Consider the following 141,680-nt stretch of genomic DNA (forward strand, 5'->3'; position numbering starts at 1 on the left):
ACATACTTTTTGCATTCATCATTAGCTAGTATGAGGGCATAGAAGTTAGGCTTATTTAGGAGAGAGTTGTTATTGGTTTATTCTTGTTGGTTTTTAAATTCTATTTAAAAAGATGAATCTGGAAAAAAAAAAAAAAGGGAAAGATTCCTAAAGGATCAACAGTGCATACCTCCAGAAAACAGATACTCTTCATTTGAAGAAAAATATTAAAAGATAAATATTTTTGTTTAAAATATCTTAGATACAAACATGTTTCAGTCTAACAACTAAGATTCATTTTGCAGGAAAAAAAAAAAAGTATAATACCTTCAGCCGATAGAAATTGGCAGTTCTTTAAGAGATGCAGAAATGTGAATTCTGGAGTATCTTTTGAATATCTTTTTTTGTTGATTCTGTTAAAAAAATTTTTTTTAAACATATCTTTCTTTGCCTGTAGACAGTAACAAAGAAATGCCCATTTTGCACAGACAACGATTATATTCTTTAGCACAGTTACTCAGAGTAAATGCTTAACCTAGGTATCACTGTATTTCTCCAGGAATCACCCCTCTCTCAACTCTTCACCTAAGCCCATTTTATCAAGTTTGCGTACTGAGCTGTCCTGTGTCCCTCTTCATACCCTGTCACTCTCAGAAGTGGATCCAGGTGTTCTCTGCTGAAGTGATTTCCTGGTGCTCTCTCACTATTTTCTCCCACAGTATTTCTTGCTCTGTTAATCCCTGCATATGGCAACAACCCTTTCCCCTCACTGTGTATTTATTCACATATCTCTAAGTGCTTTTGGTCATTTATCTTCTTTTTCTATCAATTTCTCAATGCCTAGTATAAATTTTTTTTTTAACTGGAAACATCATTACATAAATGTGTGGAGTGAAATCAAGTAAAGGGTATTTCCAGCTCAGTTCCCCTTAAGTACTGTTTCCACCGGCAGAGGTTCAACTTCTTCAAGAAAAAACCATGTAGAGGACATCTTCAATAAGCTGCAGAAAATGGCCTGGAGAGGAACACTCCAGCAGTTCAGTTTTTCTTACCTTAGTCTCTCGATGAGAGACAGAAATATCAAATGAAGTCTCTGCAACGACAGATTTCAGAAACATCGGGGGTTTGTCATTGATTGAATGGATCAGCAATATAATTGTGTGGCTCAAATCCATAAAAATGGTTAGAAATAGAGAATTTATGGAAAAGAGTAATAGACCTGGACTTAGAAGTTCTATGTATGCATGGTGCCATTTTCAATTCATAGATTTGCTCACTTAGACAAATGATTGCATTTCACTGAGCAGGAATTTCTTTTTTGTCATCCAAATTGATGATTCTAACACAGGGTCGCTCTGTAGACCATGGCTACTGCGTGCCTGAGAGAGGGAATTTTCCACACTATTGTGTGCAGGTGGTCAATCATGTCTGACTTTGCAACCCCATGGACTGTAGCCCACTAGGTTCCTCTATCCATGGGATTCTCCAGGCAAGAGTACTGGAGTGGGTGCCATTCCCTTCACCACACCGCTTGAGCACCACCCTAACCCATTTTATGGAAGATTCAATGGCATGCCTGTACAGACTCAGGTCAAGTGACTCAAATTGTATTATTGTAAAAGTGAATTCAACTGTATGTTTGATAACTGTCAGTGTGTTAGAGCAGTGTAATAATTTGTTTTTCTAAGGAATGACTATGTGCCAGGTGCATTATTTAAGTTTTTAAAAATCCTTTACACAGTGTATCATTCTCTTCACTTTACAAATGAGGAAAAGATTTAGAGAGATTAGCCAGTTTCTCCAAGGACTTAAGCAAATGAATTGCCAAAGGAGAGTTGGTGACTACAAAAGTCTATACCTTTTTCCCTCTAGCACACTGTAAACGATTATGCTTTTTTGTCCTTTAATCCTCTTTGCCTAGAAGTCTTCATGACCCAGAAATTACATTCCCTTTTTTTTTACTCTTCTCTGTTAAAATCCTATCCACTTTTCAAAGATCAATTTATTATTTTTGTTTTGACTGTGTTGTGTGATTTGTGAGATCTTAGCTCCCCAAAATCGAACCCTCTGATGGGAAGCGCAGGGAAAACACTAATGTAAATAATTGTGGGTTTTTTTTGCCTAAAGATTTTCCTCAGGTTCCCAGTTCATTATAACCTCTCTCCATTAATATTCCTGCAGCATTTGCTATCTTTTCTGTCTACTTTCATAGATTTGTCCACTGAAAAAAGTGCAAGCAACCTAAAAGTTTAGGGTTACATTTTATTAGGTTACATTTATTAGGTTACATTTTATAATACATTTTATTATTTTTGAGACTTCAGGCCTGGGAGATAGCATCTCAAGTAACCTTGAGAGAACTGCTCTGGAGGAGGCAAGAGGAGGAGCCAGGTTATATAGAAATTTTGCACCAAAAGGCAGGCAGTCTAAACATTGAAAGATTGTTGTTAATTAAAGAAAACCAGATGACCCAAGGTAAGGAATTTAGCTAGCCCTTTTCTACCTGTGGGAAGATGCAAGAGTCTGGGCTCACTGAAATCATTCCTTGGATATGCACCTCTGCCATCTGGGGGCTGTGTCTGTGTTTTTCAAATCCTGAGCTTCCTTGGGGCTCACTGTAGGGAGTGGCTGTAGTCTGACGGTTGCTAAATGTCAGGTATTCTTTGCCTTCCTGTGAACCCTCAGGACTCATGGCTTACACCGAAGGGCTGTAATCACGGATGACTATGACTTCCTTGTTTATTGATATGGCAGGAAATACTCCAATTCTCAGATTCAACAGTTTTCTGTTTTTTCTTTTTGGAGTGTCTGTTATGTGCAAGGCACTCTTCTATGCTTTTGGGAACCATCAGTGAACAAAGCAGAAATCATCCCTCATGGAGCTCAGATCCTGGCAGCAGAAAACTTTATAAAATAAACATAACAGAGGAATTACAGCACATGTTAGAAGACGGTAAGTGCTGTGGACAAAAATAGCGTGGATTCAGGGAGAGTGAGAATGAAGGGCCTGGATGATGTTTATTAGGGTCAGGACAAGCCTCACTGAGAACATGACTTTTTTTTTTTTAATTGAAATTTAGTTAATTTGCAATGTTGTTAATTTCTGCTGTACGGCAAGATTATTCACACACATACATATATATGTGCATTCTTTTTTAGAATATTCTTTTTCATTTTGGTTCATCCTAGGATATTGAAAAAAGCTCCCTGTCTTTCCTCACTGGCTTAGTGGTAAAGAATCTGCCTGCAATGGAGGAGATGCGGGTTCAGTCCCTGGGTCAGGAAGATCCCCTAGAGGAAGGCCTGGCAACGCACTCCAGTATTCTTGCCTGGGAAATCCCCATGGAAAGAGGAGCCTGGTGGGCTACAGTTCACTGGGTTGCAAAGAGTTGGACACAACTGAAGCAATTTAGCATGCACGCACATGCTATGTAGCAGCACCTTGTTGTATATCCATTCTATATATTAAAGCTTGTTGTTGAGTCACTTAACTTGTGTCCAACTCTTTGTGACCCCACAGACTACAGCACTCCAGGCTTCCCTGTCCATGAGCTGATGTCATCATGAAGGTATTTATTGCTTTTTTAGATATGAAGAGATACAGGGATTGGGATCATGAACTCAGTTCCTGAAAATACCTAACTATCTAAAGACATGCTTCACTAGATTCCCTGGAGCACAGCGTGCCTCACTCCACCCTGAATTCCCTTAGCGGGTGTTGAAAGTCAACAGCTGCAGCAGCACAGGGTTCAATCTCTGTAGAAGTGACGTGAAGTAAAAGTCACTTAGTCAGTGTCTGACTCTGCGACCCCACGGAAGATCAGTTCAGTCCAGTCACTCAGTCCTGTCTGACTCTTTGTGACCCCATGGACGGCAGCACACTAGGCTTCCCTGTCTATCACCAACTCCTGGAGTTTGCTTAAACTCATCTCCATTGAGTCGGTGATGCCATCCAACCATCTCATCCTCTGTTGTCCCCTTCTCCTCCTGCCTTCAATCTTTCCCAGCATCAGGATCTTTTCCAATGAGTCAGTTCTTTGCATCAGGTGGTCAAAATGTTGGAGCTTCAGCTCCCTGGAATTCTCTATACAGTCCATGGAATTCCCTAGGCCAGAATACTGGAGTGGGTAGCTATTCTCTTCTCCAGGGGATCTCCCCAACCCAGGAACGGAACCCAGGTATCCCACATTGCAGGCAGATTCTTTACCAGCTGAGCTACCAGGGAAGCCCAGTCCCTGCAAAGGGAGCTGGCAAATGCCCTTGTTGTTCAATTATTGGCAATGCTCTTGGCAAATGCCAATTTGTAGTTGAAGTGAAGTGAAGTGCAAGTCACTCAGTCATGTCTGACTCTTTGCTACCCTACAGACTATACAGCCCATGGAATTTTCCAGGCCAGAATACTGGACTGGGCAGCCTTTCCCTTCTCCAAGGGATCTTCCCAACCCAGGGATCAAACCCAGGTTTCCCGCAACACAGGTGGTTTCTTTACCAACTGAGCTATCAGGGAAGCCCAATTTGTACTTGACATTGCTGCAAATGGCATCATCTCATTCTTTTTTATGGATGAGTAATATGACCAACCTAGACAGCACATTCAAAAGCAGAGACATTACTTTGCCGACTAAGGTCCGTCTAGTCAAGGCTATGGTTTTTCCAGTGGTCATGTATGGATGTGAGAGTTGGACTGTGAAGAAGGCTGAGTGCCGAAGAATTGATGCTTTTGAACTGTGATGTTGGAGAAGACTCTTGAGAGTCCCTTGGACTACAAGGAGATCCAACCAGTCCATTCTGAAGGCGATCAGCCCTAGGATTTCTTTGGAAGGAATGATGCTGAAGCTGAAGCTCCAGTACTTTGGCCACCTCATGCGAAGAGTTGACTCATTGGGAAAGACTCTGATGCTGGGAGGGATTGGGGGCAGGAGGAGAAGGGGATGACAGAGGATGAGATGGCTGGATGGCATCACTGACTCGATGGACGCGAGTCTGGGTGAACTCTGGGAGTTGGTGATGGACAGGGAGGCCTGGCGTGCTGCGATTCATGGGGTCGCAAACAGTCGGACATGATTGAGCAACTGAACTGAACTGAACTGAATATTTCATTATATCTACTTTTCATGCTGTTGATGGGGTTCTCTGAAGAATCTAAGCTAAGTTTTTGTTAACAGAAAAACTCCATTTGTAAGGTTCTGGGAAAAGAGCCTTTGGAAATCCCCTGACCTCACTCCACCACCCACGAGCCAATTGGACCCCAGACCAGAATCTCCTGACTTAACGTTCAGGATCTTGTGGTCTACCTAGGTAATAGGGAGCAATCAAAAACCAACACACAACCCTTCGAAAGAAAGTGACCAATCAGACGTCCCCTTACCTAGAAATTCTTTTTTTCATGAACACTCCCTATATAAGCAATGTAATCCAAAACCCGGGGCTCCTCCCTGTAGCTGCTGCGTCAGTAACAGTGGGAGCCCCAGCTCGAGTTTGGTAATAAAGACTCTCTTGCTTTCACATTGGATATTGGCTCCCTGGTGGTCATTGGGAGATTTCGTGACTTGGGCATAACATTCTCAAGGCAAGAATACTGAAGTGGTTTGCCATTCCCTTCCCCAGTGGACCACATTTTGTCAGAACTTTGCACGATGATCTGTCCATCTTGGGTGGCCCTACACAGCATGACTCATAGTTTCATTGAGTTAGACAAGGTCCATGTGGTTAGATTGGTTAGTTTTCTGTGACTGTGGTTTTCAGTCTGTCTGCCCTCTGATGGTGAAGGATAAGAGGCTTATGGAAGCTTCCTGATGGGAGAGACTGACAAAGGGGGAAAGCAGATCTTGTTCTGATGGTGGGGCCATGCTCAGTAAATCTTTAATCCAATTTTCTGTTGATGGGTGGAGCTGTATTCCCTCCCTGCTATTTACCTGGTGACCAACTATGGTGGAGGTAATGAAGATAATGGCGGCCTCCTTCAAAAGGTCCCATGCCTGCACTGCTGCACTCAGTGCCCCAACCCTGCAGCAGGCCACCGCCGACCCACGCCTCCGCTGGAGATGCCTGGATACTCACAGGCAAGTCTGGCTCAGTCTCCTGTCACTGCTCCTTTCTCCTGGGTCCTGGTGCACAAGGTTCTGATGCGCCCTCCAAGAGTCTATTTCCCCAGTCCTGCTAAGTTCTGGCAGGTCTATGGTGGGATTAATGGCAACCTCCTCCAAGAGGGCTTATGCCATACCTAAGTCTGCTGCGCCCAGAGCCCCTGCCCCTGTGGCAGACCAAGAAACAGTGGAAACAGTGTCAGACCTTATGTTTTGGGGCTCCAAAATCACTGCAGATGGTGATTGCAGCCATGAAATTAAAAGACTCTTACTCCTTGGAAGAAAAGTTACAGCCAACCTAGACAGCATATTAAAAAGCAGAGACATTACTTTGCCAACAAAGGTCCGTCTAGTCAAGGCTATGATTTTTCCAGTAGTCATGTATGGATGTGAGAGTTGGACTATAAAGAAAGCTGAATGCTTATAATAAAGAATTGATGCTTTTGAACTGTGGTGTTGGAGAAGACTCTTGAGAGTCCCTTGAACTGCAAGGATATCTAACCAGTCCATCCTAAAGGAAATCATTCCTGAATACTCACTGGAAGGACTGATGTTGAAGATGAAACTCCGATACTTTGGCCAGCTGTTGTGAAGAGCTGACTCATTTGAAAAGACCCTGATGCTGGGAAAGATTGAAGGCGGGAGAAGGGGACGACAGAAGGTGAGATTGTTGGATGGCATCACCAACTCAATGGGCATGAGTCTGAGTAAAGTCCGGGAGTTGGTGATAGACAGGGAGGCCTGGCATGCTGCAGTCCATGGGGTCACAAAGAGTTGGACACGGCTGAGCGACTGAACTGACATCTTCTTTATCCTCTTATCTGTCAATGGACATTATGTTTTGGCTATTGTAAGTAATGCTGCTATGAACATTGGGGTACATGTATCTTTTAGAACTATACTTTCATCTGGATGTAAATCCTGAAGGGGAATTGCTGGATCATATGGTAATTTTATTTTTAGTTGAGAAAGTGACTTTTGATGGAAGACTCAGAGGAGGCAAGGGTGTGAGTTTGACTAATTGCGGTTGGGGTGGAAAAGTATGAACAGAGGGCCCAGCCTGAGCTGGCCTGTTGTCACATATTCTTCACTGCTTGTAGGAAATGCCTTATTTCCTCAATTAAATAGCTTTGGAGATCAGAGATTTGCTGACAACATTTTTGCATTCCTTTCAATATCCTGCACAATATTTCAACAAAGACCATTTGGTAACTGTCTATTTATTGACTCTGCACATCAGTGATCTATAATACCTTTGTATTCAGAGTCATTTTGAAGCAGAGGATGGTATATCCTGTCATCTCTACCCCAACACATACATTTCTTTTCTGGAGTTTCCTTCTTTTTCAAAGGGTATCTCAGAGTGAATGCTAACGGTGGCGACAAGGGAGGAGCAGTCAGGAAACAACAGTGAGCAAGGGGACAGGGTCCTGGTTCCCCCTCAAGGGGCTGTTGGTCTTTAGTCTTTAGTCATTAAGTCATGTCAGACTCTCGGTCTGTAGTCCTCCAAGCTCCTCTGTCCTGGAAATTTCCCAGGCATGAATACTGATGTGGGTTGCTATTTCCTTCTCCCGAGAATCTTCCTGACCCAGGGCTTGAACCTGCATTTCCTGCATTGGCAGGCACATTCTTAACCACTGAGGCACCAGGGAACCCCCCCACCTCCACCTCAAGCAATACACAAAACATTATTTTTAAGCTCTTCTGCAGATACTCAAACCGCTACTGGATAAAAGAAGGTAACTGTATGCTGCCCAGAAGTACGTCAACCCCAGACCAAAGGTCTACATGTTGATAACGCTGCCTCCCAAGTATCTCACCACTAACCAGTCAGAAGAATGTCCAAGAGCTCTGTGAACCATTACCATGAAACTCTTCACTACTCCCTTCAGATGGGACACACACTTTTGAGGGCATTGTCCTGCTGTGGCCCCCTTGCCTGGCAAAGCAATAAAGCTATTCTTTGCTGCTGCTGCTGTCACTTCAGTCGTGTCCAACTCTGTGCGACCCCATAGACAGCAGTCCACCAGGCTCCCCCGTCCCTGAGATTCTCCAGGCAAGAACACTGGAATGGGTTCCCCCAAACTCTGTCTCTGTGATTCAACTTGATACTGTGCACAGAGGCCGAATTTTGGCTACAGTAAATCCACAAAATACCCAGGCAAAAGGGCTCTATGGGCAGTTTGGTGGTTTAGTCGTGTCCAGCTCTTGCGATCCTGTGGACGTAGCCTGTCAGACTCCTCTGTCCATGGGATTCTCCAGGCAAGAATACTGGAGTGGATTGCCATTTCTTTCTCCAGGGGATCTTCCCGACCCAGGAATCAAACCCAGGTCTCCTGCATTGCAGGCAGATGATTTACCAACTGAGCTATGAGGGAAGCATTGTGTTATAACAGATGGAGACATTCAACCCCAGCAAACAATCAAGGCCAGCCAACATCAAAGGTGAGGTGTTCCCTGCAAGAGAATGAGGTGGTAAAAAGAAACAGCCAAGGAACTCCCTTCCTTCCTGGTTAGTGTTGTGTCCACCATGAACAGATGTAGTACAGAATTGTGTGAAGGGTAGGGACTCACTGTGGTTTACTGCTGATTGATTGCTTGATCTTAGGTATAGTATTTAAGCTCTCTGAGCTAGTTTCCTTTCCTTAAAAAAAAAATTGGGTTTATGATACCTTTCTTGTAATATTATAAGATTCCTAGGTTCGTTTAAGGTATGTGGTGCACCCAACTTTCTGGATTGAAAGTAACCTCTGCGAAATAATCTCTGGTTCACTTTTGGGAAAAATAAATTATTGGCAGGTTATATGATAGTGAAATAACCAATGTGGTTTTGAGAAGCTGGCAAGAAGCTAGGTGGCCCCAGCTGAGATTTTCCACAGGAAGGGCCTGAATAGAGCACGCCACTGTCCCCACTGGCCACTGACATAGGAGGCGCAGCAGCTGCCAGTGGGACGAATTCTAAGCTGGCAGTTTCTTTGTGCCACCCCTTTTGATGGTGGTCCTGGCGGGAGCATCTGCTTTGCTTAGGTTCTGTGCCCATTCTACCCGTGGGGCTCAGAAGAGCCAGGGCTGGCCACGTGGGTCTCCTGGTGCCACGTGATCTCACACTGTGCTAGATCCCTCAAACGTGGAATGAGTGTTCTGCTAGACAACTGTCCCCAAAGTAACAAACTTCTGTTACAGATGTGACTTTCTGTGGTTCTCTGGAAGCAAACTCTTTGCAACTCAGTGGAATAGCTTTACATCTGGAAAGGAGCTTGTAGCCTCTCATTTGAAAATCTAGACAACCAAGTTCCCAAGACATGACTTATGCTAGGTTACACAGAAAGAGAAGAGCATTCAGGTTTAGAACTTTGGTCCCCTGATTGTTATTCCGGTTCTCCTCACCACATTCTTTCCCATGTGTAAAATGGGTATGGTGATAATGCTTACTGCCTGGAGCACTCCTTCGAATGGTTTGGATTTTAGGTCAAGCATCACTTTTTTAAAAAACTGGAGTATAGTTGCTTTACAATTGTGCTTTACTTTCTGCTGCACAATGAAGTGAATTAGCTATATGTATACATATATTCCCTTCTTTTAAAATCCTCCCATCCCACCCCCTGCCCCACTCATCTAGGTCATCACAGAGTGTTGAGCTGAGCTTCCTGTGCTAAACAACAGGTTCCCACTTGTTATCTGTTCTACACATGTAGTATGTTAGGGTTAGTCGGCTTCCCTGGTGGCTCAGAGGTTAAAGCGTCTGCCTCCAATGCAGGAGACCCGGGTTCGATCTCTGGGCCGGGAAGATCCCCTGGAAAAGGAAATGGTAACCCACTCCAGCATTCTTTACTGGAGAATCCCATGGATGGAGAAGCCTGATAGGCTACAGTCCACGGGGTCACAAAGAGTCAGACACGACTGAGTGACTTCACTTCAGACTTCCCGACTTTTCATGTCCAAGTCATTGCAACCCCATGGACTTCAGCTTGCCAGGCTCCTCTGTCCATGAAATTCTGCAGGCAAGAATACTTGAGTGGGTAGCCATTCCCTTCTTCAGGGGATCTTCCTGACCCAGGGATTGAACCCAGGTCTCCCACTTTGCAGGCAGATTCTTTGCTGCCTAAGCCACCAGGGAAGCCTGTATATACATCAGTCTTAATCTCCCAATTTGTCCCACCCTCCCCTTCCCGTGCTGTGTTCCTGTGTCTGTTCTCTACATCTGTGTCTCTATTCCTGCTCTACAAATAGGTTCATTTGTGCTATTCTTCTAGATTCCACATTTATGCATTAATATACAATATTTGCTTTTCCTAAGGGAGCCGTCTGTCTCCAGTTTCTCCCCAGAGCTGTACTTCCTTTTATTTCTGTACTGGTTTCACTAAACACCCTACTATCTAAGGTAAAAGTCTGGAGTCTGTATTGGTATTCCCTTCACTCTTCTCCCCACATTCAGAATTGATTGAACTTGGTGATTATAGCCAACCTCATTAGTGTCTCACCTGGATACTTTTAGTATTCACTTTTTCTTTTCATGCTCACCCAAAGCTGCCTTTTTGGAAGCACCAGGGATGTTTTGCCTGAGAGATTTCTCTGTTAGTGCTCACACAGCCCACTTACAGGGTGGGCCAGATGTGCCACGTAGTTAAAAATCCCTGGGAGCAGTCCTCAACCAAAGCCTGATGGAAGTTGATGGATATATTTTGGGTAGAACAACTCTGAAGCGTGTTCTATGCTGCTCTCCAGAGGTCTCCAATGTGTCTGAGACCCAATTGCCCACGTGTGTAATCTACTCATTGTTGTTGTTCAGTCACTCAGTTGTGTCATACTGTTTGCCACCCCATGGACTGCAGCATGCCAAGCTTCCCTGTCCTTTCCTATCTCCTGGAGTTTGCTCAAATTCATGTCCATTGAGTGGGTGATGCCATCCAACAATCTCACTAATGTAACTGAAATCACTTCCATCTCTTTTCCATCCCTTACTGATGTTTTCTTGGATAATCTCTTCAACACACTTGCTGTACTCAAACGCTTATCTCCAGGTCTGCTTCTAGCTGTAGTCAACTACAACAGTGACTAACTAGATATTGGGATAAAGGGAAGAGTTGAGAATGGCTATAATATTTTTCATTATGGATGATTGGAAGTATCATGAATCATAAGGAAGCTGCTGCTGCTGCTAAGTCACTTCAGTCATGTCCGACTCTGTGCAACTCCAGAGACGGCAGCCCACCAGGCTCCCCTGTCCCTGGGATTCTCCAGGAAAGAACACTGGAGTGGGTTGCCATTTCCTTCTCCAATGCATGAAAGTGAAAAGTGAAAGGGGGGTCGCTCAGTCATGTCCCACTCTTTGCGACCGCATGGACTGCAGCCCACCAGGCTCCTCCGTCCATGGGATTTTCCAGGCAAGAGTGGTGGAGTGGGGTGCCGTTGCCTTCTCTGATAAGGAAGCTAATATGTATTTAATATTTTAGATATTAAATATAAAATTACCCACTTGGACATGTTCAGTAGAGAATTGAAAATATGGAATTGGAGACCAGGAGAGATGTAGAGACAAGAGCTAAGGATCTAGGAGTTATCAGTGTACATTGTTGTTTAGTTGCTAAGTTGGTTCCTTCAGTGTATGTAGGTGGGTGCTAAATGCATGAAAATGGTTAAGATGGCCAAAATGCTCATGTACGGAGGAAAGAACAGGGAAAATGGACATTGACTGCGAAGTGGCAGTCTCTAAAAACAAACACTAAATATCATTCGTATCTTCTCTCCCAAAACAGCTTAGCTAGGCAAGGAGTAATTTCTTTTCCTTTTTCTGGCTGTGCCACAAGGCTTATGAGACAATGTTCCCTGCCCAAGGAAAAAACCCTGACCCTTGGCAGTTAGAGTGTGGAGTCTTAACCATTGGACTGCCAGGGAATTCTCAGTAATTTCTAAGTAGTATTTAAATCCACAGTGCCTGGGTAGTAAACTCAAGAAATGTAGAATTAAGTTTTTTCCATGCTAAAAAGTTATTACAAAGCAAAGATCAGACTTTGTACCTCCGTGCTCAATTTTTGTTTATTTTTTGGCCCCACAGCTCTGGCATGTGCTAGTCTAGTCCCCCATCAGGGATCAGACCTACATCCCTGGCTTCAGAAGGCAGATTATTAACCACTAGGGTGCTGGGGAGGGCCTCCCTGATGGCTCAGACGGTAAACCAACAGGCTGCAGTGCAGGAGACCTGAGTTCGATCCCTGGGTTGGGAAGATCCCCTGGAGGAGGGCATAGCAACCCACACTAGTATTCTTGCCTGGAGAATCCCCATGGACAGAGAAGCCTGGAGGGCTATAGTCCACCAGGTTGCAAAGTCAGACATGACTGAGTGATAAGCACAAGCACACAGACTGTGGGGGAAGTCTCTGTGATCAATTTTGAAGACATTGTTTTTCAGTATCTCTTATAAAAACCTATAATTTCACCCACCACCCCACACATTCTAATTTACTCTAACAGGGAGGTGTGCTAACTAGCTGAGGAGACAGAAGATAATCTGTTTTCTACATATTGCCAGTTAGCTTAGTTACTTAGAGCAGGATGCTGGTGATACCAAAGTCTGTGACTCCATCACTAATATGGTTTTTGAGCTGATGGAGAGATTATAAAGCAGTAAATAAGCTTAAAGGATTTAACCTCAGGGCTCCAGTTATCTGTCATTGGTAAGACTGTGGAGGTGGTATTTGACATCTTAGGATCTCATCCAAGAAGTGTAAATACTTGGAATCGTTCATATAGTTTAAGGATAAAGTGAGATAATGCCCAGAAAGTGCTGAGATTCCTCAGCCTAGCACAGTCAAGAACTGGTTCAGTTCAGTAGCTCAGTCGTGTTTAACTCTCTGCGACCCCATGAATCGCAGCAAGCCAGGCCTCCCTGTCCATTACCAACTCCTGGACTTCACCCAAACTCATGTCCATCGAGTCGGTGATGCCATCCAGCCATCTCATCCTCTGTCGTCCCCTTCTTCTCCTGCCCCCAATCCCTCCCAGCATCAGGGTCTTTTCCAATGAGTCAACTCTTCGCATGAGGTGGCCAAAGTATTGGAGTTTCAGCTTCAGCATCAGTCCTTCTAATGAACACCCAGGACTGATCTCCTTCAGAATGGACTGCTTGGACCTCCTTGCAGTCCAAGGGACTCTCAAGAGTCTTCTCCAACACTGCAATTCAAAAGCATCAATTCTTCGGCGCTCAGCCTTCTTCACAGTCCAGCTCTCACATCCATACATGACCACTGGAAAAACCATAGCCTTGACTAGACGGACCTTTGTTGGCAAAGTGCTGTCTCTGCTTTTTAATATACTATCTAGGTTGGTCATAACTTTCCTTCCAAGGAGTAAGCGTCTTTTAATTTCATGGCTGCAATCACCATCTGTAGTGATTTTGGAGCCCCCCAAAATAAAGTCTGACACTCCATATCTATTTCCCATGAAGTGATACTTTCCGTAGCGTGCTTTAAGGAAACAACAGTTTTGTTTATTTGTCCTGCCTTTCAAGTACTAGATCAGACCGCAAATCCGCACACTTCCATACCTGTAAAACGTCCCGCATTCCCCGGTGCCACAAAGCACTACGCTCTTTACGACAGTGTACGACGCCTGGCCTGACAGGCGCGCACCACGCGGGCCAATCGTGCGGCGTCCGACCGATGACGTAGGCCGCGCTCGTGCATGCGCAGGGCGGGGAGACCTTGGGGAGGCGGCGGAGACGCTTAGCGGAGGTGAAAGCCTTGGCAGAAAGGAAAGTGTAGCGGCAAGATGCAGAGCTGGAGTCGTGTGTACTGTTCCTTGGTCAAGGTGAGGGCCCACTGGGTGGGATCGTGCTGAATCAGGCCCAGAGAGGCCCACTGTTGGGATCCGGGACGCGGCCTAAGTGTGGGTGTGGGAGAGACCGGCTGCCAGGCCGGGACCACCTGCGACTCCACCCTTGAACCCGCTCAGCAGGGCCGGCGGCTTGGAGGCAGAAGCCTGGACCGTGGAGAGCTCCGCCGGTTGTGTGATGGCCAACAATCACACACAGTCCCCTCCCAAGACTGGCCTGGAGCCTGGGGGTCCCGCATAGGCCCTTCCACCCTGGCGGAGAAAGTAGGAGTCACCCTTGCCCGTTATTGTTGACTTCTTCGTAGTTCTAATTCCGGCCCTAGCGGCCTTTTGCAGTAGACAGGCTTGGGCCACCGCTTGAAAGACTCAGACTGAGCCCTAACTCTTGGCCCCAGGAATTCCTCAAAGGTCCCTTTAGTGTTTGCAACTTTAAGCGAGCGTGCATTGACCTCCCTCTTAGAGCTTGTATTTTTAATTGTAGCAGGTTATCAAGATAGCCTTCCTTTCTCATCAATGTACCGAATACAGGCAAATTGTATATATTTGGGTTTGTGACTGAATACAGTATTGAACGAGACCTTAAAAATAATACAGAAGTTAGACTCCTTTGTTTCAAGATGAGTAGCCTATGTTTCGCGAAGTTAATGTAACAAGGTAGAAGTACGTTTAATGAGAGCTGGGACTAAAACTCAGCTCTGCTGTTCTTTGGTCCGCTGTCCTCACCTCAGGTGCAAGCCTTGCCTTGAAGTAACAGCGTTCCTAGATGAATGTGTAGGATTTTTCACTGCCTACTTTGATAGGAGCTATTTGCAATTGTTCCTTTGTGCCTCACTGTTCTTAGGAAAATAGTAGCCATCCATGTTTAGAGATTGTTGTGGAGATTATGATGCAGTTTGTAACACTAGTAGCTCTTGGATCTGAGTACATTACTTGGTGCATTTTCCTAAGGTATTTTGTCTAATTTTCTGTTCCTTTTGTATGGTTCAGGTACATCCCCATAGATTGTACATGGTAGTTTTGATTTTAGGAAACAATAATTACATGTAAAAGGATATATCATAATGTAGATTATTCAAGTACTTAAGCTGGAACTTTAAACGCTTTAGTTAATGCCATTAAAATGATCTCTGGCGCCAAAAGCCATGCCTTCTGAAAATTTAATAAAACGTTAAGTACCATTTAATAACGTGTTTTAGTTAGGTAAAAAAATGAAAGGATACGTTGAACATTTATAATAAAACGTGTGGCAAGCTGATTGTTTTTACAAAAGAGCAGAAATTATTGTGTAACCTCCGTGTGTCAGCTACATTAGCAGTCATTGCTCGATACATTTGCCTCGTCAATTGACTTCATGGATCTTCAGTAGTTCTATGTTTTGGATTCATATTTTACATAATGAGATCATTTTCTTTCTTTTTTCAGAGAGGCCATTTCAGTCGAATATCTCATGGTCTCCCAGGAGTTTCTGTAGTGCCACTAAGAACTTATGCAGATCAACCAAGTAAGTACTTAGTAAAACAGGTTTTGCTCCTATTTCCTTTATATTTAAATGTAAAAGCAAGTGAATGTTAAGAGTAACTAATAGTAATTAGCTATAGAATTCATTTGTTCAAATGTTTGTTCACTTAAATGCTCTGTTGAACACCTAGTGTGTTCCAGGTGGTGAACAAGAAAAAGCCTTGCTCTTACAGAACTTGTAGTCTGATGGTAAAATACAAACAGTATACAAGAAACAGGGAAATAATTTGGGAAGTGATTGAAAATGAAGTCTGGTAATTGGGGATAAGGAGACTATTTTGGATAGTGTATCAGGCCTTTTCTGTGCAAGGGCCTGAGTAAAGTGAGGGTGTGAGAAGGTTATTTCAGGCAGAGGGAACCAGCAATGAGAAGGGTCTGAGGTAGGAATTCCGTTGTGTGGTTTAAGGAATTGCAAGAAGGTTAGTGTGGCGAGGGGGTTTCCATTTTAAAGTTAGGTACTACTCCTGCAGGGTGCATGGGTTCAGCCTCTGGGCTAGGAGCTAAGAGCCCACATATTGCGCCAAAAAAATAAAAAGTTAATTCTGTCCTCTGGTAAGACTGAGTGTGTTAGTTGCTTAACACTGTTTAGAATGATGAGACATCTCTTTCTGTGCTGAATGGAAAGCTTAATGGGCTTATCAAAAGCACATTTTAAAGATTAGAAAAATGTACCCTGAACGGAAGCTGTGGATTATGAATACTTTCTTCTTTTATACTTTTACGTATTTTTGAAGTTTCTATAAAGGATATGTACTTTTTTTAAAAACAAGTATTTAAAACAGGAAGTTCTTGGATTTATAATAAGATACTTTGGCTTCCCAATACCAAGACTATTGATTATTTGAAATCAAGTTTTGACATTTTTTGAAATTTCTTGTATAATCATAAGTAAAGTTGCATGTTGACGTCTTAAAGCTTCGTTATAGAAGCCATTACCTGGGGGGGACTGTGACCATTGGTCTTCCTGCATTCTGTGAAATAATTTTTTCCTGTATCAAACTGTTGTCAGACTACTATCATTTTGTATGTTTTATTCTTAGGAGAGAGGGTAGGAGGAGGATTCTGGTCAGTAATGACCAACAGTGGGTAATTTACCCTTGCTTTGAACAGGTCAAAAAATCCTTTAAAAAGTACAAATTTGGTGGAGGAGAAAGTTCAACCCTTTATATCCCCTTTCCCTTTCAGTTTCACTGAGATATAGTTGGTATACACTCTTTGTTTCTTTGGTTAAATGGAAATTCTTAATTCAGCAGATTTTTGTTTCCAAAGCATGCAAGTAAAGAATTTTTATGGCTCATTCTGCACCTTTGGTGTTACATATTCAACAAAGGTTCATTTATCTTCTATCTGCTAGGCAATCCCTGAGCAGGAACTTAGATTGTAATGTTACAGGCATAACTGAGCATTCATGTTGAGTAGATTATAAATCCTTTAGTACTTGTGTAGATACTGTGTATAAAGTCTTCGGTTGAATGTAGTAACAAGCATTTTATATATGTATTTATATTTGTCTGAGTTATTTATTTAATGGTTGACCTTTCTTCAAGAGTGTACACTTTAGGGCAAGGACTGAATGTGACTGCTTATCACTGAAAATAGACCAGTTGATACTCAGTTCTTATTTACTGAATAAACCCTGGGATCATGTCTGTTTTAGTTATGCTCCATCACAAGCATCCAGTATGGTGCCTGGTACACAGTAAGTGTCCAGAAACAGCATTGATTCTAACTGATGCATTGAGTGCTTACTCTGCCTCAAGCATAGTCTTTAATCCTTGTGTCTGCCCCACCAGTTATGTACTGCTGATTCCTCCATTTATGAAATTGAGGAGCTGAGTTTAGAGAGCTGAGCTAGGAAATCTGTTATTTCCCAGCTGTGTAGCTGGGAAAATTCTGACTCTAGAACTTACACACTGTTAATCACTGATCTGTTTGACCTGTCTCCTTAGATGAGTATTGGTTGCCCAGCTTGAGAAGTTTGAGCTTATGATGATACAGTCCCCGTTACAGCATCTGGGTGATTTCTGAATATGGGCCAAGTTCATCAGGTTGTGTTATTATTGATATGACCCATTTCATGACAGATACTTATAGCACTTAGTCACATTTGTTACATTCATCTGTTCATTTACTCATTATTTCAACAGATATGAAGTCTCTACTATGTCCTGGTTATTGTAGTAGTTGCTGGGATACACTAGTGGATAAGACAGACAAGTTGCAGCTTTATAGTTTGCAGGGGGGAAGATAAACATTCAACAAATTATTATAGTTGTATGAAGACTCCATTGATGGAGCATATAGCTATATATGATAGCTATATATGGATTGAGACTGGTCACAGTTATTTTCCTAAAGAAGTTAACGTTGATATCTGAAAAGTGTTGTGGGAGCATGTGTGGAAGGAGGTGTTCCAGGTAGAAGAAATGGCATGTGGGGATATTTTGATGTGAGAAGGAGTATGGTGCATTTGAGGAGATTGAAAGGGCCAATGTGGCTGAATATGTTGATAGTTGAGAGTAGATGTTTACAGGTTACAAAAGACACTGTTTTAAGGGCAGTTGAGAGGTCACTGAAGTGTTCTAAGCAGGGGCATGATTTAATCCGATTTGTTTTTAAAACTCATTCTGATTGTACATTTGGAGTTTTTATACTTTTTCTTTCCCTCTCATTAGACTGTAAGAACCAGGGCTCTGTCATTTATTGGTAGCCCAATAGCTTAGAATAGTGTCTGTAATGTGAAAGGTATGCTCTCAGCATTTATCTTCTAGGTAGGTGGAGCAGAATCTATGTGGGTAGACCAGCACAAGTCTGGGTGCAAGCTACCAGTAATTCATTATTGCTGAAGCTTAAACCACATGATACTGGTGGATGAGCAGAATGTGATGGGAGATGAGGCTGGAGAAAGTTATGGATGTGTACTTAGGAACTTGAACTTTATCTAGTTTTCATTGGGAAACCAGTGAGAAGCAAGAGAGTAAGGGCTGAGTTGGGTTTTGTCAGGATGTAATACCGAGGTAGTTGTGTAGGGTATTGTGGAGGGTGGGGATGTGACTGGAGGCTGCAAGATCAAAGAAGGGAGATGGATCTAAGAAGAGAAGAAACATTTGTTGAGTGCCCAGTGGTACCTGGCATCCTCCCAGGGTCTTGACATATCTTACCTCTGGCCTTTCAACCCCAGGATGTAGGCATTACTGTCACTATTGTGCCTATATTGCATCAAAGCCCAGGGAGATTAAATAATTTGCCCAAGAATTTAAGAGGTGGTGGAGCTTATATTTGAACTCAGATTTGTTTTACTTCACCATTCTTTCTCCTTTTACTGTGTTTCTCTTTCCTCATGAACTAGGAGGTTGTAGGGTTATGATCAAAAAATAAAGTATTAAAATTCAAGAGTTTCTTCGAATCTGAGCAGTTTTGGGTGATGAAGGTATAGAATGTGATTATGGAAATGGGCTGAAGATTAAGGCTATTGATAATTTTAGAACATGGGACTTCCCCAGAGGTCCAGGGGGTAAGACTCCACCGTCCAACGCAGGTGACACGGGTTCAGTCCCTGGTCCGGGAGGTGAGGCCGCACATGCTGTGGGGTGTGGCCAAAAGTTAAATACATTAAAAAAAGTCTCTCTCCCCCCAGTACACATCAAAACATGATAAACCTTATCATGTAGCTCTTATATTCATTCAGTGAATTTGACAATTAATGGTTACTGCCTTATAATATTTGTTCTTGTTCCTTAAACAACAATTATTGTTTTCTACAACTGATTTCTCTACGTTTTGATATGTACCTGTTTTCCCTAACTATACTGTGAGATTTCTGAAGATAGTGATGATTTCCTCATAGGGTATGTATTCATGAAATTTTATTTCATTCTGATAATGAAGAATTTTTTGTCATTTTGGTTGGAATTCCTGATTGCCCTGGAGATGATGGGACCATCTGAGTGGTTTGGAAGGCATAATGGTACAGGAGCATAGTCTTCAGAATCTAAACAACTTGGCGTAAATGCTGGCTGGATCACTTACTAGTTGTGTAACCTTATACAGGTTACTTAATTCCCCTCAGCCTTATTTTCTCCCTGTTAAATGGCAGTGATAGTTATGTAACAGATGTCCTTAGTCTTAAAGAAGACAACCAGAAGCATTTAGCTCACTGCCTGGCATGTAGTTAATTATCGAAGTGGTAAATAATATTGCAGACTGACTTTTTAATACACATGTTATATCAGTTATTTGTTGATGATTGTAATTGGTTTGTAGCCCGACACCTTTATTTTAGTGGTAGCCTTGATTACATGGTATCCTTAGTTTCTTCCTAATGGTGTAATAAGCAGTATTTTGTAACTTTTAGAGCACTTTTCCCTGATTTTTCTTTCCATTCATTTCATGTATTGACTAAGTTGGTCACCTCTTATTGTACCCAGTATTTTTTTTTTAGGTATCAGCTTGATAGCTTACTCTCGGTGCTTCACTGCCACCTGAATGCAGGTTACTGTCCAGTGGCCTTTTGCTGTTTTGGCTTAGTCATCTTTCTCTTAGGCTATCAATTTGCATTTCCTTTTCTGTTTTTCTTTTTCACTTTTAAAGGCTGGTGCTAGTTTTAAAATTTTCTGTCAAATGCTCTCTAAATTAATGTATTTTGTTTAACTACTTTGCCATATCCTAATTTTTAAAACTATGTATAGGAACCAAATTGAGAAATACTTTTTGACAAGGAGATGGTGAGTCAGAATCATGTGTTGTAACCCTTCACTTGCAAGCAGCCTTTGGTAAAAAAAGGTGAATGCTAGCTGGCTTGTTTTTCCAGTGTTTTATTTTGATAAATTGCAAATATTTAGAAGAATTGGAAACATTTTACAGTGAATACCCATGGATTCTTCACATTTTTCTGTACTTACATTATCACATATCTGTTCATTCATATACATACCCATTCATTCATCTTACTTCTCTGATGCATTTCAAAGTAAATTGCAGACATTGGTATACTTTCCCTAAATAATGGCTTATTTTTAAAACTTTGCCCTGAATCATACCCATATGATGACGTGCTACAGTCCATGGGGTCACAAAGAGTGGGACACAACTGAGCAACTGAACTGAATGCCCTCCTATACTTCAGCTGACAGATCTTTAAATGAAGACTTTTCTTCTTTCCCTTCATCTGTGTGCTTCCTAGCATATTAGTGGGATTCTCATGGAATGGAACATCTAGTATCTTCAGTGCAAGCTGAACTGTTTCTTGGTATTTTCTGTAGCTTTGAAAAAAGACCTAAGATCACATAGTAAATTGGGAAATAAAACACACATTTTTGACTTTTTTTTGTATTTAAGTTTATTCAATAAACCTGTATATTATAATTTAAAATATGTTAAAAATTTAGGCAAGAAATAAGTTTTTTAGCTTGTATTTAGATTACTGTAAAATTAAAAATTTGACCCAAACTAAGGGATGTTGGGTAGGTCCTCATTTGGTTCAAGATTTGAAAATAGAAATGTATTTTATAGAAATTTCTATTTGAAAATCAAAATATACTTATTATATACTTAATTCTGAACATGAATGAGTGAACTAAGCAGTATGGCCAAAAAGCACAAATGGATCAGGAGAATTGATACGATACTTTTAATCGTGTGTTAGTCTAGGTATATTTTTTTCAGGTATGAGTAACCCAGATTATTATCAAGGATAATCAGTACTTTAATTTATTCAGTAGGGTGATTCTTAGATTTTGTGGATAACTGGGTTGGATAACCTATTACTTGTCCTCCAACATAGCTTCTGTGATTCTGTTGAGGCCAGCAAAAGTCTTTTAAAGGATACTCTACTCCCATCCCCTAGGGGTATGTGTTTTGTGGGGAAGGGGATGATAAGAAATTAAAATTGTTGTCTTTGTAGATCAGAATATAGCTATTATATAGCAAATACTATATACATTTGGGTACTGTGTTAAGCTATTTGCATATTTATTTGTTTTATATTACAGCCTTGTGAGGTAGATATTTTTTTGTGTACTCCTTATTTTGCAGATGAGAAAACTGAAGGTGAAGCAGATTAAATTACTCACCTAAAGTTAGATAGCTAGTAATTACACAGCTTGATTATTGCTCTTGGAGGTAGTTGCAATTAAGGAACGGAGTAATACTAAATAATAGACTGCTGGAAGGAGAGACAAAAAGCCTAATTTTGTCTCTGTCACATGGCTGCTAAACTTGGGCAAGTTTAATTGACCTGTCTGAAACTAGTGGGTTTTTTCTTTTTTAACCTAGTGTTTTTTACCTGTGATATATATATATATATATATATATATATATAGCATCCTTACCTTTCTCCTAGGAAGTTCTGAGAAAAACATATGTGAAAGTGTGTTAAAACTACTAAGTTTTAGAGTCACTGAGATTGTAAGGATAGTGGATGGGGGAGAAGGGAGACTGTGTCTAACTCTTAATGGTTATTGTTGCTTGATTTGATGTTGTATTGAGAAGACTTGGAATAATTGCAACTTATCTTACATTTGTTTCGTAATTATTATACTCCTAAGCCTACTGATCAAAGTTAATTTTCAGTTTCTTATCTTTATATGATAAATGTCTAGAATAGTTCATTGAGTGTTCTGTTTAGCCTATTAAACTATACAAAATTTATCATTATTCAAATAGTTCAGAATGTATTTGTCAAGTATTATAGGGAAGCAGAATTTTTTCCCCTGTTACTTTAGAAGTTAAGTACCTGAAAAAGGATATAATCGGTTTTGAGTTTATTGAAAGAACTAAGGTATTATATGAAATTATTTTATTTAATCCAAACCAGTCATTCATGGTAGTGTTATTGTTCCTATATTACAGAAAAATGAAGTCTCTTAGTCACACAGCTAATAAATGATAAGAGTTGAGATTTGAAGCCAGGTATGACAGATTGCACAGCTCAGGCTCTTTCCTTCATACAGCTATGTCACTAAATGTCTGTCCATTATCATTCAATAAAACTGTGGAATTTAGCAAAGTCAGTAGATACAGTGGGTACAGAACTCAGTTATATTTTGATATGCCATAATGAATAAATAGAAAACAAAATTTTAAACTCAGTGTCATTTTCAGTTATGTCAGAGAATGTCGGGTACCTCGGAATGAATAGTACTATGTAGAAAATGCTGGTTATTTGCACTTTTTTGGAGTATAAAATGTAAGATTTTTTTTTTTTAACTGTAGTGCTTTTGATCAGTAATAAGCAATTTATTGTTTTGTATCAATTTGCTTTGATTGTAGTCGATGCTGATGTGACAGTAATTGGCTCTGGTCCTGGAGGATATGTTGCTGCTATTAAAGCTGCCCAGTTAGGCTTCAAGGTAAGGTTTAAGCTCAGATTAGGCATTGATTTCCTTTTCATTTGGGAAGGGTTGAGCACATTCACAAAATACTTTGCAGGTAATTAGTAATGATAAATAATTTCCTAATTCTATAAATTATATTTAGGTCTGAGACTAATGAAGAGAGAGGATTCATTCAATTGTAGTATTTTCGTGAAATGGAAAGTGAAGTCACTATCCCCTCCCTGCTGCACACCACCCCCCACCCCGTATTTTTTGTTTCGTTTTGGCTTCTAGTCACACTTTGGGAATCCCAAGTGATGCTAGTGGTAAACTGTGTGCCAGTGCAGAAGACTTAAGAGATGCAGGTTCGATCCCTGGGTTGGGAGGATCCCCTGGAGGAATGCATGGCAACCGCTCCAGTATTCTTGCCTGGAGAATCCCATGGACAGAGGAACCTGACAGGCTACAGTCTGTAGGGTCCCACAGAGGTGGATATTACCAAAGTGACTTAGCATGCACATGTACACACTTTGGAAGATAGAGTAATAGAGCTAAATAAAAACATGATCTGGTTTTTAAACAAATATCTTTCAGAATGATTCACTTTTGAGTTAGTATTATGCAGATAATAAATTTTAAAAGAGTCTATATATTTCATTCTCACAAACACTTTCAGTAGCATGTTTTGTAGAAGAATTAAGGCACACATTTGGAATTTTGGTGAACTGAAACATTGCAGGTTATGTGCAGTAAATAATATTTTCTTTGCTTATAGACAGTCTGTGTTGAGAAAAATGAAACACTCGGTGGGACATGCTTGAATGTTGGTTGTATTCCTTCTAAGGTGAGCATATGTTTTGTACAGTGCAGACATTTTTTTCATTAGCCACCAACTGGAAGGATATATTGAGATTAGAAGGTTAAACTAATACAGGTATTAAAAAAATACATTTTTTCCTTTGTTAAAATTTAGGTTACTGTTGTCAGTCTGCCATACATTCCTGAAATAACTTCCTTGTCTCAGAATGCCTAGCCTTTGAGTTAGGCTCTGATGACAGAATCTGATTCCATTTTTTTGGCTTTCCTCTACAGTGAAACAATTAATAGGCAGTAAATTCTTCTTTTAAGCCCTTTATGTATGAAAAATGCCCTCTTTTTTAACCTGGCACTCTGAAGTTGTATACTTAATCCTTTGCTTTTAAAGAAAGTAAAGTAGTTTTTTCATTCTTGTTTGTTGAACGTTTTGTTACTATTTTTCTTACATTAAATATGTAAGAACAAAAACTGAATTGGTGTAGTCCTATATGCTATTTCATGTAGAGAGTGTCAATTTGTAAGTGGTTTTTGCATGTATATAGTTTGTGAAATATGATAATTTAGTCTCCTTTTTTTCCTTTAGGCTTTATTGAATAACTCTCACTTTTACCATTTGGCCCATGGAAAAGATTTTGCATCTAGGGGAATTGAAAGTATGTATACCTTTCATATTGAGCAATATCATCACTTGGCTCTTCTGGCTAAGGACTTGTGTCTAATGACAGTGTAATATATGGTTAGTGAGGGAAGAGTAAGACAGATCTTAACAATGTGAGATTTATTTAAGAAAGAAGGCTTAAATCCATATTTCTACTATGACATCTTCTGTTCCTGTGCTAACATGTGTGTGAGACAGAGTGTATGTGTGTATGAAGACTCAGTTTTTGTTTCGTTAAAACTTGGAGGTCACTTGGAGGTCACTCAGGGATCACTAGGGGGCGCTGGATTCCTTAGCTCAATGGGCAAATCGTGGTGAAGGAAGGAAGGTCTGCTTAAGTTGTTGGTAGTGAAAATAGATGCAAGGAGATGGGGAAGGATGTGGCATAGTGGAAACGGAGATTTCATAATGTTTTAGTTCGGTATGTCCTATCTCCTGTCATTCTTTTGGGACTGTTTTCATTTTGTCCTTTTTCTCCAATTGTTGTTGTTTACAGATACCTCCAGGAGCATAGTCCTAGGAAAGGTCAAAACACACCTTGAGCTGGGGGGAGGCTAATTTGATTTTCATTTCTTTGTAGTAGTAGGTTTCTGAAAGCTTGGGCTGTAGTGTAGGCAGACAGGTATAGGAGTGATGTATATACATTAAAGCAAATATTTTAAACTAGATGAATCAAAGTTTACTTTCCGTACCTACTAAGGAAAGAAGAGACGGGGTTAGAGGTGTGCATTGTGGGCAAAGCTTCATGTTCTAGCACTGTAACCTTAAGTAGATCACATTTCTTAGGGCTTTTGTTTCCTCACCTCTAATATATGTATTGGTTGCCTGAGCTGATTTCTGACATACTCTTCTTGCTTCTGAAGTTCTTTTGGAATTTGAGTTTCTTTCTTTTCTTATATTGTTGCTTCAGAGTTATCTTGTGAATTAAATGAGTGAGTAAAATCTAGTTGATTAAACTCTTTTATATTAAATTATATTTGAAGTTTTCAAATGTGATTTTTTTAGTAGCTTTTGTTTCATGAAATTTAGCATTTTCTTCGGTTTAAACTTTCCAGTGATGTTTTACTTTGTCATTTTTACTTAAATCTCTTCCAGACTTATAACTGTCATAAGATGTCTAAAGAATGTATTGTCATAGTGGGGTGTAATGGTTTATTTTGGACTTATTTTTTCCTGAAGGTGGACTTTTTACATTGTGTGATGTGTTCTGTTATTGTGATAGGATGCTGTTGGCTTTTTGCTAGCTATGATTATTATATCAGTTACTAGATTAAAAAATTTTTAATACAGCCTTTTATATACAGTTTCGTATGCATTAGGGTGCAATTTTTCAGACCTTGATTAGTGAAAAATATCACACATTGCTTTAGGAATATGGCTGTGGACTAAAGATTTATTTAACAAATTACAGTGTCCGAAGTTCGTTTGAATTTAGAGAAGATGATGGAACAGAAGAGTAATGCAGTAAAAGCTTTAACAGGTGGAATTGCCCACTTATTCAAACAGAATAAGGTTAGTACATTTTATGTTCAGATTTTTCCATTATTTTATATACATGATAAAAATTGCTTTATGCTGACAGTGATGCTGTTAGAAATTGGCTGCTGGAGGCTATTTAATTTAAAACAATATGGTAGCCTAAAATAGATTTCCCCAATGCATATAATATAATTTTTGCTGCATAAAATTTTATATGTAGCATTACCAAATGTAACCATATGTAGTGTTATGTACCATATGTACATATGTACCTCCCCCCAGCACAAGGTGTGTTTTGACCTTTCCTAGGACTATGCTCCTGGAGGTATCTGTAAACAACAACAATTGGAGAAAAAGGACAAAATGAAAACAGTCCCAAAAGAATGACAGGAGATAGGACCTACCAAACTAAAACATTATGAAATCTCCGTTTCCACTATGCCACAGCCTTCCCCATCTCCTACATATGTCCCATATGTAGCGTTACCAAGGAAGGGTTTTGTATTGGATAAATTACTTAATAGTTTTTTCTTACAAATCATATTTGTTTACCCAAAAAATTATTTTTAAACTCTGTGAATTTTTAAACATTATTTTATAAAGGTTGTTCACGTAAATGGATATGGAAAGATAACGGGGAAAAATCAGGTCACCGCCACGAAAGCCGATGGCAGCACTCAAGTTATCGATACAAAGAATATTCTTATAGCCACAGGTTCAGAAGTCACTCCTTTTCCTGGAATTACGGTATTTACATGTTTTACAACTGCACAACTTTTCTGCTTAAATATATTTTATGTTCTATATGAACTTCGAATGAGAGATACGTGACTGAAGTACTGTATGTCGACAGTCATTCAGCTTTGGGGATTTGCCTGTCTTTATTCTGCAGTAATCTTGACCAGAAATGGAACATTTTATATTATGATATATTTGAATTCAATATGAGGTTAACACTGACCATTCTATTTTGAGATGCTACATGATAAACTTTCAAGTGAGCCATTTTTAATGGGTTTTGATAAAATCAAGTCTATGGATAAAAGTCATAAATAGCTCAAAGCAAATAATGATTTAGTATTTTTAGTGACTATACTGAGTAAGATCACAGTTTATAAATAGTAGGTTTTTTCAAGTACTTTTGATTGTCTCTCTTTTTAAATTACAGATTGATGAAGATACAGTAGTGTCATCTACAGGTGCTTTGTCTTTAAAAAAAGTTCCAGAAAAATTGGTTGTCATTGGTGCGGGAGTCATAGGTGTAGAATTGGTGAGTGATGTTTTTTCTGTCCCTCATTACTTCCGTGGCGTTGGAAAGGACTTGTGGAGTTGGAAAAGACTTAGCGTTCCTCTGATTGTTTGTATAACATCACAGGCAGCTTAGCGTTGAGTTTTGTTTAAATACTGTCTAGTAATAGTTTTCAAGATAATCTGTTTAAGTAATCATTACTCACTAGAACATTCTGTTTTGTTTTGTTTTGAAATCTGCTTCCGTGTATCTTCCAGCTTCCCCAATTCCCTAGAATTGGACTGATTTTTAAAGATCTACTAGCCCTTCAGATATTTAAATCTTCCAGCCCTTCAGCAGACAGCTCTCATTCTGAGTGAAATGCATTTCAAATAAAGACATGACTTACATGATGTGGTTCTTTCTTGGATCTCCATCCTCATTTTGATCCCTCTAACTCAAGCTTTAGAAATGGCGAATTGCTTGACGTTCTCTGAATACTGTGCTGTCTCATACCTTTTGCTTATCTTGTTCTCCATTCTTGTCCATCTGGCAACTTTTATTTTTGTCCAGTGACCTCTTCCCTGTTTTAGGAGTCTTTTCCCAGGGTCATTTTACCTCTCCTAAAATCACAAATCCAGACATTTTATTCTCTGACCATAAACTCCTTTCCTCTTCCTCAGAGAGCCTAGCTGAAGAATAGCTGAGTTTATCATGCTTTCTAGTCCCTAAGTTCCTCTGTGTTTTTGCTCTGTGCCCTTATCCCGTCTTGAGTGCTTTCCAAGCAGCTTAGATTCCATAATGTGTCACTAACAACTTCCTTTCAAGTGTTCTTGAGTCCCTTGCCTCGCTGTTCTGTCATATCTGCTTGGCAAAACTCTGCTCCTGGTTGAATTCAACTTTCCTTTTTTATGTTACACCCAGGATATTGACTACACCAGGAGAAAGACATGCACCCTCAACCCGATGGCCTGGATTTGGGTATCTTTGCCCATTGCTACACTGTTCTCTTAGCCTGTTTGCTGTGTCTGTATGCCTGCTTTCTTCCCTGAGACTCAGCCTTTCACCTGTGCTTGACAGTGCACTGTCTCCTGTTGTCTTGGCGACTTTGTTTTGTGATTTTTATTTTTGTATTTTTTTTAGCCTTTAGCCTCTCTCCTGTTTTTGCTTCCTTCTCATTTACATTTAAACCTGCTTCTCTGAGGGCACCCATGTGCATTCACACAAGCTAAGATGCCTTTGGACTTAAATACACAGACTTAGTACACAAACATAAGCCTTTTCTCGATCCTGTGTCCTCCTGAAGTTCCTGATTTCCCTCTCACCTTCTCTCCACAGCCAGACTTCTTGGAAGAGATGCCCACGCTCTGTTTCATCAGCTCTCACTTACCTCTTCACCCATGGCTTCTTGTGCCGTCAGAGTGCTCTTGATGGGGCATGTATGGCTTTATTGCTCAATCCAGTAGACTGTTTTCTTCACTGCTTTTTTGGTAGCAAACAGCATTGTTGATTTTCTTGCCTTTGAAACTTTTCCCTTACCCTCTCTGCAAATAGCACTCTGGATTTTCCATCTACCCTTTGGGCTGACTTTTCTTTCTTCCTGTTCTGAGCCTTCACTTTAATCGTTACTATTACTCTAGATTGTGTCTCAAGGTTCTCTCCCCGATTCTTTTTGTCTTTTCAGAGAATATTCTGTTCACTCTTAACCAGTTACCTGAAGACTGATAAATATGTGCAGTTAATCCTTTCTCCTTAGCTCTGAGCTTTTGTATGTGAATGCTTACAGTATCTTTATTTGTAGGTCTCACGGGCACTTAGTGAATGTGTGACTTAACCTGTCTTTCCCTCCTTCACTTACCAAAATACAAAACAAAACCTGTTTATTTTCTAACATTTCCCACCTCAGTGAGTGGTACTGACATCTATCTAGAGGCCTAAACAAGACGTTTGGGAACTGGAAGTAACCTCTCCGTGGGTTCTAATGTGATACTACCTGTTAGGTAACTCATGAATATATCCTCTGTTAGGATAAGTACAAACTCTTAAATATTGTTTGGTGCTGGCTCAAGTCTCCAGCTTCATTTCTAAGCCCTCTCCCTCTCAAACTATGTTCAGGATTTATTGAAATAGCAGTTCCTGAACAAGCTGCATTTTGTATTTAAATGCAAATGCAAATTGCATTTGCCCCGCCCTGCCCTATCTCTAGTCAGACCTTCCACCTGTTTGGAACGTTTCATTCCTCTGTGAGTTTCTGTGCTTTGTGAGCCCTTCCCTGCCTACCGTGGATGTCCTTAGGTACTCTTGCTGAGTGTTCCATTGCACCCTGTCCTTGTTCTAGCATTTATCTTACTTTCCTGATACTACTTGTTCACTTGTCTTTCATTAAATTGTAAGTTCCATGAGGCTAGAGGTGCCGGCTGTTTCATTTACTGTGTGTCTTTAGCATCTAGCATAGTGGCTGATACTTAATAAATACTCATATATTAGCTTTTGTTATTATTGCTTAATAAACTTTTGTTGGTATAATAAATATCTTTCAAATGTCAGCTTGGAAGTTACCTTTTTAGTGAAGACTTCTGGGGGCTTCCCTGGTGGCTCGGATGGTAAACCATCTGTGTGCAATGCAGGAGACCTGGGTTCGATCCCTGGGTTGGGAAGATTCCCTGAAGAAGGAAATGGCAGCCCACTCCAGTATTCTTGCCTGGAAAATCCCAGGGACAGGGGAGCCTGGTAGGCTACCCCGTCCATGGGGTCACAGAGTCAGACACGACTGAGCGATTTCACTTTCACTTTCTGTTTAAGAAAACTCTGGTCCTTCTTTGAGTCTAGTATAATGTCTCTACATGTTTTCATCATCTACTGATAATAGTATATATTGCATTTATTTGTTTATATCTTTTTTTTTATAGGATCATAAGCTCCTGAAAGGCAGAGACTGAGTTTTAGTCATATTTAAATCTCATTGCTTTTCTTAATGACTCTTACTTAGGTTTTTTAGATAACAGATCCATTATTTCATTGTCATCCTTTTGATCCGGTCCAGTCTGTCATTTTTAAATAATGTTGCAAACTAAGCAAAATAGTCTAGGTTTTGGAGAGAATGTCTTTTAGTCTTGTGATATGCATAATATTGGAGAAGGCAATGGCACCCCACTCCACCACTCTTGCCTGGAAAATCCCATGGGCGGAGGAGCCTGGTAGGCTGCAGTCCATGGGGTCGAGAAGAGTCAGACACAACTGAGCGACTTCACTTTCACTTTTCACTTTCATGCATTGGAGAAGGCAATGGCAACCCACTCCAGTGTTCTTGCCTGGAGAATCCCAGGGACGGGGGAGCCTGATAGGCTACAGTCCATGGGGTCGCAAGAGAGTCGGACACGACTGAGCGACTTCACTTCACTTCATAGTTGATAACAGTGTTGTGTTATTTTCAGGTGTACAACGAAGTGATTCAATTATCGCATATACATGTATCTTCTTTTTCAAGTTCTTTTCCCATTTAGGTTGTTACATAATATTGAGCAGAGTTCCCTGTGCTATATAGACCATCCTTGTTGGCTATCTATTTTTTCTTTAAAAACATTTTTTTTAATTAGTTAATTTATTTTCACTGGAGGATAATTACTTTACAGTATTGTAATGGTTTTTGCCATACATCAACATGAATTGGCCACAGGTATGTATGTGTGCTGGTCCGGCACCCTGCTCCGCCCCGCCCCACCGTGCCCTGTCCCTCTGGGTTGTCCCAGAGCACTGGCTTTTGGTGCCCTGCTTCATGCATCGGAGTTGCACTGGTCATCTGTTTCACATATGGTAATGTACATATTTCAATATATTCTCTCAAATTATCCCACCCTCACCTGCCTCTTGAGAAACCTGTATGCAGGTCAGGAAGCAACAGAACTGGACATGGAACAACAGACTGCTTCCAAGTAGGAAAAGGAGTACGTCAAGGCTGTATATTGTCACCCTGCTTATTTAACTTATATGCAGAGTACATCATGAGAAACGCTGAGCTGGAAGAAGCACAAGCTGGAATCAAGATTGCGAGGAGAAATATCAGTAACCTCAGATATGCAGATGACACCACCCTTATGGCAGAAAGTGAAGAGGAACTAAAAAGCCTCTTGATGAAAATGAAAGAGGAGAGTGAAACAGTTGGCTTAAAGCTCCACATTCAGAAAACTAAGATCATGGCATCCAGTCCCATCACTTCATGGCAGATGGAAACAGTGACAACAGTTTCACTGTGGAAACAGTGACAGATTTTATTTTGGGGGGCTCCAAATCACTGCAGATGTTGACTGCAACCATGAAAGGAAAAGACTCTTACTCCAACCTGGACAGCATGTTAAAAAGCAGAGACATTACTTTGCCAACAAAGGTCTGTCTAGTCAAGGCTGTGGTTTTTCCAGTAGTCATGTATGGATGTGAGAGTTGGACTATAAAGAAAGCTGAGTGCCAAAGAATTAATGCTTTTGAACTGTGGTGTTGGAGAAGACTCTTGAGAGTCCCTTGGACTGCAAGGAGATCCATCCTAAAGGACATCAGCCTTGGGTGTTCATTGGAGGGACTGATTTTGAAGCTGAAACTCCAATACTTTGGCCACCTGATGCGAAGAGCTGACTCATTTGAAAACACCCTGATGCTGGGAAAGATTGAGGGCAGGAGGAGAAGGGGACGACAGAGGATGAGATGGTTGGATGGCATCACCGACACAATGGACATGGGTTTGGGTGGACTCCAGGAGTTGGTGATGGACAGGAAGACCTGGCCTATTGCGGTTCACGGGGTCGCAAAGAGACACGACTGAGTGACTGAACTGACTGACTGACACCTCTCACTGAGTTCAAAAAGTCTGTTCTTTATATCTGTGTCTCCAATGCTGCCCTGCATGTAGGATCATCGATACTGTCTTTCTAAATTCCATATGTATGCATTCATATACAGTATTTGTCTTTCTGACTTTTTCATTGGCTATCCATTATAAATACAGCAGTGTGTATATATAAGTCCCAAACTTCATAACTATCCCTCTTGCCCACCCTTCCACTCTGGTAACGTAATCAAACCCCACGGGCCTTCAAAGCCAGATTCTCTGGGAACTCCTCCCCATTCCCATCTCCCAGGCTGGAAAGGCCTACATGGGGCTCAGAACTTCTCTTGTGGAGTAACTTCCATGGTATAGTTCTCAGATTTGTGAGTTGCCCGCCCACTGGTTTGTGATTTGATTTTATCGCAGTTGAGCCTCTCCTGCTGTTCCTGTGGCTGCTTCTTTATCTTTGGATGTAGGGTATAATTTTGGAAGGTTCCAGAGGTTTTTTTTTTTCCCTGTCAGTGGTGGTTAGGAGTTAGATGTGTTTTTGTAAGGAGTGAACTCATATCCTACTCTACCATCTTGAGCTAGTCTCCAGGAATGTTCTTTTTTAGAATCTTTTCTTTCCCACCTCTGACAGTGCTCTTTAGGCTAATTAAGTTGCCAAGTTCACTGTTACCCAAACTCTGTGGTCTAATTTATTCGATTAGGGAATTAATTCATCCAAAACAATTAGTTCTTATTTGGGGCTTCACTTCTTTTTTAATGATATTTCTTCTCTTCAGGCCGAATTGAAAATTGTCACTGATGGATAAAACAAACAAACATAGAGGAATCATATAGCTTTACTTCCTTTTAATCAGCATAATAATAGCCCAAGGCAATGATTCTGTTTCCTCCATCTCTGCATTTTCACATTAGATTTTTTGCAAGCTTCAAGTCATTTAAACATCTTGACACAATGTTTTAGGTGTCTGTTACTATATTAAAATAATTTTTACATGTCATTTTAAAAATTTAGGTTTATGGAGAACTTAGTTTGTCGACATACATATATCTCTACTTTCTCATAAAGATTATTCACATGACTTATTTTTTAGAGTTCATTTTCTTTCTTCCATTACAGTTTAATGTAGTGCTTTCGAATCAGATTTAAAATTGAATTTTAGCTTTGTCTCTTAATGGCTTTATGTCTTTGTTAAATTCATTACCCTCTCTGAACTAATTGATCCATTGTGAAAAGAAGGATAAGAATAATTGCCTTATAAGATTTTGTTGAGGTTTAACAGTTAATACATTTAAGGCACCATAGTGCCTTGCATTTAATAAGCTCTAAATAAATGGTAGATATTACTGGAGTTTTCCTATCTAAGGATTTTGAAATCAGCTTTCCTAAAGAATAGAGTACTTGTCTAGCTATGCTTACTGTTCTCTCAAGATGGTGCTGCTGCTTATCATTTCTGCTCTTAACTGTTTCTTACTATTCCGATTTAGATTGAGAGGAGTGATTCCTTTTTTTGTAGTGAGCTATAACTTATATATCATGTAATCACTGTAGTGTACAATTCAGTGATTTTTTTAGTGTGTTTACAAAGCTATGCATCAGTCGTCAGTATCTCAGTTCCAGAACATTTTCATCACCCCAGAAGTGAAAGCTGCTTAGTTGTTTCTGACTTATCATGATCCCATGGACTGTAGTCTGCTAGGCTTCTCTGTCCATGAAATTCTGCAGGCATGAATACTGGAGGGGGTTGCCATTCCCTTCTCCAGGGGATCTTCCCGACGCAGGGATTGAACCTGGGTCTCCCGCACTGCAGACAGATTCTTTACCATCTGAGCCACCAGTCATTCTATATTTCTCTGTTTTCCCAGTCCTTGGAAAACACTAATCTGCTTCTTATGTCTGTGGATTTGCCTGTTCTGAACATTTCATATAAATGGAATTCATGCAATATGTGGCATTTTGTGTCTGGCTTATTTCAGTTAGCATAATGTTCTCAACATTCAGGTATACTTTATTTCACTTTATGGCCAAATAATTTTCCATTCAGTGAGTTTTAAAAATGTGTTGTAGCCATTCTTTAGTTGATGAACATTTGGCTTGTTTCCACTTCAGGACTAACATGAATAATGCTGCTGTGAACATTTTTGTACAAGTTTTTGTTTGGACATCTGTTTTCATTTCTCTTGAGTATATACCTAGGAGTAATTCTGTGTTTAACCTTTCAAGAACTCTGTTCTCCAAAAGGGCTGCATCATTTTATAGCTCCCTCCCCAAGCACTGTAAGTTGCAGTTGTTCCATTTGCTCACCAGAATTGTTGATTTTTTTGATTTGAGCTTTTCTGGTGGGTGTGCAGTAGTATCTCATTGTGGTTTTAATTTGCATTTCTCTAGTGTGGCAGTGCTGAGCATATTTTTATGTGCTTTTTGCCATCTCTGTGTGTCTATGTCCTTGAAGTTCCTGTTTAAATGTTTCGTATGATTTTTCCTTGGGTCCGTTTGTTTTGTTACTGAGTTTTGAGAGTTCTGCATAGAATCTTTATCAAATAGTTTTTTTATAAACATTTCTTTATCAAATAGTTTTGCAAATATTTTTTATTTTTATCAAGTAGTTGTTTTGCAAACATTTATCAAATAGTTGTTTTGCAAACATTTGTTCCTAGCCTGTGGTTTCTCTTTTGTGTTCATAATACTGTCTTGTGAAGAGAAGGTTTTAATCTTGATGAAGTCTAATTCACTTTTTCTCTTTCATGGACTGTGCTTTGGTGTTATAGCTGAAGTTCTTAATCTTGATGAAGTCTAATTCACTTTTTCTGTTTCATGGACTGTGCTTTGGTGTTATAGCTGAGGAGTCTTTGCCTGCCTCAGTGTCACAGTGATTCTCTCCTGTTTTCTTCTACAAGTTTTACAGTCTTGGATTTTACATTTAGGTTCATAATTTTGAGTTATTTTTTGTGTATGTTCGTTATTGAATTTTTAGTGTCACTGTATTGCCTCTAGTTAACTCAGCTCTCACCCCAAAAATTCATGAAATATAAAAAATAAATACATTAACTTAATTTAGTTGCTAAAGTCTTACAATAAATTTTAAATTATTAGGTGATTTTAATGTAAGTTGTTGCAAAGGATATATTCATAGCTTTTCATAGTTTATTTAATGCTGTAAAATTATCTTCATATTGCCAATTTGAAGGTTTCATTTCATATTTGACATACAAGTATTCACAAGTTATAATTGTTAAAATGTTGTTAAAACAAAATGTTAGCATTTAGTTTAAATTATAATTTGAATGAAAAAAGTAAATATTTATCTTGAGAAGATAAAATATGAAGCTAATACTTTGCAAGCATCAGTAATTAGCAAAAAGAGGTTACTTCTTTCCCCTCAGAGCCTTCCTTTTCACAGTCTTTCCTGTTTCTGAAGCAGTTACCAGTATATTTCATTCCTTCTCCAAGTCTTTGTGCAGTTGTCGCTCCCCATGAGGGTTTCCCCTTGACCACATTATTGAAAATTGCAGTAGTCCTGGTTCTTCTTCAGCTTTGTTTTTCTCATTACACTTTGCTATCCTCTGCATAAATTCAACTTATTTGTCTTCTCTATCAGAATTTAAGGTCTCTGAAGGCAGGGTTTTGTTCACTGATGTATACCTGCCATCTAAAATGGTGCCTAGCAGTTAGTAGGTGTTCAGTAAATGCTGAATAAATAAATGTATCAAGTTACACACGTTTGTCACAGTGTTAATTTTAAACCTCAGAGTTTCTAATAGGAACATAGTAACCTAGGAAAATACCTTACAATAAACTGTTTAAGATGATTTTTTAAACATTTGCTATCAGAGCCTTTATTTTCATAATTATTGTCTGCAGGGCTCAGTTTGGCAAAGGCTTGGTGCAGACGTGACAGCAGTTGAGTTTTTGGGTCATGTTGGTGGTGTTGGAATTGATATGGAAATATCTAAAAACTTTCAACGTATCCTTCAAAAACAAGGGTTTAAATTTAAATTAAACACGAAAGTTACTGGTGCTACTAAGAAATCAGATGGAAAAATTGATGTTTCGTAAGTATGCCACATTTGTTTTTGCTATGGTATCCTTCTGTGTGTTTCTTTAAGAAAAACATTTAGCTTTAAGAATCAGATTTTTTATAACTTAATACCACTTTACATAGTGTAGCTCTGTATTGCTTATCCAGTCAGCCCTCTGAAATTCATGATTGCATTGATGAGAGAAAAATTAGCCCAGTGTTCTGATTTGTTATGTACTTTTTCATAGTATACATTCAGAACAATTTAAACTCTAAACATTCAATAAAATCATTATTTTTAGACAGATGCATGGGGAAATCAGTGAGATTATTGATTATATTGCATACTATGTGCCTGGTATTCTACTTATTCAACACTGAAGTAACTTGCTTAATGTCTCGTAGCTGGTTGGGGGCAGAAGCACTACTTGAGCTTGGATCTGTGTTCTTAAACCATGTTAATATAGCCTTTCATTGTGAGGTTCAAATGATAGACCTCTAGAGGATATGTGCATTTTTCATTGCCTGACCCTGTTTATGTTTTATTTATGATTAAAATAGACTGTCAAAAGTGTCATTAATACTTGAGTAATGTCTGGTCTTAAGTTTCCAATGTCTGTCAGCTATTCATGTAGATGTGTTTTACGATTATATGCTGCTTACTACCTAGTATTGAGGCTGCTGCTGGTGGTAAAGCTGAAGTCATCACTTGTGATGTACTGCTGGTTTGCATCGGCCGACGACCCTTTACTCAGAATTTGGGACTAGAAGAGCTTGGAATTGAGCTGGATCCTAGAGGTAGAATTCCAGTGAATACCAGATTCCAAACTAAAATTCCAAAGTAAGTTACCTACCTACCTGCATTTTTAATAATTTTAAATAAATACTTGTCATGCTTTAAAAATGCAATGGCTTTGGGGAAGAATAGTAAAATTATAACCTGTAAAAGAAAAATAATTAATTGAATTTTTCATTACACAAAGTGTAGAACTTGAACTTGGAAGAGCTGTATTTATTTTTCAGTGATTTACTAACTGGAAACTCATAGTTTTTGACTCTGGCATAACAGAAGATGAGTGTCTGTGATTTCAGAAGTTCACTGTTTCTTTTGATCTCTGTGGCAGTATCTATGCAATTGGTGATGTGGTTGCTGGTCCAATGCTGGCTCACAAAGCAGAGGATGAAGGCATTATCTGTGTTGAAGGGATGGCTGGTGGCGCTGTACACATTGACTACAACTGTGTACCATCGGTGATTTACACACACCCTGAAGTTGCTTGGGTTGGCAAATCAGAAGAGCAGTTGAAAGAAGAGGTAATTCTGAATGAGGGTGGATTTACTCTTAACATGTGATTTGACTTAATGACAATGGTGGTTAAGAACCCTTTCATTATTGCATTAATGCATTTTAATAACTATGTAGAACATTATAGGTAAGTTTGAATTATTTTTTACTTTATTAGTATCATAAAGGAGAGAGTATTTGCTTGCCTGTATTTATTTTTTTATTATTATTTTTAAAATTTTATTTTTAAGTAAAAATTAGTAATTCTAGAGGTCTTATATTTGACTTTGAAGTATATCCAGGTGGCCTGACACTTGAATTTACTTATGTTTGTTTCCAAAATATTTTTCTGTGATAAACCTTTTGGTCTTCTATATGCTTTGTGAAGAACTGCCTTCTTGGGATTTAGTTCTGATAGATGGTAAATGATTTCAGCAAATGGAAATGAATTTTTGAAGAATTTATGTAAGCTCTTAATTTCTGTCTCTCACAGGGTATTGAATATAAAGTTGGGAAATTCCCATTTGCTGCTAACAGCAGAGCTAAGACAAATGCTGACACAGATGGCATGGTGAAGATTCTCGGGCAGAAATCGACAGACAGAGTATTGGGAGCACATATTCTAGGACCCGTGAGTATTGTAAAGCCCGAAATCCCATTAGGATTTCTGGAAAGCATTGCTGTTTAGCACATTAATTTAAAACCACCTAGTGGTTACATTCTGAGGTTGTTCTTTACTAGCAGAAGTTTGAACGTAGCCTCTTTGTGCACTGTTTCTAGCACTGACAGTCTTGCCTATCATATCATGTGTATTCCATGCCGCAACTAAGACATCCCTTTAAAACACACACCAGGCCGTTTGCCTGCTTAAAACTCTCTGGTGGTCCTTTCCACTTCAGACTTACACCCAAGGCTCCACTGAATTTTGGTCTTGACTATCTTTCTGACATCATCTCTTTCCAGTCATTCTCTTTGCTGTCATTAATTCCCTGTCTCATGGGCCTTCTCTCATTGCTCATTAATTCCCTGTCTCATGGGCCTTCTCTCAGTTTTTTTCTTTCTTTGTATTTTTTTGATAGGTAAGAAGTTGGTTTATTTAGAGAGAAACATACTCCACAGAGTGTGGGCCATCTCAGAAAGTGAGAGCACCTTCTCACAATTTCTTAGTAGGCAAAAACTTGTTCCTATTTTAAAGCCTTCGTGCTTATAGACCGTTTGTTTAGAATCCTGTGTCTCCAGATCTTTGTAAGACTGGCTTATTTAGCTTGGTTCAAATCTTACCTTCACTTTCACTTTTCACTCTGCTGCATTGGAGAAGGAAATGGCAACCCACTCCAGTGTTCTTGTCTGGAGAATCCCAGGGACAGAGGAGCCTGGTAGGCTGCCGTCGTCTCTGGGGTCGCACAGAGTCAGACATGACTGAAGTGACTTAGCAGCAGCAGCAAGAGAAGCCTTTCCTACCACTGCATTTGAAGTATGCCCTCCCCTAGGTATCTGATGTATCAGTGATGATAATAGAACATTTGAGTGCTTACTCTGTAACAGTTTTTCCTAAATACATGCATTAACTTGGGTTTTCAGGGCTCTGTGCAGTAGGTATTGTTCATCCCATTTTTAAGGTGAGTAAGTGGAATGAAGGACAGAGTCAGTGAGTAATTGAGGTAGTTAAGTGGTAAGATTTGAGTCCAGGCCATTTTTCTTCAGAGCCCAAACTCTTCTGTGCTACTTGTTTCTGTTGGGATTTTTCCAACTGGAGGCAGTTAACTATTCTAATCTGTCCTATTAGATGGTAGTTGTTTTGCCATAGAAACAGAATTGCTTCTTGATTTATTGTTTTAAAGGGTGCTGGTGAAATGGTAAATGAAGCTGCCCTTGCACTGGAATATGGAGCATCCTGTGAAGATATAGCTAGAGTCTGCCATGCACATCCGGTAACAGCACACACAATTAATGGCTACCTAAATTTTCTTCTGACCCACAAATACTTGGTTTTTAATTCTAAATTTCTTCCCTTTCAGACCTTATCAGAAGCTTTTAGAGAAGCAAACTTGGCTGCATCATTTGGCAAATCAATCAACTTTTAAATTAGAAGATTATATTTTTCTGAAATTTCCTGGGGACTTTTGTAGAGGTCACATTTCTGAACAGGAAATGCTCACAGCTGCAAAAATTTCTAGGACTGAATTATGAAACTTTTGGAAGGTATTTAATAGGTTTGGACAGAATTGAAGTCTCTTATCTATATTTTAAATAAATTTAATATTGTTTCACTGCATTAATATCTGCAGAAAAAAGCTACTTATAGTAGCTTCCTAGAAAATTTTCTTCAGCCCATATTTTCATGCTGTTTATGAAGGGTTTAATGTCACTGAATTTATGTTAAGTAGCTTTTATCTCTGATACAGGATTTACTTACATGGATGCAGCTGGAGTATGGTATGTGAACAGCTCTGTTTGAACCAAGGCGATCAGGTTATTTGAAACTTGGTTTTCACATTGGAAACAGCCATTAGAAGAAGTTGGAAACATGTATAAACTGATGTAAATAAAAAATGATGATCTCAGTTATTTTAATCCCCAATGTCTTGGTGGTTAGAGGTAAAATTTTTGTTTAGATTTTTAAGATTCTGTTGAGGTCTAAAGTATAGTTATACAGTTAACCAAAGTAAGGCGGTGTATATACAAAAATCAAGTAGCAGATGGAGAAGCAGTGTATTACAGTGGAAAATGAAGACACAGAAATAAATATGTCTTAAATATTCATTTACTGGTTATTCTGAGTGGATGTCAAGATGGTCCGATGTTTTTTGACTACCTCTAGTGTATATTTTTCTTTGTTACTCTTTATTATTGCTTTTATAGACCAGGATATATCTTTTCTTTCCACATTGTAGGACAATACTAAGGTATTTAAGAGGTCGTTATTCTTTCATCTGTTTTAGCAATACCTACTAAATGTTTAGCATTTATTTTTGGAGAAGCAATGTAAGGGAATCTTATAGTCTTTCTTTTCCTAAGTTTATCCTGGCTGGGTAAAATTGACTTTTTCTTCAAAGAGTAATATTTATTAAATATTTAAAATTACTGTTTCTTAAAACACTTAAATAAGTGTTAAATACTAAAGAGACTTCTGCATATTATGTCATTCACATTTATTCGTCAAATTGCAGTGCGCTTGATGGCAATTTAAAGGATACATATATTAAGGAAAGTTTGGAGAATATAGTTTATAAGCAGAAGGCTGTGCAGAATAAGATATCAGTTGATCGGAGATTAAAGGAAAATGTGTAATAACCTTCAGGTTTTAATTTATTTACATATAGGTCACATTTTCCTCTTTTTTCACGTGTCCAGTGGTCTTGAATTGTATTACCGTCCTTATAAATCAGTACATTCTAAAGACTGGATTCTGTTACCTCTGGAAAATACTGAATTTTTTAGTGAGCAGTTGATTGAACGCCAGACTCTTGTCTTTATGTGTGTGGGATGGAGGGGAACGCAGCTGAAATCTCTACTCAATTGTTTTAGCTTCACTGAGGCTGCCTGAAGTTTGTGCCATGCACGTGTAGTGCACAGGTGAGTCAGTGACTGGACGAGGAATGTGCAGAATTTTTTAGACCTGTCTTTTTTGGGGTTCTTCCCCTTATTTCAATTGCTGTTGTTTTCCCCAAACTCTGTCCTTAACCAGTAAAACTTGGCTTCTGCTCAAGTTGCCACTTCCTGGGATTTGCCCTCAAGTGAAAAGCTTACCCACCCCACCCACACCTACTTCTGATTGTCGTCCAGTAACTTTACTTTTTTAAAATATATTTTATTCAGAGTTTTCAGTTAATCTGTAAGAATGTTGGTCTGAATGTGCTATTCCCCATTATTGGTAATAAACTGAATCTTTTTAAAATCTGAAATCCCAATATCCTGTCAAGTGCTAATTTATTTAAACTTCAAATGTGTCCGCTACTCTAGGTAGAAAGATCTGATTAAGGAATAGTGAAATATAATTTAATATGGACTACTAGCAGTAGAGACACAAAATAATAGTTAAATGCAACTTTAAAGGTTCTCATTCAATATGAGAGTGAAAATATATCTGGGAATGAAGTCCTGTATAAAACAAATTTTAAGTGTTCACTTATTGTTATATACTAAGTTCTAAGTATTCTCTTGACTTGTGACGAATGGGGCTGTTAGTTGTCCAGTTCATTGAGCTGATTAAAATCAGTAATTTCAAAGTGAGATTTTTAGTTGTTTGGCTGAAAAGGAATGAGGAGTAGTGAAGGTTTCTACTTCTACTTAATTGTAAGTAAAGTATTTACAGTGAAGGGGGAAAAGATTTAGATGCTCTAGTAGATGAGGAAGCACAGCCACTTTGTTAGTTATTATGATTTCTACCTGAATAAGAGTGACAAATAAATGTGTGGAACCAGAAGAAAGTTGCCTTATTGTTGAATTTACAGCTGTTTATATAACCGTAACTTTTGTTTGGGCCCAGCTTCAAATGCAGCTGTGTTAGATGTGTGGGTGGTTGTTAAGTGGAAAACACAGAATAGCTTTGCTCTAAGGAGAAGGTGTGAAAAAGTCACATAGGGCCTGGCCTGTTTCCAGCTAACTCAGCTATGAAGTTGACAAAGGCTTGACAGTTGTGGTCCATGTATCTTCTTTGTCCTGTGGAATAAGTGATTGTTACCGGATTGTGAAATTAAATAAAATACAATGTAAGATCTGAGAAATGACAGCATCCTTCTGTACTTTTAAGTAGACCTGCCCACTTGGCATAAGCAGTGTCCCTAAACGTTGGCTCAAATTTAAACATTCTCTTCAGCAACCGTAGCCCTGTTGTAGGTGACAGCCCTCTGGATTTTAAAAATTTTATTGGAGTCCAGTTGATTTATAATTTGTATCAATTTCTTGTGTACAGCAGCGTGACTCAGTTATACCTATATATATTTTCCCTTATGACTTGTCAGAGGATCATGAGTATGCTTCCCTGTGCTCTACAGTCGGACCTTGTTTATCCATGCTGTATATAACAGTTTGCCTTTGCTAATCTCAAATTCCCATTCCTTTCCTCCCTATGCCCTCTCTGCTGTGGCAGCCATAAGTCTCTTCTTTATCTGAGTCTGTTTCATATATATGCTGATTTGTATCCTATTTTAATTCCACATATAAGTGGTGGTGGTTGTTGAGCTGCTAAGACATGTCTTTTCGCTATACCATACATTGCAGCAGCCCAGGCTCCTCTGTCTTCCAGTCTCTTGGAGTTTGCTCAGATTCATGTCCAGTGGATCTGTGATGCTATCTGACTATCTCATCCTATGTCAATGATAATCATATGGTATAATCATATGGTATTTGTTTCTCTTTCTAACTTACTTCACTTCGTATGATAATCTCTAGATCCATCCGTATTACTGCAAATGGTATTATTTCATTTTAGCCATTTTATTTCTGTGTATGGTGTGAGGCTGTGTTCTAACTTCATTGATTTATATGTGGCTGTCCCAACACCACTTGCTGAAGAGACTGTCTTTCTCATTGTATATCCTTGCCTCCTTTGTCAAAAGTTGGTGGTAGGTGTGTGGGTGTATTTCTGGACTCCATTCTGTTCCATTGATCCATATGTCTTGTACCAATGCCATATCTTTTTGACTGCTATAGTAGTGTCTTTGTAGCATTGTTTGAACTCTGGGAGCGTTGCTCCAGATTTTTTTTTTTTCCCCTCACCCCTCAGGATTGCTTTAGCAATTCTGGGTCTTTAATGGTTCCATACAAATTTTAGGGTTTGTTCTAGTTCTGTGAAAAATGTCATGGGTAACTTGATAGTTCAGTTCAGTAGCTCAGTTGTGTCCAACGCTTTGTGACCCCATGGACTGCAGCACGCCAGGCCTCCCTGTTCATCACCAACTCCCAGATTTTACTCAAACTCATGTCCATTGAGTCGGTGATGCCATCCAGCCATCTCATCCTGTTGTCCCCTTCTCCTCCCGCCTTTGATCTTTCCCAGCATCAGGGTCTTTTCAAAGAAGTCACTTCTTCGCATCAGGTGGCCAAAGTATTGGAGTTTCAGCATCAGTCCTTCCGATGAATATTCAGGACTGATCTCCTTTGCGATGGCCCTTAGGATCCCCTTTAGGATGGTTGGATCTCCTTGCAGTCCAAGGGACTCTCAAGAGTCTTCTCCAACACCACAGTTCAAAAGCATCAATTCTTTGGCTTATATATTCCAACTCTCACATCCATTCATGACTACTGGAAAAACCGTAGCTTTGACTTTGGCAAAGTAATGTCTCTGCTTTTTAATATGCTGTCTAGGTTGGTCATAACTTTTCTTCTCAAGGAGCAAGCATCTTTTAATTTCATGGTTGCAGTCACCATCTGCAGTGATTTGGAGCCCCCCCCTCCCCTGCTAAATAAAGTTTGTCACTGTTACCCCATCTATTTGCCATGTGATGGGACTGGCCAGATGCCATGATCTTAGTCTTCTGCATGTTGAGTTTTAACTAAGTCAGCTTTTTCACTCTTCTCTTTCACTTTCATCAAGAGGCTCTTTAGTTCCTCCTCACTTTCTGCCAATAAGGGTGGTGTCATTTGCATATCTGAGGTTATTGATATTCCTCCTAGCAACCTTGAGTCCAGCTTGTGCTTCGTCCATCCCAGCGTTTCACGTGATGTACTCTGCATCTAAGTTAAATAAGCACAGTGACAATATGCAGCCTTGATGTACTCCTTTCCCAATTTGGAACCAGTCTGTTGTTCCATGTTCAGGACTAACTGTTGCTTCTTGACCTGCATACAGATTTCTCAAGAGGCAGGTCAGGTGGTCTGGGATTCCCATCTCAGAATTTTCCACAGTTTATTGTGATCCACACAGTCAAAGGCATAGTCAGTGAAGCAGAAGTAGATGTTTTTCTGGAACTCTCTTGCTTTTTCTGTGATCCAGTGGATATTGGCAATTTGATTTCTGGTTCCTCTGCCTTTTCTAAATCAGCTTGAACATCTGGAAGTTCACGGTTCACGTATTGCTGAAGCCTGGCGTGGAGAATTTTGAGCATTACTTTACTAGCGTGTGAGATGAGTGTAATTGTGTGGTAGTTTGAGCATTCTTTGGCATTGCCTTTCTTTGGGATTGGAATGAAAACTGACCTTTTCCAATCTTGTGGCCACTGCTGAGTTTTCCAGATTTGCTGGCATATTGGGTGCAGCACTTTCACAGCGTCATCTTTTAAGATCTGAAATAGCTTAGCTGAAATTCCATCACCTTCACTAGCTTTGTTTGTAGTGATGCTTCCTAAGGCCTGCTTGACTTCGCATTCCAGGATGTCAGACTATAGATGAGTGATCACACCATCGTGGTTATATGGGTCATGAAGATTTTTTTTTTAATATAGTTCTTCTGTGTATTGTTGCCACCTTTGCTTAATATCTTCTGCTTCTGTTAGGTCCATACCATTTCTTTCCTTTATTGTGCCCATCTTTGCATGGAATGTTCCCTTGGTGTCTCTAATTTTCTTAAAGAGATCTCTAGTCTCTCCCATTCTGTTGTTTTCCTCTATTTCTTTGCATTGATCACTGAGGAAGGCTTTCTTATCTCTCCTTGCTATTCTTTGGGAATCTTGATAGAGATCACATTAAATCTGTAATTGCTTTGGATAGTATTGCCATTTTAATATTAATTCTCCCAATCCAAGAGTTTGGGATATTTTTCCATTTCCTTGAGACATTAATTTCCTTTATTAATATTTCATAGTTCCCAGCATATAAATCTGTGGTATTAACAGTGATTTCTTTATATTATCTCCTTCCTTCTGTTGACTGTGTTTTGTTTGTTCTTTTTCTAATTCTTCTAGGTTGTGGGTTAAGGTTTTTTGAGATGTTTTTGTTTCTTAAAGAAGGCCTGCATCACTCAGAACTGCTGTCACTGCTTTATTGCATCCCATAGATTTGTATGTGTGTTTTTTTAATTGTCATTTGTCTCAGGGTATTTTTAAATTTCCTTTTGGATTTCCTCTTTGACCTATTGGTTTTTTATTAGGATGTTGTTTAGTCTGCATGCAGTTGTTTTTTTCTGGATGCTTTCTCTGTGCTTGATTTCTAGTTTCAACACATCCCTAAAAGTTGCTGCTTTTTTGTTCTCTTTTCTAGAGTAAGGAATACTTACAATAGATTTGGATCAACTGAGCAGCCACTGAAATGGTGAGGGTAGCTTAGGGTACTTCCTTCCTTTCTAATTTCTATCTGGGAATCCAACTGGGAGGTGATTTTGGGGGTAGATTTGTGGAGGATATCGACCTGAACAGATGAGTGATACTGGCCTATAGACATAACAGAAATTAGCATCTCCATGGAGACAATCAGTGAGCTTATAAATGCATACCACAAAAATAGCCTTCTTTGTTAAAGGAATTCATGAATGCTAAATCAGGAAAAATATACTCAATATATATTTATATAAAAGCTTTGTACTTTATTTAACTCCATACAAAATGTGGCGATTAAAAATATTAAATAGGTTGAGTTTTATTTTGAAGATCATTAAGTCAGTTTTTAAAAGGTAATGATTTTGCTTTGGTCACCTCAGCCATCTTTTACTTACAGCTCCCCCTCCTTTGTTACAAGCAGGTGCTATAAACAGCAACTTTCTGGCTTATATCCTTTAGGAGTGAACGAACTTCTCCTTCCAATCTTACTAATTCTTGAGCTTTATCTTCTAAATATTTTTGATTGTCCTCATATTTTCTTTCTAAATCTGTGGGAGATAAAAATAAAAGGTCTGAGCAGTTATTATAAGGCTCTAAGTGCTTGAAACAGAGTGAATGGTACTTTTATTTTAAATAAACTCTAAGAAAATAACAAGTTAAAAAAATCTACCTTTCAGGAGTTGCAGTTTGCTGTTTGCTTGAGCCAAAAGTGTTTTTGCTTCATTTTGTAGCATTTCTGCTTTCCTTCTGGCATCTGCTGACTCTTCAGTTTTCTTGGCAATTAAGTTTTCTACTTTCTTGTACTTTTCATCAAGTTCATTGTCCAGAGTCTGCAGTTCCACATTTTGGTAGAAAAAGGTAATAATGTTAGTGTCAGTAATACAATTGTGGCAGTATTAGATCACGTAGGTGCTAACTTGCACAGCTAGCATTCTGAATTAAAGGCCATCACCACAGGTACTCAGGTTTCAAGCTACACAAGAGTAAGTAACTGAAGACATTAACTTGAAATGGTATAATTATATACAACACTGACATAATTGTTTACTTTTATTTTCTATATTCTTCAGTTATTACCGGAGTGTAGTTGCTTTACAGTGTTGTGTTAGTTTCTACAACAAAGTGAGTCACCTGTATGTATGTGTGTGTCCCCTGCTTTTTGGATTTCTTTTCCATTTAGGTCATCACAGAGCACTGAGTAGAGAGTTTCCTTTGCTATACAGCAGGTTCTCATTACTTACCTATTTTATAGACAGTATCAATAGTATAGATAAGTCATGTCGATCCCAATCTCCCAATTCATCTCACCCCCCAACTCCCTATTCCCCTTTGGTATCCATAGGTTTGTTCTGTACATCTCTATCTCTCTGCTTTGTAAATAAGATTGTCTATATCAATTTTTTCAGGTTCCATATCTGTGTGTTAATGTACAGCGTTTTTTTCCTCTGTTTCTGACTTACTTCACTCTGTATTAGTCTCTGGGTCTGTCCATGTCTCCACAAATGACTGAGTTTTGTTCCTGACATGATTTTTTTTTAATGGAAAGATGTCAAAGACATGGTGGAGTTGCTGTAGGTCCCTGGGGGACTGGCTTTTTCTTTGCCCGTGTTGTAGGAAAATTCATGGAAGAAGAGTTAGAGAAATAGATTTCCTCAAAGGTAGGTGTGCCAAGATCCAAATATTTAGACATCAGAAAAAAGTGGGAGGACCGTTGACTAATTTAGGATTGACAGTGACTTGAAACCAGTAAACCAGAGGCAAGATTTTAGTCATTCTTTTTAGGAACGCTGTTCAAACAATAGCTATTTATAGAAGAATTTCATTGTCAAGGTTTTACTGTTTATTTGTAATCAAGTTTAATATTTATGCAGATTGTCCTGTAAGATGACTACTTGGTTGATTTATGTTCTTAGACCTGCAGGAAACTAGCCCACAGTGAAAAAGATGGGGCAGTGAACTTGCTGTTCTCTTTCCCAAACTCAAGTTATAGGGAAGTTACCTGTAATAATGCCTAAAAACTACAGTAGCTGCTAGGAAAAGTCTTGATTTCATTCAGTTTATAGCTTCCTACTATTCATTTAAGAGTTTCAACACTCCTCTGAAAAGTTTTAAAAGGTTTCTTTAGTGATAAATATTTACTGACACAAATTTAACAATTAAATGTGTTTGAGTAATTACTTGGCTTCTAGGGAAAATTGGGGCTTGAGACTTTTCTCTGCAAAAAAATATAGCACCTTCCAGTGAGAAGGAAGAGGTGGTTAATTCCAAATGAGCACAGAAGAGGTGAGAGATGCTGTTGTCTGTTAGGGATCCTTTAAGCATTTTCTACCCTGCTTTTAAAGATTTCTCAAATGGCCAGGTAATTTACTGTTTGCCATAAAGCTCTTCCTAATTGAAATACAAGTTCAATATGCTTGTTAAATTAATTTCATTTTTCTAAACCCTTAACCAAGTTTGGATTTGAGGGCCTACATCTCATGTACGGGTATTTTCATATCCACTCCCACTCTTTTCCATCTTTGTCTGTAAAGACTGCTGTTTCAAAACAGGTCACCCAAGATGTTTCCGATGAATAACCATGTTAAGTCCATCCCAAGGAAGGCCTAGAGAAGAGCAGTTGCTCCCTTGCCCACACAGCTGTGCAATAACAAAGCTATACTTACCTTCTTAACATCTTCAGCACTTTGTTTCACAGTGTATACTACTTTTTCAATATATTCTGCCTCCCCAGAATTCTGGGCAGCTTTCCGCTTAAGTTCTTCCACATTCCTCTCTAGCTCGCTGATGCGCTGGGAAGCATTGAACAAAGTTTCCTCAGAAGCTGCTGTTTCAGACTCTATCTGAAAGTATATAATGGATTATATTCAGCAAGCCATTAATTCAAGAAGTGGTAGCAAGTGCTATGAATTCAAGTGTAGAGGAAGATTTAAGATTTAAAAGGCGCTGTGCCATTGCTCTAGAACAACAGAAGTAATTACTAAAAATTTCAAGAAAGCTGATTAAAGTGCCCAACTTCAAAATAGTCTCTGCTACATCCATATATTTTATCCTTTCAGTACTTCTGACAGTCTAGGCTGAAATGTACGTGAATTTTTTCTTACTGAACCACCCCCAGGCAGTTTGATATGCCAAGAAAGCATTTCAAGGACACCTGCACACTCTGGCTAAACAGTGTTCACAAGAAAGCTGATGAGAGCAAAGGGATAGCCACATAACTTTCTAAATTAATGTGGGTGAGAAAACTGTAACTTCCAGTCAATTTTAGTTTTTTTTCTGTCAGCTGTAAATGTTAAGCTCTAGTAGTGGAGATTAAAGCACTTTAGGAGCTACCTGCAAAGTTAACTTGAGTGTTTTGAGCTAATTAATGAAAAACTGGAAACCAGGAATGTTAAAACTATGAAAATACTATAGGATTGTCATGTGGCATAGATCTGGGAAAGTTACAACTGGAAGCTGTAAGTACTGAAGAATTATTTAGGGAAAAAGTATCTGGGCAACTGGGGAGGGTCCATGTTTGATCTCTTTTCAAAGTATAATCAATAAATACTGATTTTTTTTTTTAAAGCTAGCCAAAGTAAGCCTGACCCATGACAGAAGAACCAATTTCACTGAGCACCTAATTTTTTAAAAAAAATTATCTTCAAGGATGGTTCTGTTCTGTAGAATAGCAGAATAATGTCATAACTAATGGATCAGTATACATGTATGCTCAAAGTTGTAAGTATTTCAAACCAAACGATTCTTGATCTGAGAGTTCACCCATTAGTTAGAAAACAATTCTTAGGGAGTAGTTATTCTTAGAAAACAACACTTAGAGTAAGTAAGTGAATAGTTTTGTGTCAAGCTTTCATTAGTATGGTTTAGAGCTTCTCTTTCTCAACTGTTTACCTGAAACATTTCCTACCCTCCAAGGTTTCATCTTTAAATAAATTGCATCATCAAGCCAAATATCTCATCTACAATTTGATTAATAGTTTCCATTTTGCTTTCCAAAATAGTCATTTTTTTAAAAGTCACTTAAAGTTCATTTACATGTTAACAGCACACTGACAAGATTGAAAAACCTAGAGATAAAGCAAAGGGTTAGAACATAGACTGGTGGGAAAATAAAATTTTTCTAAACTTGATTAAGTAGCCCAAACAAAGGGCCATATATATATATACTCAAAACTTAAAGTGACTGAAGAACTGTCTGGCTTCATTTTACTGAGAGTAATGGAATAGAGGAAGATGGGCTTATATTAACTAATAGTAGGGAAAGCAGACTGAAAAACCATCTCCCAGGTTTTTAAATATGATGGGTTGTTGTCTTGAGAAGGGGGATTGGCAGCAAGTAAGAGAAGCATCCTATTTCAGAGTTTTAAGTTTTTAGAATAGAGCACTAAATACCATCTGAGTAATTATTTTTTTAATGAATGTCTTTAATATTTGGTAGGCTCTAAGGGTGTTCTGTGTGTAGGTTTCCCATGCATTCTGCATAAAGCAGATTGTCTAGCTGTAAGAGCTCTATTGTTGCTGTTTAGTTGCTAAATCATGTCTGACTCATTTGCAACCCCATAGACTGTAGCCCGCCAGGCTCTTCTGTCCATGGGATTTTCTAGGTAAGAATACTGGAGGGAGTTGCCATTTCATTCTCCAGAGGATATTCCTGACCTAGGAATTGAACCCGTTTCCTGCATTGGTAGGTGGATTCTTTACCACTGAGCCATCTGGGAAGTAAGAGCTCTATCAGGTTCATCTAAAATTAGGTGTTAGAAGCAGACAATTTAATTCATTGCTTTCCAGTGGTTTTTAAAACTAGTAAAGTTTTTGTGAATGATCACCTCATAAATCTAGTCTTAAGTATGTAGTTGCTTTGGGGCTGTAAAAGCTTGCTCTGCCCATCCTGTCTCTCCATCTGGAGATGCTCTAAAACTGAATATTAATTAATAGTATGTTTCATACCAAATAGAATCTTATTCCTTGAAGGAAATGGAAACTCTTACTATCTTTCATAAGGCTTTTTGTGGGGATGCAAATGAAAGGGGGGTTTAATGTTTGTTTTCAGGCTCCTTTTTTTCCCTAGAAAAGAAGACTTTTAGCATCTGTGCTAAGGGAGTAGTTCAGATTTATTAAAGGACTCCTTTGATGTTCAGCTGTAAGAATTTTTATAGGTAACTGTCAGATGCGCTTCTTTTCTGACAAATGTGTGTGTGAGTGTTCTCTCCTATACAGTCTCTTACCGAAGTGAGCAGGTTCTGGGTTCCCTGGATGTCTTCGTCTGCTTGTTTAATTGCCTTCTCTGCTGCAATCTGGGCCTTTTCTGCTTCTTCCAGAGCTTCCCTTACCATGTCTGCAGTAACTTTAACATCTGTTGCACTTTTGCTGAGTAAAAAGAACAGGGTGATAACATGTGAACAAGAAAAAAGTACTTGGTCTTCTTTTAAAGACCAGCTTTCCTGAAGTGATGCAGAGAGACTCCCACCGGTCACTCATTGAGAAATTTCACTGATGAAAGAAAAGATGCTAGATACACAAAATGAGCTCCACTAAATGGCATATAATATTGTGTTCAGATACCTGGCTTTTTGAGCTTCTTCTAACAACATCTCAGCTCTGGCAACGTCAGCCGCACTTTGCTGTAGAATAACCTCTACTTGAGAAAGGCTTTCAACTCGTTCACGAATATCTTCTGTCAAGTTCTGTAACTGCTGTGGAGTGCTAGGCATTTCCATTTTCAAGACTTCGTTAGCAACTGCTTCAATGCTGTCTAGATCAGCACTATCTTCTGTTAAAAGTAAAAAGCAAAGATGGTTCACTCTTTCAACCATATCGGTCATCTACTACTGTGTGTTCAGCCTGGTGGGGTTATACCAAGCAACGGTACTTCCTATTTAAGGGTTTTGAATTTGAGTTGGGGAGATGAGACCTACACACAGAAAAAGTAATGTAGACAACGCGTACTACTGGAGTTGGTGACAAGCTGGGGTTGTCAGGAAAGACTCTGGAGGGTGTTGAAGGATGAGAGGGTTTGAGAGAAGAAAGAACATCTCTGGATGGAGAGACAGGATGGGCAGAGCATGTTATGTGGAAGTTGAGTGAAAACTCTACAGGCAAAGGTAAAAAGCTGGAACTTGATCCTAAAAGGCAATGAAAACTTTTTCAGTTGAAAGACTACTACTGCTGTAAACGCAGACATAAGTGTTGAAATCCCTAATAAATTACCTGGATTCAGGAAATTAGAGAATCCAGTCAGAGAAGCAAGAGAGTCAATATAGTTGTCTTCAAGGAGTTTCAAATGTCAAGTGTGAAAAGACATGAAAAAATACCAGAGTTTAAATTCTAAGTATGTCATTGATTTTTAAGCTTTTTTTTTTTTAAACTGAATATTAAAATTATAAAGCCCAGGGAAATACACAATTGAATGATGACCATCACAGAATATTCTGTAAGATATTCTTAGCAAATACTGTTGGCTCTTTAACTTACTAAGTTATTCTCCCTTTTTCCTTACTAACAGAATACTGATTTTGTTCAGGTACCAACCTGTAAGTTAATGTAAGGTTATCGGCTCAGAGTTAAATACTGATTAGCCTACCAATTACAGTAGTCCCATTACTGTATGGAATTACTTTATCAGTGACATCTATACATGTGATACTCATTTCTGGCCAATAAGATTTATGGAAATGACTTTTCGAAGACTTCTGGGAAAGATTTCCTCTATTTAAAAATGATACAATGAAGTGGAGCTTTGGCAGCCACCTTGTAATGAGGAGGAGCAAGCCTGAGAAGAGTTGATATTCTTAATTAAAATGAAAGAGCAGAAAGATGAGAAATGCATGGATTGCAGAATCATGGAACTACTACTGAACTTTATGTATTAGACATCTCTGTTTTGATTATGTCCATTTCAGTTGAGAGTTTTAACTTGTGACCACAACCATCCTCACTCATGGGACTCAAACTGTGACCAGCAACATTTATGAGCTGGACCACAAATCCTGGAGATTTTCTATTTCTGTACAGAATGCTTAAGGTATAGAGCTATCCAACCATAAATAAAATATCCTGAAAACAATAGGATTACAAAGCTTTGGGGACAATGCCAAAAAAAATCCTTATAATTAAGGTTCTAATGATATTACATGTATTCTCTAACACAAGTTCCAAATTCAGTTCTCATAGTACATATTCGACTTCTTGACTTACTACTTGGGTATCACATCAAGTATGTCTTATATCTACATAATTAGAGATTATTTATATGCAGCTGAGAAATCTGTATGCAGGTCAGGAAGCAACAGTTAGAACTGGACATGGAACAACAGACTGCTTCCAAGTAGGAAAAGGAGTCCGTCAAGGCTGTATATTGTCACCCTGCTTATTTAACTTATATGCAGAGTACATCATGAGAAACGCTGGGCTGGAAGAAGCACAAGCTGGAATCAAGATTGCTGGGAGAAATATCAATAACCTCAAATATGCCGGTGACACCACCCTTATGGCAGAAAGTGAAGAGGAACTAAAAAGCCTCTTGATGAAAGTGAAAGAGGAGAGTGAAACAGTTGGCTTAAAGCTCAACATTCAGAAAACGAAGATCATGGCATCCTGTCCCATCACTTCATGGAAAATAGATGGGGAAACAGTGTCAGACTTTATTTTTTGGGGGCTCCAAAATCACTGCAGATGATGATTACAGCCATGAAATTAAAAGACGCTTACTCCTTAGAAGGAAAGTTATGACCAACCTAGATGGCATATTAAAAAGCAGAGACATTACTTTGCCAACAAAGGTGCATCTAGTTAAGGCTATGATTTTTCCATTGGTCATGTATGGATGTGAGAGTTGGACTGTGAAGACAGCTGAGCGCCGAAGAATTGATGCTTTTGGACTGTGGTGTTGGAGAAGACTCTTGAGAGTCCCTTGGACTGCAAGGAGGTCCAACCAGTCCATCCTAAAGATCAGTCCTGGGTGTTCATTGAAAGGACTGATGCTAAAGCTGAAACTCCAATACCTTGGCCACCTCATGTGAAGAATTGACTCATTGGAAAAGACTCTGATGCTGGGAGGGATTGGGGGCAGGGGGAGAAGGGGACGACAGAGGATGAGATGGCTGGATGGCATCACCGACTCGATGAACATGAGTTTGAGTAAACTCTGGGAATTGGTGATGGACAGGGATGCCTGGCATGCTACAATTCATGGGGTCACAAAGAGACGGACACGACTGAGCGACTGAACTGAACTAAACATAAAGTATTTCTTAATATGGAAATACTTTAAAATTTACAAGTATTTTATCCCCTGCAAGAAGTTGATTTTATCAAAACTGCAGATTTGAATTATGGCCTCTCCAACACATAACAATTTGTTTTATATTCCAAGATAGGAAGAAATGTCTAAAAGTAAAATGAAAAAATTCCTTACGGGTCAAAAAGTTCCTGATTTGCTTGATCAGATTTCTCAGATCCTCATTGCTCCTGTCCACTTTTTCTTTGGTAGCATTGGTTTTCAGCAGAACATCTTGAGCATTCTGTTTTGCCTCATCAGCCCTCAGTTTTGCTTCAGAGACCTATATATGGGGAATAAAATACCCATGGAACAATGTCACTCAAAGTGACGAGAATACTATAGATGGTCCAGAAAATGATGAAAAACTTAAGTATTTGGAATCATGGCTTTTAGAAATGTCTCGCATTCAACCATACTACTGTGTAGACAGAGTAATCAGTATATCAATTCCTATACAGTGGTCTTAACATAGCTAGGGCTAGCATATACAATTTTTCCCCCCGTTTTTTGACCTGTAAGATAGTCTTTTTCTCAGGTTCCAACATACATACTTCAGTTAACATGGTGTTAATAATGTCACTTCAGAAGAATAAAAGCTTAATTGAAATAAAAGCTGGATGTATGCATAACCCTGGACCCATGGTTATTAACATGGATATTTCAAATTATCATAATGAGAAATAAGCAAATTCTTAGCCCACCTATGAATAAAACCTCATCTCCCTGATCTCACAAAAACTTTTGCCTTTTCTTAGTCAGCATTGGAGATTGATTTCTCCCTTTTAGGTCCTCCATGACTGAAAGCCAACAAAAATAGGCCATCCTCTGAATTACCATCTTGGAGAGCTGTTCCACCTCAGCCAGGGCACTCAGGACATCTCGGTCAAAGTCCATTGCTTTCTGCCAGGCGCTGTGTGCAACAGTGACCAGCCCACCACAGCCAGGCCCGCCACACTTCTTTTCCCCTTCGTCAGTTCTGCAGTTTGGGCCGCCACATTCAGTCTCGGAACAGGAGGCCCCTGGAGGCGTTCCACACGTCTGCAACAAAGCCAACCAACAAGCACGGGGTGCAGAGTGAGTCCAAGGTAGCCAACAGCTGTGCAGGGCCTGGGTGGCCCAAGAGAGTATGTAGGTGGTCCTCAGCAAGGGTGTTTGGAAAAGTGTTTAGGATAGAGAGGAGCAAAGAGCTTAGGGATAAGCCAGCTTGCTTCCTTCCAAGGCAAGAGTGATTTAACCCTGCATCAGTGCTTTCAGTACCTTCTGCCCTAATACCATACATAGGGGCTCTGCTCCATCCAGTTGAAGTCTGCTGATAAAGCCAAAGAATGCATCTCCTTTCTCCTAACTGGTTGAATTTACTGAAAGAAAAAATGGTATTGAGAACCTTCTTTAGACCTAGTAGCCTGTTAACTGTTCTGGTAAAAAGAGTGATATAAAAGACCCATAATCAGGCCTTTTAGTAACTTTATGTCTAGTTAGGAAGACAAGATAACTCTAGGGAAAACAGCCAAAAATAGGTCAGATCAAGTAAGAAGGAAAGCAGATGGAGATTACTGAGGATTGTAGCTGGGGAAGGAGAGTAGGTTGGTTGGACTTTTAGCAGAAGTGGGGAACATTCCACATTAGAGAGGAAGAGAGAAAATAAAGGTGGGTATAACTTTTCCAAATAACCCCTGCCAGACTCCTGCTTTCTCACCTGCCAGAAACTTCCAAAGGCTTGGTTGTAGAATATGTATGGCAAATTGATAAATTACAGGTTTGCTAAATGACAGAAAAGGCTGAGCAGGAAGACAAACTGTGTTTAGAGCTATTTTGTGGAAAATGCTCATCTTGAAAAGAGCGAAAAACTATACAATAGTGAAAAAATAGAACACTCCCAAACAAAGCATGCTAGTACTTCTTTTAAGAAGAGTAGTTTTTTCAAAATACAGTCTACTCTATAACTTAATAGTTCTGTGATAATTACCCTATTATCTCTTAAAATAATACTCTTTCATGTATCTGGTTTATAGCACATAAAAATCTTCAGAAAATAAAGTGTATTCTGCATGCTATACAAGAACACAAGCCTTAATCAAGAAGGCTTAAGACCTCAGGGATACTTTCTAAAAACATTCTAACACCCTAGAAGATCTGTTTTATTTCATCAGCCTGGCAGGCCTGGAAGAAAACATGATCAGTCTAACTAAATACACACAAAGACAGAACTGAAGGTCCTGGAAAAACAAAGGAGCAAAAATCTTTCTACACAAAAAGTGGTAGTGTGCAACCTAAAAAGGGAGTTCTCACAAGATTATTAACAGGCACATACAATGAGAGATGGGAAGAAGGTGGCAAGTTTCTGGGCCACTCACCTGATGGAAAGCAGGCACAAGCAGGGCTCCCGTTCTTAACAGCCGGAGGAACCTGCCCGCAGGCCACCTATTCCCAAGGTGCCCCTGCTGCAAAGCAGACATACTCTAGCATACTTAGCCGCTTTTCATTTTAGTTTGGAGAAACTTGTGATGACTAGCTTTAATTAGAATTTATAAGGAAGGAGTCAGTATTGAAGAAAGACTGAGAGAACTGGTGTTTCACGCCTGTGTATGGCAGCTTTGTCTCATGTTAGGTGCAAGTACATATTGCTCTAGGCCTCTGTTTCTATATTAAACAAATGGTAAGAGGTCTCCTAACTTTCCATTAGATGCTATCAAGTTTCCTAAGGTAACGAAAACAGTCTTGTAGGCATCAATTAACTTTGTCATAATACAGCACAGTGTTGTCTGTTTCAGGAAGGGAGGACTGTCACCAAGACAAAATTGTAATGAAGTCTGAACTCCCAGCCTCCCATGAATTCACTTTACCCCTTCTTGTACTGATCCTCTATTTCTAAAGCCAAGAGAGCAGAAGCCTCATAAAGGTACATAAACAACACCCTGCAGCTTCTCTCAGATAAAGTATTCTGTGAAAAATAGTAAGGGAGCAAGAGGAAGGAAAACTTAGTTTGGATTTTTTTTTTTTTTTTGCTTTCTGCCTGATTTCCATTAAACTCACCACTCAATTTCATTTCACTCCAGAGTTATTTTTTAAAAGCTTCTGGGAAATAAATTTACTTTCTAGGCTGGTCTCAGGTTACTCTTAACAAGGTAAAGTTACTAGGACAAAGGAACATTTTAACTAATAACCTATCCATCAAAAAAAATTCTTTAGCTTCCTTTATTTTTTTTTAGGAAGTCTCTCTCAGAATGATTCTGAATTGCTTCACTGGGATGCAATTTGCACTTCAAGTCAGAACAAAGTTTAAAAAAAAATGTCCACAGTATAAAAAGAATCCCATTTAGATAAGAAGTGAGTCAATTCAGCAGCATGGGAGAGTAGTCCTGATTCTTTGGTTGTACCACAGAGAAATTGCTGTGAGAGAGGAAGGCGGAAACTCACATGCTGCTGTTTTTAATCTGGCTTGGTCACAGATACCCCAGACTGGGCCAGAGACCGGTTTCCCTCCTGCTGACTCATCTGTAAAGTGGACAGTGTTAAAGACAAAGCAGGGTATTTTTTTCTCTTGTAACATGGCAGCCTGGGGGCCAAACTCTCAAACCTTACCATTTCAGCAGCAGCTGAAAGGTCAAGACTTTGTAGTTTGCCTGCCAGTTCATCCAGAAGGCGGGCCTGCTCCTCTTGTTTCTCTCTGAACTGTGACTCTTGCTCCAACATCAAATCTTCCACCCTGTCTCTATTGAGGGCAGACTGCTCCACCGTGCTGTTGGAATTTGTGGTGGAGGCATTCACACGCTCCTCGGCCTCTAGAGACATCTGGAAATACTTGGTAATGCTGTCCAAGGCTCCTAGAGCATGAGATGAAATTGCCCACAGTTAATCCCCTTGTACCCAATCTCCCTAAACTGACCATATGGTTTTATTTTAAAATTCAAAGAATAAAAAGCTTAAAGAAATACAACTTTCTTCTCATGAACAATGAATATGCTTTGTTCCACTGGCACCTAACTGTGGCTCTGGAGGATGCCAAACATCTGGATTAAAAAATTAAGTCAGTCATGAAGATTTTGTTCCTACACAGGCAAGCCTCCAGTTCTTTCTAAATAGCTGGTGTGAGACAACTTGTAGATTACATGCCCAGATGAGTTTTCCCTTTTCTCATTTAACTGTTTATATCCACTCAAATGGCTAATGTTATATACATAAAACAGCCTGACATGTTTTGGCTTTAAAGGAACTAGCTAAAAAAAACAAGCAATCAGGATGATCTGACATGTTTTAATTTCTTTTGCTTTGGGGGGAGAGGGTCCTATATAATATGGCCTACAATATCAATAAATGATTTGCAAATGTGATTTCCTGGTCAAGTAACATTCTTGAATATAAAACGATTTGCAGAAGTATCAACTTGATTTCTTAACTTTTTATAAGAGCCCCTTTTCAAGTCATATGAAGGAGGTAAACCACTAAATGGGATGCCATTCTAACACAAAGACCACTGCCCACTCCATGCGATCCCTTCTGTGCCCCACATCCCGCATTGATAAAATGAAGACTTTAATCCTCCTTTGTGCCAGAGACTCAATGAGGAAAAGCTTTAAAATTTATTACAAAGCACTTACTTTTCTTCTGAAAGTGCTCCATTAAAAGGTTAGACAGAGTAAAATCCATTGTCCAGGAGTAAGTGTTTGCATTAAAAAAAATGCTCACCCCGAATATCTGAATTTTTGATAAATTCCAACTGTTCAGCAAGCTCTTTCACTGTGTTATCTAGACTTTCTGCTTCTGCCTGTAGAGTGTCTAGTTGTCTGGCTGTGCTGTTATTTTGCATAGCTGTGTCAGACAAATCCACTTCTACTTGTGCCATCTTTTCTGTGACATCTTTAGTTAGTTTCCTGTAAAGAGAAGGGTAAATGAACTTAAGGGCAAGAAACTCAAGGGAAAATGTGAAGTCTCATTTCTGCATTTTCCACTAATACTGTATCCATTACTCTGTAATTTCAAACCAATTCAGCAGTTTGTAACAGTTCATCTTCAAGTACTGGTTTTAATCTTATCATTAAGAGATTACGTTAAATCGAATGATTTTTCTTTCGTCAACGCTTTGAAGGAAAACACAGCAGTTCCACTCAGCTGTGTTGTGACAGATGGGCTATTTGAGGGATTCTGAATATCTGATGTAACATGAGCACAGATCCAGAGCGTGCGTCCTACTCTGTAACATAAGCAGCTGCAAGCCCATACAATTCCACAAACTCAAAAGACATAAGTGACTCCCGTGTAGAATTATGGCTCCCAGCCACCTGCCAAAAACACTCCTATCTGAACCTCGGGGATCTCCTTCAAGGTGAGACATGCAGAAAGAAAGTCCCATGGCCATCAGGAAGACAGTGGAAACAAGGCAAAGAAGCTTTTCATGCACACCCCCCTTCAGACAAAGTCCCATCAAAGGAGCCACCTTCCACCAACAAAGCAACCCTTTCATTCTTCCTGAGAAAGCAAGCAGCATCACTGAGGATGGAATATGATAACCATTTGGTTTGCACAATATTTCATTTGGAATGCAAACCCAACTGCCTTTGTTCTGTATCTTCCTGTCTCCAAAGCTGTACTTTAGGCATCTATTTGTAAATTACTCACATATACAGTGTGCATATGTGTACTATCACAAAGAAAGTACAAATCACGAAGACCTCAGCTCTGGGTATCACCTAATGGAGTGTAATTGTCTTCTCAGGGATATAATCCTATAAAAAAACTGGGAAAATGTAGAGATGCTGAAAGGTTGGGGGCCATTCGAAAAATGATATTTAAGGCTGAGATAATACCATGACCCAACTCAAAGGAAAAGTGCTTAAAAGGATTTGTGGGTTAAATTACATTTTGTGAACCTGATGGCTTTTTTTCCTGACCTGAGGCTAGTTTCTTTTTTTCCAGTGCTTTGCTTTTATTAATCTGTTGATTCCCAGAAGGCTTTCATTTCTCCTCAGGTCTCATACAATGTTGTAATTAATTAAAAAAAAAAAATCAAACCTTACATTGTAGATTTTTAAATAATGCCACTCGGGATCCTAAAACATGCATCCTTGGATACTGTGTTGAAAATAGATAAATGAAATTAGTTTTCCTGAGATGATTACAATCTGTGTGATTTGATGCAGAGTGAAGGTAGAATCAGAGTTATTGGTGGAATGTAACTGCTCTTCTGGCAGGCTCCCGAAGGATACCAGAGTTTTTTGTTCTCCCTTAAGGTGCATGACACCAAGTCCAAGAAATCATTTCTTAAGTGGCGTTGCATTCAGACCAGGGCCTTTTAAGGCTTGTTATCGCTACATGTAAGAAGGCTGAGCTGTACTGTGGTCTTTTTTTAATGAGGTAAAATTCCTCATTAAATGCATTATCGCCTCACATCAGACATCTCCTAACACCCTGATCAACCACATGATCTTAGGCACAAGATCTGAGGCTTGAAGTCAAGGGACCAGTTACTTTAAATGTAGAAGTTGTAGGAAGGACCTCCTACAAGGTACTTGAGCTAATGTCAGCTGTTAGCTTCCTGCTTCTCATACACAGTATGGAGATGAATGAAAAGTCCATCTGACTTCTTAGAGATGCTGATTAAAGTCTCACCACACAAAATTGCTCCTGTAGTTCTGGCATGGTGTACTACTGCCTGAATGTATAGGATTTAGCCATGAAACCACCCCCCTGCTCCTGGCAAATGGGGAGTCTATAATAAAAACTCAGTAGCGTTTGGAGAAGCACAATGCTCCATATCCTTTCCTGTTTTGTCGTTTAGCCTAGATCTTATTTTGCTGTTTTGGGGGTCCTTTCTGGCAAAGGGAGTTGGAATGTTTGAGAACAGGAAAGATAACTGGGAGAAATGGGAGAAAAATAATCTCATAAAAGTTCAGCATCACTCAGCTCAATTCTCTCTGCTTTCACTGGCAAAATACACACTCTCCAATCAGAGATATGATTACCCAGAGAAAGACTAAGAAGAGGAATTTTCATCATAGGGAATCTGTTAAAATTGGACAAATGAAGGGTGGCTCTAGTGGACCAATAGCTGAGCAGTAGAAATAACCTAGAAATAGGAGTCTTACTTGTGGTAATGGAATTTCCCTGGAAGTAGCAAAACATATGACAACAACTTATAATGTTTTCTGCAATTACATTACCATTTCATAGATCAATCCTTTTGTTTACTCTGTAAGGGAAAAGTAAGAGTATCCTCCCCACCACGGCAGGCGAGAAGGGAAGCCTGGAAGCGTGAGTCATTTTAGTTCACAAGCCTAGCCAAGTAACCCAGTTGTGACTGTTATAGACCGTTTGTCTCTGGATCCAGACCTTCTGGTGCCCAAGAATTATTGTTTGCAGAGAAAAGTGCTGAATATAACGTGGACACATTCTGCAGGGCAGTCCCCGCAACTCTGGGTCCACTCGTCCCCAAGCCCAGAGCAGTGACTGCCAGAAAATGAATGCCCAGCATCTATTTTCCCTCACAGCACTGACCACCCCTCCTGATGGAAGCACCACGCTGTTGATTCACCAAGTTGAAACAACACTGTGAGCTGTTACTCTGGCTTATCAACTACTTACTCTGCTTCCTCAAAGAGATTCCCGATGTTCTTCAGTGGCTCGGCAGCTGGGCTCTGGGCCAGGATGTCTCTGATCTCGTTGACTTTCTTCTCCACCGAGTCCACAGTCTCCCGGTAAGGCCCAATCACACCACTGATCTTCAAGGCCTTGGCTTTCTCCAGGAACTTCTGGGTCCTGTTGGTCAACTCAGCGATGATCACGTCCCAAAGAGCAAAGCACTGGTGGCAGGGTGTGCAGTCGGGGAAGACGCCCGAGTAGCCCCGGGTGCACTTGTCACAGCGTGGACCCTCCACACCCTCCACACACACACACTGGCCAGTGGACTGGTCACACTGCGGTGTCTCGATGCCCCTGGGGTCGCAGTCACAGGCTAGAAGGGAGACAGCAATGCTGGCTGAGCCACTAGGCAGTTAGAACCCTCAGCCACTGTTACAACAGGAAGGTCTGTAAATGGCCTACGACAGTTTACCAATGACCCTCACAGAGACTACAGCCGCTCCCCCCACAACCTGCGGTACCTCAACCCTGGCTAACAGCTGCTTAACAATTATAGTGATAAGAAATGTTTCTTTAAGTGAACACCATTGTGCGTCATTGTACCTGCCTCTGTACAAACTGGTTTATAGGCACTGTCTCACTTAATCCTCACAATAACCCTATGGGATCCAAGTATTACAATCATCAGTTTTACAGATGTGAAAACTGAGGTCTAGAGAGATTACGTGACTGCCAAGTCTTGCAGCAAGGAAGCAGCCAAGCCAGGAGTCTAACTCAGCACTTTGCAGCTCCAGGTCTGTGCCTTTAAGCTCTGTCTTGCCTCTGCTCCCCTTTCTTTGACCTGTCTGTAGATCCTGTCAGGACAGGACAGGGTCTGTCAGGTGACACCCTGAAGACATGAGGCCTCCGGCCTGAGATAGAGCACCGAGGAGCAAGCAACCATCCCTCTGCCTGGTCACAGAACAGTGAATGGTTGATGAAATGCAATAAGGTTGATAAAGAGAAAACTAAACGAGAAAGAAGTCTCAGGAATTCTGTCTGGTGAAAGGCTTTCAGTTAAGAATCATCCAGCTTGTGGGTGCCTGCCATTGTGATAATCACCTCCAGCACTGAGAGCACAGGCTGATAAAACATCTGAAGTGCAAAGGCCTCGGGAGCCATTCAGTCCCAGCCTCTTACTGGCCCAGCAGGGTTGGCATCTGAGGCAGAACCAAATGGTGCAAGGGGGAAATCTGTGTTCTTGGTCAGTGGACTGTGGCTGAGATTACTTACCACGATGCCTGTGTCACTGAACCCCGGCTCAGAGTCCCAAAGCTTGGTTGACTAACTTGGTTTTCTATCAACACTTGACATTTTTATTTGTTCAGTGCTTGAATAACAAAAAGCCTGTAGGTGGCACTAGGGGTAAAGAAACTGTCTGCTAATGCAGGAAACGTAAGAGTCTTGGGTTTGATCCATGGGTTGTGAAGATCCCCTGGAGAAGGAAATGGCAACCTGCTCCAGTATTCTTGCCTGGAAAATACCATGGACAGAGGAGCCTGGCGGACCTCAGTCTATGGATCGCAAAGAGTTGGACACAACTGAGCATGCACACACACACACACCCCTTATCCCTGGCCTTAAATCCCTTCTGGGAAAGGTGGGGATAAAAAGAAAAACAAAGATCCTATTTCCCTAAGTAGACTGTGGACTCCAAGGGCAGAGGTACGCCTTTAACGATCTTCCCATTCTCAGCTCTGTGCACAGGGTTAACTCTCAAACTGGAGTTCAACTGTCTTTGCCAAATGAGACGCTACCCTCACTTTTGATATAGGCACACAAGAGACATCAACACACCCCCTATAAAACAAAATAATCTTCCTAGGACTCAATGTTAACTGTGGCAAAGCACAACGGTCTTCACTGCAGCACTACTATATATAAAATGGATAACCAACAAGGACCTACTATATAGCACGGGGACCTACTATATATACAATATTTTGTAATAATGCATTACTATGCCTGGAAAATCCCATGGACAGAGAAGCCTGGTAGGCTGCAGTCCATGGGGTCGCTTAGAAGTCAGATACGACTGAGCGACTTCGTTTTCACTTTTCACTTTCCTGGATTGGAGAAGGAAATGGCAACTCTCTCCAGCGTTCTTGCCTGGAGAATCCCAGAGTTGGGGGAGCCTGGTGGGCTGCCGTCTATGGGGTCGCACAGAGTCAGACACGACTGAAGCGAGTTAGCAGCAGCAGCAGCAAGGGATAATGACTATACCCAGCCACTCTTAGGATTGCTTTCAGGATGAAATGAGAGTTCTGTGATCAAGTAGGTTTGGGAAATTCTACGTTCTCCTTTTGAAAATTCAAAACAAATAGCATGTTAAAAACTCAGAAGAGTTCTGCATTAAAAACCTTGTTCCACATTTTTTTTTTAACCCAGTCATATCCCAAACTCGTTATACTGTGGGATCTTTTTCTAGGGGAATACCTAATGACCCCCACCCCGCTCCCCCCAAAAAAAAGAAAGGGAAAGACTTGGGAAAACCACTGCCTCCATCAGTTTCTACAATCAAAGAGACTGGGAAGAACTCGGCTAATGCTTGTATCTGAAGCTCTATGTTGTTTAGCCTTCAGGAACGGATTTCCATATCATCTCATAGAATTTAGTCATTTTCCAGAAAGCTGTAAATAACCTAGGTCATCTAAGTCCTAGCCTCTCAAACTCCAGCAGGCATCAGAATCATGTACAGGGCTCATTTAACACATTCCCCCTATTTCTCCCCACAGATCTGGAATCAGTGGGGCCTGAGAATTTCTATTTCTAGTAGTTGCCAGGAGATGCTGATACTGAGGGTCACTACACCCCATTTTGAGAAGTACTGACCATGTTATCTTCCCAGCTGTTCACCTTCTTTTTGCATGTTACGTGTATGTGTGTGTGTCGTGGGGGGTGGGGGGCGGGGAGTGGAGCAATCATGACCTTCAAGTTCACCAATGTAAGCTGATGAATGCACCTAAGGACTTGTGTAAGTAGAGGGCCTCTGTGATGCCACTTGAAATGAATGAGGCTGTCCGTTGCTACTGTCCTGCAGGCCCCAGTGGGGAGCCCTGTGTTGGGCCTCACATGGCCCAGCAGATTTGTCCTACTTTTTTTTTTTTTTTTTTTTGGCCGCACTATTGGATATAGGATCTTAGTTCCCTGGCCAGGGATTGAACCCATGCCCCCTGCATTGGAAGCAGAGAATCTTAACCACTGGACCACGAGGGAAGCCCCAGATCTGCCCTGCTTTACTGTTGTGCTTAGGCTGGGGAAAACAGAGCCAGATGGCACAAATGCTTTCAGTTTGCTTAGAAAATCTTTCTTTCCCGAAGATAATGCAAAGGTATAGTCCGAAAGAGGTTTTCACCGAATTCATGCTGGGGGCAAGGGATGTGTGCATATATTGAGCTTATTTTTAATTTCTCTAACAATTGTTCATTTATGTCATTGGAATAGGCATGTCTTGCTCTCATTCTGTCATAGCCTCTTTGAGGGGGAAAATATTGGTCCCAAACTGTGGGATTTAAAAGGCAAGTGGCCTCTCATTAAGACTTTCCTTGTCTTTCACACAGCTACTGTTTTCTCATAAGGAGAATACCTAGCTATGACTTTCCAGAAGCTAAGTCTTTCCAGAAGCATATTGCTAATGAGACAACAGCAGAAAGCCTAGAACTGTGCCCTCCAACAAGTCACTTCAACAGAAAGGTTAGCAATGGAAGGCATATTTGGCAAATGATTACATAATGTGAAAAAAGCGGTCACGTTCTTTTCCCAAAATCTACCTAATTCTCATCCCAGCTGATCTCTGGACCCTGCCCCTCAAGACCAGTGTCCCAGAGGGTGGGCAGAGCTCTGGCACCTCCAGAGACCAGGACCCATTTGCCGACCACATTCCTTTCCTCCATTTGAAAAGCAGAGTCAAATTTCATAGGTGGCTGGATTGCAGTTTCATCACTGAAAAAGTCTGACTACCTAAAAACGCATCAGGTTTTCATTTCAAACTGAAGCTGGTAAACTGTTAAAGCACCAGTGGACATGTGCTTCCTTCTTTTATTAAGCTTCCAGATCTGCTTCTCTGATGGGGTCACCTTGGAGGCAAGTACTAAAAGGCCCAAACTTATGACCTTGTAAAAAATACCCCCTAAGAGTATTTTCCTTTCTGCTGAAGCAGAAAGGTTGGTTCTCACCTGACAGTTTAAAACTTTACAGACAGCAAAGCTGTGAAGGAGACTCTCCAACCTCACATTCACTGGAACTGGGAAAATCTATCAAGTAATTGTACTGGTTGTCTCCGACAGGGCCAATGTGTTTTCTCCTCTCTTTAGAGCAAGGGACAGGAGTCCAGGAGACCTTCATGTGGCTTTAAAGAATGGCCTCATTAGGTAAAGGACCAAAAACTTTCTCTTGGAAAGGAATATATATAGTGAAAGCTGTTGCCTGATTTTTAAGATGAACAAATCATGAAGATGAAGAACAGCATTCTAAAAATGAGACTGTCATCATTTTAATGAGCCATGAGAATTCCACCTTCCTATATAAATATATTCTTGGTTACGTGGGCAGTGGGTCATCTCTATTTTTACCAAGTTTTCTCCTCATTTAAAACAAGAAGTACAAACTATTAAGTATAAAATAAGCTACAAGGAGGGATTCCCTGGTGGTCCAGTGGTTAAGAATCCACCTTGCAATGCAGGGGACATGGGTTCAATCCCTGGTTGGGGAACTAAGTTTCCATATGCTGCAGGGCAACAGAGCCTGTGTGTTACACCTACTGAGCTGGAGCACTCTGGAACCCACGCACCACAACTACAGAGCCTGAGCAACCAGAGGCCATGACCCAGCTGGAGGGCCCACATGCCACAGTGACAAAGCCTGCCACCACTGAGACCTGACGCAGCCAAATAAATAAGTACGTGAAACAAGCTACAAGGATATATTGTACAACAGAGGGAATATAGCCACTATTAAAACAAAAGCTATAAATGGAGTATAACCTTTAAAAATTGTTCATCACTATACTGGACACCTGTAACTTATATACTATTGTACAGCAATGATACCTCAACTAAAAAATTAATAAAAGATGATGTCTAAGAGGTAGGTAGATGAAAAACAGTGTACCCATTTTACAGACTCTGAGATCTGGAGGAAAATGTCAGCAAGGAAACAGCAGAATGGAAAATAGCCTACATGCCTCCTTCTTAGCACGTGTCCTTTTCTGCTTCCTTCATATCCTTCTTGTCTGCAGACCTCCTCTGCCCACTGAAGAAAGTCCATCCTCAAGGGATTTCCACCATCTGACGACACTCAATCTCCTCTGTCTCTCCAAGAAGACAGTTTCCATGACACCTGCGAGGGACTGCAGTCCCTACCCGGCTTCCCCCCCGACGCCTGAGAGTTCAGCACCTCTCGTTTCCTGCCGTCCTGCCGCTTCACGTGCTGTTTCCCCCGAGAGCCTGCAAGGGGCCCTGATCAGGGAGCGGCTCTCCTCCGCAGTGTCCACTCCCCACTGGGCACTCACTCAGGCTTGTGCTGGTCCTCGCACCTTTCCTTTTGAAACTTGAAGCTGCCTGGGGACCAAGAGTGCTCTCCTCACATCAGAGGACAGGGTTTACTCATTTTTGTCATGAACCTGCCTCAACAGATCCCCAGGGATGTGCTCTCACGCCAAAGGTTAATTCTTACTTTACTTCGGCATTTCTATTTTACTCGAAGGGAAACTTCAGTCCTTTCTAATCTCTGAAATGTGATTTTCTTTTTCTGTAAATTCTCTAACCTCCTCCAGTCCCACTTTTTTTTTTTTTTTTAATTTTTTTGCCACAGTAGTATGATTTTAAACGGAAGTTTCAAAAGTTTTGAAACGGAAGTTGGAAAATGAATAGGATTCACCTGCAGAAATGAGCTGGCTGTCTGGCCCAGGAGTTGGTAAACGTTTTCTATAAAAGGCTCCATCACAACTCCTCAACACTGGCACTGCAGCAGAAAGGGAGCCCAGACAATATGGACACACTGGGGCATGACTGTGCTCCAGTCAAACTTCACTGAAGGGGGCTGTGAGCTGGATCTGGTACATGGCTATGGACAAGCCTTCCCTCAACTAACAAAAATATCTGCAATTCTCTAGTCAAATTAAATCTGACTTCCTGAGCCACCCTGGAAATAAAGCAAAAAGGTGGGTGATTATAAAGGAATCCCAGCCTGAGAAAAGATGACAAGCATTAAAAAAAACAAATTATGTCTGAACAAAAATGTACTTCGATTTTCTACCAAAACTACTGGAAATGAGAAACAAGCAGGATGAAAGAACAGCCAGAGCCTCTCACCTATGGGCCCTATTTCCAATCAGCCTGGCCTTTCCCAAGAGCCAGAGGCCTTGCCTCTGCAGTCTGCCAGTCAACAGAAGATTCCTCCTGTGACCCTTTGACTCCTCAGGGCATGGGGCAGAGCTCTGGGCAGAGGTTTTTCTTGGGCACATTCAGGACTGGGTGGGCGAGCTCCTCGCCATCCAGCACAGTGATGGGCTTGTTTAGACTCAGCACTGTCGGCCAAGAGCCCCAACCCGCCTGGACAATGGGAACATTCAACAATTCATGAGCTGGAGGCTCAGCTCGTTTGTCTTTGACATAACTCCATTTTTTTCCATAAGGAGAATACTTAGCTATGACTTTAAGTCTTTCTATAAGCATATTGTTAGCGAGGTGGCTCCAGAAAGTCTGAACTCGTGCCTTGTTCAACCAAAAGAGTTGAAATTCACTCCTGGGCAGTGAGTGACTTAATTTGAGAAGACTGTTCACATTTTTATTCCCCACAGTTCAATCTAATTTCAGATAACAATTCCTACTGGTTGCTGGACCCTGTCCCTTCAATTTCTTGCCCTCCCATTTCTACTGGTGACTGTGTTCCTGAACTCGATCTGCTCCTGCATTCTTGTCCCTGCCCTCATCAGATTATTCTGGTCTTGCTCCAATGGCTATCCTGTGTGCACAGGGCCTGTGGCTGGCCAGGACTCCCCCACTGCTGGCTGCAGTCAATTCCTGCCCTTTCTAGGTGCCCCCACTGCTGGCTGCAGTCAATTCTTGCCCTTCCTAGGTGCCTTGTCAGTTATGAACTTTCTTCATGGGGTGTCAAAAGCATTTGGGTCTCCACAGTTTCTTATGTAACAGGCTGACCTTTCCTCTGCGTAAAACAAACAAAAGAAGTTGGCGAACATCAGTGCCATGGATTTCTCTCCTTGCAAAATTTCTAAAACATGATCTCACTTTTGACCTAAACAAGCTGATACTGTGCTTATAAGCCACAATTTCTCTGGCAGATTTAGAGGTGAAGGTTTAAAGATAAAAGGGTAAGGGGTAAAGTTCTGAGTGTTAAGTGAACAATTCTCTGATTGACTCTGACTCTGGGAAACAGGCTTTTCATGCTAACAAAGCTTAGATGGAGCAAAAGGTCAGAAAGCTTTGGCAGTCAAAAGCTATTTTGCCAATGACACATGCTGACAGAATCAGGCTATAAGCATGATAGAACCATTATCAGGAGAAAATCAAGCCCCTGGGGCAGTATAAGATTGAGAAATTTAACAAAATAGCGGTGAGAGTCCTGAAGAAATCAGATTTTAAGTAGGATTTTACTTGCAAGGGACCTCCTAGAGCAAGTGGTCCACTGTACGCCATGGACCTTCTAAAGGAAGTGAGAAAATCAGGTCCCATTAAGAACCAATGTCAGGGACTGAAGAATGATGTATATCTACATCAGTTCAGTTCAGTTCAGTCGCTCAGTCATGTCCGACTCTTTGCAACCCCATGAATCGCAGCACGCCAGGCCTCTCTGTCCATCACCAACTCCCGGAGTTCACTCAGATTCATGTCCATCAAGTCAGTGATGCCATCCAGCCATTTCATCCTCTGTCATCCCCTTCTCCTCCTGCCTCCAATCCCTCCCAGCATCAAAGTCTTTTCCAATGAGTCAACTCTTCTACATAGCCCTCGTCATCTCCTCTGTGGAGCAAACAATCATCTCATCTAAGATGCTGGCACAGACCCTTCTGGCTATACAGCAAATGAAAGAAACAAATCACAGGCCATTGGTTCTGGCCATGTCTACTGCTTGAGTCTTTGGACTGTCAAGGAGCATATGAGCTGACTCTGAAAGAACATGGAGTTTCTAGATTTGTGACTTTCAACAGAAGATTCTGAATGAACTGCTAACCTGAAAATCTATATTATTTCTCACTACAGTTCAGTCTAAAAAAGAGATTAAAAAAAAAATGTAGTGTCCAACAGGGACCCAGAATTTCATACGTATAAAGAATAAAATATATCAAAGAGCAAATAAGAAAGTACAGAAGATATTTATCCATAGTTATAAACTTAAAACACAAGGAAGAAAACCCAAGTAGGAAAGTAAGACGAGGAAAACAGTATAGGAACAGTCTACTAAAATCTTCTCCAAGAATGCTTTTAGTTTAAGATCTGAAAAATAACCTGGCAGGTAAAACATTGCAACAGCATAAAAATTAAGCAATCCTTCTGATTCACATGACTGTAGCAATATCTGGTTCTTAAGAAAACATTAAGCTTTCCCTCAAAGTCCTAGTCACAAGCCTAAGGGAGAATGTGGGTTTTCGTCACATTTAACACATGTGGTGGTCCTGTCACCTGCTCCTTTGTTGCACACAAGGGTTCTAGGACGTTGCCCTCCGAGTTCCCACTGGTGGGGACTGACAGTCGAGGGCTGTAACTGTCAGCACCATCTGCTTGTTTCACTGGGGTCAAACCATCTTACCAGAACATTTAGCTCTGCTTGTGCCGACAAGGAAGGTTACCCCAAAATACTGTTCGGGGGGAATCAGTGTGCAGGACTTGATGCTGAATATGAGCTCATTTTGCTTAAAAGCATTTTTAAAAAGTCATTCTGATTACTCAGTCATAAAACAGAATGAAATAATGCCATATGCAGCAACATGGACAGACCCAGAGATGATCATACCAAGTCAGAGAAAGGCAAAGGCTCTACGAATCACTTACGAGTGGAATCTAAAAAACAGTACAGATGAATGTATTTACTGAACAGAAAAAGACCTGCAGACACAGAAAAGAAGCTTATGGTTATGAAAGGGAAAGGTGGTGGGGAAGGGATAAATTATGAGGTTGGGATTAATACATACGCACCATACATGTGAAACAGAAAAACGACCAAGACCTATGTGCAGCACAGAACTATATTCAGTATCTTGTAATAACGTCTAAGGGAGAAGAATCTGGGAAATACATATATATAACTGACTCACTATGATGTACATCTGAAATATTGTCAATCAACTATGTGTTCATGGCTCTGTGTCCGACTCTTTGCAACCCCATGGTTGTGAAAGTCAGCTACATCAAACAACTACCAGGCTCCTCTATCCAAGGGATTCTCTAGGCAAGTATACTGGAGTAGGTTGCCACGCCCTGCTCCAGGGGATGCTCCCGAACCAGGGATGGAACCTGGGTCTCCTGCATTGCAGGCAGACGCTTTACCGTCTGAGTCACCAAGGAAATCAACTATGCTTCAATTTAAAAAACAGTAAAAACTAAAGCCATTATGTGTGTCTGGGGTGTGTACGTATGCTTGTCTGTGCTGACGCAGACAAACCTCCGCCCTCGGGAGCGAAGCCAGCCGTCAGCAGGTCCGCTTTTACCACCTCCATGTCTCCAGGGCTAGACAGGCTCCGGGTTTTGTGGTTGTCAGACAGTGAGCATGCACTTCTTTTGTAATCCAGCCTAGTTCTTATAGACAAGTTCATTTGTGCAGTACCAGACAGAAAGCTCCCACAGACACCTGGCCCATCTGTGCACGAGTTTGGCGCCCACGCTCACCTCGGCACTCCACGCTGGGGTCCCCCCAGAAGAGCTCCTGGCACTCGCTGCAGGTGCGGCCTCCGAAGCCAGGCATGCAGTGGCACTGCCCTGTGAACTGAGGCCAAAGACAGATCAGCTGTCAGATCAGCTGCAAGGCCAGGAGACCTAACGGCCTGCCCGAAAAGACCTTGCACCCGACCTAACCAAGAACAGGGAACCTCACCCTGATCGCGGGTGCTAAGGGCCCCAGGCTGGCATCTCCTAACCGCTCCTCTGCAAGTGGGGCTGGGAAGGCCCAGAGCATGTTCCCTTTTGTGAACATGTTTCCTCACTCGTATCCTCATACGTCACTCACAAGGCTGGACCACTTGTGACTGTGTGTGACACACCGTTCTGTGTGTGTCAGGGAATAGGAGAACTTTCTACAATGTTGGCTATTGTGATGTGGCCCATTTCAGGCTGTGTGGCTAAGAAAAAAAAGTCTGATTCAGAAGCCAGGTATTGGAAAAAATGCACCCCCCTCCCGGCCCCCCGGTCCATTTGAAAGCGAGCTGCCCGCCCCCTGCTCCCGCTGCTGGGGTCCTAGGCTGCTGTGCCCCAGTGGTATCCAGTGGGGACTCTATGCATATTACTTTACATTGTCCCAGCCCACGGGGGCAAGTGAGGGCAGATATTCAGTCTGTGCTGTGTGGGCCAAGCTGTGTGTCCTGGTGCAAGGCTGTAACCACAAGGAGGGGTGCCTTTCTCTAACTGGGGCCCGGCCACCGAAGAGCTGTCATGTGGACCCAAAGTCCTCTTTCCTCATGCTATGATGGCTGCCCTGGGCGACAGTGCCTCACCTCATTACAGGACGGCCCGAAGGAATGAGCAGCATCGCAGCTGCAGGGGTCGCACCCCGTCCCACTGGCCAGTTGCCAGGTGTTGGGCGCACAGCGGTCACAGTTCTGGCCGATCACGTTAGGGAGGCAGAGGCACTGCCCGGTGGTTTTGTCGCACTGGCAATCAGAACCGTTACAGTGCTCTTGCACCGTGCCCAGGTAATTGCAGACACACTCTGGAAAAGAACAACCTGGTCAGATGCACTTACAGAGGCCCACTCAGAAAATACACAGATAGTACGGAAGTCAGCTACATCAAACAACGACCATTTCTCTCTCTAGAGTTCAACCTGGGAATGCAAATAAGAAGAGAAAGGAATGGAGGGGATTAAAAAACAAATTCTAAACCTGTGGTTCTTTATCTTATGATGTTCCACACAGCTCTGACATTTCCCAGGCAGACATGCAAAATGGCTGGCATGTATTTTCAAAAATACTTGATTTAATAAGTGGCTGGTGAATCATTGTAAGATTGAGGATTTCACTGGAAATAAAAACCAGGCTGTGGGAGCAGAGATGCCTAATGATTTCAAACTCTTGGCAGGAAACAGCAGTCACGGCTGTGTGAGCCATGGCAGGTAGAGCCCTTTAAACTAGCAAGGCGTGAAGGAAACCAGTCCCGCTGCTCCTCAACATTCCGCACGTGTTTGTATCAACAAAGACGGGGCCTGGGGGCCGTGCAGCCACAGCAGGAAATGCTGACTGATCTCTCGATAAGAGAGAAATAAGGAGTTCTGAAAGAGATACTTCAGAGATGTTACTTCTTTCTTTTCCTTAAGCTGGAAGGCTCTATCCATCACTGACAAAAGGGTAGACCAAAGTGTGTATTTAGGATGCAGTCATCAACAAGTCCATGGGCAGAACATAAAATCAATCCACTCTAGACCTATGGAGAGTGTGTCTGTGGCTTCCTCCCTCGGGCCTGGTGTGGAGGGCAGTGCAGGTCTGGGGCAGTAAGGAGCTCTGCGCCTGCTGCTGGGCCAGTCCAGAGGCTGCCCGGCCACCCTGGTCGGAGGCATGTGGCGCTGGCTGCTGGTGAGCACAAAGGCATATCCAGCCTCAGAAAGCTGAGCTGCTTAGTTACCTAAGAAAATCGACCTGCATATGTCAGACGTTTATGCAACGCAAGGATGCACTGTGCTTATTTTAACAAAACTGTTTTCAATTTTAAAAAAATCAGTTCACTCTATCGATGGCATTTATCATGGGGACAGTGGCACAGCTTATGGTTCCTTCTCAGGTGCTGAGCCACAGCTCAACACTTCAGGGCCAGGAACACGGCTGTTAAAAAAAAAATCATCTTTAACTTTCTCTTGTGCCTAATGAAGTTTTCTCTTTCTGAAGAAGTGTTTTACCTGATGAGATCATGGGCTTCCCTGGTAGCTCAGTCAGTAAAGAATCTGCCTGCAATGCAGGAGACAATGGGTTCGATCCCTAGGTCGGGAAGATCCCCTGGAGAAGGGAATGGCAAACCCATTCCAGTATTCTTGCCTGGAGAATTCCATAGACAGAGGAGCCTGGTGGGCTACAGTCCAAGGGGTCACAAAGAGTCAGACATGACTTGAACGACTAACACAGCTGAGATAAATCCCCTAAGAACAAAATCCCCCAAGAAGGAAGTTAGGGGAGGAGGAGCAGGAAGGTGGAAGTCATCCTAAGGATGGGGCAGAGGGCGCGTGCATCTTACTGCGGCAGTCCTGGCGGAGCGCGTCGCCATAGTATCCAAAGTGGCAGAGCTGGCAACGCTCCCCCTCCGTGTGGTACAGGCACTTGAGGCACCTCCCGGTCTCCTTGTCGCAGGCTTCCGGGTCTGCTGTGTCGATGTTGTGGTGACACTGGCAAGGCTGACATGTCCCCCCCACATCTGAGGGATTGCCAAAGAAGCCTGAGGCACACTCGTCACATCTGGAGCCTGTTGTCCAATAAAACCAGCATGGGGCCTTTGGCTTGCTGACTGCAAGATCTGGTCCCCCGACATTCCTGCCAACCAGAGAGCCCCCCCAGGTGGTGCCTGGAACCCCAGGGCGCTAGTTACGGGGCCAAGGCTGGCCACGCTTTCAGGGAACGGGCTGTCAGTCGTGAAAGGCAGCAGGCTCTTTGCAGTGGTGGTGCTTCAGCCCTGGCTCTGCGGTCATGGTCGGGGAGGGACAGTTAGGAGAGTTCCGACCCATGGACTCGGCTCCTCATTACACAGGGATGGACAGATCAGGAGCGAAATAATGGTTTCACAGCAAAAAGCTTAGCTTGATGTTACTCAAGGATTATATTCATTGAAAAACTCTGGCTCCTCTCTGAGCAACCTGAAAAATGGGGTCCTTTGTGACGACCAATTTCCCTTCTTAAGAGATTTCGAAGAGTAAACAAGTTCCCACTGTATAGCACAGGGAACTATATTCAATAGCCTGGGATAAACCACATGGAAGAGAACAGGAAAACGGATAAATATATGTACAACTGAGTCACTTTGTTGCACAGTGGAAATAAAGAACATTGTAGATCAACTATACTTCAGTAAATTTTGAAAAATCCTAAAAAGTGCAAATTGGCTGAGCTGTGTATAAGCATAAGGAGTATCTGAAACAGTGGCATCAAGGATGAAATAAAGGGAGTCTGTATGTACAACTTGCTACACTCCATGAATGCTGGCCAATAATGTGAGTACAGCAAATAATAATACTAGCTTTGATCAATTCTGTTGTCTGGGACTCGTACATGGTATTCTTTTCTTCATTCTCCCCACTATTTGGCTACTTTACTTTTTGAGACTCTCCTACTGGGCGTTGGATAAGGAAAGGAAGAAGTGAAATATAAATTAATCTTTCTACTGATTAGGAACAGAACTGGTTAAGAACATGGGACTTTAAATGAACTTGTTATTGTGCTCTGTATTATAACATTTTTATCAGAGACATGAGAATCAAGACTATCCCACATACCAAGCAGGAAAAGCACATCTTTTATATTTCAGATTCCCTTCACTTTTAAATAAAGATTTCTTTTTAAAAAAGCAATTAAAATGGCTCACTCTTCAGCTTTTCTTCTTTCTTAACCACTAATCTCATGAAGACACATCTTTTCCTCTGAAAGTCTGCACCTCACTTACCAATGTATCCAGGATTACAGACACAGGCAAGCTGTAAGGAAACAGGGTCTTGATAGCAGCTACTGGCAAACTGGCGTCCGCTCTCGGGACCATCTGGGCAAGGACAAGGTCGGCAGTGGTCTCCTGACCCAATGATGGGGTCTCCGTAGTAACCAGCCAAGCACCTGTATCAGTTCCAGGAGAGAGAAGCTCATGAAGTGCAGTGATAAGACATAGGTTACAAGAAAAAGTCTAAGAAACCATGTTCTCTGTTTAGGAACATCATTCCTGATTCCTCATGTTTCCACATGAAGGACTTTTCAGTAGAGCAGTGGCTTAAACACTACTTTCAATCAGAATTCCCTGGAGGGCTTTTAAACACAGATTGCTGGGTTCCCTCTCCTGATTTAGGAGGTGACGCTGCTGCTACTGGTCTGGGGATTCCACAGCAGGACCACTGCATTAGAGTTACACCCCTGGCCTCACCTGGACTCTCATTCACTCCTCACTAAAGAGGCACCTCTCCCCAAGTGCATGCTATCGTCCTAACAGCTGCCTGTCCCGGGCATTCTGGTCAGTTCCTTCTGTGCATTAAGGTGTTTGGGAGAAAGAGAGCTTGTGGTTGTTGGTCTCTGCCCATGCCTGGGCGGGGTGATGTGTCCGTAAGCCCGTGGTGGCTTGTTCTACAATCCAGCCTTTACCAGTGAAAAGTAGAGAAGGATGCTCTCCAGATGCATGCCCCTTGTGTCTGTCTCTCAGGGATGAGAGATGGTATTTATCAGTTCCCAGACCCAACAGGTCCCACCTCCCTGCCTTACAGATAAGGCAGCCATGGAGCTGAAATGATTTGCAAAGCTCAAACGAATAGTTAGTAATAAGCCACAATTTGGATTCAGCCTCCCAACTTTCAGCAAGGAATTCTTTTAGTATGCCAAGGTGCTTTTCAACATGACTGATAATTAAGTTACGTTTTAAAATTCCTATAGCATAAGAGCTTGAAGGAAGTTTGGATATCAACTAATCCAACTTAGTTATCCTTCTATCTTAAAGTTGGATACTCAGAGAGGTGAGCTAAATCACCCAAGATAGAGCAGGTCAGGAGCAGAATTGGGCCTGGAACTTCTAATTCAGTTTGTTTTTCTTTTTTCTCCTTTTGAGGCAGAGGATTATTTTAAATGGGGAGTGGGGAAGGATGAAGAAATAGAAGGGGAAAGTTGTTCAGAGGGCATTAACCTTCTATTTAATTAGACACAGACACAACACAAGAACATATGTCCCAGTTACATGCTGGAAAATCAACAGGAATGAAGCAATTCTGTGCAACAGTTTGAGAAAATTTCCTGTAAGGCTTTTCTAGGTGCAATACGTCCAAACACATCATGATAGAAACTGAGTGTTCACTTCCTGCCTCCTCCTTCTCTAACCCCCTTGGCAGTAATCTGAGTCCAGAGCTTCTTAAAATCACAGGACTGGAGTTGATCATCTCGAGAAGAGGAAGAGAATGGGAAACCAGCTCAAACTAAATAGCGGCATCTGAAATACTTCAGTGAAATTCTGTCATCAAACTAGGGCTGAAAACCCTTCCTCCTCCTACACCCTTTTGAGTTCTCCTGCAAGCATTCAGAACACTTTAGAAATATGATTTCACATCGGCCTTGTGGACAGCCACCTCTGCTGACCATTGTTCCCCACCTTCTTCACGCTTTTCATCTGATTTTCTCATCTATCTGTCTTGAATTTATTCTCCATGTCCACTGAAACAATGGTAATGAAAAATCAAATGCAGAGAACAAAAAATGACACCATTACATTAATTTGTTCCTTTCAATCTTGTCTAACTGCCTCCTATCTTTCTACAGCACAATCTTGTGGTTGGAAACACTTGACTTTTACTCTAAGCAGTAGTCACTGAACTCTCCAAATTCTTGAATAGCATCCAGCATACGACCAAGAGCCATGTATTTGCTGCCTTGCACATCCTCATGCTGTAATCACATATTCAATTTTCACTAAAAACTTCTTTCATCTGATGAGCAACTTTTGCACTAACTGAAGCATTTGCTGAATATTTTTCTAAAAACAAAAGTCCCATAGAGTGTGGATATCAGCAGAGGTTTATTGACTTGAAAGGTGGAGACTAGTATTCCCAAAACAGCAGATTCTAAGAGCATGTCTGCCTTTTTAAATTAGTAATGAATGATGTAAGTCAGGATGTAATTTTTTCATAGACTGTTTCTTACCTACTGAGCTGGGCTGTAATGTGATTAGAGGCATATTCTATGTCCCATTCTTCCTGTCCCTGGTGCACTGCACTACATCCATAATAATTGTTCAATTAACATCTGCTAACTGGGGAACACATCTACTTGTGCACATTTCACAGGGGCTCCTGGAAACGCTAGCTGCATAAAACGTTGCGATCAACAAAGCCATTAAAGTGGCTAATCCCCATTTGGATTTGGTTTCTCCTTTGACCCAAATTAGGAATTAACATTTCACAACTCTCACCCTAGGCCAGAACTGGCCGAGCCAGAGAGATGATTGCTGTACAGCCTGGAAGGACTCTTCAAGAGGGCAGATTCCTGCCAGTTTTGTTCTCTGTTGTATCTCCCCCTGCCCTCAAACAATGCCTGGCACACAGAAAGTGTAAACTGAATCTGCGCTAGATAAATGAATGAGTTCCTAGAAAATACCAAGGGGATTAGAAATGACTGAGCAACCTGGAGCCTGGTAAAGATTCGTTCTGTGGTTTGTCTAAGATGCTGTTTGCTGAGTCAAAAACAACCTTGTTCTTTCCTTTCAAGAGGCGGCACATACCTCTCACAGTTCTGCCCTGTGGTGTAGTCCTGGCAGCTCAAGCACTCCCCTGTCACTGAGTCGCAGTCATCGGCGTGGCCGTTGCACTGGCAGGGCTGGCAACTTGGAAAGCCCCAGAACCCGGGTAAGCACCGGTCACATTGCCTCGTGTACACCCCCTGGAAGCAGTGGCACTGGCCAGTGATGGGGTCGCAGAAAGCATTGACAGATCCTTGCAGATGGCACTCACAAGCTGAAGAAATAGGCAACCAAGGGACCACGCTGAGAAACTGGTTAAATGCAAATACATCTCTTATACAGGCTGGCCCCCTCCTTTCGGTGTAGAACGCTCATGGGCCTCTGTGATCAATTTCCAGAGTGCAGCACGCCTTCTGAAGCTGCATGACTTATGATGTGAATGAGTATGTTACAGTTCTTCTGATCAACTTACGTTTGCATCCGCTGGGCCCAAAGCCAAAGGTGCCAGGAGCACATCTGTCACACCTTCTTCCCACCACGTTCGGCCGGCACTGACACTGGCCTCCGTTGGGGTCACAGACGGAACTTAAGGAGCCCTGAGGGTCGCACTCACAAGCTGCAGAGAAGACAGGCAAGAGCCTGTGACCCAGGGCAGCCACGCCTGCCACGGCGATAAGCCCAGCACATCCCACCCAGTTCTGGCCCGTTCTTTTGCTCGGATTCTTCCCTGACCCCTCGTGGGTATCTCGGCTCATTCAGAATTCCCATTTAAAGCATTTATCTTCCCTCAGAGGGGTGTGAGGGAAGCAGCAGGAGCAAGTTGACAGACAAAAGAAGTTTTTCTAGGAAGGAGGTCAGTAATGTTTTCTCTCTTTGCCTTCAAAGCTCAAATATCATAGGATCTTCAACAAAAGGCCAGTGACCTTTCGAGAGCAAAACATCAATTTCAGTTATGGGATGCTCCTCTGATTTTATTCCAACTTCCTGCCCTGCATATGGCAAGTCTCAGGGACATTTCCCTCGTCTCCTATTCTTTGTGTATTTCTTGATGACTGAGTCCACTGTCAAGAGGTGCTTTATCACTAACACACTCAAAAAAACAAACATAAACTGCAGTTGAGACACTATTTCCTTTGTGCTGTATGCCTAACACAGAACTATCGGACACGCCTGCCAATGTATCTCATGATGCCAAGTGTGCTTGGAACTTTTGAGAAAGAAGGGGCAGAAGCAGCAGCAGTGATACCTACCCAGGCCTGTCTGGTGCAACAGGGCAGAAATGCTAAAGATGATGTTTCTGCAAACATCAGTCATCGGCGTCTTCACAACGCTCCTGCTGTTCTCTAGACATCGGTATCTCTGAAAGGTTTCCCAGGCGCTGTTGGTGATCACCCCATCTCCTGAGCCTCCCACAGTGAAGATGTCCAGTGACTTACAGAATGGCATGAGAACAAGCTAGGAAGAAACCAGAACACACTGTTCTTAGATGGCTGTCTGGGGTCACCAATTAATGCAAATCAACACACAAAAAAACCCCAACTGCTTCTTTGACTCTTGAAAAGAGAAAGAAATAAAAAACCCAGACTCATGGCGTCAAGTGGAAATCTTCTCATTCTTAAAACATTCTTGCCAGAAAAAGTATAGATCACCCTTACATAGTTTGATGGGTTTTGAAATGTCATTGTTCAGACACTTCCTATTTTCAGGAAGGATCAGCTTGAGTAGTCTTCCAGAGGGTGGAGTTACAAGCAAAGTAACCTTGGAGGCAGGAAAGACTCTGCCTCACCTCTCAGCATGATCCTCCACAAAGCCCCCTAGGAAGCAGATGCACAGTGTCTGCCCAGTCCTCCCTGCTCACATCGGAAATGACCTCCACTTACGGAATCAATCAGGGTGTAGGGGCTGTCCACACCGCTGTCCGAGGAGGTGTACTGCGGCAGTGCTAACCGCACCGTGTAGTTCACACCTTTCTCGAAGCACACGGGGCGGGGGAGGACCACGTACCTGCCCCCAAACAGAAAAGAAAAATAACAACCAAAGGTCAACCTTTAAGCATCCAATCTATTAAAGCGCCCCGTAGATCCCAAAGGAAGGAATAGTCTGTGTCTGGCTTTGGCTCTGAAATGGTTACTGTACAACTCACAAGGTGAGACACCAGCAAAATAATTAATTTGCATGTTGGTTCTACTGAGCTGCAAACCGCTGCCACACTGACCTAGAGCCAGGTGACAGGGACACCACCTGGTTGTCATCATCGGGAACAGTGTTTCCACACCGGCTGCTGGCTGGAATCTTGCTGGGCCGCTGCACCATGATGACAGCTTTCTCCCAGTGGTCGGGGAGCTAGAGTAAGAAGCAGAGGATCAGAAGGACGACTCGCTGGCCTGCTGCTGCCTGTTTGGAAGTCTCCAGCCACCTATCTTTTGCCAAGTTTAAATGGGAAACACTTGCTTGCATTTCCCTTCCCTCTTACCATGCTCTTGGCTGTTACTCCAGTTTCAGCCCAAATCTCTTCTCACCTGGACACTGAAACAGCCTCCCACAGCTCTCCTTGCCTCTCCCAATATCCCTTTCCATCCACCTTAAAACACACCTTATTATTATGATCTTTTATTAAGGTATAGTTGATTCACAATGTTGTGTTAGTTTCAGGGATACAACAAAGAGATTCAGTTATACATACACACGTATCTATTTTTTCATTCTTTTCTGTTACAGGTTATTACAAGATATTGAATATAGTTCCCTGTGCTATATGGTAGGTCCTTATTGTTTCAGTGTTCCATATATAGCAGTGTGCCTCTGTTAATCCAAAACTCCTAATTTATCCCTCCTCCCTTTCCCCTTTGGTAATCATAAATGTGTTTTCTCTGTGAGTCTATTTCTGTTGTGTAAATAAGTTCATTTGTGCCATATTTTAGATTCCACATATAAATGGTATCATATGATTATCTGTCTTTCTCTGACTTAAAAGCAAAAATTAAGAAGATTAAAATTAAAAAAAAAAACCCCAAACCCACAGCTTAGATAATGACAATCCCCTGCCCAAAACCCTTCAAAAGCTTCCTGTTCATATAGACTCCAGGTTCATTTACTGACCCCAGCATTTCTCCTAACAGCCTCTCCAACCACCCTTACTATGTGGAAGGACACTCCAACCACCACCCCTCTGCCTGCTGCTCATGTGTCAAAACTCTGTCTCCATCTTAAGACCTACAACTGACTCTTTAGGAAACGTCCTGGCAACCCCTGGGCTGGTATGAACCTCGCATCTTGCAGCACTGCTTGTCTCTCTGCTCTTACACTTTCCACCTTTGAGGCCAGTTAGGGACACGTGCCCATCCCCGGGCAGGGCAGGCCATGAGGGCAAGAAGAGGACCCTGCACATTCTCATCACCACCTCCGTTCTCAGCAAGACTAAGTGCTTAACAAGAGATCACTAAATGTTTGTGAAACTGTATATTTTTACTTTTGAGGAAGATAGAAAGTCAGGGAGTTTCCTCTATTCCAAGGCAGTCTGCACATTTCACAAAGACACAGTGTCCCTTAGAAGAAAAACTTTTACCAGTATCCCCCAATCCCCATTAGTCCAATGAGGGGTTACCTGTGGCTCATAGCGAATTAGGATGTCATACTCCATAGAATATGGTATGTTGTCGATGAAGAACTCCAAGTATGCCCCTTCAGGCACTCGGACAAAGCCCGCTCCAGTCCAGGAAGGAATCCGGTCCTGGATATACTGCCGTTCCACTATGCTGACCCCCTAAGGACAAGGGGACAGGAGTGATGCTTTACTTGAAATGGAATTTGATGCTAACAGTTAAAGAAATCTGAAGGCACCCAAAGGTCCAAACCTGTAGATATGAAACCTATTTTTTTTTGCAGCCACATTTTCCCAGTAGATTCTATAATTTTTTGGAATATAAACAGGCAATTGGTTTCTTTTTAGTTTTTAGATTGAGGTAGTCTTGAGACATTGGAGATGGGATTAAGGCTTAGGATATACCTTCTATGATACAACCAGGGGAATGAGCATGAAGGAAGGAAAGAGAACATCCCAAATGCTGTTATGAGCAAGCCTAGGAGTGACCAGGTATGTTCTGCATTTCTGCAAGGCTAGCCCAGTATCTATGGGTGTATTTCTGTCATCCTCATTGGCATTTCTTTCAAGCTCCAGGTACAAATGAGGAAATGTGATACAGTCGTGAACGTTCACTACTGATGAGTGAATTCTGATGGTCAATGAGATTGAGAATGGATCAATGTGAGTTGCTTAACTCAAGGGTGACTTTGAATGTGTTTACAGGATTACATATAATACCTGTGATTAGTCACCTCCAAAGATGAAGTCTGTCCTCACCTATAATGAACGTGTGTGTGGCTTCACCATCTAGAGGCGAAAACCATGTTCCCCTGCCATCGAATCTGGTCTGGCCTTGTGACTTGTGACCAGCAAAATGTGACAAAATGACCTTTTGGGTCTTCTTAGCCCTGACCTTAAGAGACCTGGCAGTTTCTGTTTCCTCCTTCTTGGAAGCCAGATGTCATGGAAGAAGTCTCACTACTCTTCATGCCATGAAAAAGCTCAAGACAGCTGTTTGGAGAACGGTGCTCAGCCAAGCTTCAACTCTTTCTGCCACCCCAGCTGAAGCGCCAGACATGTATTTTAAGCCACTAACTTTCACGATAGCTGCTATACAGCAATAGAAAACTGAAACAATATACTCTGAATGTTAACTATACTAGCTCAATAACTTTGGAGTGTCAGTAGAGAATAGAAAAAAAAAAAACAAACCAAAAAACCAACTCCCTTAAAAATACCAATAGCCTTATTACTGCATGTTTTGAAGTCTTTCTGAGTGATGGATTTACCTAGTTTTAAATAGGACTATTCTCAAGAAGGCCTGGTCCTGATCCTTCCTTCATGCTCACTGATAAGATGCTCCTTACCTCCCCGCCCCTCACTCTGCTTTACCCACCTGGCAAACACACCCCTACTTACAGGCCCGAAGTTGGCTTCTTCTGCTTCATAGATGTAGTGATCCAAGGTGGTGAAGTAGTAGCCAGATTCCACGTCGCTGCACTGACGTCCAATCATGTGGGGTCGGCACAGGCACTGGCCCGACTCTGCAGAGCAACTGGCAAGGAAGCAGAGAGGGTCAGCAGTGCTCACCACATGCATCAGTGAACCCACTGGAAGCAGATCCATGTTTGCCATTAAACGGTAAATGGGGTGAAATACTCAGGAGGGTATTCTTACTCCATTCTGAAAGTAAGTACATGAAAAAAAACATTGCCTACCAATTACTCCCAAACTCCTGAGCTTCCCTGGTGGCTCAGATGGTAAAGAATCTGCCTACAATGCGGGAGACCTGGGTTTGATCCCTGGGTTAGGAAGATCCCCTGGAGGAGGGCATGGCAACCCACTCCAGTATTCTTGCCTGGAGAGTCCCCATGGACAGAGCTGCCTAGCAGGCTACAGTCCATAGGGTCACAAAGAGTCGGACACAATTGAGTAACCAAGCACAGCACCTGAGGTTGAAAGGTCTCAGTAACCTGGCCTTTCAGTTTCTCTCCGCTGTGCTCTACCCTGCTCCAAAGTGCCTTGGCGGTGTTTCTGTAGCTATCACATTTGTTCTTACATTGGCAAGAACATATGTCTTTGGCAAATACAACCCCTCTCCTGGGCCTGACATCTAAATACCCAGTTTTCAGAAGGACAGCTCCAACTCAGTGGTCCCAGAGGCTAATCACGGATCCAAGAGGGCAGCACCCAATCCCTGCCTTGGGAGAAGACACCACCCACCACTGCATCAGCCATGCCAGAAATCAGAAGGTATCCTCTAGATTCCCTCTTTGTAGCCAATCAAGGGCCAAATTCTATGACAGCTCCTCCTAGCATCTTGGGTGTCTCTCCCCACTTCCCACGGACTAGGCTATGCCTTTCTTCCCTCCCTCATTCACGGTAAAAGCAGTTAAAGTCTTCTAACTGGTATCCTTATTGCCAGTCTTCCAACTTTCAAGCAGAACTTCCACCTTCCCCAGAGCTGCCCTAATGACCTTTCTGAGATGCACCGCCAGGCACGATGGCCTTGGGGCAGTGCGCCAGGCCCCGCTGTCCCCTGCCCTTCTCTCCCTTTCTGGCTTCTTCTCACCTCTCCCACCTCACTGAGCGACTGGGTCTCTCCAGGGCACTGGGGGACGCACGGCTCTGTCCCTTTGTTTCTCCTGTTCCTGCAGCCTGGAGTGTCCTGCTCCCTCATTTACCCAGCAAAGACCCACGCACTCTTCTCTCAAGATTCAGCTCACACACCGTGTTTCCTATCGCTCCCCAGCCCATAGAAGGAACCACCTTCTCCTTCACGCCATCACCTCCTTGCAGGAGAAACCATATATTTGCCACTTCAACAACTCAGCTGGTGGTGAAGTAAGGGCTCGTTACATTTGAGGCACTGTGTCTTCAAATTCTCCTAATTTTTCAACCATCACCCTTTCCTGAAGGCTTGTTTGGTCCCCTCCCTCTACTGTTCTCAAATGGTGCATTCTGAGGCCTCAGTTGCTCTGTACAGGCCTTAGTGCTCTGTACTAAGACATTTGTTACTTTCTTTCTTGTTGTACAATTATTGATAGACCTACCCAACCCCTGAGTTGACAGGAAACCCTTGAAGGCCTGGACTGTGCCTGACTCACCTCAGTTATGCTGCCCGATCCCCCAGCTGGCCCAGTGCTCAGCATACAGACACAGCCAAACACTGGTTCAAGAAATAAATGCATGAAAGATAGGTGTTCTGAATTTAAAAAAGAAAAATACTATTTAATGGAAACAGTGCTTTTGTGTTATTGGTCATTATTTAGGTAATAAAGGCCTCAACTGTAACATACTCATTTGGTCTTCAGCCTATGTTTGTCTGCCTTTTCCCTGATAACAGGATTTTGTGTACAAGATAAAACTGAATTACACAGAAAGCAAACTTATGGTCACCAAAGGGGAAAGAGGAGGGGAACAGATAAATTAGGAGTCTGGGATTGACAGATACACACTGCTGCTGCTGCTAAGTCACTTCAGTTGTGTCCGACTCTGTGTGACCCCATAGGCGGCAGCCCACCAGGCTCCCCCGTCCCTGGGATTTTCCAGGCAAGAACACTGGAGTGGGTTGCCATTTCCTTCTCCAATACATGAAAGTGAAAAGTGAAAGTGGAGTCGTTCAGTTGTATCCGACTCTCTACTATATATAAAATAGGTAAACAACAAGAACCTATAACACAGGGAACTAAATTCACTATCTTGTAATAACCTATAATGGAAAAGAATCTGAAACAGAATATATATATATATATATATATATATATATATATATGGATCATTTTGCAGTACACCTAAAACACTGTAACTCAAATATACTTCAATTAAAAAAACAAAAGAAAAAAAAACAAACCTGAATTACATGGCTCCATCTTTACTTCATTAAAATCAAGATGCGATTTGGAATTGTTACTTTAAATCTATTCCCAGAGAGGAAGAAATCTTGCTCCAGTTAGGATCTAACCCTCTTTCAACATAATCCAACGAACAACACCCATTTTCCAAAATTCAGGCATCAGACATGACATCATACGGACAAAAGAAAATCCCTTCCTTCCAGCAGATGTTTACTGAGGGAACAAATGTCTCAAACATGAACCACCCAAGAAGAAAACACACTAATCCTTCCTATGCTATCTACCACTAGAGAACAAGCTAATGAAGGTAAGGAAAGAGAGGTGGGCACCCTCCTGAAGTACTTTTATCTGCAGCACAATTCTAAAGAAGCAGCAGCTCCTGAGAACCTGACCTTGTGAAGGGAATTCCCCTCATGCCAGCCCCGCAGCCACACGCCCGTGTCTGTACACTTGAACTCTTGTCGCCAGTAGGTGTGGCTCCCATTCAACACTTACTTACTCCTTTGGTGACCTCCTTCACCAAAGGCTTTACCTGCCCCCACGCAGGTGGCCCTCACCTCCTCAGAGCTTTGCTCTGGTTGCGCACCTTCAGTCATCCATGGGGCATTTCCATTCGTCCAGTTGTCACCTCTAATTCATATTGTCCCAAACCATTTGTCACCTCACACACTCATCCAACTTCAGCTCTGCTATTTCTATCAGCAGATTTAAAATTCCTCTCTGTTGTTGAACAGACGTATGGTTACCAAGGGGAGGTTGGGTGGGGTAGGATGGATTGGGGATTTGCAGTAGTCGATCTTACTGTATAGAAAAGGGAGCTAGATTCAATATCCCGTGATAAACCATAACGTAAAAGACTGTAGGTGTGTATAACAACCACTTTGCTATACAGCACAAATTAACACAATACTGTAAATCAACTATATTTCAATTAAAAAAAAATTCTGATGTAGGTGAGACATAATCTTCCCTTTCCTTTATCCTTACTACAACACATGTTATCTCAAGATGGTTTTCGACTCAGCCATTTCCTCTTGTCACTGTGGCTACCCTAGTACCCTATGTCATCGTTCCACACCTGTCACTCTATTCACCTCCCAAGTTGACCTCTCCAGCTCCTCTTTCTCCCCTGCCCAGTCCATCATTTTACACAACCAAACCAGTCTTCCCAGAGCCCCACCTTCATCACTTCACAAAAGCCCACAACACAAAATGCTACCACTGTTTCTTCTACCAAGTCATGGTGTCTCTACCTGGCTTCCAGCAGCCTCTATAACCTCTCCTCTGAAAACAACTGCTTTTCCTCCCGGTGCCCGTCCTTGGCTTTAGCAGAGTCACGCTCCTCATACTCTTTAATAAATATTTACTGAGTAAATATTAGCCCTGGCAGCTGTGCTTCCTGGTGTTGATACTCTCCCCTTTCAGTTCATTGTCAGCTCTCTCTCTTTTTGGCTCACTGCGCAGCATGTGGGATTTAGTTCCCCGAACAGGGATCAAACCGGAGCTCCCTGCTATGGAAGCATGGAGTCTTAACCACTGGACCACCGGGAAAGCCTGTCAATTCTCTTCTGAACCAATCCTTCCTTCCTTGTTAAGTCCATTATTTCCCTCAAAATGAAATGGAGAAAGAAAAAGGGGAGAAAAAAATTGTCCCTGTCCTAAAGAACTTCCATTCTAATTGGTGATATAAACAAAAAAGAGCAATTGACCAATATAGCAAAATAAACAGCAGGAAGTGCCCACCCAGAGCTAAGAGCAAAGACAGTGCTCATCTGAGTGAGGAGCTGAGGGGACACCAGGACAGAGCCGGCCCAGAGAAGACAGAAGGGGAGCCAAGACGGGTAGTGGGGGAACGGGAGCAGACACGGTCAAGGGCAGACCGGGCCTCGACCACGCCACACTCATCCCATCTGTGCCTTCACTGGAAGCTCAAATATCACCTCCTCCAGAGTGGAGACAAAGATTTATTATGTGTCTTGTTCTTTCTTGTGTTCAAGCAAAAATCATTTCCGGTAGAAATATACCCTTGATAATTATACAAGATCCCTTCACCAATTTATCTGCAACTGGATACAGATGCAATTCATTGGGCCAGTTAGGTAGAATAATGACATAAAACAGAATAAATCAGGGCCTGTGGCAGGCAGAATCATGGCTCGCAAAGATGCCCATGTCCTCCATGTCCTCACCCCTGGATTCTATGGCTATGTTACCTCATGCGGTGCAAAAGACTTTCCTGATGGGACCAAGCTTAAGGACATTGAGATGGGAAATTACCCTGGGTTACCCAGGTGGGCCCAAGCGAATCACATGAATCCTTAAAAGCAGAGAAGAAGGTCAGAGCTGTCCCACGAGGAGGATCTGACCCATCGTCACTGGTTGTGAAGGTGAAAGAAAGGGGTCATGAGTCAAGGAACGTGGGCAGCCTCAAGAAGGTGGGAATGGCCCTCAGCTGACAGCCAGCAGGAAAACGGGAACTGCATCCTGCAACCAAGAGGAGCTGAATTTTGCCAACAGTGCAAGTGAGCAGGGAAGAGCCTCCCCAGAGCCTTCAGGTGGAAACACAGACTGTAAGGGCATAAATGTATGTTGCTTTAGCCCACTAAGTGGTGGTGCTAATTTGTTATGGCACCAACAGAAACCTAATAAAGCCCTATTTTTCCCTCAAAAGATAAAGGCCAAGATTATTTCTCAAAAGGCAACCCTCCTACACTGTTGGTAGGAATGGAAACTGGTGCAGCCAGAATGGACAACAGTGTGGAGATTCCTCGGCAAATTATAATAGAGCTGCCACATGATCCAGCAATTCTATTCCTAGGAGTATACTTGGACAAACTGTAATTCAAAAAGATACATGCCCCTCTATGTTCAGAGCAGCACTATTCATAATAGCCAAGACATGGAAATAACCTAAGTATCTACTGACAGACGAATGAATAAAGATGTGGTGTGTATACACACACACACACACACACACACACATATACACACAGTGGAACACTACTCAGCCATAAAAGGAGTGAAATAACCCCATTTGCAGCAACATGGATGGACCTAGAGATTCCCATACTAAGTGAAGTAGGTCAGACAGAAAGACAAGTATCATATGATGTCACCCATGGAATCTAAAATACGACACAAATGAACCTATCTATGAAACAGAAACAGGTTCTCAGATATAGAGAGCAGATTTGTGGTTGTCAAGGGAGAGGGTAGCAGGGGAGGGATGCCTTGGGAGTCTGGGATTAGCAGATGCAAACTATTACATATAAAATGAATAAACAACAAGGTCGTACTGTATCCCAGGGAACTATATTCAGTATCCTGGGATACACCATAATATCCCATAAAAGAAAATATTGTACAGCAGAAATTAATGCAACATTGTAAATCAACTATACTTTAATAAAATAAAAATTTTTTAAAACATCATTTTTCAAAAACAGATTTCTCATAAATGTAGAAATTAAGGACTAGTAGAAGAAAAATTCATTTAAACAGTGATGAGCAAGGAAAATACTGTGCAATCTCAACCTTACTACTAAGAAGTTAAGCAAAAGAAAAACATTAAAGGACAAAAACCACTCCTCTGTTCAACACTGAAATCTCCTCCAAAACTCAGATTACAAATAAGAATTGGTTTCACAGTGACGAGCAGTCAGCATCTACATTTTATCCAGAGTAGCTTTTCCATCCCCTCAACCAATCCCCACCCCCAATAGAATACTTTCTTAAAGAGTAGGAGCTGTGTTCTATAACCTCTATGACTGCCAGAGCAATTAACAAAGGGTTAATTAATACATCGGGATCATTCAATACACTGGTGAAAATATCTACTGACTTATGCTCTGGTTTCAGAGTACAATAAATTCCAGTTCTTCATTTACTGAGCACGTATCACTATGCTGGGGACAAAAGGAGATGCAAAAACAAGTAAGACACAATCCCTGTTCAAAAAGATCTTCTAAATACAAGCAGCTATAACAAAGCAGAATCAGTGCTAATACAGATGCAGAAGTAACATGTTCTCACACCAGAGGAAGGCTGGGGGACTTAAACCTAGGAAGGAGAGGTCTTCAAAAAAGTGGTGGGCTTCAAGCCAGATACCAAAGTCCTAAACTACCCTGATGAAATAATTACAAAGGATGCTGCCAGGATATTTATATTTTTCAGTGTTTTTAAACATTTGCAAGTAGCATTTACTCAGCATGCACTCTTATTTATTCATTAAAGCGGCTTATCTACTAGGCAAAACGTCATTAACCTGGCTTGAGCCACATTATTTAAACGAATCATATCTTACTTTAAAACATTCAAAAGTTGAGACTAGCTGTCAACATAATAGACATGGATTACTACACTTATATTGTTCTACCAAAAGTCATTCGGCTCATTAAACAAAAACATTAAAAAACATTTTTCCACTTCATGACTTTACACTTACTCTGGCCCTGGCCAAAGTAACTAAGGAATGTTTGGGATTGATTTAGAGACTGCCTCTCCCAGGCAGTTTAATTTTTATATCATAAAAATCTTTTGTTGCTCAAATTCTTTGACTCGATCAATGTTTATTCAACACGGGTCTGAGGCAGAGCAAAGTAATATTGTCAGGTGGAAGATATTTGAGTGCTTGTAACAAAACAATTCAGAAAGTGTAACTCTGAGTATCCGCTATGCACTGAGTATTCTAGTAGAATAAGTGCTTCAGAAGGCAGGGCCTCTGTCACCCCTGTGAGATTCTTAAAGTCCTTGTGGGGAAAACAGCCTTGGAAAGGATCACTACAGGGACTCTCCTGGTGGTCTGGTGGCTAAGACTCCTCACCCTCAATGCAGGGGCCTGGGTTCAATCCCTGAGTCAGGGAACTAGATCCCACATGCCACAGCTATGACCTGGTGCAGCCCAATGAATAAATTTTAAAAACGAACAGGTTCACTACAAAATACTGAAGAATCACAAGACTAGAGGCTTTCTTAAGGTTTCTTTTTTCCCCACCACTGATGCCAAAAGATAAGGCAGCTATCTCGTCCATCACCCTAGAAAGATCAAATTACCCGCTTTAAAAGCTTCACTAAAGGATATATGTATAACTGATGCACTTTACAGCAGACACTAACACGACACTGTGAATCAACTATACTCCAATAAAAAAAGACAAAAACAAAACTTGACTGGAATGTGTTGCTTCACAAACTAGCACATTCTGGGTTTTATAAAGTTTTGCAGGAGACTGGAAGGGTAGGCCAGGGGCTATGTGTGGGTGGATTTAGAGACAGGAAGCATGGTGTGGAAGAGACAGACAGGACATCAAGGAACACAGGACATTCCTGAGTTTAGGACATTATTTGGAAAAGTAAGTGCACTGCTTTCCTCTAATTAAGAAGGATTTTCACAGTGATGACAGCTTTGAATTGAGGAATTGGTTACTAAAGGAATGGTTTATCAGCATGTGTTCTGGGAGTCACCAAGGAAAGTCAGAAGTGAGTTCATTAACAGAGGGAGCCAGTTGGTCTCTTTCCGCTTTTATAGAATTATTCTTGCTTCCTCCCCTCTGGAGGTTTTCTAAGAACGGACGTTCACCCTGAGTTCTGAGGGCTACGTGCAGTCCTGAGTTTACTACATGATCTGGAACAGAACAGATCAACTACAGAGGCCAAACTGAACATGTTCTTGCTGCCTAAAGTCTCCTTCCTTCCCGAGTAGACTACTACAGTGTTGGGAAAACTTCTTGTTACAGAGTCAATTTTTGAATCCATGAGGCTTACTCAATGAACTCAGCACATTCTCCCAGGCAAGATTCAAGGCCACAAGGAAACATCTGTCTATCCTCCCAATAGTCACTTACACTATTTTTACCAGATGTTCTGAATCTGATCCAGTAACACACAGAGACCAGAATTCTCTGACTCAAAGGTAATAAATCCAACTCCCACAAATTTAACATCTCGCCAAAATGTGTATTTCGATCATTTCAGGGAGAGTATCATATCTCATTGATTCAAGTAATGCCAACATATTTAAGTCCCTAAAATTATTGTATGTAATTTTCATTAATGTACTTGAAAGTTGTAAAAAAGAAAAGAAATGGTGAAGAAGAAAATAAAGAGTCCTTACACAAATCAAATGGGACTCCACTTTTTGTCTTTTAGATTGGTGAAAAATAAAAGATTTGATGATACCAGCTGCTGGTGGAGATGGGGGAAAACAGTACTTTGTAACCAGTTGAGAAGAAAACAGATTAGCACCATCTGTCTGGAGAACAACCTGATATCTCCAGTAAAATAGAAAATACACATGTACTTTGACTTAGCTGTTCCATCACTGGGAATCCAATCTATAGACCTGTCTACAAACATTCATCAAGATTATCCATAAGGATATTAACCACAACATTTCTGTTTGGTATGCACCACGTGGCATGTGGGATCTTAGTTCCTGACCAGAGATCAAACCCACACACTCAGCCGTGGAAGCGCAGAGCCTTAATCACTGAACCACGAGGGAAGTCTCTACAACATTTAAAATAATAATAATAATAAAATCAATAAGTCATAGCACTATCACATGACAGAATACAAAAAAAGGAGATATATTGATGCTGATATGAAAAACAGATCTCTAGATTAAAAAAGTAACTTGCAGAGTAATGTACATACACATATTAATTTGATTTATAAAAAAAGTTTGTACAACTAAGTAGGAAATCCTGGACAATTTTTATTTCTTTGTACTGTCTATTTAAAAAATAACACCCAACATGTTGTTTCAAAAAAAATGAGAGAAAAGAAATTGTCAGTTTTAAGAGGTATTCTGAGCACCATTTTTATTTTCTAGAGACACACAAGGAATTGCTAACAGTGGCACCTTAAGCCAACGGAACTCAGTGGAGAAAAAAGGCAGGATACCTGTATGAGCTGTCTGAATCTTTTTAAGCCATGGGCATGTACTGTGTTTATACTTTAAAAAATAATAAGGGAGTCCCCTGGCGGTCCAGTGGTTAGGACTCAGTATCTTCACTGCTATGGCCTGGGTTCAATCCCAGGTCAGGGAACTAAGATCCCATAAGCTGTGTGGCCAAAAATGAAAAAGAAAAAAAAAAAAAAAAAAAAGTAAAAAACAGAACAAGTACCACTATTAAAAACCAGGAAGCATAAACAGACTGGAGAAGGCTTCAAAGCTAACTCTTGGAATGAATCTTTAGAACACAGGTAAGAGTGATGATCAGGCATTCAAAGCAAAGGTGAAAGCACGCTGCCTCTCAGGAAAACACTGAGCGTCACCCTGTGCTAGAGGTCACGAGGGCCCTGGGGTTACCAAGCGCAGGGTGTCCGAGCAGCTCCACTCACCTGTTGTTCAAGGCTCCCCCAAAGTCACAGTCACAAGGTCGACATCCATCCAAGTCGTTGCTTAAGCCCCAGTGCTCTGGCTGCAGAACAAAAGATTAAACATCTAAAGAGGGGTTCCTGTAATTACACAATAGACCCAGCAAGAGACAAGTTATGGCGTGTTTGGATGATGTTCCGCCAAACGTTCATTTGCACTGTGAAAGCTGAAAGCCTACACAAGGCATGAGTATTCTAGAATAAAGAACCGCAAGCTGCAGGTCACTGGGGTCAGAGAAGATTGCACATAGCCACATGGTAACCCCAGATCAGAGCAGTTTCTTTGCCCTGCAAATAACCTTCATCCAAAAATTAACATGAGCTGGCAGCAAATATGCCGATTCTCTTTAGAATTACTCTGGCAGCAAGTCAGTGATTATGAAAGCAATCACAAGAATGTTTTAAAAGACATAAAATAATTTTAAAAATTACCTTCATAAATATTCTCCAGATCACCATAGTGAACTTTTGGTCTACTTCCTTCCAGATTTTGTTTTTCTTGATGAACTTTTTCCCTACATAATCAAGATACTACTCACATCCTGTGGCTTTTTTTTCACACCAGCATAAGCATTTCCTCCTTGTGTTACCATCATTTTCAATAGCAACAAAATATCATACTGTTTTGTTGTTGCTTAGTTGTTAAGTCCTGTCCAGCTCTTTGCTTCCACATAGACTGTAGTCCACCAGGATTCTCTGTCCATGGGATTTCCCAGGCAAGAATACTGGAGTGGGTTGCCATTTCTTCCTCCAAGGGATCTTACCAACCCAGGGATCAAACTGGTGTCTCCTGCACTGACAGGTGGATTTTTTTTTTTACTGCTGTGCCAGCAGGGAAACCATCACACTGTATAGAAACCCCCAAATTTATTTAAATATTTTTCCTACTGTTGCTTCCAAGTGTTTTTTGCTATTAATAAAAGATGCTATGCGTCTTCTAGTGAATTCATCTTTGACCAATTTTCTGATTATTTCATGAGGATAGATCCCCAGATGTGGAATTACTGGGTCAAAGGATATGCACATTTCTACAGGCAATGGATACACATCTCCAAAATACTTTTCACAAAGTATGAGCCAATCTGTATTTTCATCACCAGCACCCGAGTACCAGCCACTCATTATGACTTCACTTATTAGTTGGCACTACCATTAAAAAAAAACTTGTTAGTTTTGTCTGTAAAAACAGTACTTCACTCTGGTTTTATTTTACAGTTCTAGTAGTAATGGTGAATATCTTGACAAAATTATTCATTAGTAATTTCTTTTTCGTGAATTGTCTACTAGTAGCTTTTATGATTTACATAAAAGGGTGATGGCAGGATCTACAAAACAACTGTGAAAATCATTCTCTACTGGAACACTATATTCACAAACCACCCATCCCATGTAGTTAGGATTTACCTACCAGACACTGGTCACAATGCTGTCCTGTCACCAGACGCTTACAGTAGCAGTAACCAGTCTCAGAATCACAAGGATTCCCGCCAGGAATCGTTCCCAGAGGATTGCAAGCACAAGCTTCATTAAAGATAAAAGGAAGCAAAGAAACACAAGCCAAGTGAGTCTGTAGTCATCAACACGATAAAGAATTGCCAGGTAAAATGGGAATTATGTGCACATGAGAACTCCCAAACTTTTTAACACAATTGCTTACATTTACAACCAAATGGATCTTCAGCGCTTAAACCATAGAAGCCTTCTTTGCAGATGTCACAATGTTCTCCTTCCACGTATAATTTACACCGACACTGACCAGCAATGAGACCGACAGAAAAGTCCGTGTAGCTGTCACAGATTCCCCCGTTCTGAGAACCAGCTGGGTCACATGTACATTCTAAGGATGAGAAGCACCAGGTAACACAATGTATGTGTCTGCAGAAATACCTATGTTCCCTTCATCCCTCCAAATTTCACAAAAATAGACCAAAGGCTGGATTACCAACTAAGTTCCACTCCCAGCATCCTATATAGCGGCTAAAATAAGGCTAGGTCTGAGTCCTGAGAGGAGGATGGTTACTACTCGACTATTCAAGCTGAAAGGTGACCCAAACAGACCCCCCTCTCTGCCCGCCCCATCGTGACCTTCTCCCACGTACGTTCACAGAGACTAGGATCTCGGATGTCTCTCTCCGGGTGCTGGTAGTAAAACGGTTTGCACTGCTCACAACTGCGCCCCATTGTGTTGTGCTGACAGTCATCACACACCCCTCCGCTGACGTTGCCAGTGGCCAAGTAGACTGCCATGTCGAAGTGGCATGAGCTGGAGTGTTCGTTGCAGTTACACTCTGCAAAACAACACCTACATCAGGAAGAATCTTTTCAATCTACTTACCAGTGGAGGAGAAGGGGACAACAGAGGATGAGATGGTTGGATGGCATCACCGACTCAATGGACTGAGTTTGAGCAAGCTCCGGGAGACAGTGAAGGACAGGGAAGCCCACACGCTGTAGTTCACAGGGTCGCCAAGAGTCAGATACAACCAAGGGACTGAACAAGAAAAACCAGTGGAGGCTGGGATTGGTGGGAAGGAAGCTCATTTTGGAAACTGGGGATGAAGCTCAGGCAAAACGGCAACTAAGAAGGCACTGGCGGTGAAAAAAACACATCTGCTTATGACATCAGTTGAAATCCTAAATCATGCTGGAAACCTTTCAAGTGTGACCTTTATGGAATAACCTCATTTGCCCTCTTTGGAAGAGAATGGGCTATAAAAAGTGTAAAAGCTCTGAGGGAAGTCCCCTCGCAGGCTCACCCACAGGAAGGCTGTGCTGCACGGAGGACACGTTTGGGTCATGTGCAGAGTGGGACAGGAATACATCACTCCAGAGGGTTTTCTAGGCGCTATGTTCCTGGGGAAGCCTGTCTGGGCTCTTGGCTTTGAGGAACATGGTATGAAGGCTGGGTTCTCTTCTTCCCCATTCCTACCACCACCCTAGGCCAGGCTCTATGAATCAGACCCTTAACAGCCATCAAGCCAGTCTTCTTGGGTTAGTCTGTTTCTCCTCTAGCCTGTTTGGCAGAGTCCTCTTGGTCCAACCCAGCTTTAACCATCTCCCTCTCATGCTCAACTATCCTCATCGACTCCTCTTATCTTCTCACAAGGAAGCTTAACTCAACTGGATTCTCAAAGGGCTCTGCAACTGGTCTTATCTATCTTACAGGGAGGGACTGTGTCATCCTGCCTTGGATGCATTGGTTTAGTTAAACCCTGGAATCACAGCATCATGAATTAAACCACAATATCATGAGAATGTCCTTGGAGCCTTATGCTTTGTTCTCCTTATCTGAACTCCCTTCCACCTTCCCCCTGCTTTCCTCTCTTTACCTAAACAATCCTAACTACTTGCCAGGGCCCAGCTGATTGTCCTTACTAACAAAAGGACACTGACCACTCCAGCCCTCACTGGTTTCTGAGCTCCTAGAACTGTCCTCAGAGGGGTCAGAGGCAGGCATGCTTGCAGGGATAATCATCTATCAGCATCACTGTGTGAGGTGGGGAGGGTGGTGGTTTTCAAACTTCCCCTCTGCCCAGAGAATAGCACCAGGAGGGATGGTGGATGGACGGATGGAAGGAGACCACAGGCTGCACCTGGGTTGGCACAGAACAAGGCTGACAAGTACTCCATCTCTCTTAGACCTTATGGATCCACCACACCATCGTTTTCATTCATTTTTCTCTCAGTCATCTGGCCTTAAAAAAAATGCAATGTTACAGGTGGCACACAACGTCTGCCAAACACATGGGTGCTGCTTAATAAATGCTAATTGATTAATTTGAGTGGATAATGGCTTCCTAGGAGTATTAGGGTAAGGCTGGGAAAAGGGTAGTAACTTTTCTTCCTTTTGCAAAATAGTGTACTATTATAGCACGTCTACTCAGAAAATGGATCCTGGGGTCTGAATTGATTCTAAACATCCCTTTGCCTAAGACTTACTTCTTTTTTTCTTGTTTTGGTACCGCTGCATATCTTACAGGACTTTAGTTTCCCAACCAGGGACTTTCACCACCCTTGGCAGTGAATTCCCCGCCTGAGACTTACTTTTACAGGCATTGCTGTTTCGACCTTCAGCGGGTCTCCAAGGTAAATCATGGTAGAAATCCATGCACTGTTCACAGTTTAAGCCCTTGGTGTTATGCCTGCACATGCAGTGTCCGTGAACCTTGAAAGTTACAAAAATAGGAAAGAGCCAAGTAAGATATATACTAATGGCCAGACCTTCCCCACAAGCAGTGGAAAATATCATACTCATAAATATCATACCTTTTTCATATTCATCTCTACCTCACTACAATGAGGCTTTCTTTGTTTTTATTTTCTAATTTTCTGTTTCAGTTTTAATTCTTTTCCCCCTTATATTTTGGCTGCATGAGGCATGCGGAATCTTAGTTTCCAGACCAGGGACCAAACTCATGTCCCCTGCAGCCAAAGAATGGAGTCGTAACCACTGAACAATCAGGGAAAGTCCTGCTTTGTTTTTATTTTGTCCCTTCTCACTGTGAGTCCTGTCTTGATGGCTTTAATTCCCATCTCTAGGAACAGTTTCTACTGTATAATAGGTACTCAATAAATATTTCTATTGAAGTATTGATTAAAAAAACACAGAAGAGCAAAATTAGCCATTTAAGAATTTTTTAAGTTTTAAAAAAATTAGTATAATAGAAATCAACAAAAGTTATAGTGGAGAACTAAATGTGTATACATCACCAGGAGCAATTTAATTTCCTGCAACTGTTACCCCACACCATACAAAAGACAGGTTTTCTCTGCTTGCGTTGCTTGGTTTTTGACTTCAGGCTCAGCACTTAAAAAACATTTTTTCAACCCAAAATGAGATTTTAAGAATTAATCAGTTGCCATATTTACATTTTCAAGGAAAAAATATAAAAACATCAGAAAAAGAAGCAGAGTATTTTTTTTGAGGAAGGGCCCACAATGTGTTCTTTTGCACACACCACCTGTCACACTCGAGCCCCTAAGGCACATCAGTGATAAATCAATACTTCTCACCCAGCAAATATGCATGTACACCCATCCCTCACCTAACACTAGTTTTTACAGAATGGAATTCAGAAACAAGATAGACAGGTCCACCCTGAACCCACCTTGACAGGAGTGCGATTAGAAGACTAAAATCTTCTAATTACAAGGTAGTTTCACACAGACTGAAAAACAGTCCCAAAGCCCACACCACAGGACTCCAGAGCATCTGAATCAAGATGTACCAATAGATGCACGGTAGTGACAGGACTGGAGAAGGCAATGGCACCCACTCCAGTACTCTTGCCTGGAGAATCCCAGGGACGGGGGAGCCTGGTGGGCTGCAGTCCATGGGGTCTCTAGGAGTCAGACAGGACTGAGCGACTTCACTTTCACTTTTCACTTTCATGCATTGGAGAAGGCAATGGCACCCACTCCAGTACTCTTGCCTGGTAAATCCCATGGACGGAGGAGCCTGGTGGGCTGCAGTCCATGGGGTCGCTAGGAGTCAGATGTGACTGAGCGACTTCACTTTCACTTTTCACTTTCATGCATTGGAGAAGGAAATGGCAACCCACTCTAGTGTTCTTGCCTGGAGAATCCCAGGGACGGGGGAGCCTGGTGGGCTGCCGTCTATGGGGTCGCACAGAGTTGGACACAACTGAAATGACTTAGCAGCAGCAGTGACAGGACTACAAGAGGTTAGCTACACACAGGATTTGTTACACTGAGAAGTAATTATCATCTACCTGGCACTCTCTGTAAGATGGAACAATAAGATTAGAAGGACCTATTCTCCCTTTAGGCTTTGTTAAAAATTTAACTTTCTCTGTGCAATAAAGGTTCAAACTAGAGGAAAGGGAAGGCAGAAGTTTTAGACAATTGAACACACTCATTCCTGCATCTTCACCTTTTTAGGTGAGGACTAACACTCTTTGAAAAGGTCAACAGCAACTAAGCAAGGCACACCATACATCCAGAAGTGAGGCCCATGGTCCAGTGGAGGCCCTGGTGCACAGTCAGGAGAGCGAGATGTGAATTTCCATTTGCCATGTACTTACTCAAGGCCCTTTGGCAAAAGACTGAAACTCTGGTCTCTTCTAACAGGAATTATCAATTCATTTAGAAACTGGAAAAACACCCTAACTTTATCCATCGGGCAAGTATCCAAGTCCCCCCTTTTAAAATTACATAATTTGAAAACTCAGAGAAAAACAATTATCATATATTAATGCATATATGTGGAATCCAGAAAAATAGTATAGGTAATCTTATTTGCAAAACAGAAATAGAGGCAGAGGACAAAGGTATGGAAACCAGGGAGGAGTGGTAGGATGAATTGGGAGGTTGGGATTGACATATACACACTACTGACCCTATGTATGGAACAGATAACTAAGGAGAACCTACTGGATAGCACAGGGAACTCTACTCAGTGCTCTGTGGTGACCAAAATGGGAAGGAAATCGAAAAATGAGGGGAAATACACACACACACACACACACACACACACACACACACACACACGGAGGGCATACCAACCCACTCTAGTATTCTTGCCTAGAGAATTCCACAGACAGAGGATCACATGGGGTCACAAAGAATCTGACACAACTGAAACACCTTAGCGCACACGCACGTGTGTATATATATACACATGTAGTTGATGCACTTTGCTGCACAGTAGAACATTGAAAAGCAAGTAAACGCCGATTAAAACTAATTTTAAAAATTTGAAAATACAACATAAAAGTGGGAAAAGAATGAAACTTGAAGATCGAGATACAAAGTCCATTGACTCCTAAATGGTATCCCGTGGTTCTAGGTTCAAATTTCCAGTTTCTCTGGGCTGGTGTCAATTTATGGTTTCTGGCATGAAGGCTGGAATGCTTGTGGTTTTTAATCTTCCCTCAAGATGGGACTGTCAGTTGAGAAAAGTTTTTAATCCTTGTTGTATAAAATGTCTACCATAGAGGCAGTCTGCAGCCACAATTTTCAAAAATTAATTCAGTGCTTGTGAAACGAGTAGTCCTCACATTCTTGCAGTCCAAGAAAATCAGCAAACAGAAAATGAAAAAAATCAACCACTGGAATGGTACTAAAGGCTATTAAATTTAAAGGGAAGTCTGGACAAACTCAAAACTCAAAATAAAAAGGCTTACGCTAAGACTAGCTTCAGTTTGCTTTTAAGAATCACCTGTACAAAGGAGAAGGCTGCCTGGAGCATGTACTTACCATTCCTTCTACTTCTTCATTGACTCCGTCCACCGGGGCACACTCGCTGGCGTGGCCATAGCAGAAGCAGTTTCCTCGAACCACCATATCGTAAACCGCGTAATAATACTTTTCTCTGATTTCCATTCTGGAATCCAAAAGGTTATCTCCCAAAGTATGTAGTTTCACAAACTTGATCCTCAAGTTGGTAATTTTTAAGAGATCTACGAAGGTCACCAAGAAGATGAAAAGTTTGATCAAAGAAACAAGACTTTGTTTGCAATTAAGACAACACCTTTCTTCTTTATGGGGCTTCCCTGGTGGCTCAGAGGTTAAAGCGTCTGCCTGGAATGCAGGAGACCGGGGTTCGATCCCTGAGTCGGGAAGATCCCCTAGAGAAGGAAATGGCAGCCCACTCCAGTACTCTTGCCTGGAGAATCCCATGGAGGGAGGAGCCTGGTAGGCTACTAGTCCATGGGGTTGCAAAGAGTCGGACACGACTGAGCAACTTCACTTTCACTTTCACTTTTTCTTCTTTATAGAAACACATGACAAATAAAAATAGCTTATGTAAAGTTTACTTTCGTTTCATGATTTAGATGCATGTAATAATAAAGTTTAGCCTAAAGTGACAGTCTCTGGAAGAAAGGTTACTCCCTTCTCATCACCATTTAACAAGAACATCTATTCTGTGATGGATTTGTTGGCAGACTGATGTTGTAGAAAGAAGTGTGAAAGTAGAGAAATTTAAGAATGCAGTTGCATGCTTGCCAGAAGCCACTGGCACACAGTACTCTAAACTACTGCAATACCATCTGGTTCCCACAGCAATTAGTGTTAGTCTCAAAATCAGAAAACTCCATTTAGGTGGGAAAGAATTTATCAAAGCACCCTAATTGTCATTATTATTCTAAGATAGTTAGAAAACATGTTTGTGTTTATTTCTGGAGGAAAAAATGCTACCTGAAATTTCCCACCAATCAGATGAAACACAAGTTACTAAAATCAATTTGACATGATAAGATAACCATAATCAAGGGACTGACTATCTCAAACAAGTTTTGAAGCACCATTACAATCCACAACTTTTTTGGTCCTTGTTTTACAATACAATTTACCAATATAATTACGAGCCTGACATGACTTAGGTGACTTAGCAGCAGCAGCATGAAGATAAAGGAGTTTAGTATTGGGATGTTGGGGCAGACTGCTTTCCTAAATAGAGGTTCTTGTAGGGAAATGTCTCTTATTTGAACTTTCCTTCCTTTTCCTGGATTTATAGACCAATGCTTATCACAGAAGCAGGGCAGTCAATTACATTCTCTAGTAACTTGATAAACCAACAGTCATATAGCCTTCTCCATCAGTATTTTCATTAATCACTAAGTTGCTAAACATGAATTACTAAAACAGTCTACCTGCCCTCCCCTTTTAGCTCCATAGCCTGAAACTGCTTCTAAGCTTTCCTTTCATTTCTGTCGATGGATTCTTACAATTTACAACACAGGACAATGGGGCATTAGCCCAATACATCAGATACTTTCAAAGCCTAGATACAATTTTAAATACTTACAACGTATGGACAGTGTACAATGAAGACTATAGAAATAGCTGTGGGTTGAAAGAGAAAGTCTATGAAGCCATGCATTCAACTTAGGCTCTTTGTAAAAGCAAAAACTAAACAGAGAAATTGTGGTACTACTTCGCTGAATGGAATTTCTGAATGCCAGCATTTTCTCCTGCACAGAATGAGCACAAGTGCCTATTGACAAGAGGCCAAAAAACAAACTTGAAGAGCAGCTGGAGTATTTAGAAACCCTTGAGCTGATCTCTGTGGAAGTCCTCAGAAGAGCAACTGTGCTCCCTTCGAGCTCTCCTGCCATATTTAATCACATCTAAGGCTCAAATTGACTGCTGTTTTAAGAGGCACAATCACTTTTGAAGTGAGTCTTCGAGGACTCAAACAATAGGGACAGCTAAAGAGATATTGTTCCCTTGATCACAAAGTAAATCCAAAGCGTGATCTGTTACAATGGATGCTTGTTTAATATAGAAATAGGTTTTCTGATGCCATTGAACAGCCAAACACAACAGAATTCTAATGGCAGCACATTCCCCGAGTAAAACAAGTACCGCCCAAAAGGAACAAACTTAGAGTCCTTTGAAAGACCCAGGAGGTGTTGGTCAAGGAACTTCTTCAGACACTTCTCGCAACTGGATTTTGATAACAGGGAGCACAGGTCTCCCAGAGCACTTAGAAATGACACAAGGCTGAATGTGCCATTAAATATTTGATATTATACTAAGTGACAGGATATCACTTATATGTGGAAACTAATTTTAAAAACTGATCCAAATGAACTTATTTACAAAACAGAAAGATTTATAGATTTTGAAAACAAATTTATGGTTATCAAAGCGAAACATGGCGGGGCGGGGGGAAGGAGAGCTAAATCAGGAGCTTGGGATTAACATGCACACACTGCTGTATATAAGACAGATAACCAACAAGGACTTATTGTATATAGCAGAAGGAACTCTACTCAATATTCTGGGATAACCTATATGAGAAAACAATCTGGAAAATAATGAATATATGTATATCCGAAACACTTTGCTGTACACCTAAAACTAATACAACATGGTCAACCAACTGTACTCCAATAAAAAATTTTTTTTAATAAAATTTAAAAATGTAAAAAATGTGTTTGATGATAGGATGAATAAATTCTGGACCAGAGATGATCTGGGCCACTTGTAAAATTAATTTGAGTGGGGAAATAGTACTTTCTTGGCAATCTTCCCTGGAGTCCTCCAATTCTACTCTTTCATGCAGTGAGTTGGGGGGTTAAGGGTGTGTGCGTGTGTCATGCGGCCTTGGTTCAAATTAGGGGAAGACCAGCAAGACCCTGCCCCACCTCTGCTCAACTGACTGCACCTGAGCAGCTGGAGAGGGGGAGCCTCCCCTTCGCTCTGAGGTGTGGGACCCAGTCTAGAAAAGGTCTGAGTGACAGCTGAAGGCAGCATCAAGAGCGGCAACAGCTTCACGGATCCAGCACTTTCTATGTGTCATTTATATTTATTAACTCATTTTCCTTCCACAGCAACCATAAGGTCAATATCACTATCTCCATTTACAGATGAAAAAATAAAGACTAAGAAAAGTTTTACATAAATTCCTTACCTAAGATCACAGAATACACTGGAGCTAGAACTTAAACCCAGCTCTGTTGGACTCCAAAGCCCATTCTTTTAATTAGTGCATTCTGCCTCCCAAGAAGATCAAAATGTATTTTTGTGAAGACATAAGCATGGTTACTGAACAATGGGAAGCCCTCTGAACTGAGAGTCATAACAAGAACGTTTAGGATCCGACATTAAACAGCCAAGTCACTTTACGCGTATTAGTCCAACCCTCTGAGCCTCAGTTGACTCATCTGGAAAATGGAACTACAACCCTCATTGAGCATATTGAGCAAGGTTGAGACTTATGATTTCCCCTAGGATTCTTTCTTTTCTTCTTCCTCTGACAATAACAGCCCTGGCCACACAGCCACCGGCTAGAGAGGTTTCCCAGCATCTCCTGCAGTGTAGCCAGGGGACTACTTTGCCCAATGGCGTGTGAATGGATGTGATGTATGGCTTCTAAGCCACTTGCCTTTCACTTGCCCCTCTTGCAGGTTGGTACAAGGACAAGGTGGGGTTTATCCAAGTCTGACCATGTGGACACAGACTATAAGCCAGAGGGAACTTGGGAACCTGGGTGATCTAATGGCTTAGAAGTGCCAGATTTAGCAATAAAAATACAAGGTGCTCAGTTACATTTGAATTTCAGATAAACAACTAATCATTTTGGTACAAATATGAACCAAATATCACATAAGACATGGTTTTCCTCACCCACAAATATTGCATGAAATATGCTCACACTAGTCACATATATTACAGGGGATATAGTTATGCTAAAAAATAATTTATCATTTGTCTGAAAATTCATATTGAACAGGGTTTCAGCCTGTATTTTATCTGGTAAGACTGCTTGCTTGTGGCAGGTGAACAGTACTTTATCTGGAAATCCCTCTGGGTGATTCTGTGAGAGAGAAATAAACTTTTTTGTTTGAGACACTGCATTTTGGGGGACACTTTGTTAGCAACATCCTAAAAGTGAAAGTGAAAGTTAAAATCACTCAGTCGTGTTCGACTCTTTGCAACCCTATGGACTATAGCCCACCACGCTCCTCTGTCCATGGGATTCTCCAGGCAAGAATACTGGAGTGGGTTGCCATTCCCTTCTCCAGAGGATTTTCCCAACCCAGGGTTTGAACCCAGGTCTCCTGCATTAAAGGCAGACTGTTTACTGACTGAACTGCCAGGGAAGCTAGCCTGTACCTTAATTATGCATGTTAGCTCAGTCATGTCTAACTCTGCAAACCCATGGGTTCCTCTATCTGTGGAATTTTCTAGGTAAGAATACTGGAGCAGGTTGCCATTTCCTTCTCCAGGGTCTCTTTCCAACCCAGGGATTGAACTCATGTCTCTTGTCTCCCTGCATTAGTAGGCAGATGGTTTACCAGGTGAGTCACCAGGGAAGCCTTAATTATACATAGACATAATTATATATGTATACACATAATACATAGGATATATATTAATGTATCACACACACATATCATATATGACTTTCCAGTTGGTACTAGTGGTAAAGAACCCGCCTACCAATTCAGGAGAACTTAAGAGCTTTGGGTTTGATCCCTGAGTCGGGAAGGTTCCTTAGAAGAGGGCATGGCAATCCACTCCAGTATTCTTGTCTGGAGAATCCCATGGACAGAGAAGCCTGGTGGGTTATAGTCCACAGGGTCGCAAGGAGTTGGACATGACTGAAGAAACTTAGCACACGTACATTATTTTTATATACATACATACATACATACATACATACATACATATATATATATATATATATATATATATATATATATATATATATGGAGAGAGAGAGAGAGAGAGAGGGAACAAAAAAGTAAATAAGGTATTATATGACCAGCATAATGGTTTGAGGACTTATGATATCAACCTTTTACTCTTATCAAAATATGTTCCTGTCAGTGAGGACTTTGATTATTGCCAATTTCAAGAGCTTCTGGTAGAGCACTGCAGAAAAAGAAGGAAATGAAGAGGGTGGATTTAGCACTGAGTATTTAGATTCTGGGTAGCAGTGGTCTGGGTAAACTTTCTCCCATGATTGCTATTTTCCATCCAAGCTTTTATTTGAAAACAGGCTTACTCTGTATCCTTGGACTGTAAGGATCTTCTATTCTGAAAGCAGGATCTAAAGCACGAAAAATCACCTAAAAATAGACATAAGAGTAATTGATATTTTTGCTACTATCAAAAACTGGATTTGTAAATAGCATGGAAAATAAAAAGTATAAACAAACCTCTCCTTCCGTTGAGGGCTCAATATCAGAATATCGGGAATCACAAATTATATCGTCAACTTTCTTCATGGGGCCGGTGGAAATGCCGGGAAATGAGCTCTCACAGTCATAGGCAAAGTATCTGTATACACCCCAGGTTTTTCCAAAGTCGGACGACCGTTCTATCAGCATAGCAGCTGGACGGAATGTCTAAAGGCAGGGTGGAAGAGACTCACTGCATGCTTTTATTGGTTATCTATATTTTTTTAAATCCCAGAGGAAAATATCACTCAACAGTGTGCCACAAACCCTGACTGCATGTGGCTGGTATTTCACTGTGGCTGGATTTCAAATACTTCAAGCTGTTCCATGGAGCCTCTTGCAGGAAAAGTGTCTCGCCTCTAAATATTGCACTTTCTCCCACCCTACTAGAGACTAGTAAGCTGTTTCTCTTTAGAAGCTGATTATAAACAGGCCTTAGTGCAGATAAGTTTCGGCGCATTGAGCCACCATGCCCATGACGTGACAGCTGAGGCTGAGTGCTTGTTCCTTCATGCCGTCATTTAATCATTCAGTAGATGTGTAATGACAGCTACTCAGTACCAGACAGTGGTCTAAGTGCTGTACCTCATCCAATAAGGTCCAGGAATGGGTAGAAATCATTTGCAAAAATATCCATCACACTCTATAGTAGAGTCACATGCAGTGTGCTTTGGAAAAACAAGGGGAAGGAATTACTAACGCAAGAAGCTAGAGAACCCCGAAATTCTAGCTACACACCCCAAAGTAACTGAAAGCAGGGACTCAGATGACTCTCATACATGAACATTCAGAGAAGCATTATTCATAATTACCAACAAGTAGAAGTCACTCAAGGGTCCATCAATGGACAATGGATATGCAAAAGCTGATACACATAAGCAGTGGACTATTATTATTTGGCAATAAATAGAATTGAAATTCAGACACTTCCTATGACATGGATGAACTTTGGAAACATTACTAGGTGTGGTCACTCACCTAGAACTAGACATCCTGGACTGTGAAGTCATGTGGGTCTTAGGAAACATTACTCCGACCAAAGCTAGTGGAGGTGATGGAATCCCAGCTAAGCTATTTAAAATCTTAAAAGATGGTGCTGTTAAAGTGCTGCATGCAATATGCCAGCAAATTTGGAAAACTCAGCAATGGCCACAGGACTGGAAAAGGTCAGTTTTCATTCCAATCCCAAAGAAAGGCAGTGCCAAAGAAAGTTCAATTTACTGTACAACTGCATTCATTTCTCATGTTAGCAACATAATGCTCAAAATCCTTCAAGCTAGGCTTCAGCAGTATGTGAACAGAGAAATTCCAGATGTACAGGCTAGATTTAGAAAAGGTATAGGAACCAGAGATCAAACTGTCAATATCTTATCATAGAGAAAGCAAGGGAATTCCAGAAAAACATCTACTTCTGCTTCATTAACTACGCTAAAGCCTTTGATTTTGTAGATTACAGCAAACTGTGGAAAATTCTTCAAAAGATGGGAATATCAGACCACCTTACCTGTCTCCTGAGAAATCTGTGTGCAGATCAAGAAGCAACAGTTAGAACTGGACATGGTAAAATGGACTGGTTCAAAATTAGAAAAGGAGTACATCAAGGCTGTATATTGTCACCCTGCTTATTTAACTTATATGCAGTGTGTGATGCTAAATGCCAGGCTGAATGACTCACAAGCTGGAATTAAAATTGTGGGGAGAAATAACAACGTTAGATATGCAGATTGTTCCACTCTAGCGGCAGAAAGTGAAGAGGAACTAAAGAGCTTCCTGATGGGGATGAAAGAGGAGAGTAAAAAGCTGGCTTAGAACTCAACATTCCAAAAACTAAGATCATGGCATCTGGTCCCATCACTTCATGGCAAATAAATGTGGAAAAAGTGGAAACCGTGACTGATTTTATTTGCTTTGGCTCCAAAAATCACTGCAGATGGTATGTGCAGCCACAAAATTAAAAGATGTTTGCTCCTTGGAAGAAAAGCTATGATAAACCTAGACAGCATATTAAAAAGCAGAGACATCACTTTGCCAACAAAGGTCCATCTAGTCAAAGCTATGGGTTTTCCAGTATTCATGTATGGATGTGAGAGTTGGACTGTAAAAAAAGCTAAGCGCCAAAGAATTGGTGCTTTCAAACTGTCGTACTGGAGAAGACTTGAGAGTCCCTTGGACAGCAGGAGATCAAACCAGTCAATCCTAAAGGAAATCAACCTTCCATATTCACTGGAAGCACTGATGCTGAAGCACGAGTACTTTGGCCACCTGATATGAACAGCCAACTCATTGGAAAAGACCCTAATGTTGGGAAAGATTGATGGCAAGAGGAGAAGGGGGCGACAGTGAATAGATGGTTGGATGGCATCACCAACTCAATGGACATGAGTTTGAGCAAACTCTGGGAAATAGTGGAGGACAGGGAAGCCTGGTGTGCTGCAGTCCATGGGGTCACAAAAAGTTGGACGTAGCTGCTGAACAATAACAAGGGTCTCTAAAAGGGTAATCATGGCAAATAGATGGGGAAATAGTGGAAACAGTGACAGACTTTATTTTCTTGGGCTCCAAAATCACTGCAGATGGTGACTGTAGCCGTGAAATTAAAAGATACTTGCTTCTTGGAACAGAAGCTATGACCAAACTAGACAGCATATTAAAAAGCAGAGACATTACTTTGCCCACAAAGGTTCATCTAATCAAAGTTATGGTTTTTCCAGTAGTCATGTATGGATGTGAGAGTTGGACTATAAAGAAAGCTGAGCACCAAAGAACTGATGCTTTTGAACAGTGGTATTGGAGGAGACTCTTCAGAGTCCCTTGGACTGCAAGGATATCCAACCAGTCCATCCTAAAGGAAATCATTCCTGAATATTCATTGGAAGAACTGATGCTGAAGCTGAAACTTCAATACTTTGGCCACCTGATGTGAAGAACTGACTCATTTGAAAAGACCCTGATGCTGGGAAAGATTGAAGGCATGAGGAGAAGAGGACAGAGGATGAGAGGGTTGGATGGCATCACCTACTCAATGGACGTGAGTTTGAGTAAGCTCCAGGAGTTGGCAACGTACAGGGAGGCCTGGTGTGCTGCAGTCCATGGGGTCACGAAGAGTCGGACATGACTGAGCGACTGAACTGAACTGAAAGTAAAATGAGGTCATTGGAGTAGGCCCTAATCCCATACGACTGATGTCTTTGAAGAAGATATTAGGACATAGGGAGAAAGAAAGTCGTGTACAAAGCCAAGGAGAGAAAGAAGCCACAGAAGAAACCAACTCTACTGACACCTTCATCTCAGACTACATGCCTCCAGAACCCTGAGAAAATACATTTCTGTTGTCTAAGTCACCCAGTCTGTGCGGTTCGCTATGGCAGTCCTAGCACACTAACACACCTTCCCAACACATCTGTCTGACAGATGAGGAAATGACGGCTCAGAGTGATCACCTAACTCGCCAGCTATTGGCAGAGAGACTTCGACTGAGGCTGAGTGAAGACCTATCAAATCCAGGCTGAATGAAGATCTTTTCTGCCTCTCTGCTTACTGGTGTAATAGCAGCCTGAAAAATGGATGTCAGAAGGAGGAAAAGGACAAGAATTCTGGAAACAAGCAGGACGGAGGTTTAGGAGGTTGTGGTAAACAGGGACAACCGGAAATATGAAATGAAACAAAATGAACCTTTAAAATAAGCAAATGCGTCAACAGTGATGAATGAAAGGTAAGCTGACTCAGCAAACAGAATCCGAACAAAGGCACTTCTGAATTCCAACCAGTGCTTGACTCATAGAGAACAAACTAGTGGTTACCAGTGGGGAGCAGAGGAGGGGCAATGTAGAGGCTGGGGACTGGGAGGCACAAACTGTTGGGTGTTAGATAGGTTTGAGGATGTATTGTACAACACAGGGAATATAGCCAATATTTTGTAATAACTGTTACTGGAGAGTGACCTTTAAAAATTATATTAAAATGAAAATTTTTTTCAGAGAGATCAAATGCTGCAGGCCAAGATGACCAAGAACTTGAACAGGATCATAAAAAAAATTAAAAAAAATAAAATCTGGGTGACAACTAAAGTGAAAATTAGTACATGCCCAGATCTCCTTGCACCTTCCTTAATAATCTTGACGGTCTTTCTCACTGATTAAAGGAGACAAGGATAAGGAAATGGAAAGTCATATTTTGATAGATTCTTTGACTCATGTATTTACTAGTTGTTCAGGCTTAATTTATTTTTTACCTGTTCAGAAATATAAGGAAATGATACTTTATATTAAACCTGAGAGAGTATTAGGCTAAGAATTTTAAAATAAAGGGGAGAAAACCCCAATAACTAACTGAACCACAGCAAACCCTCCCACAGGACACACCTCCTGGGTGGTGACACCTGGAGACAGACTAGCCTGATGTCTGTATGTTGCAAGGGAGCCTTACAGCCGTCCTGGCTGTGCTTCCTTATTCCTCCCTTCTGGAACCTTCCAAGTCCCAAAAGGCCAATTTCCTGTGAGGTTAGGAAGCTGCTGGAAACCAGGACAACGCATTTTACCTACAGAAGGGAAGTCTTTCTGTGCTGTTCGCTGAGTCATTGACCTTCTCAGGCCTCACACTGCTGCAGAGCTGTCTCTGAATTTATACTAAATAAAAAAGCTGTGAGCTTGGAAACGTCTGGCTATGTACAAAAACAGACTGTCAATATGCTAACTAGATTATGCAAGCCTAAGAAAATCCAATCCAGTTAGTAAGCATCTATCTCCCTGAAAACGTTCTCATATAATCCAGCAGTCCCAAGCCTGGGCCTGTATCCAGACTGTAATTCGAAAAGATGTTCACATCAGCACTATTTATAATAACCAAGACATGGAGACAACCTAAATGTCCGTCTGCAGACGAATGGATACAGATGTGGTACATGTACACAATGGAAGGCTACTCAGCCGTAAAAAGAGTGGAAAAATGCCATTTTAGCAACACGGATGGACTAGAGGTTATCATACTAAGTGCAACAGAGAAAGACAAATACCATATCATATCACCTACACAGTAAGTCCCCTACATATGAACCTTCAAGTTCGGAATTTTCAAAGATGTGAACATGCTACTACCCAGACATCACTGGATCTGTTTTCTTCAAGAGACTAGACAGAATCGGATCCAGCAAGGAGCCAGAACCTGTGCCATCAACATCAGGCGTGGGTGAAATCCCGGCTTGCCCTCCGTCCTCCTTGTTGACGACCCTTTAGCTCTACCATCTCCCACCTCCCTTCCCTCCTCCAGTTGGTAACTCTTCTCTCTGTTCCCTTGATGCCAGCCCCTAGAGGTCAACTGTTGTACTGTACTACTGTACTTTCCAAAGTATTGTAAAATTAAAAATGTTTTCTTTATTTTTTGTGTTGGCTTGTTTTTTATGTATCATTTGTGTGAAAAGTATGATAAACCAATTACAGCACAGTATTACACAGCTGATTGTGTTAGTTAGGTACCTAGGCTAACTTTGTTGGTCTTACGAATAAACTGGACCTATGAGCTCTCAAAATAGATCTTGTTGGTACATATGTGACTTACTGTATGGAATTTAAAATATGACACAAATGAACATATCTATGAAACAGACTCACAGAGACAGAGAACAGACTTTCGGATGCCAAGGCGGGAGGGATAAATTGGGAGTTTGGGATTAGCAGATGTAGCTCCTATGTGGGCTTCCCTCGTAGCTCAGACAGTAAAGAATCTGCCTGCAATGGAGGAGACTCAGGTTCAATCGCTGGGTTGCGAAGATCCCCTGGAGAAGGGAATGGTAACCCACTCCAGTATTGTTGCCCGGAGAATCCCATGGACAGTGAAGCCTGACAGTCCATAGTCTATGAGGTCACAAAGAGTCAGACACAACTGAGTCTGTCACACTTCCTGGTGGCTCAGAAGGTAAAGAATCTGCCTACAGTGCAGAAGACCTAGGTTCAATCCCTGGGTCAGGAAGCTGCCAGTGGAAAAGGGAAATGCTACCCAAATAAATAAGGTTCTACTCTATAGCACTGGAAACTATATTCAATATTCTGCAATAAACCATAATGGAAAAGAATATGAAAAAGAATGTGCATATATATACCTGAGTCATTTGTTGTATAGCACAACACTGTAAATCAACTATAGCTGAATAAAATAAATTTTAAAAAGGAATAAACACACTCTTCATCCTCATCCCCTTCCTGTCCTCACCACTCTTAATGGTATCAGCAGCCTCCAGGTTCCCCAGCTCGGACATCTCAGGAATCTTTGATTCATCCCTTTCCTAACCCTGCCTTCTGCTGTTCTGCTTCTAATCTTTCTCCAGTTCATATTTCAACCTTTGACTCCCTTAGGAAACGGAGGCTCCTCTGGGTAATGACTCTCAAAGTTAGCAGTTGCAGAGGGTAGCAGAGTATGGCAGCAAGGGGTGATGTATGATTAGAAAAAGCTCTCCACGTCAGACTGCCAGGACGCCAGTTGCAGGAGGTGACTCCCTCCTAGTTGAGAACCACAGCCCTGCCTAAGTCAGCTCCCCCTTACCACGGACCCTGAGAGCCCCCTGCCCCTATGCCTTCTCTTCTCCGTGCCCCAGGCTCTCCTTTGCTTTTCCTCTTGGCTCCCTCATTTCCTGAAACACAGGTCTCATTTCCTGTCCATGGCTCCCCATCTCCAGTAAAGTTCACACTCCTCAGGAAGGAAGCAAGGTCCTTCTGGCTATAGTCTTACTTCCTGTTGGTCCCCTCACTAGCCCAAGTGTAGACATTCAAGCCATGTCTACATAGTACGTGCTGAACAAACTCTGTCCAGACTGTCCCACTGAGACAGAGAGAGAAGGCCTTTTCCTCTGTCAAGAAGGCCTTTTCTTCTACCTCTTCCTCCTAAAATCCTGCTCACTCTTCCTGACCCAGGTCAAGCGCAATCACAGTCCTTTCCTTGTAAAGCTTTCTCCTTTATTCCAGGCTAAAATGAATCTCCCCATCCTCCATGCTGATGTACATTGTCTGAACTTCTGCTATAGCAGTGAGCACATCTTGCCTTGTATCAAGTTATTTGCAAGTACACCTTCTTCCCTTGGGCTTCCCAGGGGGCACTAGTGGTAAAGAATCCACCTGCCAACTCAGGAAAAACGGGTTCAATCCCTGGGTTGGGAAGATTCTCCTGAAGGCGGGCAGGGCAACCCACTCCAGTATTCTTGCCTGGAAAATTCCATGGACAGAGGGTTCAATCCTCAGCCTGATGGGCTATAGTCCATGGGGATGCAAACAGTCGGACACAACTGAGCAACTGAACAACAACATGCAGACAACATCTGAGGCTGAGTCTTAATTCTAACTGCCAGGTTGAGCTCATGGCCAATGAAGGAACAAAGTGATTTAGGGGAAGTCCTCCTGCACCTCACAGGAGCAGGTGTCACAGTGTAAACCTTCCCCCTACCCTTTCTCCAAGCAGCAAGAGTGGGTTCCTGGGGAGAAGCGAGGGGATGAACCCAGGCCTGGGGACAGCCCAGCATCTCTCCTAGACACATTTGACCCTAGGCCTCCCAGGCTCACGCAGAGGACACAAGCAAGACTTTAGTGGTTACCTGCCCACACGGTAAATCAAATCTACCATGGGCACCTTTTCCAAAACCTCCAAGGGTAGAGATAAGGCCCCCATGCCCAACAGAAAACGATTCAAAAGTGATTTTAATCTGAGAAGCAATAAGTAAATTATGGGTTTTGTGTGCACCAACATGTACTTTAAGCCATATGAAGCCTGTCATTTCCAGGCAGCTGCTTAAGAAGAAACAAAGAGACTTTGTACAGAGCCATTCCTTAGTCCTGGAGTCATTTTACATCTCTCAAAGAAAAAGGATGGGAAAAACATCCACACTGAAGAAAGCAGGCACATTTCTTAAAGAACTGTAAAGCCGTTCCCACAAATTTTGCAAAACCTTGAAAACTAAAGATAACACACTTCCTTTCCAGTTACCAAAGTCAGCATTAAAATATCAACCCAAGGGAGCAGGGATTTACTCTCCAGATGTTTTACTGTGGTTTGGGAGTGAGTCAAAGCTGTCTCTCTCCATGGGGAAATTAACAGATATCTAATTAAAAGTTTACAGTCGAATCATAGAACAGTGCCTCTCTCTACTTATTGCCACAAAGACAGAGTATCTGTTAAGTGTAGTTATCCATGCCCATGTTTAAAAGCTGCTCAATTATCCTAATTTATAGCAACAATAATGTTTAGGTTCCCACTTAGGCCAACTCACAACAGCTATCCATTCTGAAAGGCGGAATTACACAATGCTCTCATTTCTGAAAAAGAGAGAGATTCCTTACCTTGAAGGTCATGATGAGATGAGTGAAATGAAATTCTGCTTCCAAATCCAGTTGGATAGTGACATTCTCCACACCTATAGGATATTTTTTAAAAAGACAAAAGGAAATAGCAAGGTAAACAAGAACATCTGTGAACAATTGAGTCTATTCTCTTCAACTATCTTTATGCTCCTCATAGAAATTCTCTCTGCAGTCCACCTTAATCTGAAGCTAAGATAATAACCCCCTGGCTTGATTGAGGTGATAAAGCACATCTCAGAATGACTCTTCAGTTGGTCACAAATCATTCTGGAGTTCAACGTATTGAATGTGCTCCCTGGAACAAGACATCTGGCGGAATGCCTTTAGTTGCTGTCAAGAAAGACATCCTTTGCTTAGTGAAAACTGAAAAGTCTTTCCAACTCTCTAAGCCAAGGGACTCTCAAAGGGGAAATGAGAGGGGGCATTTCCTGTGCACAGTAGGGGTTCAGCTCTGCAGTCTAAAGCACAGGGACACAATCCAGTCTAAACACAAATATTCCTTTTTGTTTCTATGCAGCAGCAAAGAAAACAGGAGTCCACCACGAATGTGAGTTACGCTCCAATTTAGAAAAACCTATCCCTGATGGAGAAGTCTTTGGGTGCATTGCCACAATGGAGAAATAATGCCAAAGAGACAAAGAATGGGTCAAATAAATAAACTGCCCCAGAACAAATACTAACATCTTCCCTTTCAGGGGAAAGCCTGAACAAACAAATGAGCCTTTGCACTATGCCCTGGGGGTCAAGTCATCCCACGTTAAAAGGCTAAAAAGGCCACTGGAATTCCAGGGATGGACAGCACCTCCTCCACAATCCCCTGGGCCCTCGGGCCTGCCTGTTTGGTGAAGGAGACCTTTCCACAGTTTCCTGTGCTCCAGAGAGCTTTTGGGGGTTCAGCTTCCGGAGCAAGAGAAGTCTTAAATGCAGAAAGACAGGAATGTGTCAGAATGAATCATGTCACAGCCTGGTGTATTTTCAGGAAATCAGTAAGACTTTTGAAATAAACTCTCCCACTGGAAAACAGCCAAGTCAATTGGGGGTGGGGGTGGGGGAGGGAGGGAAAGTAGTCACTGGAACGGATATGAGTTAGTTGGAATGTTAAAGAAAAACAGTATCGTCATGCTAACTAACCTTATCTAACTTCTGAGAAAGAACCATATTGCAAACCTTATCTAACTTCTGAAAAAGAGCCATATTACAAATCGACTCTCGAGGTTTCTTTCTGAGCAACATGTTAGCTAAGCAACTGTCTGTCTCTCCCTTCCCAGGCTTTTAAGTACCTGAACTATTTGTTTAAAATGAAGAGATAACGAAATAATGTAAAGTCAGAGCAAGACTAGGACCAGTTCTGTAACATAAGAATGTATCTGCCGATGTGGGTTTGAAAAGCACATTCCATTTTAGATTCCTAACCTGATAAAGTGCTACAGGTTTTTTTTTTAAATATGGGAAGAAAAATCCATGGAGAAAAGAACCAAGATCATTCTTTTATGGTGTATGGTGTATGGTCAGATCTGGGAATAAAGCATGAAGGCTAAGTTAAAAGCAGCTGCACATTCCAAGCCCGTTTCTGGGCCTGAGCACTGGTAATTTAATGCATCATGTAAAGCTCAACTTGGATAAAACACACAGAAAATAGATAAAAATCACATTCATCAAGAAACTCCTCAATTGCGAACTATCAGACAGCAGAGAGATGATAGGAGACAGTAACAATCTGTCTGACTTTCTAAAGAGGAAGTTCCATCCATCTAATCCTATCTAATCTCTTATAACAGTGACAGAGCTCTAAAGCCCCTTGGTTTGAAAATCCCTTCCTTCAGGACTTTGTCCTCTCTTGTCCCACAAACTCAGAGTTGTGGAAATGATTAACACCTGACGTAACCAGAATTTGATGAACTATTTTATTGTCTATCAACTTGATACTGATGTTGAGGCACCCTTTTGTCTTTTCTTTGGCCGCACCACACTGCACCTAGTTAGCAGGGATGTTAGTTCCCTGACTAGGGACTGAACCCTGTGCCATCAGCAGTGAAACCATGGAATCCTAACCACTGGACTGCCAGGGAATTCCCAAGGCATCCTCCTAACTGTCTTTCGGTCTCACTGGAAAAATGTGGACAGTGAGATAGGTCCCACATTTGTAATCAGATCTATGCTATTTCACAAGTCCCCTGTGACTCAAGTGCAGATTTACAGAAACTTCTCTTTTACCCTGAACTCTCAACTCAGATACCCTCCTATAAGAATTAACAAGGCTTTAACTGATAAATTGCTTTCTGACATCTAGTCTATCTCAATCAAGCTGATAACCAATGGAGTCCCAAAGCTTACCAATGAATAATCAACCTTCCCTAGAAATCAATAGTAGAAAGCATGTATAATTTCATAATCAATTAGAAGTAAGTCTATGAAGAGACTTCCTCCTGGGAATTCCCTGGCGGTCCAGTGGTTAGGACTCCATGCTTCTGCTGCAGGGGGGCCCAGGTTTGATCCCTGGTTGAGAACTAGGATCTTTCTTGAAAGCCTTGTGGCGCAAAAAAATGCTTCCTCTTTACAGACTGATAAATAACTGCAAAGCACCTCAAAGCTTCCTGGGCATAGAACACATAATAAAGGGATCTAGTAGTGCCCAGGCTTCCTCTGGCCAAGCTTAGATTCACTTCTTTGAGAGTCCTTTCTAATAAATGCTTTTTAAGAAAAGATATAAAGTTAACTCATTATTAACAACACATTAACTCTACTGTTAGTCCCCAAATTTCAGCATTTGACTTGGAAACAAATGCAAAACTAAGTTGAGCTTAGTTGCATCACAATAGTAACATCATATTGGATGAATTTATTAAATCCCAACCCAAATGGCAAAGAAAGGAAAAAGGGTTGGATTCACACACTCATTAGAAAAGTTGACTTAGGGTCGTCATCCATGTTGAGTGTCTGAGAAATTATGTCTAGTGTGTATTCATGGTACTAACTGTTCTCTAGATGGAAGGAAGGTGGTGGGTGCTGATTTTGCTCTTTCTTTTGGGATTGATCAAAATGAAAGATGGCTGTTTTGGGGAAGGATAACGGCCTGAGTTGGGCAAGGTCTTCCCATGCCCTCCCCAGACTGCCCCAGCACATTGCCACACTCCCCAAGGGCCCCTCAGGCTGAAGACCATGAAATCCTCCTTTGGTCTCACATAAAAGACTTCTTTCTTACAGGAAGTGCATACTTCAAGAAGAAGGATCAGATTTTACCAAGAGAAGTCAGTGCTCTGGGCAGTAAATCTGTCGAAGGCCATAATTCCAGGATAGAGAAACTAATCATAATTACAAACACCCAGGCGCCTGTAAACACTTTCCAGGTAACCAATCACACTCCCTGGAAGTTATTCCCACACCACACATACCATTTTCGGATTGCCACCAGATCTTAAGGCGGTTTGGAGCAAATGTCGTGACCACATTTTCAATGAGATGACTGTCAGGGTTGAGGGTTTCATGATAAGGATCTTGTGAATTGCATATGAAGCATTTTTTGTCCTCCTGAAAGCAAAGATAGTTTCACGAGTCTGGGAAGCAATCACACACTCACATGCACACCAAAAATCAAGCCCACAATACAAAAATAAAACCTACTCTCTCCAAGAAAAACAAATGTGCCAAAATTATTTAAATGACCTAGCACATGTCTTTCACTTTTTAACTTAACGGAGTATGATATACTCCTGAAATTTTCCTCTTCTCTTGCAAATTCAAGGTCAAAAGTAAAAGAAGCCATTGTTTCCACAAGCTATTAATTTAATCAAAATGAAATTTCTAGGCTTAAGCCTTAATCTCAATGAATAGCTGGAAAAGCTTACTCTTGAGGCAAAATGCAGAGGAGGTTTTAGAGAATTTTTGCTGACATAAAGCAAACTGAAAATAAAAAGAGAACAATTCAACTGGCCTGATTTTCCAAAACCTATATAAGGCAGAAACCAAGTATTTGTCAGATATATTTAAGAAGCTTTAGGAACTACAGATCAAGACATCTTAACTTCTCCCCTGCCCCGACCGTGATTTCATGGTAGCAGTGTGCAGGCTAGCTCACAAACTGCTCAGAATATCCAGGAAGGGGACACCAGGCTGTCCTGTCAAGTTGGGAGCACTGAAAACTGGGACCAAGTCAAAAAATGCCAAGGACCTGAACTGAAAAATCTACCACTAGTTTCAGTTTTAGAGCGGCTTTGAACTTTTGGCTTAACATTTTCCTTCTACCTAAAACGTGAGTCACGGCCAAAACAGCCTTCTTTGCACTCCATCATGGTGAACTGTAAACAGCAGCATCACTTAATTAATGGTTCCCTTTTTCACATGAGGCTGGGCTCTCTACCCCAGTTTTTCTGAAATTAACTAATTCTGAAAATGATGCCAAGGCAGAAATCTGTTGAGACCCCACACACATCTTACAAACAACATTAACACATTATCCACCTATGGATTTTTGCAGAAAGTAATGCCTGTGGTTGGCAATTTGTTAAGGAAGTGAATACTGAAACACTCCAGTCAACAATGTTTTGGTAATGAGGGATGGATTAATCTGTCTCTGGTCCTCCGGTCAGCAAGTTGTTAAGCAAAGGTGATATCCTTGTAAGGACAGTATCACCCGACGATACTATATTTGCATGTATTTAGCTAGCCATTAGTTATCACCTTCCTCCCAAAGGGATTTTTAAGACTGGCAAGATATACTAACGAAAAAACAGAAACCAGAAGTCAGGAATGCAGGGGAACCCTGGACACAATACTTCTGATTCCTGCCTCAAGTTTTCCACCTGTTCAATGTTTGGGAGAATTACACACCCAGTTCCTTTCTTTAGGCTCTGTATCTGAAGCATAGCATGCCTCCGTGTGTGCTCGGTCATGTCTGACTCTTTGCAACCCCATGGACTATATAGCCTGCCAGGTTTCTCTATCCATGGGATTTTCCAGGCAAGAATACTGGAGTGAGTTGCCGTTTCCTCCTCCCGGAGATCTTCCCAACCCAGGGATCGAATCCGTGTCTCCTGCACTTAAGAAGGATTCTTTACCACTGAGCCACTGGGAAGCCCTGATATCTGAAGAGTGCCCCACAATTTCATGGCTAATCGTATAAACTAGAGAGTCTGGCTCTACTCGCTTTTAGACAAACAGTCCAGTGCTCATTCTGGTCAAAGCCATTTTCAGGATCTGGTGATTCATTTACAGGATGTCCTGGCCTTGGAGGTAAATGTTAGCATAATATTTTAGGTGAAATTTACATGCTAATGTTAAAAAAGGTAACATCAGCTGCCTTTGGTGACTTGTAGTCAAGGAAACTAATACCAGAGAACAATTACCAGAACTTTAAAAAAGTGTAATTACAGCCTCCCTTCTAATCAGGAGGAAGCAGTCTAGACATCTCTGTATAAACCTGGAAGCAAATAAGTGGAATCCACTTCACCACATTCCTTCGGTTTAATTTATCAGGTTTTCAGAATGGGCTCTCTATTTTTTAAAAGTGTCTCCATTTGAAGGCATCTGCATGCAAACCACACAATATCCTGTCCCACTCCTGAAGGGCAGATCTACATGTAGGGAGAGTGACCAAATTTAGAGCAATTGACTTGGAACTTGCCCTGTACAGGAGACTGAACTCGTATGCTTGCTTTAGAGGCCAGAGATATCAGTTTCTTAAAAAAAATCAAGGAAATGGATTCTGATTCTGGGTAGTTTATGCTTTGCACCTTCTTTCAAAATTAGTCTTATTAAAAACGTGACCTTTGAAATCTACGATCTGGATCCACTTTTAGAAACAGAAAACACTCTGAAATTTCATTTTGGTCCTCCTCTATCAGGGTACCATGGCAACCAGGGCATTTTGAAAAAGCAAGCATCTGATCCTGATAGCTAATGGAGGTGGATGGGAGCAGCACCAAATGAAGAGAGAAAAACATTGGAGTGCTTTTCTCCATGATTAGAGTGACCTTGCAAGGTACTTGTTAGGGCTGGAATACCCTTTACCCAAGTGAAAGACTTGGGGAAAACCCAAGATCACCACTCAGTATATAAAAAACGAAGAGGACAAACCACCTTTTACACACATTTTCCAAAAGGGAAAGATTGAAAAACAAAATTTAAAAACAAAAACAAAAACGGGCTTTTGGAGACCCTGGGTCAAGGCTTGCGCACGTGCCCCAAGATCTGTCTGCGGCTCTGCCTTTCTATACAGTGGTGGCAGGAAATGTTTGGCGGATGCAACTGTGCAAACTGAGATGAGGCAAAGGGGTGAGCTACCAGCCTGATCCCGGGACTCCCTGACTGCTGAGCTTCCTATCTGGATAGCTGGCAGGATACGGGGTCCCCCAGGCCTTCCCCTTCGGTGGGGACTGGAAGAGGTGTGCGGGGAGCCATCTCTCTGCCCTCACCTGGAGGTGGCTGACGATACAGTAAGGCTCGGGTCTGTGCAACCCGCAGGTCGAGGTCACCGAGAGCTTCTGCGCTCTGCCGATGAGAAGGTCGCCTGTGGCCGGGTAACAGCTGCCCTCCGCGCAGCCGTAGCTGAAATCGGGTTCTTGAGCGCTCACTCCAACTCCGCACAGGGCTGTGGAAGGCGCCGGCGGACAGCGTAGGGCACAAGCAGGGAGCGGGCCCAGGCAAAGAGAATAAGCAGGGGGCGGAGACAGAGTAGATTGGGGGGAAAAAAGCAAGATACACAGGAAAGAGACACAATGGAGTAAGGCCGGGAAGGCAGAACGTGGAGAGGAGGATTCAGAAAGAAACAGATACAGCAGGTTTGTCCAGTAACTGAGAGCATCACTCCTAGGAAGCCCACCTACCCTCGCGCCCACCCTGATCAGCCCTGGGAAGCAGCTCCCATCTCTTCGAGGTTCCTGGACTCGGGCGCAGGGAGGCAGGCGGCCAAACGCCGCACACCCACTTGTATGTGAACTCGCACGCACACGGTAGCCTGTGCATCCTTGGGTGACAGTGCAAGTGTGTGCGTGGAAATTTGTAAGCGTGGGGACGCGTGAATGTGTGTCCACAGACTCGGAGGTCGCCTACGCTTCGCCGGGGACGGGGGATCATGGGGTTAGCGGGGAACACCACTGTCCCGAACACGGGGCGAGTGGTCAATCCCTGAGGCTTTGGACTGGCTTCAGCGATTCGTCATTCCAGGGAAGCTCCCGATCTAGCTGTTTCTGGCGCCATCCGGGGGCAAACAGCGATGGTTAATTAAAGCCACATGGCCCCAATTTGTTCCCAGGATGAAGCCTGCACTCAGCTCAGGCACTCTCCCGGATGGGCTTCTGAGGAGCCCTCGCAGCTAACCCACTACCCCATGAAGCCTGACCCCAGAGATGGAGAGACCCGCCGAAAAAGGGCCGGAGATGCAAAGCCCAGAGCGGGAGCTGCGGGAGCACCCGGAGCTCTGGGCACAAACACCCCAGGATGCAGTCCCCGGCCACCACCGAGGGCGCTGGCGATTAATCCCGACGCAGATTTCTATCAAGTCCCTCTCCCCACAGGCTTCCCCCAAAGCTGAGTCCAACGGTTTGGCTTATTCTTTCTGCAAGTCCAAGCCCACCCCTTCACACACACACCCCGTGCCCCCTTTCCTCCGAATTACCTAAGAAACTGAACGCGAACACCTGGAGCCGCCCCATGTCCGTCCCTGCAGCCCAGGGGACACGGCCACCGAGCCGCCGGCTGTTTTTCCCAGTCTTCTTTTCTAGAGAGGAGGAGAGAAAAAAGGCAAATATTCAGAGAAGAGGGGGCCCTCGCATTTCCTGCCGCTCCCACGGAAGCGAAGGGTGGGAGGGTAACCTCGCGCCGCCACTGTGTCCTGCTCACCCGGCGGGACGAGCGCTCTCCCGGCGCCTGGCAGCCCCCGAGCCCAAAGAAGGGAATTAGAAAGTTTCGCCCTGGGAGGAACCAAGGGAGGCGCCTCTGCTCATGCGCACACGGGGAGTCAGGGCGGAGGGGGCCGGGCGGCCCCTGCTTAGCGGGGAGGGGGTGAGGTTCAGGTCCCACCCTCCCCCCGCGCCTCCTTTGTTTTAAGGCTGCATCTGCGGATGCGATGGGGTAGTACCTCTTCCAGTTCCGTGCGGGGCTGCTGGGAGACCACCGGGTGCGTGTCCTGAGCCGTGCGCTGGGGTGCCCGAGGCGTTCGGGCGGGTCTGGGAGGTAGGTGTTCAGATCGCCTGGCGGGCGAGGGGGCTGGTCAGGACCTACCGCTTGCTCCTGCATTTACATTTATAAGGAGTGAGTCACGAAGAGGTGCCCAAGGCTGTAAACTCTAGCGCTAGGCGTGGGCTGGTTAACCCTTTAGAAAGAGGGTCACCTGGCAGGTTGTTTCTGCGAAAGCGGGGAAGCCCCCTGTACTGCTGAATCCGGACTCGGCGCGACCTCGGATGTCTTCATTCCAAGGAAGCAAAGTGCTCTTCGCTCCGCTGCCTTTGTGCACCAGCTCAGGACCTGCCTGGGGGGGCCTGCCACCCAGGTGGCCACAGCATTGAATTACCCATCCAATTTTTTTTTAATCGACTTTTGAATCCAAATCCAGACGTCAGGTGCGAATTCAGGTAATTTCTCGAACAACGATATAGGTTAGTTTATTGAACTTTTCTCCATCTCACCGTGAAAGGAAGTCTCTCAAGAGACGCACTTAACAATCTCCACAAAAGCACAACTTCGCAGATTCTTGGGAGGAATAACGTGGCGTACAAATGGTGGGGTGGAAGAGAGGGCCTCTGATGTCGGGTCTCTAGCAGCCCTGAATGTGACCTGTCTGGTTAAATAAGGCGTAAATACACGCTCCCCCAGCTCCTGAGAGTTGGGGCGGGGGGGGGGGGGGGAGTGGACAGAAGCCGGTGGTGTCATTTTGTACCCCCCTTTTGGTAAACTATCCCAGTTCTGCTGCCTTAGCAATGGCTGGAATCAAAGCTTGAGGTTTCTTTAGTCCTCTGGGCAAAAGTGCCCCCTGATATGAGGGGAGCATGTTAGTTGTTAGTCCAGTCAGGAGATTTTACTTTCTAATTAATCACCCTGGCAGAAGGGTTTAAGTGCCCAGTTGGTCAGCTTTTAACTTGGTTGAAATGAAATAGGGCCCCGGGAAGTTTAATCATTAGACCATAGAGTAAGTTGCTTTGTGAGTTTATCTACATCCTTTTCCACTGAGGGCCAGGGGCGGGGGTGGGGTGAGCCTTAGGTTGTGGTGATACATTAATTATTCACCAAATCAGCACTTTGCCCTGCTTGTAGCCTCTGGAGATTTCTGCCTCTACCTGATGCTTGGGATCCCTGGTGCTTTCTGGGCAGCCCTGAGCACCCAGAAAGCTAGCGTTCTTGTGAAGGTCTAATATTGTGATGGAGGGTCTTCAGAACTTAAAAAGATTCACAGGCAAATGCCTTCTCCCTTTGTGGAACTTTGGATACCCTGGGCCAAAGTTGCTTATTAGCTTTTCCTCCATAGAAGCTGCAGGCATCTCTGGTTCTGCCTCTTCTGGGAGCCCTCCTTGTTACTTGGTGGTTCCGTCTGTTGCTGGTCAGTGTCCTCTGCTAGAGGGCAGACACCTTCAACACTCCTCTAAAGCCACTCCCACACCCCACCCCCAACCCCACCCCCCCAGCCCCGTGCTCCTTACTACTTCACTTTCAGTAGGAAACTTACCTTTATTCAAAAAAAAAAAAAAAAGATTTGTTGGGTTTTGTTTGTTTTTGCATGCATATATTCTGACCACTCGATCTATGAATGTGCCTGTCTTCATTCTCACCTTTATCTTTTGTGCTTCTGCCCTGGAAAGTGTGTCCTGCTCTCACTTCCTGAGAGCAATGCTCTTTCACACACAAACCTGCTCAAGTCTCCCATTTTAAAGGCAAACAAAACCAAAACCAAGAAGCTTTATTCTGCACACCCTCTACTCCATTCCTCCCTTTGACTTCATGGCCCACGTTCTTGAAAGGATAGTCTGCACTCGCTTTGTTTCCTCCTGGCTTCTCTATCCCACTGGAAGGCAGCTCCCGTCTCCACCCTCTAATTGCCAAATGCAATGGATGTTCTCAGTATTTGATTACTCTGTGGCATGTGATCCTCATGATTCCGCCCTTCTTGAGACCTTTCCTTGGCTTCCAGGACACCATTCTCTCTTAAAAAGTCCCACAGGACTTCAGTTCCCCACTCTTCCATTTCTCTCTGCCTTCTCTGATCCCTTACACATTAAGTTTCTTTTCCAGCTGATTTCCTCTCTACGCACTATAATCCACATCCCTTGGACTTGCTATTCCCCACATCGATAACTCTAACATATACCTTGCTTGGAATTTACACCCAGTTTCTAACAGCTTATTGAATATCACTATTTTGATGACCATAGACACATGGACTACAAAACTGAACTCATCGCTCCACCCATCTCTTCTGTTTCCAGATGCAGTTACTTGTACCTTGATTTCCCCCCTTAGCTCATACAGAGCTCATACAGAATCATACAGAAAAACTGTATGATTCGCAGACCCAATGCAAAATGAAAATGAGCATGTTGGGCCCCTTGTTTACACATTCAGTGATTTCACAACGATGCCAATAGCGCATTGAACCAATCATGGGATCTTTCTGAGGGGGAGGCCTTCTGAGGCTACACAGATCATAAATACCCTTGAAGCCAGCTCAGCTTGGGAATCACAGTGGACATTTCCATCTTCATCTCTTACCATCACTTGGGCCATTATTTCTACTTACTAGCGACTAACCCTCATGGCCCCGTGGCTCCAACCTCATCGTCCTGCCTCAGTCGTCTCTCTTCTAGTATGACCTGAAAACCCACTTGGCTGGTGTTCCAACTGCCAAACTCTACCCTACTCCAGTCTAACCCCCATAACATGGCTGGAAGGATTTTCCAGAAGCATAGCTTTGACCACATCACTCCTTTGTTCAAAAGTTTTCAATGGTTTCCCTCTGCCCATGTTAGCCTCCTGAGGTTCCATAGATATGTTGTTGTTTAGTCACTAAGTCATGTCCAACTCTTTGTGACCCCATGGACTGTAAGCTGCTAGGCTCCTCAGTTCATGGGATTTCCCAGGCAAGAATATTGGAGCAGGTTGCCATTTCCTTCTCCAGGGGACCTTCGTGATCCAGGGATCAAACCCACGTCTCTTGCACTGCCAGGTGGATTCTTTATAGCAGAGCTATAAGGGAAGCCCTAGACATAACATACTACTTATGCCTTCATTTCTCTGCCCTCCTCGACCTCAACTTAGAGAGCTGTCACACATCTTTGACGCCTCTAGTTAAACATGACTTCCTCCCCTCCATCCTCTGCAAACCCGAGTCTGTCTACCGGCACCTTGTAAAAGCCTGTTACAGCATACATGACATAATCCTGTGACTATTTATTTACCCCCTTATCTCCCCCATTAGATATAGAGACAAATACCAGTGTTACGTGACATTCCTTTGTGCATAAACATTGTCTTATGTGACGTCTTTGGTGCTCAATAAATGTTTCTTGAATCAAAGTAAATCAAGACTTGTTTCCATGTTTTAAAAACCTTCTTAAATCTTAAATGTCTACTTTTGCCTAACAAATTTCCAGTCCAAGACAAAAAGAATAATCACAACCAGACTTGAATGCTTCTCAGTCTCACTCCTGAACAAAATTTTCCTCTTTGTTATATTTCAGACAACTTCCTCTGATTTCTGAAGATCTTACAAGTTTAGGGCAAATGAATCCCTTTTGCTAGTGAAGCCCGTCAATGCTTTACTCCTGCTGACAGAAGCCTCTTGTCCTGTACCTATATGTACCTGGCACTACCTGCTTCAGCCTAAGGCAGGCTTCTCTGGAGAGTTCTACAGCATTCTGAATGACAGATGGGGCTGCCAATTGTTGGCTGTTCCATCTCAAAAGAATGTGTGACAGTTGTCTCCCTGAGGCATTATTTTTGTTCAAAAAAATCCAAGACATGCTTTCAAGATCACCTTTATCATCTTAGAATGCCACCTATGTGTATCATTTTAAATCCTTGAGTTGACAGTGATATAACAAGGATGTCACGTTCTAGACTTTCATCGTTAAGTCCTAAACCTGGCTATTTATTTAACTCTTATTGTCATGAAAATCACTAGGTTTTTGCTGTATTGAAACATAAGCTTCAGAATTCATCTAGAAAAGCAAGTTCAATGACCAGTAAACTTTAGGACAAAAGTCACAGTATTTTCTACATACTTTTATAACATACAGGACAGTAATTTGTATCAGTAGTTATAAGTGTTCTCCATCACCATCCCCCACCAGCTACTAGAGGATAAAGACTGTATTTTAGTGGAATTTGGATAAGTAACTAAAATTGAATAACCATTAAAAGAGCACAAAGGAGTCATCACTGTCATCAGTAATGTAAAACGGAAAACATCAGGGCCTGAGTCAGGTATTTTCAGTCTGGGACCCATACAATAGAAACTGTTGCTTAGGCTTACGTTAACATCCCTTTATGAGAACACAGCTCCTAGATCTGAGGTGTCTGGTCTGTCCATATTTTCAGCCCACATCACTGGATGGGGATCATCCCTGCATGGATTTCAGTTCCCATTTCCCTTTTCCCACTAATGGGTTTAGGGATGGGTATGGAACTTCAGTTTTCCGGTTAGGGTGACTTTGGGGATTTCTGTGGGAATTACTGGGATTTTCATGGAAAAGAAGAATACCTCTTCTGGACTGGGAGTTCTAGACATCTGCCCAGAACTAGTAGAGGCTGCTTGAAAGGGGCCAACACAGAGGAAAGCAAAACTAAGGGAAGTTGTAGGGTAAATCCTTAAGGACTGCCTTAGAGGGACTGCCATGGTGGCCTGGTGGTTGAAAAGCTGCCTTCCAATGCGGGGGAACCCAGGTTCAGGGACCTAGGATCCCATAAACTGTGGGGGCAACTAAGCCCACATGCTAAAAACTATAGAGCCCTGGAGCTCTGAAATCCATGTACCACAACTAGAGAGCCCTTGCACTCTGGAGTCTGTGCACCGGAGCTAGAGAGAAACCCACACCCCACAGCCAAAGATCCTGCATGCCGCAACAAAGATCTTGTGTGCTGCAACTGACACCTGATGTGGTCGAAAATAAAAACAAACAAAAGAAAAAAGCCACCTTGGAGTTTCTTGATCCAGCTGTACCTGAAGCCAGCAGATATTACCTTAGTCAATAATTTTTTCTGGATCTGTAGTATAAGAGGAGATATAAACCTTTGTTGTTTTTACCCTGAGAGTTGGGAGGTCTTTGTCTTTTTGTTTTGACTGTAACATTGCCTAGTTTATCTTGACTGGTTCAGGCAGGTCTTTATCAATATGGTCTTAAAAATAGTCACCTATTCTCAAATATAGCAAAAGAAATGTCACAAGTGAGAGAGGACCCAAGTCAATATTTGAGTGTTTTAAGATAGTCACTAAAACAGGTGTAAGAAGGCCTCATCCATGCTCATCACAGATTTTCTGCAAGGCTGCACACATATTGCATTTTACCTCCTAATATGGAGCAAGATGATTCAGTTCACTGTTTTTTGTTTGTAGATTTTGATGTTTGGATGCTAACCTCATTTAAAAATGAGTAGGAGAGACTAATGTCTGAGGGAAAGCTAAGAGCCTCAAGAAAGCTCTTAATTTTTTTTTAAATCAGATTTATAGCAGGATTAACTTCAGTGTAGTTCACCTGAAGACTTGAATACTAGTCACGAGTTCAAGTTTCATTTTTCTGGTGTATCTTATCTTTGCCTTCATTCATGAGTGCCCTAGCTAAAGAAGAGCAGTAAAATATGTGGAATCTAGAAAAATTGGTATCGATGATTTTATTTGCAAATCAGAAATAGAGGCACAGACATAGAGAACTAACATATGGATACCAAGGGGGAACAAGAGGGTGAACTGGGAGACTGAGATTGACATATATACACTATTGATACTATGTATAAAATGGATAACTAATGAGAAAACTACTCAGCAGAGCAAACTCAGTGCTCTGTGGTGGCCTAAATGGGAAGGAAGTCCCCAAAAGAGAGGATATATGTAAGCATATAGCTGATTCAGTTTGCGGCACAGCAAAAACTAACACAACATTATAACGCAACTATACTCCAAAAAATTAATTAAAAAAAAGAAGGGCGGTAAGAATTTTAAAAATGCAAATATTTGCCAATTCACAGATACGATTTAAGGCTATCAAAAGTAAAGGCTTTTGTTCCTTTGGTTAGCTTTTTTCACCTGTAATAGTTACATTCAAACATTTTTGTTTGTATAATTGGAAGTTTAAGAAATGACTACAACTTTGACTGTAGCCACGAAATTAAAAGACGCTTGCTCCTTCGAAGAATAGCTATGTCAAACCTAGACAGTGTTCTAAAAAGCAGACATCACTTGGCCAACAAAGGTCCATATAGTCAAAGCTATGGTTTTTCCAGTAGTTACGTATGGATGTAAGAGTTAAACCACAAAGAAGGTTGAACACAGAAGAACTGAGGCTTTTGAACTGTGATGGTGTAGAAAACTCTTGACAGTCCCTTGGACAGCAAGGAGATCAAAGCACTCAATCCTAAAGGAAATTAACTGTGACTATCCATTGGAAGGACTGATGCTGAAGCGCCAATACTTTGACCACCTGACACAAAGAGCTGACTCATTGGAATAGATCCTAAGGCTGGGGAAAACTGAGGGCAAGAGGAGAAGAGGGCGACAGAGAATGAGATGGTTGGATGGCATCACTGACTCAATGGACATGAGTTTGAGTGAACTCCGGGAGTTGGTGATGGACAGAGAAACCTGGTGTGTTGCAGTTCATAGGGTCACAAAGAGTTGGACACGACTTAGCAACTGAACAACAATAATTTACTATAGAAATACTTAAGATATCTTATATTAGATACTTAGACAAAAATACACTGCCATCTAAAATGTGCTTTTGGACTTCCCTGGTGGTATGCTGCTGCTGCTGCTGCTGCTGCTAAGTCACGTCAGTTGTGTCCAACTCTGTGCGACCCTATAGACGGAAGCCCACCAGGTTCCTCTGTCCCTGGGATTCTCCAGGCAAGAACACTGGAGTGGGGGGTATGGTGGACAGCAATCCAGCTGCCAGTGCAGGAGACATGGGTTCGATCCTTGGTCTGGGAAGAGTCCACATGCCTCAGAGCAGCTGAGCCTATGCACCACAACTACTAAAGCCCTCGCACCCCAGAGCCTGCGTACGACAACTGCAGGGCCTGTGTGCTGCAACTACTGAAGCCCAGGAGCCCTCGAGCCTGTGGTCCGCAACAGGAGCTGCCGCCACAATGGGAAGTCCATGCACCGCAAGGAAGAGCAGCCCGCTCCTGCCACAACTCGAGAAAGCCCACACACAGCAACAATGACCCAGCGCACCAATAAAAATGTGCTTTAAAATAAATTCGTATTGAAAGTCATCAATGTCAAGATAAGAAGGCAACTAACACAGTGGTTGATGGTTACTAAGTTTTAGAAAAACGTTCCTTAAAGTTAAGTTATGACCAATCTAGACAGTATATTAAAAAGCAGAGACATTACTTTGCCAACAAAGGTTTGTCTAGTCAAAGCTATGGTTTTTCCAGTGGTCATGTAGGGATGTGAGAGTTGGACTATAAAGAAAGCTGAGTGCTGAAGAATTGATGTTTTTGAACTGTGGTGTTGGAGAAGACTCCTGAGAGTCCCTTGGACTGCAAGGAGATCCAATCAGTCCATCCTAAAGGAAAGCAGTCCTGAATAGTCATTGGAAGGACTGATGCTGAAGCTGAAGCTCCAATATTTTGGCCACCTAATGTGAAGGATGACTCATTTGAAAAGACCCTGATGCTGGGAAAGATTGAGGGTGGGAGGAGAAGGGGATGACAGAGAATGAAATGGTTGGATGGCATCACCGACTCAATGGACGTGAGTTTGAGTGAACTCTGAGAGTTGGTGATAGACAAGGAGGCCTGGTGTGCTGCAGCCCATGCGGTCACAAAGAGTTGGACACAACTGAGCAACTGAATTGAACTGAAAGTTCATCTCTTCTGGCAATCCACCTGAAATCACTTTTAAAGATTATTTTGAAACTTTTATTTCAGCTGGTGGTATTACTTCCTCAGCCTTTTAAAGATGCTGAAATTAACCAGTAGCCAAAGGAGAAAAAAAGAACTTTCTGGATTATAATATTTTAAATTTTAAATTCTCTTTTACTCTTTTAAAAAAAATTCAGGTTCTCCCTGGAGAAGGAAATGGCAACCCACTCCAGTATTCTTGCCTGGAGAATCCCAAGGACAGAGAAGCCTGACCAGCTACAGTCCATGGGATCGTAAAGAGTCAGACATGACTGAGCAACTAAGCATGCTCCAGTGTCATATCCTGAAATCGAATACAACCACGGCTTTGGGGTTCAAAGAGACAAAATCATATTAGCTTAAGAAAAGAACTTATCCCAGAGAAAGTACAGCATATCAGTTCATTAAGAAGGTAGAGGCTGCTAATCCTGATGCCCTGAGAAGCATTTCAGACTTCATGGTTGGATCTTTGAGAGGCTGAGTTGCTTCAGTATTTCAACTGTATCTGATAATTCAGCAATCCAAAACCACATCCATTTTACATAAACATTAAATCAAGAGCAGCCAGAAAAAAAAAAATTCGGATTCTTTCTCCATTTGAAAGGTCAAGTTCAGGGACATCCCTGGTGGTCCAGTGGTTAAGAATCATCCTTGCTATGCAGGGGCCAGGAGTTCAATCCCTATTCAGGGAACTAAGATCCCACACATTGCCGAGCAACTAAACTGGAGCACCACAACTACTGTGCCTGCACAGAGCCTGTACTCCAGAACTGAAGAGTCTGTGTGCCGCAATGAAAGATCCTGAATGCAGCCAAATAAATAAATAATTTTTTAAAAAAAGAAAGAAAGGTCAAGTTCAGCTGCTAGTGGGCTTAAGTCCTTGCTACATCTGCCCCCCATGAGTTCCTATACTTGGCATTTTGTGGGTCCTTACGGAAATGCTTATGGAATGAAAACGTGCTTTAAAAATTTTTTTAAATTATTTTTTAATTGAAGGATAATTGCCTTACAGAATTGTGTTGGTTTCTGCCAAACATCAATATGAGAAAAAGCACTTCTTATTTAACCTATATTTTGAACCTAGCAGGTTCAGGCAATATCTGTCCCAGAGGTTTGAACCAATAGCCTGATCTACTCCCTGGGTGCAAACCTATCTCATAGTTCTGGGTTGTTAATTATTACATAGGGTGATCTAAGAAACTAGATTTAATTAGCTAGTTAAATGTTCCACTAATATTCATGGCTTGTACTAGGAACGGTTTTGAGTTCTCAATTTCAGTATTTTCACCCTGGGAAAATGGGGTCTTTGCTCTGAGCACATTTCAGAAGTGATGGAAATGCTAGTAAAAGCCATCTCTACTTTCCAAGAGACGCAGTCTTGCCTCCTCATCTCTCTAACCCCAGTGCCCTTGGCTTTCTAGAAGCATTAACACGGGACTGTAGTTCCTCTAATGGAATAAGCCTGCTCTTCTGGAAAGCATTTATCTCATCATGGTTGTTGTGCTGTTTGCCGTCAAAGCAGCTAATCAGATTTATGAAGGCCAGCCCACCCAGAGCAGTGGCTGCGTTTTTATCACATCAGAGACAAGTTAGCACTAGGTTTCACTCTAGGATTAGGTGCTGTCTCACAAATTGGGCTTTTTGCCAGACAAAGAAGTTGCAGCATGCATTTGCCCTTTTCAAGATCGCTAATAAAATACTGCTATTAACCTCTAGGACTGCATGGATTTCTCAGTGATCCTATTTGGAAATTGTGGAATATGGAGCTGACAATGGAGTTACCAATTCATGGGACTTTTTAATCCAGGTGGTGATAATCCCCACTAATTGGCTGACCTCTGACTTTGGCAACTCCCCCATCTGCCTAATTAGTACCTTAAGCCTTGGCAGCAACATATATCTCTTATTCTTTAAGATTTCTTGAGCATTTACTATGTGCCAAGCACCGCTATGCACTAACGGCACATATTCTACATTCTGAGGCCAGGGTTGTCTAAATTGTATACACTATTGGTAAAGATCAGCAAGGGATAAAGTCTAAGATGAAGGAAGAACATTATAGTTCTCTATTTCTATAAATATATGCATATGAATAGACAATGATGGAGGTATAGATGGAGGCAGAGCAAACAGACAATAGTGAGTAATTTGATGGCAAGTCCTTGGTTTGGGAGTTAAAGAGAATTTCTGCATTATCTGTAATATTTTAACTATTTGTTTTTTTTTTATATTTTAACTCTTTTTTAAAATAAGGAGACTATTTGTCTACAACTATTAATAGCATAATTAAAAAACAGACCTAACCAAAAGTCTTTTTTTGACATCCAAAGTGTTATTATTTTGAATAAATTATGCTATACATTTTGAATAAGTCAGAGTTCTTATCAAAGACCTATAGAATTAAAATTGTTTCTCACAAATGGGTTTACCAAATGACATTACAAGGCTCTTAAATTGGGCCCATATAAACCACATTTCTGTGTGCCTCAATTTGCTTATCTGTAAAAGGAGTACAAAGTTAAGGTACTTAACAGGGTTTGGGGTTTGCAGATGCAAACTAGTATATATAGAATAGGTATAACAAGGCCTGACTGCATAGCACAGGGATAAAGAACTATATTCAATATCCTGTAGTAAGGCATAATGGAAAGAATATGAAGGAGAATCTATATATAATTGAATCACTTTGTTGTATAGCAGAAATTAACACATTGTAAATCAAAAACAATTCAGTTTAAAAAATTCTTTGAAACAGTCTGGGTGCCAGGACTTCCCTGGTGTGCCAGTGGCTAAGACTCCATGCCCCCAGTGCAGGGAGCCTGGGTTCAGTCTCTGGTCTGGGAAGTAGATCCCACAAGTCACAACGGAAAGATCTTGCGTGCTGCAACGAAGATCAAAGGTCCCCCATGCTGCAACTAGGACTTGGTGCAGCCAAACAAATAGACTGAAAAAAACAAAAAGTCCAGATGCTTTAGCACACTATTCAGGCTCTTTGTAATCTGGCTCCTATACAATCTCAATTCTGCATTCTCAGCATATCAGTCTCCCACCCTCACTAAGCCTCCATAGATACACCATTCCCCAAACCCAGACCCTAATTTATGACTCATCCCATTCCTTTTGCCTGGAATGCCTCTCCCTCCTCTCTGCCAAGCCGGCTTTCACTTATGCTCGAAGTTTACGTGATGATAGCTCACCTGTGGAAGCTTCTCAGTTCTATTCTCTAGGTATGATACTCAGACATATGCTGAGTGGATGGAGGAGGTCTTTCCAGATTTTTAGAATAGGTGTGCCACACCTGAGGTCATGCAACCCTCTCTCCCACTCTCTACTGTATCCCCAATACCAGAACCACACAGAGCACACAGTAGGTGCATAAAGAGTATTAAGGAAGTAACTGGTTAGCGCATGAATAGTTTCTGTGTAGACTGAATTCCAAGTGCCCTCAGAGCATCTTAATTTTCCTAGCACTGAGCACAGACCCCATCAGGTGTTTGCTGCATGTATTTGTTCAGTAAACACCTGGCATTATGTCCATGGTGTTTTGAGAGGAGGGGGAACAAATCATTCACAGGTAGTTCTTTAGCAAAATGAATCATATCCAATACACATGTGTACTTAAAAGAGCATGTAGTATGTTTCATTTCCACGGGAAATATACAAAAGTGAGTGGTTTGTGATCTAGATACATGAAGGATTAATCAATGTACAGTATTAACTCAATATTAACTTGCTCTGTACCATTATGTGGAGAGTGTAAACCTCCATAAGGTGACCAAGAAGTGACTGCACTTTCACAATCACGTAAGAAGCTGCATCGTGACTCAACTGGTAAAGAATCCACCTGCAATGTGGATAGACCTGGGTTCGATCCCTGGATTTGGAAGATCCCCTGGAGAAGGGAAAGGCTACTCACTCCAGTATTCTGGCCTGGAAAATTCCATGGACTGTATAGTCCTTGGGGTCGCAAACAGCTGGACACGACTGAGTGACTTTCACAAGAAGCTGCAAGGTGGTGATTAAATACATGGTTGAGTTAATGTCCCCAAGTCTTATCTATCGTTAAGCTCATAGGGCACTAGTATAAGTGATTATTGCGAAGGTAAAATTGTGCCTTTCTGGAGTGCTAGTATACATGTATTAGGGACTTCCCTGGTAGTCTGAGGGCTAAGACTCTGAACTTTCACTGCAGGGGGCCCTGGGTTTGATCCCTGGTCAGGGAAATAGCTCTTGCATGCCACAGCTAAGATCCAGTGGGGCCAAAAAATAAATATTTGAAATGTGTATTAAAATTATATATATATTTCAAATTGACTCTGGAAAAATATTTCAAATTAAGCATATAAAGATGTTTATACCATTTGTAACAAAAGAAAAACTGGAAATATCTTTAATGGTCCTCACTAGGGGATTAGTTAAATAATCATGATAGACCTCTGTAATGGAATACTCAGTTGCCTAAAAAGATGGGACATATTTTTATACCTGAAGGAAAAACTAGGCTCCAATTATGAAAAAAGTATACATATGCTCTACGTCTTGAGATTAAGAAGAGCTATCATTCAGGAATTATCTGTGTATACAGCCTCAAATATTAGATGATAGCTTCCTCTTTTTTCTCCATTATTAAGATGCATAGCCTTTATTCTAAAAATTAAGTTTTTAAAATAGTTTACAGTAGTCGCATTCCTGTGGTTGGAAGAAAGAGTGACTCTATGTTTAGACATAAGTTCTTGTTAAAAGACTTTCCAACCTAGATGGAGATACTGGACAAGGCTCATATTGAAGAAAAGGGCCTGTCTTCTGACCAGCCTAGAATGAGGGAAAACAAATCAACCTTGTGGATATCCCTTAAAATATGCAGGTACTTGATAGAAACTTGAGTTTGAGTTCCATAGGAAGTTTCATGGTCTGTCTGGGTTTGAATGCAATGTTACAGCAGCCAGGATGACTTTCTTAACCACTCCTTTGCTTCTCCGTTCTAATCAAAGTATGGTAAACTGTGTTCCCAGTTATAAGCTGATTTTTCTTTGCTTACATCAAAGTTTAAATCTTTAAAATTGTCTGTATAGTAAATATGCCTCCCAAAGTAGGTTTAAAGAAAATGAGTATAAGGAGAAAATTTAGATACACATTTTTCTTTATCTGATTGAAGAACAGAACATGGCATATTTTTTAATTAATGTTTTTTGGCCACACTGTATAGCATACAGGATCTTAATTTTCTCACCAGAGATGGAACCTGGCCCACTGCAGTGGAAGTGCAGAGTCTTAACCACTGGCACTGTCAGAGAAGTTCCCCAAACTGGGATTTTTAAAAAGAAAAACTTGTAACTTAACATATCAATCATATCAATATAGATTGGCTTTTTACATTTATTTATTCATATAAAATGATATATGTCATCTTTTCAAATGAAAGCAATTATTCCCTTAATCCTGAATATCTGCTTTTTCCCATTCATATTTTGCCTTCCCTAGAGGAGTCATAATGTAGTAATGGCCAACACAAACCTAAACCTGAAGGTCATAAGATCCTAAGTGTTTATCTTTAGATATGCAATGTTTATACAGCTTCTCCAAGATCTGAGCTTCTTCCCATGGTACGAATCCCTGGAATTCTCAAACACGAGTTTGCTTGCTAGATTTTTCAGGCTCCATTTAACTTCCAATTCTACTCTTTTTAGAATTTTCACAGAATGGTGATAACTTTAACAGACTCAGTGAACTGAGGATCAAGAAAAAACATTGAACAGTAAACGGATGAATATGAAGATGTAAAAGAGGACATCAAAATCATAAAATGGGGGGGAACAGAGTAAGAAAATGCAGACTTTTTTCCCCTAGAATGTGAAAAATTATAAAACTACCATTGGAGCCTATAAAACTACCAGTTGAAGGCAATTAGGGATAGGAAGGGGTTAACATACTTGAAAGACAGGGTAACCACAAATCAGAACTTACAATAGAGACACAAAAATAAAAAAGCAGAGGGAAAAAACCCTGAAAGCAGAGAACATAAGAATAAAACAAAAGAAAATCATCAAACCACAGATGGAAAAAGAAATGGACAAAGAAGAATATAAAATCAATAGGAAAAGGAGGTTTAAATGGACAATAAATACCTATCTATCAGTAATTACCTTAAATGTCAGTGGACTAAATGCTCCCATCAAAAGACACAGAGTGGCAGATTGGATAGAAAAACAAGAGCCTACAATATGCTGCCCACAAGAGATCCACTTTAGCGCAAAGGACACACATAGATTGAAAATGAAAGGATGGAAAAAGATATTTCATGCAAATATGGAAAAGATAAGAAAGTGAGGGTCATAATATTCGTATCAGACAAAATAAGCAAAATAAAGGCCATAAAGAAAGATAAAGAAGGACACTATAGAGGTGGCCCCGGTGACTTAGTGGTAAAGAATCTGCCTGCCAACGCAGGAGACATGGGTTTGATCCCTGATCTGGGAAGATCCCACATGCCTTGGAGCAACTAAGCCCATGCACCACAAGTACTGAGCCCACGTGCTGCAACTACTGCAGCCTGTGTGCCGAGAGCCCATGCTCTGCAACAGGAGAAGCCACACCAACAAGAAGCCCGCGCGCTGCAACGGAGAGTAGCCCTTGCTTGCCACAACCAGAGAGCCGGCGCACAGCAACGAAGGCCCAGTGCAACCGCAAATAAACACATACGCACCTGCATGCATAAAAGCCCTGGTTCAAAAAAAAAACCGAATTGACGGTGGGTTCTTTGCAAGGGTAAACAAAATGGACAATCTCTGTCTAGGCTCACTGAGAAGAAAAGAGAGAGAACCCAAATAAATAAAATAAGAAATGACACAAAAAAAGATATAATTGATACCACAGAAATACAAAAAATTTGTAAGGGAATACTATGAACAATTAAATGTCAACAGATTTGACAATCTAGACGAAATACAGAAGTTTCTAGAAACATATACCCACCAAAATTGAATCAAGAAGAAATGGATAATTTGAACAGACCAATCACTAAAAGCGAAATAGAATCTGTAATTTAAAAAAACTGCCTACGAACAAAAGTCCAGAAACAGATAGCTTCACAGGTGAATTCTACCAAACATACAAAGAACTTTTATCAGTTCTTTTCAAACTCTTCCAAAACCTGAAGAGGAAGAAGCACTCCCAAAGACTGATGAAGCCACTGTCATGCTGATATCAAAAGCAGACAAAGATACAACTAAAAAAGAAAATCATAGGCCATTATCTTTCATGAAAATAGATGCAAAAATTCTCAACAAAATATTAACAAACTGAATCCAACAATGCATAAAAAAGATTATACACAACGACAAAGTGAGATTCACCCCACGTTCACAAGGATGGTTCAACATATGACAAAATCAATGTATACACCACATGAACAAAAGAAAAGGCAAAATCTATATGATCATCAGCAGATGCAGCAAAAGCATTGGATAAAATTCAACCTTCACTAATGATAAAAGCTCTTCTCAAAGTAGGTATAGAAGAGAACATATCTCAAGATAATAAAAGCTATTTATGACAAACTCACCGCCAACAAGACTTCCCCAGTGGCTCAGACAGTAAAGCGTCTGCCTACAATGTGGGAGACCTAGGTTCGATCCCTGGGTCGGGAAGATCCTCTGGAGAAGGAAATGGCAACCCACTCCAGTATTCTTGCCTGGAGAATCCCACGGACGGAGGAGCATGGTAGGCTACAGTCCATGGGGTCGCAAAGAGTTGGACACGACTGAGCGACTTCACTTATTAAGCAATTTAGAAAAGAAGAAACACGGACTAATTTAGATAGTCACTTTGACAGAGGTAATAATCTGGATGGTTTGGTTACTATACGATTCTAGAAAATTTTATATCACATAGAACTAGTGCTCCCAAACAAGTAATTCTTTTAGTAGTTAGATTCACTTTATTTTCCCACATAATTAAATGAATTCTTAAAATATATATCACAGTAATTTTTTTTTTCATTTTTTGCACGTAAGATCTTAATTCCCTGACCAGAGATTGAACCCAAGCCCCCTGCAGAGGAAGCATGGAGCCTTAACCACTGGACCACCTGGGAAGTCCCCTGACAGTCATTTTACATCTTTCCCCATAAGAGGTAATCTCTTCCACTGGTAGATTTTATTGTTTGAGCATTTGTTTTTTTTTGCTACTGTTGGTTTGGTTCATTTTTTAACACTACTGTGAATGTTTTGTGGGCTAAATATTTCAAAGTCTTCATTGCAAGAAAGTACCAGTCCAAAAGAGTAGATATTAATTCTTAGTGTTATGTTGGGATGAATAGAGAGAGCTTTGAAATGCATTATCCTTAATCTATTACTACATAGTAAACATAAGATAAAATGCAACCAGCTGTCATCTATGACGGCTGGGCATGGAACTAAGTGAGATATCACTGTAAATCAGCTTGGCTGTAAAAAAAAAAAAAATATATATCACAAATTCGATGGCCATGAGGAAAACACTTTACATTTCTATACTTTCTGATTAATGTGTTTAATAGAGATTGTGGAAAGTGGCTTCATGTAACAGTTTGTTCAGTTATCAGGCTGACTCAGAAGTATGTTGGTAGAGTGGTAGAAACCTTCTAGCATGGCCCTCACAGGATTTGATGAGTCAGGTTAAAGATTATATGTAGGCATGAATGAACTAACTTACAAAACATGGACTCACAGACAGAGGAAAAAAACTTATGGTTACAAAAGGGGAAATGCGGAGGAAGGAGGGATAAATTTGGAGCTTGGGATCAACAGATATACACTCCTATTACAAATAAGATAGATGACCAACAAGGACCTACTGTATAGCACAGGGAACTATATTCAGTATCTTGTAATAATCTATAATGGAAAAGAATCTGAAAAAGAATATATATATATATATAGTAACTTACTTGCTGTATACCTGAAATACTGTAAAATCAACTATACTTCAGTTTTTTAAAAAAGATTATATATAGGTTCAAGTTATTCCCCAGAGAAGAAAAAGCTAGGTGCTGGCAGATGAGCAGGTATTAAGAGAAGTTCTGGTTTAGCTGCTTTATGTTGGAGAGGAAAAAAATAAAGTGCTCCTTCTTTGTCTCTCACAAGACAGCAGAGGGCTGAGGGCAGGCAGCATGGAAGGAGAAACAGGGGCCCTTTTTCTGATAAACTGTAAGCTGGCAGCTCCTTCCTAAAAACCTTAAAGCTTAGAATGGAAAACGCCTGCAAGAAATGTGATCAAAGTTTAAAAACTGCTCACTTTCTGAAGCACCAGAGTCAAGGCTGGGAAAGAACTTTTAGTTAGAAACACAGTGAATTTTTAAAAAGTTCTATTCGAGCCTGTTTTGGGAGGAGTGTGGCAAGGGTGAAAGCAGCATGCATGGGCTTGTATGTGTGTGGGGGGGTGTGGGGAGTCAGGGAGTAGTGGGGATAAGGAGTCAGAGAGTAGTGGGGGCAGGGGGAAGGGTTTGTATGCAGGAGAGTTTGATTAAACTTGTTTGACTTGGATTACTCAGAAACTTACCAATTCTAGTTGTATTTATTAGTAGATAGATTTTGCATATGTCTTAAGCATATGTAAATGTTTAAACCTTTAAGTATTTGATATTTATAAAATTATGTTTTCAAATGTGTCCTTTAGTGTTTTATGCTTAGTCACTTAAGGCAATCAATTTTTCTGGGCAAAGCCTGAACAAGTGAAAAGGGGAGGCTGTTCTTCTCCCTGGCTCAGTGGGCTCTGCCTGGGAAGCGCGCTGCTGCCTATCTGCGAGGCCATGACCTTCATTCGGGAGTGGCTCACCCTCATTTCAGGCCCTGTGACTTGGAAAATGGCAACAGTCTTGTAAACACACGTACATGGTAGGAGGGAAAGAAGCGTGACCAACTGCAAAGTGAAGAGACTAATTTTGAGAGGCAAGAGAAGGGGACGTAAGAGAGCGTGTGAGCTTGGCGTGGGGGAGGAGCCCGTAGAGCATTTTCAATAGCTGCTCTGGGGTTGGGTTACCTAATGAGAGGGGTAGAGATGCAGAAAAGATTTCTTTTGTCTTATGTATTCTATTCCCATGTGACATTTTCCCCTCCAAATATGGAAGCAAAGATTTGAATTATACTCTGTAAGACACCATGGAAAAACTGAACGAATGTTTTGGCCAACCCAATACATGTTTAGAGAGCTGAACTATATGGTGAGCTGGTTTCATATTACAGTTGAAAATTTTCTAATTCAGCAGTGGTCTACAGAATGCCTGACTTGCAACGCTTTGGAGTCAGCATGTAAATGGACAAATTAGTGTGTTGTGCATTATGCCTAGTTCTAAAAGGGACACAGAAGGGACTGAAGATATAGTCTGTGTTCTTATGGAACTTACTATCTGGCTAGACAGGTAGAATTTATCAGCCAATCTGCAAAATAAGAGAACGCTTCAGAAAAAAGGCTTTGAACCAGACTAGAGACAAAGAGAACTTCAGGGCAAAGTGAGCTTCCCTTAAGGCAATGTCAGGTTTGGAGGAGAGAGAACAACTGAGGTTTCAAGGAGGGCAATACTACAGGAGCAATGACGGAAGGGCAAAGGAAATGTAACACATATAACATGGCAGAGATTGTCTTAGAGCAGGGCTCCCCAACCTCCGGGATCTAATGCCTTAGGGTCTGAGCTGATGTCATAATAATAGAAACAAAGTGCACAATAAATGTAATGTACTTGAATCATCCCGAAACCATCCTCCACCCCTGGTCCATGGAAAAATTGTCTTCCACAAAACTGGTCCCTGATGCCCAAAAGATTTGGGACTGCAGTCTTAGAGGATTTCAGTCACATTTCACTCTTCTCAAAGCCCTTTCATGTGAACTGGCTCTGTGACCCTGGGGGCCGGGGTGGGGTTGGGGGGTAGGCCAGGTTTATTTATTGACTTTTTAAAGATGAAAGAAATGAGGACTTGAGATTCAAGAGACTATGAATCGCCTAGGGTCATGTAGGGGACATATCAGGATTTGCATCTATCATTTGACCCTTGGTCCCCTGTCCCCATAATACAGGGCAGAGAGGGGGCAGTTATAGCAGTTTGGACAGAATTTAAAGTCCCCTTAGGACATTTACAGCTTCCCTGTGGCTCAGCTGGTAAAGAATCTGCCTGCAATGCGGGAGACCTGGATTTGATCCCTGGGTTGGGAAGATCCCCTGGAGAAGGGAAAGGCTACCCACTCCAGTATTCTGGCCTGGAGAATTTCATGGACTATACAGTCCATGGGGTCACAAGAGTCGGACACGACTGAGTGATTTTCACTTTCACTTAGGACCCTTAAGATACTAATAAGGATGTTGGTTCAGCTGCTTTAACCGAGTTCAAAACCCCAGTACCATAAATAGGAGTTTGCTTTTCTATTGCATACAAGTTCAAGCTGGCAGGTAGTCCAGGCGAGTCAGGTACAGGTAGATGTAATCCACAAGGTCATTGGCCCTCTCTGTGCCCCAGGAGGCTGGGCTATCTGGACACATCAACCTGGTCCCTTCATTTAGCTAATGGGAAGCACTAGCAACAGATTAGACTTGGGATGAGAGGAGTATGACTGCAGTGTGTTTGTGCCCCAAGACCCTCTGCAGATCATCACAGCTGGCTGCATCCTTTAATCAAAAATTACAGGTCCTTTTTTTTGGGTGGGGGGGTGGTGGTGGTGGTGGTGGTGCATGCCTTCAAGCTCGCAGGATCTTAGTTCCGCAGCCAGGGACTGAACCTGGGCCAGGGCAGTGAAAGTGCTAATTCCTAACCACTGGACCACCGGGAAAGTCCCTATAGGTCATGTTGAGTGCCCCTTCTACATACTCCATTCTAGTCTATAGTTTTCCCCCTCTGTCCCTCAGCCCTGTCCAAAGCTGGCAATAGCCCCCTGACTGGTGCTGGACGTGGGATGCTATCCTTTATGGTTTTCCTCCTCCCTGTCCACATCTTTGTCAGCAGTTTCTTATTAAACTGTCTGGCTCATGCCCTTGTCTCCTGCTGGGACCCTGACCAGCATAACCTTCCAGGAACCCACACTGCTTCTACCGTGTTTCACCAGTGTTATCCTCATCTACATGGTTACTTCTGACTCACCATGTTCTGGCCCAGATGAAAAAGTAAACAGAAGCTGT

General features: G+C 41.7%; 2 protein-coding genes across 5 annotated transcripts; one reads left to right on the plus strand and one right to left on the minus strand.

The window, feature by feature from the left end:
* Nucleotides 1-13,766: 13,766 nt before the first annotated feature.
* On the plus strand, nt 13,767-41,702 carry DLD (dihydrolipoamide dehydrogenase). 3 transcript variants are annotated; one of them, XM_068972372.1, is made up of 14 exons: nt 13,767-13,871; nt 15,318-15,396; nt 22,683-22,762; nt 23,502-23,570; nt 24,126-24,195; nt 25,612-25,712; nt 26,283-26,426; nt 26,848-26,949; nt 35,592-35,782; nt 36,419-36,589; nt 36,873-37,062; nt 37,527-37,664; nt 38,875-38,964; nt 39,052-41,702. In XM_068972372.1, exons 1-14 carry the CDS (start codon nt 13,833-13,835, stop codon nt 39,115-39,117), a joined length of 1,530 nt encoding a protein of 509 aa, XP_068828473.1. In that variant the 5' UTR covers nt 13,767-13,832; the 3' UTR covers nt 39,118-41,702. The 3 variants fall into 3 exon arrangements, with proteins under 3 accessions (XP_068828473.1, XP_068828475.1, XP_068828474.1); XM_068972374.1 differs by lacking the exon at nt 26,283-26,426; XM_068972373.1 differs by lacking the exon at nt 23,502-23,570.
* Nucleotides 41,703-45,507: 3,805 nt separating this feature from the next.
* Nucleotides 45,508-121,692, minus strand: LAMB1 (laminin subunit beta 1). 2 transcript variants are annotated; one of them, XM_068973103.1, is made up of 34 exons: nt 121,566-121,692; nt 121,104-121,205; nt 119,902-120,077; nt 116,884-117,019; nt 113,471-113,544; nt 105,132-105,320; nt 104,978-105,041; nt 99,715-99,917; nt 96,541-96,661; nt 94,596-94,784; nt 94,154-94,333; nt 93,905-94,017; nt 92,461-92,540; nt 82,679-82,814; nt 81,281-81,439; nt 79,892-80,019; nt 79,557-79,680; nt 78,927-79,131; nt 78,149-78,292; nt 77,719-77,950; nt 74,923-75,086; nt 73,507-73,731; nt 71,781-71,995; nt 70,960-71,056; nt 61,082-61,451; nt 58,190-58,374; nt 57,086-57,327; nt 54,338-54,541; nt 53,639-53,783; nt 50,788-50,995; nt 50,451-50,592; nt 47,892-48,068; nt 45,899-46,058; nt 45,508-45,776 (listed from the first exon to the last, which is right to left on the minus strand). In XM_068973103.1, the coding sequence occupies exons 2-34, from the start codon at nt 121,138-121,140 to the stop codon at nt 45,640-45,642; spliced, it is 5,361 nt and encodes a 1,786-aa protein (XP_068829204.1). In that variant the 5' UTR covers nt 121,141-121,205; nt 121,566-121,692; the 3' UTR covers nt 45,508-45,639. The 2 variants fall into 2 exon arrangements, with proteins under 2 accessions (XP_068829204.1, XP_068829202.1); XM_068973101.1 differs by lacking the exon at nt 121,566-121,692 and adding an exon at nt 121,328-121,352.
* Nucleotides 121,693-141,680: the final 19,988 nt, after the last annotated feature.

Source organism: Capricornis sumatraensis, chromosome 5 (genome assembly GCF_032405125.1).
Source record: "Capricornis sumatraensis isolate serow.1 chromosome 5, serow.2, whole genome shotgun sequence".
Classification (NCBI taxonomy): domain Eukaryota; kingdom Metazoa; phylum Chordata; class Mammalia; order Artiodactyla; family Bovidae; genus Capricornis; species Capricornis sumatraensis.

Excerpts from the sequence above, each read along its gene's own strand:
- LAMB1 (XM_068973103.1), bottom strand. The coding sequence starts at position 121,140 with ATGGGGCGGCTCCAGGTGTTCGCGTTCAGTTTCTTAG. Across the intron at positions 79,681-79,891 it reads TCCCTGTCACCTGGCTCTAG|GTACGTGGTCCTCCCCCGCC; the intron begins GTCAGTGTGGCA and ends GTTTGGGGGCAG. Across the intron at positions 75,087-77,718 it reads ACAGGGCAGAACTGTGAGAG|GTGCTTGGCTGGTTACTACG; the intron begins GTATGTGCCGCC and ends GAACTGATACAG.
- DLD (XM_068972372.1), top strand. The coding sequence starts at position 13,833 with ATGCAGAGCTGGAGTCGTGTGTACTGTTCCTTGGTCAAG. Across the intron at positions 13,872-15,317 it reads TGTACTGTTCCTTGGTCAAG|AGAGGCCATTTCAGTCGAAT; the intron begins GTGAGGGCCCAC and ends TTCTTTTTTCAG. Across the intron at positions 15,397-22,682 it reads AACTTATGCAGATCAACCAA|TCGATGCTGATGTGACAGTA; the intron begins GTAAGTACTTAG and ends CTTTGATTGTAG.